Source organism: Staurois parvus, unplaced genomic scaffold (assembly GCF_062004578.1).
Source record: "Staurois parvus isolate SC_StPar_1 unplaced genomic scaffold, SC_StPar_1.0 ptg000381l, whole genome shotgun sequence".
NCBI lineage: Eukaryota > Metazoa > Chordata > Amphibia > Anura > Ranidae > Staurois > Staurois parvus.
In genome coordinates, this window is record NW_028318177.1 from 441,174 (window position 1) to 582,838 (window position 141,665).

Sequence of the window (141,665 nt, forward strand, 5' to 3'; positions counted from 1 at the left end):
CCTCACATCCCTACAGAACCTTAAATGTAGCTGCTAAGGGAGGAGTGAAGGGGAATATTACAGAGTGTCCCTTGAGGGACCACTCCAAGTCTGCACCACATTCAAGATGGTGGAACCTAGCAGGAGTCTCAGGGCTGTGAATAGCTACACAAGAGGCTTTTACAGGTAAAACACATGCAGAGAATATGTTAAAGTGCATATAATCTTATGGGAACTATTTTGTTGAAATTAAAAGGATAAGTTCAATTGATGTGAATGTAACTGAGCACCTTCTCTTACTACCCAAGAATGATATATTATGATCGTAAATATAATTATGGATGGGTATGAACTAACCCTCTAAAATATACACAACCACTTAAAGATAAAAATAAAGAACTAAAAAACAGTGTTACTAAAACACCCATGCGTTTGCCAATGACTAATTACACAATTATTAAACATGCTAGCTGCCCCTTAAAGTGCAAAATCACTTTTAAATTAAATATCTAAATAAAGGGCCAGCACTTCACATACATATAAAAATGATGCCTGCAATCCAACAAGGAAAAATAATATATATCAAATTATGTTTATGAATAGTTCATAAATAATCAAGAGTTCCACACCAAATTGTGTGCCAAAAATATATTCTTCTAGTGCTTATTATATATCTTCATGTGAATCCTCCTTGTGCTCCACCATCATGTGCCAAAATATTCCACTCACCAACCATCCATAACCCCTTACTTAAAAGAAGGTCAATTACGCTTTGTGTTAACAGGGATTATTATAATCTCAGTAAATTTCTTCTATATATTCTCCCTTTTGGTTCCACAATTTTGAAGCCCCATAAATCAGAAAAGAAAAATTCTCATGGTGTAGTAAAATGTGTTAAAAATGAGTTTCCATGTAAACATGTAGGGTGCACTCACATTTGTTGGTGCCCAATCCTCGGCATTAACACACTTTAATGCGCCGTCACCGCTCCTCACCCTGGAGTCGGCCTTCCTGAGGACGCCAGATTGGTGAAACACATAAGGCCGAGTGTTACGTCCAGCCACATCTGGGTCCATTGATCTCACTTCTGTTTCTGGCCATTGGAACATTTGTTGGTGCCCAATCCTCGGCATTAATACACTTTACTGCGCCGTCACCGCTCCTCACCCTGGAGTCGGCCTTCCTGAGGACGCCAGATTGGTGAAACACATAAGGCCGAGTGTTACGTCCAGCAACATCTGGGTCCATTGATGTCACTTCTGTTTCTGGCCATTGGAAAGCACGCCAACTCCAGGGTGAAGAGTGATAAGTTCACCCTTCCACAAAAAATAATAAATGCACATTTTTTTTGCAGGTAGAAAAATGTGCATTCTTTTTTCCGTTAGAAGCCTGTACAGCAGATTGTTGATGACATGCAGGTGTCCTGCACACTGTCAGTGTATTTGCTTGCTCGTACATCCTATATGGACAAGCCGATACTTGCAGACAGGAAGAATCAATGAACTAACAGCACTGTGGTAGTTGATTGACTACATGCTGACAGCCGCTAAGGCTGTTGGGACTTGTAGTTCATTAATTCACAGAACACTGTGAATGAATGACGTGACCGCATGGACGGAGCCCCACACAGCCATGCTGAAATCTGACAGCTAGCACAGGGAACTTCTCCCTGTACTTCTGTCGCAGGGAGGGGGGCAGCAGGCGGCGGCTGCAGGATCAGGAACATGTTACATGTTCCACCCTAAAAAGGGGTGGAACATGTAACATGCTCCCAGAATGAACTTATCCTTTATTAGTCTGGTGATGGTCACAGGGTCTCTATAAAATTAGAAAGGACAGTATTTTAGCCACAAAAGTATGTCTATGGACAACAGTAAGAATGCAATCAGCTGTTACATCTATGCCCATAGCTACAAAATAAGACTAGTTGCTGTAAGTTGAAGTTCCACTGACTTCTGCTTCTATGCAGCTGTTGGAACATTATTCAAAAATGATATTTTTTTACTGTATGGAAGAACAAAATGAGGAAATCTATCAGTGAGATTAGTCTTATTGCAGATGCAAACACAGATTGCTGATGCTAAAACCTCAAAATTCTTTTGATTTATGACTCAATGCACAAAATATTTAGGAAGACCTCATAACAAATGACTAATAAACAGCTTTTCTGATACTGTTATTCATTGGAATATTATTTCTATATAGATATACATGACATATAAGACACTCATTCTGTTTTTGCTAAAAGCGCAGGGGGGGGGGGGGTACACAAAAGTCACAGAAGAGTGATAACTTAGTGAATTAATTCATCATGTGCAAGAATTTTAAGTAGTTCTAGAAATCAATGGAGTTATGTAATGTTGATTCTTGATTGGTAGTTGACAGCGCAGTCACACCCAAACATTAAAGGACTGTGTTTTGAGAATAGTCTATAGCTAGCTTAATGCTTTTCTGGTATCAGCCAATATTCTCTTCTCAGCTACAAAATTACACACCACCCAGCAATACCCTAAAACCCAACAGGTTATTTAATGTTAAAAATAAAAAATTAACATTAATATCTTTTGTGTAAAAAAAAAAAAAACAACAAAAATGAGCACTGTACCTGGTTTTGTTTGAAATCCGACCTCTTTTTAATTAGTTCAAATACAAATAAAAATTTCATGTAGAAAACGTAAGCTTTCTCCTCGTCTCCATCTAGCCGGCACTCTTCTGCTTTCTGGATTATCTTAGAAGCACTGTTAACATAGCTAAAAATAAAAAAATATTACATACAATTAAATATATAAAAATATATATTATACTGTACATATTAACCAATACACGCCCGGCCAATAGCCAAAAGGCGGCCGGCAAAATGTATTGGATTTCCGGGTTGGATGCCAAATGGCGTCCTCCCGCACATGCGCACTTTTCGTGCTTGCAGAGCCGCGATCTGTCACCGGCCGTGTACCTCGAACACGGCCGATGACAGATCTGAGTATCGGCCCCATTGCCGGTACCATGTGACCTGCTGTGTCCAATCACAGCAGGTCACATGACAGTTGTATACAATGGATGGCTTCATTCATGCTGGATTTTTTTTTTTTACACCTGTGGCCATGGAAGGGATTGGAACACCTGAATGATTTGGAGGGCTGGCAATATGATGTATGTGTATGTTGTTGTTTGTACTCATAGTAAGGCCCAGAAACAATGGTATGCATTCTGTTTTTCTTCTATCCTATCTAAAACACACTGACACTGATACTAAAGTGTTACTAAATCCAGGACCCTGCATTCACTATATCTGGTCTTCCACAGTACACACTACAATGCAACTCTTTTAGTAAATATAAACTGCTGAATAACCTTTCTCCTCAGCAGTAAATAGCAAACTTGTGACTTCTATCAGAATCTGGTTGAGCATTGGTGAAAGCTTATTAGGAGGAGTTTTCATTCTGCTCTGTCGTATGAGGCTTGCTTGACCCCTGACGATCTGTCTGGACAGTGCTGATTGGACCTGTGCCGATCAAATGCACCCCCTAAAAGAAAAAAAAACTCACTAGCAATACACACTAAACGGAGCATGTGCAGAGTGACTCCTAGGGCTTTATACTATCAGCAGATGGATTGGAGACAGTAGAAAAAAGGTAGGATCAGAGAAGACAGACTCAAACAGCTTTTTTACACAATGTGAAGGATTAACTCCTTAGGTTCCACAGTGAGTATAACAAGCATGCTTTACTGCATATACAGACTGATTTTACTGTTGTGGGTTGAGTAATTTAACCTTTGATCTAGCTATTTTTCTTTATTATTTCTTTTTTTTTTTTGCACACTTTTGTTTGTTTACATCTTTCTCCCCAACAAGGAGAAAAAGATGCAATGGAGTTGATTTACTAAAACTGGAGAGTACAGCTCTGCATAGAAACCAATCAGCTTCCATGTTTTTTTTTGTCATAACTTATCTGAACAAGCTGAAGTTAAACTGGGTGGGCAGAGGTGCAACAAGTAGGACTACAAGTGATGGGACATGGAGGAATGGACACTAAGATGGATGGCAAAGCCCAGGCCTGTAGAAGGAGCCGGAGAGCTCTGAGCACATAGCTTGCCTGCACAAGCACTGGTCCTCGTCCAGAGACGTCACTTCCACCCGCAGATGTGTTCCACGCTGGTTCTTCCACTTCCGGTCGGCATTTCCATGCTGGGACTAGGGTGACGGCGTTCCTCACCATCCGTGGAAGCGGGACTCCTTCCCTGGACTTTGGGCTGCACTGTACCTGTGCATCACTGATGACAAGTGATCACCGTTCTATTCTCTTGTGAATGTAACTTACCTTTGCTGTACTAAACCAAATACTAATTACTACACTCAGTGGCGCCTCCCTTATTTACCTACAAGCTGATTGGCTACCATGCACAGATGCACCAGACTCTGAGTGCTCCAGTTTTGGTAAATCAACCCTAATGTATCTTTCTCTCCATTCAGAAGAGAAAGAAAATACATGGGCAGGCTGCGGAGTGACTGATCACTGTGATAGCCAATCAGAGGTTAACACGGCAATCAGGTGACTGGGGGACCAAGAATCCCAGGTCCTAATCAATGGTGAGAGCCCAGTCTCTGTGCTGGGAGCGTGCTGGCCAGATAAAGGCCCACTTCCCTGAGGCCGCATATATGCCTACAGTCAGCAGAAAGGGGTTAAGCATATAGGCTAACTAAAGCCCCCCCCCCCCATTTTTTTTTATTTGGATATAGTGGGGAAGAGTTAAAATTCCTGTTATGGTTTTGCTTCTGCCTGTGACCCCATTGGGAAGTTTTCCATTGCAAGAAAAGGTGGGTGTAGCTGTCACAGGGGCAGGAAGGTACAAACAACAAACACCATTAGAGATGAGCGAAGAAATGAAAAATTCGATTCGACTGATTCGGCGAATTCGTGGACAATATTCGATTCGAGTCGAATAAATTCGCTGTGAATTTAACTTAAAAAAGGGTGTTTCTAGGCTTCAGAGAGACTTAATATTAGTGCAGAACACTGTACCTTTAATTTAAATGCCCTTGGAGTCTGCTGGGGAAGAGAAATAATACTGTCTGTCAGTATGACATGCAGATGAGTGCCGTCGATCTTAGAATCACTGCACACTTCACTCCTTTGGCCAGTCACGGGGCCAAAACCAGTGTTTGGAGCCACAGTGTGGCGGTGGAGGCAGCAGCAATGGGAGGCCATACAGCAACCTATGACAAAATGGAAACCAGCAGGAGCGTGAGGAGACCTGAAAGTGGCACATGGCAGAGTGGGAGCAATGGGAGGCGGTACAGGGACCCAGGTCACACTGTGGGCCCAGCAGCAGCGTGACCAGGCGGTACGGGGGCCCATGGCCGATATGGGGCTTGGTGGCACCTATGGAAGGCCTGTAATCTGCCAGCGACCTATGACAAAATGGACAACCGCAGGAGTGTGAGGAGATTTCAAAGTGGCACATGGCAGAGTGGAAGCAATGGGAGGCCGTACAGGGACCCAGGTCACACTGTGGGCTCAGCAGCAGCGTGACCAGGAGGTACGGGGGCCCATGGTCGATATGGGGCCTGGCGGCACCTATGGAAGGCCGCTAATCTGCCAGCAACCTATGACAAAATGGACAACCGCAGGAGTGTGAGGAGATTTCAAAGAGGTACATGGCAGAGTGGAAGCAATGGGAGGCCGTACAGGGACCCAGGTCACACTGTGGGACCAGCATCAGCGTGAACAGGCGGTACGGGGGCCCATGGCCGATTTGACCTCATTCATCCCATAGTCCTGCCGACTCACGAATAGCGTGGCCTCCTCAAAGGGCCTGAGCAAGCGCAGGTGTCACACATGAGCTGACAATGGCTGACATCTAAGTTACACAGGGAGTACCTTTATCCGCTTTTAACATCAGGAAATCTGTGATGGCCTTTAGCTGTTCGTAAAGGCGGTCTAACATATGTAGGGTTGAATTACACCTTGTTGCAACGTCACAGCATGAGGAGTCGGTACGGGGGCCCATGGCAGATTACATGTCTGGCAGCAGCAATGGGAGGCCCGTAATCTGCCAGCACCCTATGTCAAAAAATTTAACACACCAGCAGTGTGAAGAGACCTGAAAGTGGCACATGGCAGCAGAGTGTGGCGATGGAGACAGCAGCAATGGGAGGCCGTACAGGGACCCATGAGAGACTCTGGACTTGGCAGCAGCATGAGGAGGCGGTATATAGGGGCCCATGGCAGATTAGGGGCCTGGCAGCAGCTATGTGAGGCCCGTAATCTGCCTGCACCCTATGTCAAAAAATTAAACACACCAGCAGTGTGAAGAGACCTGAAAGTGGCACATGGCAGCAGAGTGTGGCGATGGAGACAGCAGCAATGGGAGGCCGTACAGGGACCCATGAGAGACTCTAGACTTGGCAGCAGCATGAGGAGGCGGTATATAGGGGCCCATGGCAGATTAGGGGCCTGGCAGCAGCTATGTGAGGCCCGTAATCTGCCTGCACCCTATGTCAAAAAATTAAACACACCAGCAGTGTGAAGAGACCTGAAAGTGGCACATGGCAGCAGAGTGTGGCGATGGAGACAGCAGCAATGGGAGGCCGTACAGGGACCCATGACAGACTCTGGACTTGGCAGCAGCATGAGGAGGCGGTATATAGGGGCCCATGGCAGATTAGGGGCCTGGCAGCAGCTATGTGAGGCCCGTAATCTGCCTGCACCCTATGTCAAAAAATTTAACACACCAGCAGTGTGAAGAGACCTGAAAGTGGCACATGGCAGCAGAGTGTGGCGATGGAGACAGCAGCAATGGGAGGCCGTACAGGGACCCATGAGAGACTCTAGACTTGGCAGCAGCATGAGGAGGCGGTATATAGGGGCCCATGGCAGATTAGGGGCCTGGCAGCAGCTATGTGAGGCCCGTAATCTGCCTGCACCCTATGTCAAAAAATTTAACACACCAGCAGTGTGAAGAGACCTGAAAGTGGCACATGGCAGCAGAGTGTGGCGATGGAGACAGCAGCAATGGGAGGCCGTACAGGGACCCATGAGAGACTCTGGACTTGGCAGCAGCATGAGGAGGCGGTATATAGGGGCCCATGGCAGATTAGGGGCCTGGCAGCAGCTATGTGAGGCCCGTAATCTGCCTGCACCCTATGTCAAAAAATTAAACACACCAGCAGTGTGAAGAGACCTGAAAGTGGCACATGGCAGCAGAGTGTGGCGATGGAGACAGCAGCAATGGGAGGCCGTACAGGGACCCATGAGAGACTCTAGACTTGGCAGCAGCATGAGGAGGCGGTATATAGGGGCCCATGGCAGATTAGGGGCCTGGCAGCAGCTATGTGAGGCCCGTAATCTGCCTGCACCCTATGTCAAAAAATTTAACACACCAGCAGTGTGAAGAGACCTGAAAGTGGCACATGGCAGCAGAGTGTGGCGATGGAGACAGCAGCAATGGGAGGCCGTACAGGGACCCATGAGAGACTCTGGACTTGGCAGCAGCATGAGGAGGCGGTATATAGGGGCCCATGGCAGATTAGGGGCCTGGCAGCAGCTATGTGAGGCCCGTAATCTGCCTGCACCCTATGTCAAAAAATTTAACACACCAGCAGTGTGAAGAGACCTGAAAGTGGCACATGGCAGCAGAGTGTGGCGATGGAGACAGCAGCAATGGGAGGCCGTACAGGGACCCATGAGAGACTCTAGACTTGGCAGCAGCATGAGGAGGCGGTATATAGGGGCCCATGGCAGATTAGGGGCCTGGCAGCAGCTATGTGAGGCCCGTAATCTGCCTGCACCCTATGTCAAAAAATTTAACACACCAGCAGTGTGAAGAGACCTGAAAGTGGCACATGGCAGCAGAGTGTGGCGATGGAGACAGCAGCAATGGGAGGCCGTACAGGGACCCATGAGAGACTCTGGACTTGGCAGCAGCATGAGGAGGCGGTATATAGGGGCCCATGGCAGATTAGGGGCCTGGCAGCAGCTATGTGAGGCCCGTAATCTGCCTGCACCCTATGTCAAAAAATTAAACACACCAGCAGTGTGAAGAGACCTGAAAGTGGCACATGGCAGCAGAGTGTGGCGATGGAGACAGCAGCAATGGGAGGCCGTACAGGGACCCATGAGAGACTCTAGACTTGGCAGCAGCATGAGGAAGCGGTATATAGGGGCCCATGGCAGATTAGGGGCCTGGCAGCAGCTATGTGAGGCCCGTAATCTGCCTGCACCCTATGTCAAAAAATTAAACACACCAGCAGTGTGAAGAGACCTGAAAGTGGCACATGGCAGCAGAGTGTGGCGATGGAGACAGCAGCAATGGGAGGCCGTACAGGGACCCATGAGAGACTCTGGACTTGGCAGCAGCATGAGGAGGCGGTATATAGGGGCCCATGGCAGATTAGGGGCCTGGCAGCAGCTATGTGAGGCCCGTAATCTGCCTGCACCCTATGTCAAAAAATTAAACACACCAGCAGTGTGAAGAGACCTGAAAGTGGCACATGGCAGAGTGTGGCGATGGAGACAGCAGCAATGGGAGGCCGTACAGGGACCCATGACAGACTCTAGACTTGGCAGCAGCATGAGGAGGCGGTTTATAGGGGCCCATGGCAGATTAGGGGCCTGGCAGCAGCTATGTGAGGCCCGTAATCTGCCTGCACCCTATGTCAAAAAATTTAACACACCAGCAGTGTGAAGAGACCTGAAAGTGGCACATGGCAGCAGAGTGTGGCGATGGAGACAGCAGCAATGGGAGGCCGTACAGGGACCCATGAGAGACTCTGGACTTGGCAGCAGCATGAGGAGGCGGTATATAGGGGCCCATGGCAGATTAGGGGCCTGGCAGCAGCTATGTGAGGCCCGTTATCTTGCAGCACCCTATGTCAAAAAATTAAACACACCAGCAGTGTGAAGAGACCTGAAAGTGGCACATGGCAGCAGAGTGTGGCGATGGAGACAGCAGCAATGGGAGGCCGTACAGGGACCCATGAGAGACTCTAGACTTGGCAGCAGCATGAGGAGGCGGTATATAGGGGCCCATGGCAGATTAGGGGCCTGGCAGCAGCTATGTGAGGCCCGTAATCTGCCTGCACCCTATGTCAAAAAATTAAACACACCAGCAGTGTGAAGAGACCTGAAAGTGGCACATGGCAGCAGAGTGTGGCGATGGAGACAGCAACAATGGGAGGCCGTACAGGGACCCATGAGAGACTCTGGACTTGGCAGCAGCATGAGGAGGCGGTATATAGGGGCCCATGGCAGATTAGGTGCCTGGCAGCAGCTATGTGAGGCCCGTAATCTGCCTGCACCCTATGTCAAAAAATTAAACACACCAGCAGTGTGAGGAGACCTGAAAGTGGCACATGTTTGAGGCATGATTCATGGCGGATTTAGTCAGTTGTGTCAGGAACTGGTGGTTTGAAATCCAGACTAATCCACGCCTGATTCATTTTCACAAACGTGAGTCTCTCCACACTTTGGGTGGACAGTCGTGTCCTCCGCGGAGTTACAATACCTCCTGCCGCACTAAACACGCGCTCCGATGCCACGCTACTGGCCGGGCATGACAGCCTTTCAAGGGCAAATTCAGCTAGTTGGGGCCAAAGGTCAAGTTTCGTTGCCCAGTAGTCAAGGGGATTGTCTACCTCGGTTGGCAGGGTGCTGTCCAAGTAGGCCCAAGCCTGTTGTTTGAGCTCCTGCTCCAGGTCCACCTGATGCTGCTGCTGCTGCTGCGGCTGGTTAGTAGTTTCCTCACTGCGCTGGTGAAGAAAGCTACTCATCATCGACTGCAGACTGAGGCAGCCACTGCTGGTGGAGCTGCCACTGCTCCTACCACCCCACCCCTCCCCTGCTGCCATGCCAGCGGAACGCGAGCGCACAGGGCCCACAGTGTCTGAGGATGGACGTTGGCGCACAAAGGCAGAGACCAACTGACTACATAGGTGGTTTTTATAGTACGTAATTTTGGCCTCCCTCTCAGCAGGTGTGAAAAAGGCCACCATTTTGGACCGGTAGCGAGGGTCCAACAAGGTGGACAGCCAAAAGTCATCCCTCTGTCTGATGGTTATTATTCGGCTGTCGCTACGCAAGCAACCGAGCATGCTATGGGCCATTTGTGCCAAGGAATGCGAGGGACTCCCTGCCTCCATCTCCACAGCATACTGCCACGGTGCGTCTGGGTCCTCTGTCTCCTCCTCCTCCTCCTCTACCAGATGCTCCTGCTCCTCCACTCCTGTCCGCTGAGTGGAAAAACCACCCATTTCACTCAATAATTCCTGAGCACAAATGTCCTCCTCTACCTCCTCCTCTTCTTCCTGTCCTGCCCCCACAGGGGTCATGTGGCGTTGAGATCTGTGCGCCACGTCTACCGCACCCTGACCAGCCATTGTTAACAGCATTTGTTCCAGGACGTGCAACAGAGGAATGACGTCGTTCATCCCATAGTCCTGCCGACTCACGAATAGCGTGGCCTCCTCAAAGGGCCTGAGCAAGCGGCAGGTGTCACGCATGAGCTGCCAATGGCTGACATCTAAGTTACACAGGGGAGTACCTTTATCCGCTTGTAACATCAGGAAATCGGTGATGGCCTTTCGCTGCTCGTAAAGGCGGTCTAACATGTGTAGGGTTGAATTCCACCTTGTTGCAACGTCGCAGATCAGGCGATGCTGTGGAATTCCGTTCTGCCGCTGCAGCTCAATGAGGGTGTTCTTTGCGGTGTAGGAATGGCTGAAATGCATGCACAGTTTACGTGACATTTTAAGGATGTCTTGCAGTGGGATGGTGGATTTTAGGAACCGCTTGACAACCAGATTGAACACGTGAGCCATGCATGGCGCATGGCACAACCTTCCTTGACGCAGAGCAGACACCATGTTCTTTCCGTTGTCAGTCAACATGGTTCCGATTTTTAGTTTGCGCGGAGACAGCCATCTGTCGATTTCTCTGTTCATTACACTCAGCAGTTCCTCCCCTGTGTGACTACGTTCGCCAAGGCATACCAGGTGCAGCACAGCGTGACACCGTTGCGCCCTGCACATGTGATATGCCGGTCGGGTAATGGGACTTGGCACGGGGGTGGCGGCTGAGGACACGGCGGAAAAAGAGGTGGTAGAGGCGGACATGCTTGCTGGACCAAGGACGTGCAAACGTGGAGGCAAAAGCGTCGTGACCTGTCCAAGTTGCTGGTGCGGCTGTGCCGGCACCACGTTCACCCAGTGGGCCGTAAATGACATGTACTGTCCCTGACCGTAGTTACAGCTCCACACGTCGGCGCTGCCGTGCACTTTGGCAGAGACCGACATGCTCAAAGACTGGCCCACCATCTCTTCTACATGTGAATGCAGGGCTGGCACTGCCTTTTGGGCAAAGAAATGACGGCTTGGCACTCTCCACCGCGGCGCGGCACAAGCCATCATTTCTCGGAAAGGTGCTGAGTCCACCAGTTGGAAAGGGAGGGACTGCAGCACCAGCAACTTGGACAGGAGGACGTTCAGCTTTTGCACCGTCGGGTGCGTGCTCGCAAACTGTTGTCTCTTGGATACGGATTCCAAGAAAGACTGTTGACGGAATCCGAGAAGAGGAGTAGCAGGAGAAGGAGCATCTGAACGAGCGGAAGATGCCAACGAGCGACAACTCCCCTCAGCAGAGGTGTTGGAGCCTTGACTGGCTGATAGAGGGCGATTGACGACGTCGGGTGACGGAGCAAGTAACGGAGCGGGTGATGGAGCGGGGGCTGGGGCAGGCAGAACCGCCGTATGTTTATCACGGTTTTCCCAGGCCACCGAATGGTGACGCTGCATATGCTGACGCAACGCTGTAGTCCCAACATGGGCCCCCTGGCCACGCTTGCATTTCTGGCCACATAGTCGACATACGGCTACGTTTACTTCCTCGGGCGGCTTGAGGAAAAATTGCCACACCACCGAGTAGGAAACTTTGCCCCCGCTACTCTTCACTGGCTGACTGCTACTTCCTCCGTGCGCACCGGCACCACTACTGGCCGTGGTGGTAGGCTGCAGTGGAGCTGGTGCTCTACTCCGTGGACGTTTGGCTCCACTGACACTGATGCGACCCTGCTGCTGTCTCCTGGGCAACCCACCGACTGTTTTGCTCGCTGCCAAGCTGCCACCCTCTTCTCCTGATGATGCGGAAGAAATTGCCTGATGACGATGAGGCTGCCAAGTGCGATCAACCTCCTCATCATCAAGTAGGGTCTCCGCCTCACTACTAGCCCCCTCGGCTGCGTCTGGGTCAGGAGACAGACCTGTCTCTAGACCGGCTACCGAGCCACTCTCCTCGCCAGTACTTGTTCGCTTGGCTGCTGAAAAGGCCGATGTCTCCCCCCGTTCCTGACCGCCCTCTGTTAGCTCTTCCTCACTGTACAGTGGGGCTGAGCCCACAGCATGCGATACTTCGCTTGGTGAGGGAACAGCAAAGGACAGGGGCAGGTAGAGGACACGTGATTTCAGTGGGCTTGGTCCCGGGCCATGCCAACTAACGGTTGTGTCTGACGTACCCACCGACCGTTGGCTGTAGGTGTCAGAGGTGACCTGGGAAGAGGAAGACGACCGAGCCAACCAATCAATGACGGCAGGGTTGTCGGTGGAGACACGACCGCTGGATGACACCGGGAGCACTGGCCTCTGGCTGCGAATACTGCTGCCTCGACCCCTTCCTCTGCTGCCACGTCTGCTCGCTCCTAAAACATTGCCTCCTCTGCCACTCCTCTGCATGTTGTCTGACATACTATTTAATTCAACGATTAGGTGTCCCTGAGTAACAATTCTCTGGCACTCAGTAACAATTCTGTCTGTCCCTGAGTATGAATTCTGTGGCCCTGAGTAACAATTCTGTGTCTGTGCGAGTAACAATTCTGTGTCTGTGCGAGTAACAATTCTGTGTCTGTGCAAGTAACAATTTTGTGTCTGTGCGAGTAACAATTCTCTGGCACTCAGTAACAATTCTGTCTGTCCCTGAGTAACAATTCTCTGGCACTCAGTAACAATTCTGTCTGTCCCTGAGTAACAATTCTCTGGCACTCAGTAACAATTCTGTCTGTCCCTGAGTATGAATTCTGTGGCCCTGAGTAACAATTCTGTGTCTGTGCGAGTAACAATTCTGTGTCTGTGCAAGTAACAATTTTGTGTCTGTGCGAGTAACAATTCTCTGGCACTCAGTAACAATTCTGTCTGTCCCTGAGTAACAATTCTCTGGCACTCAGTAACAATTCTGTCTGTCCCTGAGTATGAATTCTGTGGCCCTGAGTAACAATTCTGTGTCTGTGCGAGTAACAATTCTGTGTCTGTGCAAGTAACAATTTTGTGTCTGTGCGAGTAACAATTCTCTGGCACTCAGTAACAATTCTGTCTGTCCCTGAGTAACAATTCTCTGGCACTCAGTAACAATTCTGTCTGTCCCTGAGTAACAATTCTCTGGCACTCAGTAACAATTCTGTCTGTCCCTGAGTAACAATTCTCTGGCACTCAGTAACAATTCTGTGTCTGTGCGAGTAACAATTCTGTGTCTGTGCAAGTAACAATTTTGTGTCTGTGCGAGTAACAATTCTCTGGCACTCAGTAACAATTCTGTCTGTCCCTGAGTAACAATTCTCTGGCACTCAGTAACAATTCTGTCTGTCCCTGAGTAACAATTCTCTGGCACTCAGTAACAATTCTGTCTGTCCCTGAGTATGAATTCTGTGGCCCTGAGTAACAATTCTGTGTCTGTGCGAGTAACAATTCTGTGTCTGTGCAAGTAACAATTTTGTGTCTGTGCGAGTAACAATTCTCTGGCACTCAGTAACAATTCTGTCTGTCCCTGAGTAACAATTCTCTGGCACTCAGTAACAATTCTGTCTGTCCCTGAGTATGAATTCTGTGGCCCTGAGTAACAATTCTGTGTCTGTGCGAGTAACAATTCTGTGTCTGTGCAAGTAACAATTTTGTGTCTGTGCGAGTAACAATTCTCTGGCACTCAGTAACAATTCTGTCTGTCCCTGAGTAACAATTCTCTGGCACTCAGTAACAATTCTGTCTGTCCCTGAGTAACAATTCTCTGGCACTCAGTAACAATTCTGTCTGTCCCTGAGTATGAATTCTGTGGCCCTGAGTAATAATTCTGTGTCTGTGCGAGTAACAATTCTGTGTCTGTGCAAGTAACAATTTTGTGTCTGTGCGAGTAACAATTCTCTGGCACTCAGTAACAATTCTGTCTGTCCCTGAGTAACAATTCTCTGGCACTCAGTAACAATTCTGTCTGTCCCTGAGTAACAATTCTCTGGCACTCAGTAACAATTCTGTCTGTCCCTGAGTATGAATTCTGTGGCCCTGAGTAACAATTCTGTGTCTGTGCGAGTAACAATTTTGTGTCTGTGCAAGTAACAATTTTGTGTCTGTGCGAGTAACAATTCTCTGGCACTCAGTAACAATTCTGTCTGTCCCTGAGTAACAATTCTCTGGCACTCAGTAACAATTCTGTCTGTCCCTGAGTAACAATTCTCTGGCACTCAGTAACAATTCTGTCTGTCCCTGAGTAACAATTCTCTGGCACTCAGTAACAATTCTGTCTGTCCCTGAGTATGAATTCTGTGGCCCCGAGTAACAATTCTGTCTGTGCGAGTAACAATTCTGTGTCTGTGCAATAACAATTTTGTGTCTGTGCGAGTAACAATTCTCTGGCACTCAGTAACAATTCTGTCTGTCCCTGAGTAACAATTCTCTGGCACTCAGTAACAATTCTGTCTGTCCCTGAGTAACAATTCTCTGGCACTCAGTAACAATTCTGTCTGTCCCTGAGTAACAATTCTCTGGCACTCAGTAACAATTCTGTCTGTCCCTGAGTAACAATTCTGTCTGTCCCTGAGAATGAATTCTGTGGCCCTGAGTAAGAATTCTCTGGCACTCAGTAACAATTCTGTCTGTCCCTGAGTAACAATTCTCTGGCACTCAGTAACAATTCTGTCTGTCCCTGAGTAAAAATTCTGTGGCCCTAATAACGTTTCTGTGGCCCTAAGTAACAATTCTCTGGCACTGAGTGAAAATTCTGTCTGTCCCTGAGTATGAATTCTGTGGCCCTAACTAGCGTTTCTTTGTCCCTAAATAACGATTCTGTGGCCCTCATTAACAAGTCTGTGTCCCTGAGTAATGGTTCTCTGTCCCTAAGTAACTTCTCTCTGTCCCCAATTCTCGTTTCTGTGGCCCTAACTCTGTCCCTGTCCCTAGTACAGAGCGGTCTGCCTCTGTTCAATGACTGCAGGCAAATGAAGATTTCCAAAATGGCCGCTATATATACCTCGACCATTACACAGTGCTGGCTGGCTGGCTGCTGATTGGCTGATGCGATCACATGTCGTTGAGGAATGCATTATGGGGCAGCGCGCCTTGTCTGCGCGCCTTCCCCGACATCCCCGCTCCGTCGCCGCACATGTCAGCCGCCATTTTCGGAAAAATTTCGATTCGCGCGTCCGAATTAGGCTGTTTTTCGGATTCGGCACGAATCGAAATTTTTCCGATATTCGACTCGAATTCCACTTCGGATACTTCGATTCGCTCATCTCTAAACACCATCATCAGAAGCTCTAACCCTTCCCCTGCACTAAACATGTGTTGTGTGTGCTTACATTCTATAGAATTCCCATCACTTCCTGTCCTACAAGACTTGGAACCATACATGTCATTTGTGTACCTTCGCTTTTATACTCCCCAATGCTCAGTCAATCTGCTAAAATGTGTAAACTAAGAAGCAGCATTTTAGCATGGTGGCTTTAACCCCTTCCCACCTAAGGGTAAAACAAATCTAAATGCCTAAGCACAAATTTGCAACGTTGACATGTGTTAGTAAAACCAGACATATCATCACTACTTTGTACATCCAGGTGAATTATACCGCGTTTTTTGCAGGACAAATTGGGCTTTCATTTGGTGGTAACTGGTAATGGATATCTCCTAATTTTATTTTTATTATCAAAGGAAAACTGGCCCAAAATATTTAAAAAAATAAATAAATCTTTTTTTAAATTTAGCTGTGTGTTTCTTGTTACTACCATAACCTACCAACAAAGAACAACCCAAAATAAATTTTCCAGCTCGACGATCGCAGCGATACCATATATGTGTATGTTATTTGTTGTTTGTACCCGTAATACAGCCCAGATTTTGTATTTTTTGTTTTTTTTACCCAAAACACACTGACAATGCTTTTTTTTTTTTTTTAAATCCTTTGACCCTGAGTTTCTGCCCGTGACCTTTGACCCTGACACTGACTTACCCTGGCATTGAACTAGATCAAACCTTGAACTAGGCATTTTTTTTTCATTTTTTAATATTTATCTTTTTTTTTTTTTTAACAAACATTTTTTCCCCTCTATGCCAGGAGTTAGAGAGATACAATGTATCTCTCTCCTCCATTCATAGAGAGAAAAAAAAACACAAGGGGGGCGGGCTGTACAGTGACTGATCACTGTGATAGCCAATCAGAGGCTATCACAGCAATCATGTGACCCAGAATCAGGAGTCCCGATCGTTAGAAGGGCACCTGGGGCTCTCAGTGACACCGCAGTATTTGTGCTGGGAGCCCGTTGTGCAGCGCGCTCCCAGCAGGAAGACAGGTACACAAATATGCGGCCCCACGGAACAAAGCCCAGTTCTGTGAGGCCGCATATTTGTGTGACGTCGGCATCAAGGGGTTAAAGGTGATCGTCAGGCAAAACAAATATTATTTGATTGAAAGAGACATTTGTACACTTACTTAAATCTTACGGGATTATTTCCAAAACATTTGATGCAGAAATGTCAGAAGTCTTTGTGCAAGCTGAACAAAATATCACCTTAATGTTTGCTCCTAGTGCAGGGCATCAATTTCTGAAAAACCTCATTGAGGCAACTTTACCACATTTTGCACTTGCATGTTTATGCAGTTTTCTTGATTTGAGTCCAATTGTTGGACATATCACTTATTAGTCCCCATTTGGACTAGTTTATATATATTTTATATTCACCATTACTTCAGATCCCACTCAGGATTTATCCACTTTTGTACCATACTTTTTAGTATTGGTTCACATATCTCTGCTATTACCATCATTGTGGTGGTTTAGTATCCACTTTGTTCACTTCTGGATCCGTTGAGGAACAGGGCATGGTTAGATATCTGGAGATCCCAGGAGGATCAGGTCACATTTAGATTCTTTGCACGTTGTGTCACTTTATATATTGCTTTTACATTTATTTATATTACGTATATATTAGGTTATATTGTGTGATTTGTAGCTTTGGAGTAGCGCTGCATCATTTACTTTTTTATCCTTTTTCTTAACCACATTTTGGCCACTCAGCGCGTCTCGGAAGCGAACAGCAATCCCTGTAGTAGTGGTGCCTACTGCAATGATTTCCAACTTCTAGAGGAATCCCAAGTTCAGTAAGCCTAATTTCACTTTTTTTTTTTTTACCTTCAAGACCCCTGGATCACCTAAAATCACTCTTCTAGAAAACTCATGCAGCACCACGAAATTATAGAGAACTGCAGAATTACAGAACAGCCAACTCAAAATAACCACCCACAGGAAATCTGTTCTTTAGATAACAATCAGTGCTAAACCTTCTGCTGCGGGTTCATGGAAAGGTAAAACTAGTATTCAGTACAAGATGCTACAATGTACAATGGGGCCAAGCCATTCAAGTATATCTAAACCCAATATAAAAATGTATTCAGAGTGCAGCTTACTAGTTCTCATTCGTGATGGTCTTGTTAGTGTTCATTTTCAAGGCTGAGAACATTTATTTAACCAGTACAAAATATACCTGATCTGGCCAGAAATGTCAAGTCTGTCACTTTCCATGTGGGTGGCAACCATGACTCATTCTATAGATGAAGTGAAGGAGTGAGGGTAGCCACCCAGGGATAAAGTTGTGTTATTTGGAAGATTACCAGGTGAAAATCAAACAAAAAAAAAAAACATGAAAAAGGAAAACTAATGCAAACAAACAAATCTAAAGACTGTTCAGCTGCAATATATTAAAGTAGAAAGAAAGGCAACACAATAACTGACCAATTAAATGTTGTTCCAATTAGCACTGATCCGATCTGTATACAGTTTGTAAAAAATAGCTTCCTGAATGTTTATTTTATTTTTTTGTTTTTCTATGAGGTTGCAAAGCTCCAGTATTTCTCTGTACACAGCAGGGTCCAATAGCAGTGCTGAAAATCAAGGAGCTGTGATGCCATGCCACCGGCATCCATAGCTCCCAGGGTTGCCAAGTGATCCTCGTCTTTTCGGGTTTCCGCCAGCACTCCTGGCTCCTACCCCTCAAGCAATGCCTCCAGGGAAAGCTGCTCGTCCTGGGGGCACCGCTGTGTGTTCGTCCCGGAGCCACTGCTCTATGAGTCCATAAGACACAGAGCCATGGCTCGGCCTTGCCCCATCCCCCCCCACTCTCTCCTCATTGGCTCACTTGCTGTGATTGACACCAACAGAAGCCAATGGGCTCTTGCTGCTGTCTCAGCCAATGAGAAGGAAGAGACCTCAGACAGCAGAGGCTGCCGAGAACGTCGCTGGATCGGAGGGAGCTCATGTAAGGATTGGGATGGCCACACACAGAAGGTTTTTTACCTTTATGCATAGAATACATGAAGGCAAAAAACCTTCAGCCTTTAGAACCACTTTAACATATATATAAACCCTCACCTTGTAAAACAACCCATTCAGTTTAAAGTAGAAATGAAAGGCAAAACATTTCTGTATACAGGGTGGATAAAAATCAATGATTTAAAAAAAAAAAAAAAAAAAAAAAAAAAAAAAAATCAGATTTTTTTTATTTAAAACGGATTTTTTTGAATAAAAATGCTTTTTGAGGAAAATATATTACCATCCAAAGGTTATTCCATCATGAAATAAAGATTAGTTTTTTAATTATGTAGAATAAGGCTGTATATGTTTAATTTTTTTGGTAAATAAATTCCATTAATCCATTCACAATGTCATGCTCTTCCAGAGGTTTTTGTAGGATTAGGAAGTCTCCAAGATCCTCTCTGATGCCCGCCTCACCACCTGCCCCCTCGACCCTATCCCCTCACAACTCCTACGACCTTCCTCCTCCTCCATCCTACGCTCCCTCACCCACATCTTCAATCTCTCCCTCTCCTCAGGCACTTTCCCCTCCCCTCTGAAACATGCACACATCACCCCCATACTTAAAAAGCCCTCCCTGGACCCCAATGACCCGAACAACCTCAGACCCATCTCCCTGCTCCCATTTACATCTAAACTCCTCGAGCGCCTAGTCTACACCCGCCTATGCTCTCACCTCAACGACAACAACCTCCTCGATCCCCTACAGTCCGGCTTCCGTCCCCTACACTCCACCGAAACCGCCTTACTCAAACTCTCCAACGACCTGCTAACCGCCAAAGCTAATGGCCACTATTCAGTGCTCCTACTCCTTGACCTCTCTGCGGCCTTCGACACAGTCGACCACCCCCTCCTCCTCAAAAAACTACACTCCCTCGGCCTCAGAGACTCTGCTCTCTCCTGGCTCTCATCCTACCTGTCACAACGCTCCTTCAGCGTTACCTATAATGCTACCACCTCCCCCTCTCTCCCCCTCTCTGTTGGGGTCCCTCAAGGCTCTGTCCTCGGGCCCCTTCTCTTCTCCATCTATACCTCCTCCCTTGGCCAACTCATACACTCTCACGGCTTCAACTACCACCTCTATGCCGACGACACACAAATCTATCTCTCAACCCCCCACCTCACCCCCTTGGTCTCAGCCCGAATCACACACCTACTGAGCGACATATCAGACTGGATGTCGCTCCACTTCCTTAAACTGAACCTCTCCAAAACCGAGCTCCTTGTCTTCCCCCCAGCCCGAACCCCACCCCCCATTGACTTCTACATCACATCCAACAACGCCAATATCAAACCCGCTCTGCAGGCCAGAGTACTTGGTGTCATTCTGGACTCCAACCTATCCTTCCAGCCCCAAGTCCAATCTTTAACAAACTCGTGCAGACTCCACCTCCGCAACATCGCCAAAATCCGCACGTTCCTAACCCCAGAAACCACTAAACAGCTCATCCACTCTCTCATCATATCCCGACTCGACTACTGCAACTCCCTCCTCACTGGCCTGCCTCGCCGCTGGCTATCCCCGCTTCAGTCCATCCTGAATACGGCTGCCAGACTCATTCACCTTTCTAACCGCTCTGTCTCCGCCACCCCCCTCTGCCAATCCCTCCACTGGCTTCCGATTGCGCAACGGATCAAATTCAAAATCCTAACGCTGACGTACAAAGCTGTCCACCATACTGCCCCGAACTACATCACTGACCTAATATCCAAGTACCACCCAGCACGCACACTCCGCTCCTCACAAGACCTCCTTCTCTCTAGTTCCCTGGTCTCCTCCTCCCATGCCCGCCTCCAGGACTTCTCCAGGGTGTCACCCATCCTCTGGAACTCCCTGCCCAACCCATCAGATTATCACCTACTCTTCTCACCCTGAAAACCTATCTCTTCAGGGAAGCCTACCCCACCCCCTGCTAACTTGCCGACCTCCTCCACTCTTCCTACCACCCCATCCCCCACAGCTATCTCCTCCTGTGCCACCACCCCCTCCCTCCTAGATTGTAAGCTCGAAAGAGCAGGGCCCTCGAACCCCTCGTGTATCACATTGTATTGGTATTGTTCTGTCACATGTTCTGTCCCCCTTTGTAATGTACAGCGCTGAGCGAACTATTGGCACTTTATAAATACTGTATAATAATAATAATAATAATAGGATTATTGGGCAGTTTCTCTGCCTACAAGATATTATCACAGATGTTTGGTTTACTTTTGCAGTTCTCAAAACTGAATTTGACTCAGCGGAGATCACATGCCTCTTCTTCACAGCAAAAATATTATAACATGACAGAGTTAAGAAAAAGACCTTAATCCTAACTTCTACAAACCTATGAATACAGAATCAACCCCTTCAGTGCTAAGTTTCAAGAAGTTCAGTGAATAGAATAGAAACAATATTTTTCTGATTGTTTGTTGTGGAATAGATCTGCAGAAGAAGAAAGTGAAACTAAGTGTGAGGAGGAAGGGGCTGACAGTCTAAGTTTCTTAAAATATATATATTTTGTTTCGCCAAATTAGTTAACAAACATGGATGTTTGTTTCAGCAAATACCATATGCTGGAATATTATTGTTTCAGTTGAATAAATCTATTTAAATTGTTATTATTAAGGTAATGATTATTGTTCTCCTTCCTAAGTACAACAGAAAAGTTGTCCAAATATGAATGATTAACCTATTAAACTGGGGATAAAAAAACTAATATGAAAAGTTGTTATTCTAAAAATCTTCATCTACTTGCATATTAAATTTATACCAGCAAGAATTAGTCTTTATGTAGAAAACTAGGATTTAAATCAAGGCTTACTGACTAGTGATTTAAATCGTGATTTAAATCGTGATTTAAATCAAATCCACCCTGTCTGTATACATATAAAAAAAACCATTATAAATACCTTTTTGCCCCCCTTTTTATAAGTGATCACATACCCTCAGTTCTCAGCTGCAAGGAGATAAGGGAGGATAAACAGCAGGACACTGATCTTCTTACATGGCACCCTCTGCACAGCCATTCACTGGGAGGAAGTCTGACCATTGGAGAACAGGCTGAGTTCCCAGCACAGTTAGAGAACTGACCACGTTGTGCTCTCCTGTCTAGTGTGGTCAGTTTTTTGAAGGTTTTTTTTTAATTTTTAATCAAGAAAATGTCTATTGAGATGTCACCAAATTTTACAATCGAACAGTAAGGTTACATAGAAGGCAGTCAAGATAGTTTACAAGCATAACATAGCTGAGTTTGAATACACCAGAACTGTATTGCATACACTTGCGTGTCATGTTAAGAATCTGTTTTTGTGTGGACAATAGAGCCCACAAGTTGGAGAGGGGCAAGTTAAAATACCTCATACAACGCATCTCCATTTGTCACAGCTGAACCTTCCTACATGTAGTATACAATACTGTGGTCAGTTTTTAATAGGAAAGCAGGGGGACCGGCAGGAACATCAGGGATTTCACACAAAGGAAACAATACAAAGACAATAGATATTTTTCATACAAGCACATGGTACAGCAGGCACAGATCAGGAATATGAAATGTTGAGTTTACATATTCTTTAAGATGGACATTCACTCAGAGGTGTATATTGCAGTATAGTAACTGGCATACCAAGAGTACGGGCCATCATGGCCACTATGTGCAGCTGAGTTCAGGGGGATGGCTAGGAATTTTTTTGTGAAAAGGTAAACTTACCCTTCAAAGTAGAACTGAAGGAAAAACATGGGTTTTTTTTAGCTTTGGATAGAGTGGAGAGAGATTAGAACACCTGTCAATTTTTTTTTTGTATTGCTGTGTCCCTGCACCCCTTCTATTTGACCCGGTGACCAATATGAAATGGTGACTGTGAAAGAAATTCCCAGATTCTATGTGGTCACCAGTACAGGAATAGAAGGAAAATCTTCCAATGGGGAGACTCACTTTGGAGGAATTTCTTCTCACTTCCTGTTGTGGTTCCAGGACAGGAAACAAATAGAAACCTCCCCAATGGGATGACAAAATTAAAAAACCTGAAAGGGGTTAAAACCCTTCCTTACTCTATCCAAAATTAAACAATGAAAAAAAAAAAGAAGATGTTTAACTTCAGCTCTACTTTAATGGGAATGTATAATAAATAAGCTCAATAAGGCCCCATTTACACTTGCATGATACTATTGTGCTGCATTTTTGCAGCGTATCTTTGCATTTTTTTGTGTGTTTTTAGAACAGCGCCATTCACTTGAATGGTCCTCCTTCCTCTCCAAAAACACTAACAAAGCTCGAGTAATAAATTTTGGCCATGAGTCAAGTGCATTTTGTCGAGCAGGAAAACGTGCGCCTACTCACATCTGGGGTGCCAGTAAGAAATAATGGCACCGCAAATGCATTGCGCATTTTAGCACAGTCTGTGTTTGAAGAAGCACTTGTGCTCCTGTTTCCACTACACGGAAGTGTGAATGAAGCCTTTATCTTTTGTAAATAGAAAAGACAGAGAAGTATATACCTCTTTGTACTGGTTGTGTCTGCTTTAACTTCAGCTTTTTTATTCAGCTCAGACAGGGAAGTGGAAAGATACAGCTCTTTGGGAAGCGTTGACACGGTAGGCATCCTGGACTGGGAGTTTCTGCTCTTCACATCAACAAAGACTGGATTGTCCCGTCATCCTAGTCATCATTTATGCCTGTCAAACAGTAATGTTACACAGTAAGGTACAAGGAAAAACTGATATGAATGACATTATGATGTGTTAGTCACCTGTTACAAAAAACACTCTGAGGGTAATGCAACTCTAAAAATTCTACTGAAATAATTGGTCAGCCTTGGAGAAGGAATCCAACACATTACTGTGCAGCGCTAAAGTGCACTAAACATGAGCAAATATTTATGTATGATAAAGGAATGAGCCTAACATCTATTATAATAACAGGTCACATACTGTTCCTAATCACCTTTTCTGATCAAAGGAGAAGTTTGTGATATATGTATAAAAAAAAAAAAAAACATGCATACTTACCGCTATACTGCAGCTGTCCCACGTTAGCCCTAAGACCAAGAACTGATGAGATCACATGATCGCTGACTGCTCCGTTCTCAGACAGCACAGAGAGTGGTGACTGTCAGTCGTTGCTCTCTGCTCTTCTCAACCAGTACTCACTGTAGCATCAGGCTGGGGAGGGGGGGTGGGCGCTAGATTTGGCTGTCGGCTGTGCGCTGAGAGCTGGAGCCAGCTGTCAAGTCAGGCACTTGGGTGGATTCTAACAACATAGTCATGATCCTTCCAGAGCCTGGCGTGGCTCTGCCATGTCAGCTGACAGTGGGCTATAGCCTGCTCCCAGGTGACTGTTTCACAGAAGAGCAAAAGTAAGTGCACTCCTGTGACCTGCAAGAGAAGTACAACCAAAAAATGCTTTGGCCATACTTCTAAGAAAAAAATGAAATGGGAAACACACACACACACACACTAAATTAAGAATGGCATTAGGAATAGAAGTATTAGTTATTTTTAACAAAACGGAAAGAAAATGAATGGAAGAGAAATCCAAATCAACTGAATATTTGGTGTGACCACCCTTTGCCTTCAAGAGTATCACTTCTCCTAGGTACACTTGCACACAGTTTTTGAAGGAACTGGACAGGTAGGTTGTTCCAAACATCTTGGAGAACTAACCACAGATCTTCTGTGGATGTAGGCTGCCTCAAATCCTTCTGTCTCTTCATGTAATCCCAGATTCCATGATGTTCAGATCAGGGATCTGTGGGGGCCAAACCATCACTTCCAGGACTCCTTGTTCTTCTTTAGACTGAAGATGATTCTTAATGACATCATGTCTGGGGCCGTTGTCCTGCCGCAGAATAAATTTGGGGCCGATCACGTGTCTCCCTGATGGTATGGCATGATGGATAAGTATCTACCTGTACTTCTCAGCATTGAGGACAACACTGATCCTGACCAAATCTCCAACTCCATTTGCAGAAATACATCCCCAAACTTGCAAGGAACCTCCACCAAGCTCCACTGTTACCTGCAGACACTCATTATTGTACCATTCTCCTGCCATTCGGGGAACAAACTGCCTTCTGCTATAGCCAAATAATTCAAATTTTGACTCATCAGTCCAGAGCACCTGCTGCCATTTTTCTGCTCCCCAGCTCCTATGTTTTCATGCATAGCTAAGTCACTTAGCCTTGTTTCCACTTTGGAGGTATGACTTTTTGGCTGCAGTTCTTCCATGAAGACCACTTCTGGCCAGACTTCTCTGGACAGTAGATGGGTATACCAGGAGCCCACTGGTTTCCGCCAGTTCTGTGCTGAAGACACTGCTGGATATCTTCCCACGTGGAAGGGAAGTAAGCATGAGGTGTCTTTCATCTGCTGCATTCTTCTACAGTCCTCAACCTTGCCTACTTCTTTGTATTTCTTCAAAAGAGCATACTGAATTGAATTGATGCTGGTCTGAAGCCAAAGGGTAGTCAAACCAATGATTGATTAGATTTTCCTTCTGTTCACTAGCATTGCATTTTGCAAATTGAGACAAACAATTAAAATAAGGTAAAGGTTTTGAAAGCATTCTTACTTCACAGCATTTCTTCACACCTGCCTATAACCTCTGCACAGTAATGCATACATATGCAAATGTGGCGGTGGGGGGGGGATTAACATTACATACAGTAGTAAAGAAGTGCGAAGGGCAGCTTCAGCTGAAACCGCTTGTTTATAGGCAAACTACTTTAAACAACTGAGCAAAGATGTGTGAAAAAACAGATTTAAAACCCATCTGTTTAAAAAAAACAGCAGAAGATAAAGAGCTGGTCATACACAAGCAGAGTGTTGATTTGAAAGTACTCCAAAATTGTTTTGCTTTTAACATTTTAATTATGTAATTTACTAAACAAAAACCACATTCATATTTAGAAATTTGTTTGAGAAACATTTCCCATCAAATTTTCCCGTCTGTAGTTGAAAAAATAAAAAGGTCAATTTGGGCAGCACAGTGGCTAAATGGTTAGCACTTCCACCTGGCAGTACTCGGGTCGTTGGTTCAAATCCCAGCCACGGCACCTCCTGTCTGGAGTTTGCATGTTCTCCCTGTGCCTGCGTGGGTTTCCTCCAGGTACTCCGGTTTCCTCCCACACTCCAAAGACATGCTGGTAGGTAAATTGGATCTTGTCTAAAATTGGCCCTTGTATATGAATGTAAGCTAGGGACCGTAGATGGTACGCCCTTGAGGGTTAGGGACTGATGTGAATGTACAATATATATGTAAAGTGCTGCGTAAATTGACGATGCTATATAAGTACCTGAAATAAATAAATAAATTTGACACCATTAACAGTTAAAAAAAAATGTTTTAAAACAAAATTCTTCTAATGTTACACCAGGAAGAAAACATCACCGTGTCTAGAAATGGCTGATTTTTGGGAATGGAGAAATGTTGTGTTTTTGTCCCTGTTATGTTGTGCACTGTTTTGCGAATTTTGGCTTCTCACCAGGACTAGGGTCACATAAAAGCTTTTCATGCCTTCCATTTTTGTGATCCAGCTGAGAACACCAAGAAAGATAAAAAACCCAACACTGCAAGTCTAGGAAGAAGCAGCATTTCACACCGACACCCACACTGACATAATGCAGCAATTTCTTCAGCTCAGTGAGAACTTTCACACTCAATTTTCAATGGAAGAAAATAAACTAAATGGTGTTGCAACCTGAAATTACCAGGAATGGGATAACTTTAAACACTTACAGTACTTTGAGCAAGTTTGACTAAGGCCCCATGTACACGGGACACTTTTGAATGATGGAAACTGACTGCTGGAAAACGTAGGTTACAAAATGTCTGTTTAGCCGTGTTTGCATAACGTGTTTATGCGCGTTTATGTGCGTTTGCGCTTTGAAGCGTTTTTTTAAAGATAAGAACAGGAGAACCTCCCAAATGCCCAGAATGCACTGAAAAGTGGTAAATTATTAACTATTTAAGACTGTTTCAGAGAAATACAGAGAGTAGAAGCAGAGACAGCAGTATGTGTTGACATTAGCTTAGGTGTGAGTTGCTCATTCACATTTTTTTTTGTTTCCAAGGGTGGGATAGGTGTCTGGTGAAGGGAGTCATTAAGGCCACCTGGAAGGGGGTCTTCATGAGGAATTTGAGGTGTAAATGGTCATTGACATATCTTTTGTTTCCAAGGGTGGGAGAGGTCTGAGGTGTGAATTGGTCATTACAATGTGTGACAAGCTTGGTAGGAACATCCTGTGTTCAGTGTTTTGTCCATCTGAGTACCTGAAAAGGCTTTGCATGCATTTTTTCATGATGAAAAATGGCTCTGTACAGCATTGGGAACTGGAAGAGTTAAACATTTTAAAACGCAAAACGCTTCTAAACGCAGTAAATCACGTTTATTGGTGTTTGCGTTAGAAAAAACGACTGTACACTCAAATGCCTGTAAACGAAGATATGTACATGGACACATAGGAAAACATTAGGGAGAGTTCAGGGGCTGCTGAAAAAAATGCTGAACAGCTCCTAAACGTGAGTTTATCAGCTGCAGTGTACATGAGCCCTTACTGTTGTGGCCATGTATGCTATGAAAAAAAAAATACAAAATTTGTTCTGAGTAGCGGAGGCGTCGGAGTAAGGAACACTTAATTAAAGCAATATTAAATCCTTAGCAAACATTTATTATAGTGCAGCTTATCAGTTCTTAGATGTGATGTCTGGATTAGATTTCATTTCTAGGATTTCTTTCCTTTACTTTAATCTGGCAATCCAGCCAGTAAGTCTGATGTTTTACGAAAAAACAAGCTTTCTTGTAGATGTAACAGTTACAGGGTTCAGACAAACCATTTAACCATGACAGGGGTGTTTATAATGAACAGCTTTTACATATTTATGAAAACTAAATTATCCCAAAAGGAGAAAAAACTGTTTCTGTAACAGATTATGAAGTTTTAGTTGGAATTTGGCTTCAGTTTGTTAGTGTATCTAAATCTGCTAGTCCATCTAACACACCCCCCCCCCCCTCTTTCCCCCAGACTGACAATGCTGCTGTACAAAAGGTGCTCCATTCTGGGAAAAGAGGTACTGGATAAAATGACTGAGACATAGCTCAGCCTATAGAGGACATAGCTTCACCAAGATGAATATAGCCTTTAATGACCCAGCAGTATCTGACATCTCTGTGAGACTGATGACAACATCTCAGCTGGCATTCCCTGGTCTGCACATCAGGCTATGGGCTTTACAAGGAGCATATGGGCCATCTTATGGATCCAGAATATGTTCCATGATACAGGAAATGCTACAGTTCCAAAAACATACAAGGCTAGCGGGCGAGTCAGCTCTCGAGACTCCATTTATAGGCAGCCTAGATTATATCTGGTTTATAAAACGTGAGCTGCCTTTGGCTTTTAAAGTCAAATTAAAGCAGTTCTGAAGGCTCAAGGTTTTTATCTGCATGCATTCTATATATGAAGGTAAAAAACCTTCTCAGTGCAGCAGCCCCCCTAATACTCACTTAAGCCCCCTCTTGATCCAGCGATGTGCACTGGAGTCTAATCTATCCCATGACTCCCTCTTCTCATTGGCTGAGGCAGAAGCCATTGGCTCCCACTGCTGCCAATCACAGCCAGTAAGCCAATGAGGAGAGAGGGGCGGGGCTGACCTGCCTCTCCATGTGTGAATGGACACATGGACCAGCAGATGCCCCCATAGTAAGCTGCTTGATGTGGAGGCACCCAACAGGAGGGAGGGGCCAGGAGAACTTGCAGGTGGACCCGAGAAGAGGAGGATCCGGGCTGCTCTATGCAAAACCACTGCACACAGCAGGTACAGTGAAGGAAATAATTATTTGATCCTCTGATGATTTTGAATGTTTGCCCACTCACAAAGAAATGATCGGTCTAAAAATCGAATGGTAGGTGTAACACTGAGAGACAGAATAGCAACAAAAAAATCAAAAGAAATGCATGTCTAACAAATGATGAACTGATTTGCTTGTTCATGAGGGAAATAAGTATTTGATCCCCTATCATTCAGCAGGATTTCTGGCTACCAGGTGTCTTTCATACAGGTAAAAAGCTGAGATTAGAAGCAGTCTCTTACAGGGAGTGTTGCTAATCTCATTTTGTTACCTGTATAAAAAACACCTGTCCACAGGAGCAATCAAACAATCAGATTCTAAACTCTCCACCACGGCAAAGACCAAAGAGCTGTCCAAGGTTGTCAGGGAAAAAAAATACTCTTTAATGATTTAAAAAAAAAAAAAACACAATGCATACGCCATTTCTGTTGTTACAATTCTGTTATGCCGACTAAATAGATACCCAACATGTCACGCTTTAAAATTGCGCACACTTGTGAAATGGCACCAAACTACGGTACTTAAAAATCTCCATGGGTGACCCTTTAAAATTTCTACAGGTTACCAGTCTAAAGTTACAGAGGAGGTTTAGCGCGAGAATTATTGCTATTGCTCAGGGCCATACCTCACATGTGTAGTTTGAACACCGTTTACATATGTGGGCGTGGCCTATGTATGCGTTCACCACTACGCACGAGCACTTTAATATTCTAAAATTATTTATTTTAGTACTTTTTTTTTTCGTTTACATTGCCCCTTTAAATAAAATATTTTTTTAATCACTTTTATTCCTATCACAAGGCATGCAAACATTCCTTGTGATAAAAGTAAGCAGTGACAGGTCCTCTTTATGGAGAGATATGGCATCAATAAGACACATCGCTCCTCTACAATGGAAAGCATTGATCTACTTCTTTAACCACTTGCCCTCCAGAGGATTTACCCCCCCCCCCCCCCTTCCTGACCAGGCCATTTTTTGTGATATAGCGCTGCATTACTTTAACTGACAATTGTGCGGTCATGCAACGCTGCACCCAAGTGAATTTTAAGTCCTTTTTTTCCCATGACTTGAGCTTTCTTTCGGTGGTATTTGATCGCCTGGGCGGTTTTATTTTTGGCGCTATAAAAACAGTTTTGAGAAAAAAAAACAATATTTTTGACTTTTTGCGATTAAACATGTCCAGTAAAAAAAAAATATCAAATTTCGTCATAAATGTAGGCCAAAATGTATTCTGCTCCATGTCTTTGCTTGAAAAAAAAAATCCCAATACATGTAAATTAATTGGTTTACGTGCAAGTTATAGCATTTACAAATGGTGGTATATATACTGGGATTTTTTAAATTTTATCTTTACTAGTAATGGCGGGGATCAGCGAATTATAGCGGGACTGCAGCAGGCATTCTGATGCTGGGGGGAACGGACTTGGTGTCACTGATATCCCCATTGACACCAATACAGTGATCAGTGCTAAAAAAAAAAAAACTGACACTGTATTAATAGCACTGGGCAGGAAAGGGTTAACATGAGGGGCAATCAAAAGGTTAACTGTGTGCTGTGTCTGTGCTTCACTGTAAGCACACTGCTTTGTATGGCTGTGCCCTGACATCCAAAGCAGTGTATGGGGAAAGAACAAAGAGAGGGCGCACAGGCCTAGTGCATTACCATAAAAAATGTGTAATAAAAAATAAAGTATGTGTTGTACTCACAAACGACAATATAGTCAAGGCACATCATAAAAGAACAGCTGGGTCAACACCGCGCTGAGTAACAGTCCGCAATAGGGAGTTTAGACATCCAAAAGGCTGATGCGTTTCGAGGACCAAAGCAGTGTGCAGGAGCTGACAGGGAGGAGAACTGTATTCTTTACACATAGTTCTCCTCCCCATTGGAGATGCTTCTGAATCGCTGGGCACCGGCAAGCAATCACCGGCCAGGGCCTGGTGATTGACAGCCACGGCTGCGAATGGCAACGTGGGTAGGGCACGTGTGCACCCCCTGGCCGGATATGCAAAATGACGTATATAGATACGTGATCCTACACACCCGTGCCGCCCTGTAGCAGTAGATCTACTATAGGGCGGTCCGAAAGCGGTTATTACATCCGGCATGTTTGGTGCGCTTTCTGAAAGTGCGCCACACCTGTGAGATAGAACAGAAGTCTATGGCAAAGCGCAGGAAAGGCACATTGTGCTCTGCGTCTGTGTGAGGGCGGCCTTATAGGGGCTCAGGGCAGCGGGGGCTACTTTACATTTGCAGTCTGGGGGGCGGTAACACCCCATAGTGCATTGTGGACCCCGACCAGCTAGCAAATCACTGAAGTTACCCTCACTCTTCAAAAGCTGGAGATCCCCATGTATATGAAATAAAGTGACCGGACCTCTCCCATGCAGAGATGACATCCTATACAGATCGGTGTACACACAGCACAGGCACACTGTATACTATAGACTATCACCCGATAACTGGGTCACGTGTGCGGCATGAAGAGTGATCCTGACACCTCGGTGCGGCAGGACTCGGTCACATGACTCCTCCAGTGTGATGACTCGGAGGTGATCTGTCCCGGCACACCGTGTACACCGACATCCGCTCCCCCACCCCTATCACCGGTACAAACTTACCGAACACATCCCGGTCCCCCGTCCTCCTCCCCGGGGCTCCGCTCATCACACGGCGGACACTGACACACCAAAATGGCTTCACAATGTTTTTCCGTGAGGTGACAGAGGGCGGACGGCGTGATGACATCACCGGGGGGCGGAGCCACACACTGAGCTCACCGAGCGCTACATTCAAACTTCCAATACCGACCGAGACACCGTCCTCCCCCCGGGGTATACCTCCCCTTCTTCACCGACCGAGACACCGTCCTCCCCCGGGGTATACCTCCCCTTCTTCACCGACCGAGACACCGTCCTCCCCCCGGGGTATACCTCCCCTTCTTCACCGACCGAGACACCGTCCTCCCCCCGGGGTATACCTCCCCTTCTTCACCGACCGAGACACCGTCCTCCCCCGGGGTATACTTTCCCTTCCTCACCGAGACACCGTCCTCCCCCGGGGTATACCTCCCCTTCTTCACTGACCGAGACACCGTCCTCCCCCGGGGTATACCTCCCCTTCTTCACTGACCGAGACACCGTCCTCCCCCAGGGTATACCTTCCCTTCCTCACCGAGACACCGTCCTCCCCCGGGGTATACCTTCCCTTCCTCACCGAGACACCGTCCTCCCCCGGGGTATACCTTCCCTTCCTCACCGAGACACCGTCCTCCCCCCGGGGTATACCTCCCCTTCTTCACCGACCGAGACACCGTCCTCCCCCGGGGTATACCTCCCCTTCTTCACCGACCGAGACACCGTCCTCCCCCCGGGGTATACCTCCCCTTCTTCACCGACCGAGACACCGTCCTCCCCCCGGGGTATACCTCCCCTTCTTCACCGACCGAGACACCGTCCTCCCCCGGGGTATACTTTCCCTTCCTCACCGAGACACCGTCCTCCCCCGGGGTATACCTCCCCTTCTTCACTGACCGAGACACCGTCCTCCCCCGGGGTATACCTCCCCTTCTTCACTGACCGAGACACCGTCCTCCCCCGGGGTATACCTTCCCTTCCTCACCGAGACACCGTCCTCCCCCGGGGTATACCTTCCCTTCCTCACCGAGACACCGTCCTCCCCCGGGGTATACCTTCCCTTCCTCACCGAGACACCGTCCTCCCCCCGGGGTATACCTCCCCTTCCTCACTGACCGAGACACCGTCCCCCCGCGGTATACCTTCCCTTCTTCACCGACCGAGACACCGTCCTCCCCTAGGGTATACCTTCCCTTCCTCACCGAGACTCCCTCCTACCCCGGGGTATACCTTCCCCTCCTCGCCAACCGAGACACCTTCCTCCCCCGGGGCATCCCTTCTTCATCAACCAAGACACCGTCCTCCCCCCAGGGTATACCTTCCCTTCTTCACCAACCGAGACTCCCTGCTCCACCCGAGGTATACCCCCCTTACCTTCCCTTCTTCACCGACCAAGACTCCCTCCTCCCCCCGAGCTATATCCCCCTTACAGACCAAGACTCCCTCCTCCAGCGGGATATACCTTCCTTACCCCACTGAGACTCCATCCTCCCCACCAGAATATACCTTCCTTACCGAGACTCTCTCCAACGTACTATCCTTTCCCTACGGAGGCACCCTCCTCCCCCCCGGGATATCCCTTCCACACCGAGACACCCTCCTTCACCAGGATATCCTTTCCCTTCCCTACTGAGACACCCTCTTCCCCCGGGATATCCCTTCCCTTCCCCACCGAGACACCCTCCTCCACCGGCATATCCCTTCCCCACCGAGACACCCTCCTCCACCGGCATATCCCTTCCCCACCGAGACACCCTTCTCCACCGGCATATCCCTTCCCCACCGAGACACCCTCCTCCACCGGCATATCCCTTCCCCACCGAGACACCCTCCTCCACCGGCATATCCCTTCCCCACCGAGACACCCTCCTCCACCGGCATATCCCTTCCCCACGAGACACCCTCCTCCACCGGCATATCCCTTCCCCACTGGGATGACCCTTCCCTTCCCCACCGAAACATCCTCCTCCACCGGCATATCCCTTCTCCACTGGGAGATCCCTTCCCCACCGAGACACCCTCCTCCACCGAAATATCGCTTCCCTACCTACCGAGACACCCTCCTTCAACAACATATCCCTTCCCTCACCTAATGAGACACCCTCCTCCACCAGGGTATACCTTCTCTTCCCCACTGACATATACAGTACCTTCCCTCATCTACCGAGACACCCTTCTCCACCGTCCTATACCTTTCCTCACTTACCGAGACACCCTCCTCCACCATCTTATACCTTCCATCACCTACTGAGACACCCTCCTCCACCGACATACCTTCCTCACCTACCGAGACACTCTCTTCCACTAGGATATACCTTCCTCACCGGGATATTCCTTCCCCTCCCCACCGAGATATCCCTTCCTCACCTACCGAGACACCCTCGTCCACCAGGATATCCCTTCCCCACCGACATATACCTTCCTCACCTGCCGAGACACTCTCCTTCACTGACATATACCTTCTCTCACCTACAGAGACACCCTCCTCTATCGTGATATACCTTCCCTCATCTACTGAGACACCCTTCTCCACTGGGATATCCCTTCCCTACCGAGATATACGTTCCCTCACCTACAGGGATATCCCTTCCCTCCTTCACCGAGATATACCTTTCCTTCCCCACATAGATACAGTATACCTTCCTCACCTACAGAGACACCCTCCTCAATCATGATATACTTTCCCTTATCTACCGAGACACCCTCTTCCACCAGAATATCCCTTCCCCACCAAGGTATACCTTCCCTCACTTACCGAGACACCCTCCTCTACCAAGAGATGCCTTCCCTTCCTCACCGAGATATCCCTTCCTCGCTTACGGAGACACCCGCCTCCACCAGGATTTCCCATCCCTTCCCCACCGACATATACCTTCCCTCACCTACCGAGACACTGTCCTCCACCAACGTATACCTTCCTCACCTATTGAGACACCCTTCCTCACCTACCAGGATATCCTTCTCTACCGGGATATCCCTTTCCCACCGAGATTCATCTTTCTCATCTACCGAGACACCCTCCTGCAGCGGGATATCCCTTCCTCGCCAAGATATCCATCCCCCACTGAGATATACACTATATTGCCAAAAGTATTTCTTAGTCCATAGGGTTCAATATTGAGTTGGCCCACCTTCTGCAGCTATAAGAGCTTCAACTCTTCTGGGAAGACTGTCCATAAGGTTTAGGAGGGTGTCTATGGGAATATTTGACCATTATTCCAGAAGCGCATTTGTGAGGTTAGGCACTGATGTTGAACGAGAAGGCCTGGCTCGCAGTCTCCACTATAATTCATCCCAAAGGTATTCTATCTGGTTGAGTTCAGGACTCTGTGCAGGCCAGTCAAGTTCCTCCACCCCAAACTCACTCATCCATGTCTTTATGGACATTGCTTTGTGCACTGGTGCGCAGTCATGTTGGAACAGAAAGGGGCCATCCCCAAATTGTTCCCACAAAGATGGAAGCATGAAATTGTTCATAATGTCTTGGTATGCTGACGCCTTAAGAGTTCCCTTCACTGAAACTAAGGGGCCAAGCCCAACCCCTGAAGAGCAACCCCACACCATAATCCCCCTCCACCAAACTACATTTGGCACAATGCAGTCAGACAAGTACCATTCTCCTGGCAACAGCCAAACCCAGACATGTCCATCGGATTGCCAGAGAAGCGTGCGTCATCACTCCAGAGAACATGTCTCCACTGCTCTAGAGTCCAGTGATGTAAGGCTTGGATGCAGCTGCTTGGCCATGGAAACCCATTCCATGAAGCTCCCTATGCACTGTTGTGCTAATCTGAAGGACACACGAAGTTTGGAGGTCTTTAGCTATTGACTTTGCAGACAGTTGGTGACTTCTGTGCGCTTCAGCATGCGCTGACCCCACTCTGTCATTTTATGTGGCGTATCACTACATGGCTGAGTTGCTGTTCCCAGTTGCTTAATCTTTGTTATAATACCACTAATAGTTGACCATGGAATATTTAGGAGCAAGGAAATGTCATGGATGGACTTATTGCACAGGTGGCAACCTATCACGGTACCACGCTTGAATTCACTGAGCTCCTGAGAGCGACCCATTCCTTCACAAATGTTTGTAGAAGCAGTCTGCATGCCTACGTGCTTGATTTTATACACCTGTGGCCATGGAGGTGATTGTAGCACCTGAATCCAATGATTTGGAGGGGTTTTGGCAATATAGTGTACCTTCCCTCACCTACTGAGATATCCTCTATTTCAGGTACTTATATAGCACCGTCAATTTACGCAGCACTTTACATATATTGTACATTCACATCAGTCCCTAACCCTCAAGGAGCTTACAATCTAAAGTCCTTTACTCATTCATACATACACATACTAGGGCCAAATTAGATGAGCCAATTAACCTACCAGCATGTCTTTGGAGTGTGGGAGGAAACTAGAGTACCTGGAGGAAACCACGCAGGCACAGGGAGAACATGAAAATATGCAGGTAGTGCCATGGTTGGGATTCAAACTGATGCCCCTAGTTCTGCGAGGCAGAAGTGCTAGCCAATTAGCCACTTTTCTTCTCTACCAAAAATATCCCTTTCCAACAAGACCCCCTCCTCCACCGAAAAAATCCATTCCCTTCCATGCTGAGATAATCTTCTCTGCTGGGATATCCCTTTCCCACCAAGACATCCTTCTCTACCGAGATATCCCTTCCCCTCCATACCGAGATATTCTCTACCGAGATATCCCTTCCCCTCCATACCGAGATATTCTCTACCGAGATATCCCATCCCCACCAAGACACCCTCCTCTATCAAGATATCCCTTCCCTTGCCTACTGAGACACTCTACTCACCTGAAATAACTCCACCGAGATATCCCTTCCCTCACCTACTGAGACACTCTACTCACCTGAAATCTCTCTTTCCACTGAGATATACCTTCCCTCACCTACTGAGATATCCTTCGCTACTGAGATGTCCCTTCCACACCGAGATTTCCTTCTCTACCAAGATATCCCTTTCCCACCGAGACACTCTCCTCTACTGAGATATCCCTTCTAAAATATCACCTTACTACCAAGGAACCCCTTCCCTACAGTGGATCTTCTTTCTTACTAACACACTCTTCCCCACTGAGGAACCCCTTCATTTCTAAGTAACACCTTGCGTACCAAGACACCCCTTCCCCACTGACATACCCTTCTCTGCCAAGATACCCTTCTCTTCTGAGACCCACATTCCCTACCAAGATTCACCTTCCTTGTCAAGGAACCATTTCCCCACCTAGACACCCATTCCTCATCGAGATATCCTTTCCATACAAGATACCTCTTCCCCACTAGATACCCTTCCTATAAAGAGATGCCCTTTCCTTAGCAAGATACCCAGTTCCCACCGAGAAGCCCTTTCTCCATTGAGATAAAACTTTAATTCTGAGATTTCCCTTATCAAGATACCCTAAGTAACCCCTTCCCTAATGAGACATCCCTCCCCATTGAGATATAACTTCCATGCTGAGAAACCCTTCAGTTACTGAGACAACCTTTCCCCATCAAGATATACCTTCCATGCTGTGATATGCCTTTCCTTGCCAACATACCCTTCCTACCAAGTAACCCCAATCCTACTGAGGCACCACTTCCCCATCAAGATATAACTTCCATACTGCAATACCCCTTTCCTAGATACACTTCCCTACTCAGACATCACTTCTTTCTCTACTAAGATCCCTATCGAGATAACCTATCCATACTGTATTACACTTTCTTTACCGAGATAACCCCTATTATTTTATCTTTCATCATTATTTTTGTATGTTTTGCCGTACAGAGCAGCCCTTGTGTAAAGTAAACTAGAGCATATCCTTTCTTCTTCACTGCTGATCAGTGTATTCTGATGATGTGAAAGTCTTGCTGCTGTCAGAATACAATGACACATCGAGGAGGATTCCATCATCCATTTTAAATGTGTGGATGGGGGAAATCCAGTCAGCTTTTTCATTAATCCTGCTGGTTGAACTAAAAAAAAAACCCTGACCCAACCATGACCAGCTTTAAAGTGGTTGTAAACCTCAGGCATGAAATACAATATGAACAAAGCATATGTCTCGTATAGAGTGTACTCGCCTCTGTTAAGGACACTAAGGGTTTGATTTACTAAAGGTAAATATACTGTGCACTGCAGTTGCTTTAGATTAGAGGGAAAGCTCTGAAATGAGGCAGTGCACAGCCTATTTGCCTTTAGTAAATCAACTCCTAAGTGTCATTTCTGTCTGCTGCCTTGTTCCTCTGCTATCAGCACAAGTTACTTCTGACAAGTTTTCCTGACACCAAGAGGAAAATGGTGACGGGGAGGGATCTCCGGCACATAGACTATGATTGACAGCCTCAGCTCTGTTCCTGTGTGAAGGAAGCTCAGAGAAGCTTTATAAAATCAGCATTTTGAACAACTGAGAAGACTGTAGATAATCGGGTACAACCTATGTAGGAGGCGTTGTTTAATCTCTGTGTATCACCTGAGGCCAGTCACTTCACTGGGTATATACTGTATGTAAGGGTTTACAACCACTTTAAGCTCACAATCCGGTTACAATCAATGTACATTCCATTTTAGATCTACCAACAACTATGTTGTGCAAGAGCTTGCCTGATTGGATACAAATTGATTGGATAGATTTGGTAAATCAGAAGCTGATTGTACAAAGTTTATATAATCAGATTGGAATGTGTATAGTGACCCTTAACTCAGTTGAGAAAGGCTATCCAAGGGTTTCTGGCTGACATCCACCTTTCAATAAATTGTCAATACCACAGCCTCGCCTGGCTGAGAATCCAATGTGCGAACGGTGCAAAGAACTGGGAGATTTATGAAGAATTAACAGCAAACATAAGCAGTGATTCTAGAAACTTATCATTAATCACCATGATGTGAAACGTGTCAAGGTGGTATATGACTACTGCTGACATTTGCTGTTTCTTTAGCAGCATACTGTATATCCTTACTGTTACATGCCAAATAATTTGTAATGTTGTACAGCCAGGTTTTTCATTCACTTATTTCCCAGTTTAGCACCTCTTTCTCCTCCATCCTGGTCACTGTGCAATAAATCTACACCTTCACCTCTATGCAATGAAAAGGTAATTGGTCTAGGACAGTGATGGCGAACCTTTTTGAGCCCGAGTGCCCACAACTGCAACACAAACCAACTTTTTTATTTCAAAGTGCCAACACTGCAATTAACCACTTGCCTACCTGGACGCACTGACAGACAGCACTGATCGGTGGCACTGCTGGGCATCATTGATGGGCGGCACTGATGGGCGACACTGCTGGGCACTGACAGGTGGCACTGCTGGGCAGCACTGACAGGTGGCACTGCTGGGCAGCACTGACAGGTGGCACTGCTGGGCAGCACTGACAGGCGGCACTGCTGGGCACTGATGGATGACACTGCTGGGCATCATTGATGGGTGGCACTGATGGGCAGCACTGACAGGTGGCACTGCTGGGCAGCACTGACAGGTGGCACTGACAGGCGACACTGCTGGGCACTGATGGGTGACACTGCTGGGCATCATTGATGGGTGGCACTGCTGGGCAGCACTGATGGGCGATACTGCTGGGCACTGACATGTGGCACTGCTGGGCAGCACTGACAGGTGGCACTGCTGGGTAGCACTGACAGGCGACACTGCTGGGCACTGATGGATGGCACTGCTGGGCATCATTGATGGATGGCACTGATGGGCAGCACTGATGGGCGATACTGCTGGGCACTGACAGGCGACACTGCTGGGCGCTGACAGGCGACACTGCAAGCAGTTAATCTCACCTCTGGCAGCGTCGGTGTGGCTTCCAACCCAGCAGCTCATTCCCATCCACTCTGAACACGTTGCCCCTGGCCCCGGAGCAGTGTGGGAGCCTCTTCCTCTCTTCCGCGCCAATCCCCGGGTACATCACCCCTGGTGCCAGAGCCGCATTGGAGCCGTTTCCTCTCGTCCACGCCCACCCTGGCCCCAGAGACATGTGGGAAATGTAGTTTGATGGGGATCCAGTGTGGACGAGATCTGGATGGCTGGTCCATGCGCGCTCATCATGCTCTTCTTCCTGGCGTGCCCACTGAGATGGCTCTGCGTGCCAGCTCTGGCACGCGTGCCATAGGTTCGCCATCACTGGTCTAGGAAGTAGTAGAGCAGTTTGCCTGCCTATGCTCTGTGCAGTGAATTCACTATGTAGTGTATTGTGTGTATGCGCATCTTTTATCTTTTTTCCCACATAGGGCAGTTCATTTGTCTCAATAGGCTATGCTAAACAGCAAAGAAGCTCTAATATTATTTTGAGCTTGAGCCCTCCTGGTTCACACTGCGACAATTTCAAGTGTGATTTTGGAATTGGAATCGGATCTAATGAATGTGAATGTGAGTGTCTTAACATACGCAATTTGTTGCAGGTAGATTTTCAAAAGTAGTTCTTGTATTCAATATACAGTGACTAGAAAGATTCACATAAACCGCGCTCTGCCATACTACATTACACTTAAAAAAAAAAAAAAGAGTCATAAATAATCCCATCAAAAACAATTATAAAGGAAATAATATAGAAACTTCCACCAAAGTGAAAAAACTGTGAAAAATTTCAGTTCATTTCAGTAATGTGATATCTCTTTAAAGTAGCTCGATCCACCATCAATGTGATTCTGCAGTGACTATCACGCCATTGAATTCAACACTCACCAGAAGCTGGTGAATAACCAGCAGTGGAAAATCAGTAGAAAATCAACCTCCTTAATGCTGAATAGTTGTGAAAGCGACAAAGGGATAATCAGCCAGCAACGCAAAACAACCTTCAATCAGTGAATTATTGATCACTCTTGCTCTGATCTTCTCATCATCCAGATTAAATGATATCAATTCCACTCCATACATGGGCAAAATAAAACGGCCACATAGTATGATTCTATAAACACATTTATTATCTTAAACCCCCCCCCCCCCTAAAATTACACACATAGAGTTAAAAAGTAAAGCACATTGTAAGCTTAGCACTTACAATATAATGGCCGCCGCTTCTTCGACAGGTGACAGTCTCACCACACACTGATTCCTATGGATTCCTGCAGCAACGGTCATGTGATCACGCCACGTGGTCCTGGCGTGCGTGCTGACATCACAAATGGTCACGCCCTGACGCGTTTCGTCATTCCGACTTTCTCTGAGGATGGAATAATTTTACATCTACACCTTCACCTCTATGCAATAAATCTACACCTTCACCTCTAAGCAATGAACAGGGAAGTTGTCTAGGAAGTAGTAGAGCAGTTTGCCTGCTTGTGCTCTGTGCAGTGAATTGCAAATCACTTTGTAGAGTATTGTGTGTATGCGCATCTTTATCTTTTTTCCCCACATAGGGCAGTCCATTTGTCTCAATAGGCTATGCTAAACACAGCAAAGAAGCTCTAATATTATTTTGAGCTTTAGCCCTCCTGGTTTACACCGCTGCGATTTCAGTTGCGATTTGGGAATTGAAATCGGATGTAATGAATGTGAATGTGAGTGTCTTAACATACACAATTTCCTGCAGCACAATTTCAAAAATAGCTTTTGTATTACTATTTCTGCAGTTTGTTGCGATTTAGCATACATAGACTACAATAGAAATCGCACTGCAAAACGCAATGGAAAATGCAATAAATCATTGGGAAATCTTCACAAGTTGCAAGCAAATCTTCAGAAAATGCAGTGCAAACAAAACGCGCAATTTTAAATCACATCCACTGTGAACCAAGCTTTAATGATTTTTAGCTGTGCATTTTTTTATGCGCAAAATTTCGTCTTGCTTTGCCATGTTTAGGTTGCCATTAAAAATAAATGCAACATGCGTCTTTTGCATGATTGCCTTCGGCTGCATTCCTACTACACTTGCATGTTGAACACTTGCAGAAATGTGTGATTTTGAGTGTGTGAAAAAAGATGCATGTCGCTCTTGTGGTGCCATTCATTGTTATTTGCACCCCAACAGAGCTGTTAGAAACTGCAGGGCCCCATACAGGCAACCTGACAGAGCCCCCCCTTCCCAAAAAAAAAAATACAGTATACTATGCTTCAGTTATGAATGAGCACAGTGAGTGATCGGTACCAATCACTCATTGTGTTCTTTCGGTAAAGGAAGGGGCTGGTAAATGACATATTTACTGGACCCTTCCCCCACTTTCCAACCTGATAGAGCCTATTGTGTGCTTGCAGCTGCTGGTGGGAAGGATAGGGGGGAAATCGGCAGCACCTCAGGGGTGGGGGCGCACAGGGGGGTCTGGGCAGAACGGGGGAAACGTATGGTGCACAGGGAGAGTGATGGGTGCGGCAGGGGGGCAATAACTGGAACCGATCCCCTGTATAGTTGTCTCTGCTGTAGCTGAAAGCCAGCAGCCCCCCCTGCTAGCCTGGGCCTTGTAGAGGAGGACTGGTGGTCCCCCCTTATCCACAGCCTTGTGCCCCAAATGCAGCAAGGAAGACACTGCTAAATGCACGGTTAAAACACTCAAAGCTTAAAAAGATATGAGTTTATTTGCCGCATGTAAGGCATCCCATTGAAATGAATGTGTGAAAAAGTGTACATGCTGCGTGCTACAGAATGTGAATGAGGGCTAGAGCGGATACCAGAAGATTCTTCGTACTCCATCTATTTTTGAGAAGAGCTTCTTTCCTTGCACTTTTTTTCATTGAAATCTTGAAAGGTAAGCAAATGCTAGTTGACTGGCTGTCATGCTGATCCTCTTGCTTCATTGACTCAGAACAAGTATAGAGGAAGGCTAGAGCTCTGCATTATCATCAGATGGATTGGAGACTGTGGAAGAAAGGGAGGATCAGAGGAGACAGGATCAAACAGCTTTTTTACACAATGCAGAGGATTAACCCCTTAGGTTCCACAGTGAGTAAAACAAGCATTCTTTACTACATATACAGACTGATGTTACTGTTGTGAGTTTGGTAACACTTTAATTTGGCCACCTACTGGCTAACATTGGTATGGTTACATCTCAGGGTAAAACGTCTCCCTTCCCATTTCCATCTGTATATCCAGCAAACTCTCAAGGCCTGCTCTTAGCCTGTATGCGAAATGCAGTTGTGAACCCTTTGGGTCAATTCAACCATTGAAGAGATATTATCTAAGACATTGTTAGAAAACGTGTATTTGAAAGAGATGCCTGTAAGAAGAGGCCCCCGTGTTTGATGTCTGTAATTCTAACGATGTCTTGAGCATTAAAAAAAATGTTAAAGTAACACAAAAGAATATCTTTATTCTCTAAATATAACCCATCCACTACTTAATGACCTTGTAATCTATTTTCATAAATAGTTTCTTGTTTTTATGCCATTTTGTAATGTTCTCTGTGAGCTCCTTAACCTCTCCTTTTCCTGCTCACTTCTGTTTGTTTGGAATGAGCAGTGCAGGTTAGTTGCAGTCATGTGCACTGCTTTATGCACACTACAAATCCCGTAGTCCATCAAAGGACTGAGCAAGGGAGGAAAAATCACCATAGGATCTTCCCCTTCTAGGCTTAGAGCTACTTATATCATGCTTTCATTGTGTAACTTGGGAATTAAATTGCTCTTGGCAGTTCAAATTTTTTTTCCTCTTAAAACTAAGTACCAGTTCTGGGTTTTAAAGCTTAGTTACATTGGTCCAGCTTATTCCACTGGTAGGGGAGGTGGGTAGATGACTATGGGCTTGTTTGCACAGGTAGCCGGGGTTTGGAGGTGATTAAAAAAAACGGTAGCTGAGCTATAGTTTTACTGGCCCCCTTAAAGTGGTTCTAAGCAGGGGCGGACTGACAACTCATGGGGCCCCCGGGCAATAGGGGATCATGGGGCCCCTGTGTCCTCACCCACACTCAAATGACACCCAAAAAAGCCTATGAAAGGTACCAGGGGCATCTCATGGGGCCCCCTATTGACCCAGGGCCCTCGGGCAGTGCCCGAGTTTCTGAATGGTCAGTTCGCCCCTGGTTCTAAGCCTTAAGGTTTTTTACCTTAATGTATTTTCTGCATTAAGGTAAAAAAATCTTATGTGTCCAAACCCCCTCCCCCCCTTCCAGCCCCCCTTGTACTTACCTGAGCCTGATCTCGATTCAGTGCTGTGGACAAGAGCAGCGTCCCTCTCTGCTCAGGGCCATTGACTCCCACTGCTGTCAATCAAATTCTACACGGGAATGGGGGAAATCATGTGCTGTCAATCAAATCCTATCAAATCAAATCCTATACCGAGGAAGTCTATGTGCAAGCCCACACAAGTACCCCCGTAGCCAGTGGATTGGTACTCGGGGTACTCAGAAGGCAAGAGGAGCCATGAGCACAGGCAGAATGGAGGAACAGGGCTGCTCTTTGCAAAACCATTGCACAGAACAGTTAAGTATAATGGTTCATTAAAAAAAAAATTAAAGATTTATAAACACTTTAGGGTTGTTTTTACAGCAGGGGGTGGGGCCAAGTCACGCTGTCTGTGTCTATAGCATGGCAGCATGGCTCGGTATCGAGCTCGCACAAGTGCCCCCATAAAAGTGGCTTTCTGTAGGGGCACTCATTAAAGAGAAAGAGCCAGGAGCCCCGGTGACAGACCCCAGAAGAGGAGGATCGGAGTTGCTTTGCGCAAAACCATTGCACAGAGCAGGTAAGTATGACATGTATATTATTTTAATAAAAAAATTAAAGCTGTAAAATCACTTTAGGCTGCAAAGGTGGCTGGATGGGGTTGTACACATGGCAAAAATGATATCCCATGTTGTGACTGGTGAACAGTACTGCCGCTGAATGCAACCCATCCAAACGCACACAGTTGTGAAACAGTGGTGCAGGCTTTTCAGGGTTAAAACAGGCGGTGAGGAAGCAACATACCAAATAGCTGTCTTTTATTTAAGGATAAGGATCATCTGAAGCCATTTATTGTCACATAGTTGTTTGGCTCCTTTTTAAATCACCAAAATGGTCCTGATCAAAAGTTTACATACCCTGGAATGTTTGGTCTTGCTACAGACACACAAGGTGACACACACAGATTATAATGGCAATTCAGTACCACTTCACATATATGCGGATTGGATGAGGTTTGATCCACATCCAATCCGCATGACATGTGAAATAACATTGCTTCCTATGGGCACCATAGAAAGCAATGTTATTTCACATGTCATGCGGATTGGATGCAGATCAAACCTCATATAACAGGCACTGTTTACATATGGCCGCTGGCGGTGTGGATTCAGTGTGGTTTGAAAAAGAGTCATGTACGATTTCTGAGCAGTGCCTTCAGGTTCAGGTGCAGATTACAGGCTATTGACTTCTTTGGGAAGTGTTTCTAATCCGCATATGTGTGAACAGGATAATCCTGAGATCTAATCCTGTCCTGAACCTGATGTAAACCTGACATGAACCGGTGAACAACTACTACATCAATTAGCTGTGAAACCTGAGCTTCAATCTGCACCGCACATGTGTGAATCAGCTCTAAATGTCAGGGATCCAGGTATGACCAGAGATGTGTGGACTGACACAGGGAAACAGCAGGCTTCAGAAATGATTAAATAATAATAATATTTATTATGAGCTGCACAAAATAAACAAACACAGTGCAAAACAAAACAAACCTTAAACTAATAGGTACAGGTGCAGTCAGGGCTGGAGAGGTGGAGTGGTCAGGCAGGCTGGGTCAGGAACAATCAGGCAGAAAGCTACAACAGGAGCAGGCAGAAGAATGGTCAGGAATAGCCGGGGTCAGTGCAGGTGGAGTTCTGTCAGAGTCGAGCAGGCAGGAGACAGGATACAGGAAACAGGGCACATGGGAAACAAACACCAAGGCACTGACTGCAGGTCTGGCCATTCCTTAAATACACCTCCTGCAATCAGCCTCAGGTGATGGCTGATTGCAGGAGTGAGCCTCTGGTTGATGAGGGCACCCGCTGGCCAGCCCTGCAGCCCACAAGGCAGGTGAGTCCCACCACCATTGGCGAGTCCATTCCTGACACTAAAGGTTAATTTCCTTCATCTGTGGCTTTTTAAATTGCGATTAGTATCTGTGAATGAATAGTCAACGAGTTTGTTATCTCTCACGTGGATGCACTGAGCAGGCTAGATACTGAGCCATCGAGAGCGGAAAAGAACTGTCAAAAGACCTGTGTAACAAGGTAATGGAACTTTATAAAGATGGAAAAGGATATAATAAGTTATCCAATGCCTTGAATATGCCAGTCAATACTGTTCAATCACTTTTTAAGAAGTGGAAGTTTGGGGATCTCTTGATACTAAGCCAAGGTCAGGTAGACCAAGGAGGATTGCAGCCACAACTGCCAGAAGAATTGTTTGGGATACAAAGTATAGCCCACAAGTAACCTAAGGAGAAATACAGGCTGCTCTGAAAAAAGATGGTGTGGTTGTTTCAAGGAACACAATACGACACTACTTCAACAAATATAAGCTGCATTGTCACGTTGCTAGAAGGAAGCCTTTACCACTCCAGTGCCATAAAAAAGCTTGGTGAGGCGTACCAAGTTGTTGTTGGACATGTTGTAACCACTGTTATACTGCTGTATAATGTAGAAGTGAGCATTTCTAAATACACTGCTCAAAAAAATTAAAGAAACACTTTGAAAACACATCAGATCTCAATTAGGGAAAAATATCATGCTGGATATCTATACTGATATGGACTGGGAAATGAAAATTATCAACATACAGAAGACTGAATTCAATGACACCCTGAGAATCAAAGTGAAAAAATGATGCAGCAGGCTAGTCCATTTTGCTGACATTTCATTGCATCAACTCAAAATGGCCCCCACGTACTTGTATGCATGCCTGACAATGTCGGGGCATGCTCCTAATGAGACGATGGATGGTATCTTGGGGTATTTTCTTCCCAGATCTGGACCAGAGCATCACTGAGCTTCTGGACAGTCTGAGGTGCAACCTGGCGGTGTTGGATGCACCGAAACATGATATCCTAGAGGTGTTCTATTGGATTTAAGTCAGGTGTGGGGGCCATGCAATGGTATCAATTCCTTCATCCTCCAGGAACTGCCTGCATACTCTCGCCACATGAGGCGGGGCATTGTCATGCACCAGGAGGAACCCACTGCACCATAATAGGTTCTGAAAATGGGTTCAAGGATTTCATCCCGATACCTAATGGCAGTCAGGGTGTCATTGTCTAGCCTGTAGAGGTCTGTGCGTCCCTCCATGGATATGCATCCCCAGACCATTATTGACCCACCAGCAAAACAGTGATGCTGAATGATGTTACAGGCAGCAGAACGTTCTCCACGGCTTCTCCAGACCCTTTCACGTGTGCTCAGGGTGAACCTGCTCTCATCTGTGAAAAGCACAGGGTGCCAGTGGTAAACCTGCCAATTCTGGTGTTCAATGGCAAATGCCAATTGAGCTCTATGGTGCCGGGCAGTGAGCACAGGGCCCACTAGAGGACGTCGGGCACTCAGACCACCCTCATGAAGTCTGTTTCTGATTGTTTGGTCAGAGACATTCACACCAGTGGCCTGCTGGAGGTCATTTTGTAGGGCTCTGGCAGTGCTCATCCTGTTCCTCCTTGTACAAAGGAGCAGATACAGGTCCTGCTTATGGGTTAAGGACCTGCTTTGGCCCTGTCCATCTCTCCTAGAATAATAACTGCCTGTCTCCTGGAATCTCCTCCATGCTCTTGAGACTGTGCTGAGAGACATAGCAAACCTTCTGGCAATGGCACGTATTGATGTGCCATCCTGGAGGAATTGGACTGCCTGTGCAACCTCTGTAGGGTTCAGGTATCGCCTCATGCTACCAGTAATGACACTGACCCTAGCCAAATGCAAAACTAGTGAAAAGTTGTCAGAAAAGATAAGTAGGGTAAAAAAATGTCAGTGGCCTCCACCTGTAAAACCATTCTTGTTTTGGGGGTCGTCTCATTGTTTCCCATCTACATAGTTACATAGCTATTCTGGCTGAAACAAAGACAAAACTCCATCTTGTTCAGCCATTAAAAAAAAAAATTATAATCCTATACCCACAGTTGATCCAGAGGAAGGCAAAAAAAACCAGCAAAGTATGATCTAATTTGCTCCTGCAGGAGAAAAAAATCCTTCCCAACCCCTGAGAGGCAATAAGATATTCCCTGGATCAACTTTACCTTTTAGTAAATTTTAGTATCCAGTTATATTATGTGTAACTAGGAAAGATACCAGGCCTTTTTTTTAAAGCAATCCACTGAGCTGCCAGAACCAATTCCACATTTTCACAGCTCTTACTGTGAAGAATCCTTTCTGTATTTGGAGATTAAATCTCTATTCCTCCAGATGTAAAGAGTGCCCCCTTGTCCTCTGTGATGACCTCAGGGTGAATAACTCTACAACGAGTTCACTATATGAACCACTGATGTATTTATACATGTTGATCATATCCCCCTTAATCTCCACTTCTCAAGAGAGAATACATTCAGTTCTTATAATCTTTCCTCATAGCTGAGCTCCTCCATGCCTCTTATCAGTTTGGTTGCCCTTCTCTGCACTTTCTCCAGTTCCCCAATGTTCTTTTTGTGAATTGGTGCCCAAAACTGAACTGCATATTCCAGATGAGGTGTTACTAATGATTTGTACCGGGGTAATATGATATCTCTCTCTCTGGAGTCTATACCACTTTTAATACAAGAGAGGATTTTGCTCGCTTTAGAAACCGCAGCTTGGCATTGCAATCCATTATTAAGCTTGTGATCTACCAGAACTCCCAGATCCTTCTCCACCATTGATTCCCCCAGTTGTGCCCCCCCTAGTATGTATGATGCATGCATATTCTTAGCCCCCAAGTGCAGAACCTTACATTTATCAACATTAAACCTCATTTGCCACATAGTTGCCCAATTAAACAGTGCATTGAGGTTGGCTTGTGGAGACATCCTGTAAGGACGTTATTCCACTGTACAGCATGGTGTCATCTGCAAAGACTGAAATGGGATTTTTAATCCCAGACCCTATATTGTTTATAAATATATTAAAAAGTAAGGATCCCAACACTAAACCTTGGGGTACACCACTGTTGACCCCAGACCATTCAGAGTATGAATCATTAACCACTACTCTCTGAATACGATCTTTTAGCCAGTTTTCTACTCATTTACATACAGAATTTTCCAAGCCCGTAGACTTTACTTTACACATTAGCTGTGTATGGGGAACTGTGTGAAATGCTTTTGCAAAATCCAAGTATACCACGTCCACCGCCACCCCTCTGTCCAAGGTTTTGCTCACCTCATAAAAAGATATCAGATTTGTTTGACAACTTCTGTCTTTCATGAATCCATATTGTCTGTTACTTAAATATTTCTTTTCCAGCAAGAACTCATCTATGTGGTCTTTTATTAAACTCTCCAGTATCTTCCCAACTATAGATGTTAACAGGGGCGGACTGACCATTCGAGCACTTGGGCACTGCCCGAGGGCCTGGGGTGAGTAGGGAGCCCCATGAAATGCCCCTGGTACCTTTTTTATAGGCTTTTTTGAGTGTGGGCAAGGACACAGGGGCCCCATGATCCCCTATTGCCCGGGGGCCCCATGAGTTGTCAGACCGCCCCTGGATGTTAAACTAACGGGTCTATAATTACTTGGTAAAGATTTTGATCCCTTTTTTAAATATAGGCACCAGATTGGCCTTACGCCAATCCAGTGGCACTATGCCAGTCATTAAAGAGTCCCTAAAATTAGAAACAATGGCTTTGAAATAACAGCGCTCAGTTCTTTAAGGACCAGTGGGTGTATGCCATCCGGTCTAGGTGCTTTATTCACCTTTATTCTGTCTAAATATTCCTGGATCATATCAGTTGTGAGCCAATGTGGATCATCTGGGGTTGTGCCAATACCATGCCCATTATGGACAAGAGCTCCCTCATGCTCCTTTGCATACAGAGCTGAAGAAGGTATTTAATAAATTTGCCTTCTCTTTGTCCCCAGTCACCCACTCTATAGATTATTTTGTAAAGGGCCTACATGCTCAGACCTGACCTCTTTGCTATTAATATATTTGAAGAATTTTTGTGGTTTGTCCTGCTATCTTTTGCAATCTGTCGTTCGTTTTCAAATTTTGCGGCCTTTATTTCCTTTTTACATATTCTGTTGTATCCTTTGTAATGTTTAAACAATGATAGCATTTTTTCATTTTTATATGTAATAAAAGCTCTTTTCTTATTATTTATAGCTTTTTTTAACTTTGGCCGTAAGCCACATAGGTTTGATTTTTAGCCTTTTAAAGGTGTTGACCATTGGAATATATTTTGCAGTGTGTTCACATACAGTCTTTTGAAGAACTCCCATTTCTGTGTTGAGTTCATCGATGCCAATATTCCCTACCAGTCTAAGTTTTTGGAGAGCAGCTCCCAGCCTTGGAAAATTAGCTCTCTAAAAGTTTCTCCTGTATGTGCTTGTTGTTTAGTAGGTTTATACATTTTTGCCCCTTAACTGCTCCTGCAGTGCCATTACTCCAATCAATTTCCGGGTAGTTAAAATCCCCCATTATTATCACTGTCCCACCTCCTCATTAACACTGGGTGGCCTATAACAAACTCCAATGATTACCTTTGTAGTACACACCCCCATGTGCAGTTCCACCCATAATACTTCAGCCTCATCACACTCTCCATCAATTAGGTCCTCTTTCACACTCGCTCTGAGATCACTTCTCACATAGAGACAGACACCACCACCACCTTTTTACCCTGTCTCTCCGAAAGAGAACATAGGCAGGAATATTAATGGCTCAGTCATGTGAATAATGAAGCCAAGATTCAGCAATACCAATTAAATCATAGTTGTCTTCATGCACCAAAGCTTCCAACTCACTTATTTTGCTTGGCAGACTTCTGGCATTGGTAAACACTTTATATAATTGACACCTTATGCAAACATATTTTGCATATTTTTTATTTTCGTACAAATGGTACCAATTCCAATGGCTGTTAGTAACATGGGAACCTTCTTGTCACCTGCCATAGCCCTCCCCCCATCTTTCCACATTCCACCCACCAATAAGGACTGACCCTTGTCTGATCTGTCTGCCCAATATAATCTAATTCTCCCTCCCCTCCCCGATCCTAGTTTAAATACTCCTCCAGTCTTCCCATAAACCTCTCCCCCAGCACAGCAGACCCCCTTCCATTTAGGTGCAAACCATCCCTAGCATATAGGTTGCACCCCAATGAAAAGTCAGCCCAGTGCTCTAGAAACCAAAATCCTTCCCTCTTACACCAGGTCTTCAGCCATACATTGAGTTCTCTAATCTCCCCATCTTTCCTGAGTTGCGCATGGCACAGGTAATATTTCATAAAATATTACCTTGGAGGTCCTTCCCTTCAACTTGCAGCCTAGTTCTTTAAATTGATTCTTAAGGAGCCTCCACCTTCCAGGTATTCTGTCATTGGTTCCAACATGGACCAAGACAGCTGGGTTATGCCCAGCCCCTCACAGTAATTTATCAACTCGGTCCACCACATGCTGAACCCTGGAAACAGGTAGACAGCAAAGCATTTGGTTGTGGCGATCCTGGCGACAAATTATTCTATCAGTCCTTCTGATTATAGAATCCCCTATTACCACCAACTATCTAGGCCTTCCTGCACTACCCTCACCACCCCTCCCAGATGGTCTGCTCTCCTGGTTGTTAGGGATAGCAGTGATGCCACGCCTGAGCTTGCCACCCCCACACCTTCAGCCAACTTGGAAAATCTGTTTGGGTGCTCAAACCCACGACTGGCCATCCATTTCTGTGAACCCTATCACTCACTCTTGCTACAGTAACCCATCCTCTTACCTGATAATCCTGACTAGCCCCTCCACATCAATCCCATTAGCTACCTGCTCAGAGAGCAGAACCATTTTAAGGTTGAGCCTGGGTTCACACTGATGCGGTCCGTAATTTGCAGCGTTTTCTGTGCGAATTCCGCACCGCATCAAAATCACACCCCAATCATGCGAACTGCTGCAGGTGTGTATGTTAACAACACCCTGAAATTGGTCAGCAAAACGCGGTGCGATGTGCAGAATTGGATCGCGAAGGTGTGAATACCCATGCAATCCGATTCTAGTGCGGACCAAAAAAAGGGTCCTGCACATTTTGGTGCAGGTGCAGTGTGCTTAGAGCCATACAAAATGTATGGCTCCAATCGCACCGCAGACAAATCGCATGTGATTTGCACAGGAATGCGGTGCAGTTCCTGTGCGAATCACATGCGATGTACCGCACCGCATATATGTGAACCCGGGCTGATGGTTCTGCCTTGCTCCTCCAGATCTCTAACAGGAGCTTCCAGAAGTACAACCCTCTCACATCTGTCGCAGAGGTATCCATCCTGGAGCTGTTGCTCCATTGTTACAAACATGCAGCACACTGTGCACTGCACAAAGCTTTCAACCCCGCTAGCACTCATTATCCCAGTTACAATATTAATATTACTAATAGGAAATATCAGTTGTCACTTACAGATTAGTAGACTTGTTATAATCTGTTCTCAACTCCGTTTTTTTAACTCCACTTAATCAAATGTCCACTTAGTCAAAGGTCCAGCAAGCAAAATCCAGGCAAGCTCAAGAATGAGCAAGCTCAGAGTGAGCTCTACAGAAAGTTAAATAGTACCTAGTGCTCCTGTTGTTAGTTTCATTAACACCAAAGCAGGTGAAACTGATTATCATAAAGTGCAGCGCTAAATAAACAGTCAAGAATATGATCACGATGAAATCTCAATGTGGATACGTCTGTAGAAATATGGTATGATAAGATCCAAATGAGCAGAGATCAGGATGGTAATGCTCTGGAGAAATGGTAAAATTGCGCACTTACCAGATGCGCATAGGATATGCGCATTAAAGTGTCCCCCTCAGGACGTTTAGGATATGAGGTATAGTAGATATGTGAAGATCCTCCTTCAAGGAATAGGCAGCACAGCGGTATGTAGGTGAAGACTGTTAATCCAGAGGTCTCCTTTAGGAATGGATTGGGTCTGCAACCTGCTTACAGGGATTCCCTTCCTCTGGATACTGTGTTAAGTGGTTAGCACTTCTGCCTGGCAGTACTAGGCAGTTCAAATCTCAAACACGGCACCACCTGCCTGGAGTTTGCATGTTCTCACTGTGCTTGATGGGTTTCCTCCAGATACTCCGGTTTCCTCCCACACTCCAAAGACATGCTGGTAGGTTAATTGGCTCCTGTCTAAATTGGCCCTAGTATGTGTATGTATGAATGTGCGTTAGGGACCGGGGTGCTCCCGACCATTCTAGCTTTGCGGGGATGGTTGTTGTATAGTACCCTCACTGGTATGATGGGGGTCCGGAAGGCTGAACCGGAGGGACAGAAACCAGGGAGCGCCATGATGAGCTCTGGGGCCTTGGGAGTAATTCCTCTGGTGAAGCTGGAAAGACCCAGTACCTCCTGATTCGGATGGATCTACCTTGGTCTGGCCTGGGGCTGGGGACGCAAAAAGTCCGCAAACTCAGTGCCCCCTGGGGAAGACGCTCTCAGGGGTGTCACTAGTAACACTTGGGTGTGGGACCCCACGGTGTGAAGATGACACATGGCCACTGTTTTTCACCTCTTTTTGCACAGCGCCCTAAGGACCAGGCCTTTTGGCTAGGACCAGGGCAATTTTTGCTACAGGCCTCAGGGCCTGGTCTGTGCACAATTCGGCACGGAACCACTTTTTTATTTTTTCTTTATCTTTATTTATTATGCACTCCCACGTTTGTCACTTTTTTGCTCTTATGTGTGTGTTTTTCACGGATGGAGGGTGTGGGTCCTCGGGCCTACCCTGAAGTCTAGGGGGAGGATGTGTGGCCATACGGTTCCTTCCTCCCCTGATCCCTAGGGGACTCTTCTTCGGGAGAGTCCCCTTGCCTAGTACTGGATGTCCGGCTTCGGCTGGGCATAGGGAACGGTGGTCCACCAGGCCTTTTGGCCAGGAGGACCAATTGGGAACCTTGTCCCCGTCAGGAGCTTCGTGCCCCGGGGGATCAGGGTAAGCGGTCCAAGCCCCTTTAGGGGTAGGACACAGCACACCCCTAAGTGCACTTTTTCGTGTGGTGTTTTGTACTTGCACTTTTTTTGTGAACACTTATGGGTTTTTTCGTTATAGTTGCACGTTTGCGGACTTAAAAAAAAAAAAAAAAATGTGTATGTATGAATGTGAGTTAGGACCTTAGATTGTACACCCCTTGAGGGTTAGGGACCGATGTGAATGTACAATATATATGTAAAGCGCTGCATAAATTGATGGTGCTATATAAGTACTGTGATGGGCGCGACATCAGACCCCTGACCTTCTCACCAAACTCGTGACCGAAGGACTAGCCAATCCAACACCGCAATGTCACGTGCGTAACAATGCCACACCCAGCTGCACCCTGCACAACGATTTTCCAGCTAATTTGACCACAATCTATGTACCGGCAGCCTGGGAGCGATTGTTACTAGGTCAGGTTAATTACACAATTAACCCTTCACACTGCCACCACCTCCTTTTTGTACAGAGAAAGAGGAAACTCAGCAACACACTAGGATGATTGGTTAATCGTCGGTATACAGCTATCTCCACAGACAGGTTATACAGAGGGTTAAACACTCATAGTAGCGCTCTTCAGTGGCAGGAATTCGTATGTTACATTAAAGAGCTATAGAAACAGTTCAACACTTACAAAAAGTAGGATTTATTACTAAAAGGTCAAAATGGTGCAGTAGAAATATTTACAGAAAAAAGATGTAACCGATATATATATATATATATATAAATATGCAGAGCACAGCAAACAGAAAGAAGTTTAGGTAAATAAGTACTTGCAAAATAGATGCCTGGTTTTAAGCAGTTTCAAGTCTGATGAGCTAAAAAGGGATTTCTGGTCTTGCACTGTTTTGTTGTTACCCTTTCTGTCTGCTAGATGTTAAAACGCAGAAGGTCCTCACTTCTCTGTCTACACACAAAACATAACAGCCTCTTTTTCTACCCAAAATCAACGGGGTGTCTCTTACAACAGAACCCAATTGCCTTATTTGCTAAAAGGATTGTATAAAGGCAGGGAACTAGCAAGGTACATTGAACGCATTCCTGAGGGAGGGGGGAAATCAGAGGAGGGAGACTGATTTGGAATTTAAGAGAAATACCAAAATGCAGAAGTTTGGAGCAAAATGGAGAACCGCGCCTTTCCTTGTGTGCATGATTGTTACAGTACCTGACATAAATAATAAAATCAGCAAATATCCACTGGCTCTGAAACTTAATGGCTCCATAAAGAAGCCATAAAAAAGGTGCCCATAGTGTAGTATTATCTTAGGTAACTTTTATTCAGAGTATAAATAGGTAGTAGTGAGTACAAGGTACACTGACCCTTATCTAAGATGGCCGCTGGACCAACACCTGGCTCCGGCGGTGTGACGTCACAGCGTGTTGAGCCTCCTGAGGCCTTTCGTGCTAAAGCACGTCTTCAGAGGGGGATCAACACTGCTGTGATACTGGTTGACGATTTATATAGACACAGCGCATACGCGCCATATTGCTGCCATTTTGCCAAAGGGCGTGCGTAGCACGTATGCGCGGTCCGGTCAGCACCAGTTTGTTGTGGATCATAATCACAGTTGTTATGCTGTGCTGGACGGTAATATAAGATAAAAAACGGTGTATACGGGTGGAACAGGTAGCGGTGCCCAATTATACTAATGCCCGTTTAGAGGGCAAACATGGGGCAAAAAAACACCAAAACATGGAAAGAAGTTTGTAAAAACCGGGTGTGCAGTGTTCCCATCATTGCCACAGGAGTGACACTAGGGAGGTATAATCCCATGGGAGGTATGCGCTAACTGGACCACACATGCACGCTACGCACGCCCTTCGGCAAAATGGCGGCTATACGGCACGCATGCGCTGTGTCTATTTAAATCTACAGACTTATCCACATTGAGATTTCATCGTGATCATATTATTGACTGTTTATTTAGAGCTGCACTTTATGATATACACTGTACTTCATCGCCAAAATCCGCACGTTCCTAACCCCAGAAACCACTAAACAGCTCATCCACTCCCTCATCATATCACGACTCGACTACTGCAACTCCCTCCTCACTGGCCTGCCTCGCCGCTGGCTATCCCCGCTTCAGTCCATCCTGAATACGGCTGCCAGACTCATTCACCTTTCCAACCGCTCTGTCTCCGCCACCCCCCTCTGCCAATCCCTCCACTGGCTTCCGACTGCGCAACGGATCAAATTAAAAATCCTAACACTGACGTACAAAGCCATCCACCATACTGCCCCGTACTACATCACTGACCTAATATCCAAGTACCGCCCAGCACGCACACTCCGCTCCTCACAAGACCTCCTTCTCTCTAGTTCCCTGGTCTCCTCCTCCCATGCCTGCCTCCAGGACTTCTCCAGGGTGTCACCCATCCTCTGGAACTCCCTGCCCAACCCATCAGATTATCACCTACTCTCCTCTCCTTTAGGCGCACCCTGAAAACCCATCTCTTCAGGGAAGCCTACCCCACCCCCTGCTAACTTGCCGACCTCCTCCACTCTTCCTACCACTCCATCCCCCACAGCTACCTCCTCCTGTGCCACCATCCCCTCCCTCCTAGATTGTAAGCTCGAAAGAGCAGGGCCCTCGATCCCCTCATGTTTTGCAGTGTATTGGTATTGTTCTGTCACATGTTCTGTCCCCCTTTGTAATGTACAGCGCTGAGCGAACCATTGGCGCTTTATAAATACTGTATAATAATAATACTTTTGGGTTTCATTTGGTTATCTTGATGTGTCAGCTGCTCCAGTAGGAAGCGCTCACTTTGCTTTTATTATTTTTTAGGTGAAACTGATTAACAACTCCCTCTTCTACTTAACTTACCAGATCAATATCCCAGGAGTTTAATTGACTTCATGCTATACCCTGATTAAAAAGTGTTCCTTTAATTTTTTTAAGCATTGTAGTTAAAATGGGGCTGCACCCCTCTCAACATCCCCTTGATGTTTCCCAGGCTCACTTTCCTCCCCTGGCAGTTCAGGACCCCAGAAAACCAACCCAGGATAATGACTGGGTAAGCTGCAGTGGCTGAACCTGGAAGCAACCCCGACAAGGGGTTCATCAATCTCTTGGGACAGTAATAAACTAGTACTGAATAAAAAAAAAAAAAAAAATTGTTAATGAATAATAAAATGCTACATTTTTGAGGAACTCCCCTATCCACATAAACACACTTAAGACTTACGTGTTCCTGTAAATTTAAATTGTCCAGCATGCCTGAGGGTGGGAAATTGTTCCTGGGCTGTTATTTACAGTTCATTCTAATTAGGCCCAAAATAGCCATTACAGCTGTTACTAATGTGTTGACATAATAAAAATGTGGGTGTTGTAATCTGTTTTTTGTGGGCGCATGCAATTATGGAGCTCTACATACATGGCATTTATTTGACATACTTTATATTTTACAAATATTTAGAAAATTATATTATGTGTTTGTGCAGTACAATTACGTGGATGTTTTACTGACATTATAGGTTTGAAAAACATCCGTGCAAATAGTGTGTGACATAAAATTTGCTAAAAACTACCAGATTTTTATTCCAAAAGTTCTTTGTTCTGAAAAATAAAAAAAAGATTCGGGGTCTTCAGTAAAAACAAAAGCCAAAAATGTGTATTTTTACGAGTGTCAAAAATTGGTCTGGCAGTGAAATAGGATATGTAGTTTGTTTTTCACATATTTTCATTTTATATCATATAAATTTTGATAATTACATTATGTGTTGGGGGCACTGTCGAGCAGCCGCCGAAGATGGCCGTGCATTAAATGGTTGTCAATGTCATAGTTCACATCAGTGCTTGCAGTTCCAGTGTGTTCCGGTTGCAGAAAAAAAAGTAGAACATGCTGCATTTTTTCTGCACAGAACTGTACAGGAACGCGGTAAAACATATCAAAAACGCTACAAAAAAGGACTGGAATACACATATCCCTAAATAAATTGAAGAAAAAGAGGGGGAAAAATGAACTGGAATGCATAAAAAACACGCTGGAATGCATAAAAAACACACCTAATTGCGCATATCTGTTAACACTTGCAGCCCACCCACAGTACTTTTACTGCGAGCACGCTGCATAGCCAGGAACTGCAATGTACTGGTAAGTCTTCAGGCATCATGTGCACTAGCATGTCCCTTGGGGTGCACAGCAGCACAATCCCATGATCACTGTGTTCAGTGAACGCAGCAGATCATGGTGCTCAGTACCTAGCCGCTCTAGCAAATGCTATGACCAATCCTAGTGATCACATGATTAGAATGTAAACAAAACAGTTATGAATGGTTTCCATTCATGACTGCTTGCTTCCTGTTATAAAGCTGTGTTTGGCCCACAGCTATCACATGGTCCATGACACCCTGTACCATGTGATTAGCTGCAGCCAATTACAGCTTGTCAACAGAAAGTAAGCCGTCATTAATAGAAAGCTATTCATGACCATTAACTATTGCTAATAACAGTGGTCAGCAATGTTATAAGAAATAAGTGTAAAAAAAAAAAAAACATGATCACCTAACCCAGAGAAGTACAGTGTCTCTATGGTGACACTGAACTACTCTGATGACAGTATGTACAAAAACAATAGTGAAAAAAAAATTTACGTTTTAAAAAATGTAATAAAAAATGATTGTACCGCACTGGTGACAGTAAGTAAAAAATGAGGAAACAAATGTATTTAATTTTTACTAGAGTAGCACAGTGGCTAAATGGTTAGCACTTCCGCCTGGCAGTACTAGGGTTGTTGGTTTGAATCCAAGCCACGGCACCACCTGCCTGGAGTTTGCATGTTCTCCCTGTGCCTGCGTGGGTTTCCTCCGGGAACTCCGGTCTCCTCCCACACTCCAAAGACATGCTGGTAGGTTAATTGGATCCTGTCTAAATTGGCCCTAGTACGTGTATGTATGAATGTGAGTTAGGGACCTTAGATTGTGCACCTCTTGTGGGTTAGGGACTGATGTGAATGTACGATATATATGTGTAAAGCACTGCGTAAAATTGATGGCGCTATATATGTACCTGAAATAAATAAATGGAGCAGAATACATGTTGGCCTAAATTTATGAAGAAAGATTATTTGCAATAAATAAATTAAATGAATAAAATGAAAAAAAAAACTTTTTTTTGTTTATATACCAGAAAAAGAAAAAACTCCATTTGTGTGAAATAAAATACAAACTTCATTTGGGTACAGTGTTGCATGACCAAGCAATTACCAGTTAACCGCTTCCACGCCGCCTTATAGCAAAAATACTTATATATACGTGATTTAGCAGTTGCGGGTAGGGGGAGTATGAGGCCTGGTGATCGCCGAGTATCTCTCTTGTATAAAGAACACAGATCTCTACCCTGTCAGCTCCTGCACACTGCTTTGTATGGCTCTGCAGAGTCAGTTCCCCCCCAGTGTCACTGATCGCAGCCATTACTATTAAAAATAAATAAAAGCCCAGTCTCTATACTGCCATTTGTAAACGCTATAACTTTCATGTAAACCAATTAATTTACACGTATTGGGATTTTTTTTTAGCAAAGACATGTCGCAGAATACATTTTTGCCTAAATTTATGATGAAACTTGATTTCAATTTTTTTACTGGACATGTTTAACCTCTTGGCGCCGGCCGCATGCAAATGTGTGACCTCCGGGCCTTGATGCAGAGCGGCCGCACATTTGCGTGCAATTAAGAAAAACATATGTGCTCAGAGCATGCGCCCTGCGCGCTCCCAGCACACATGTCCGGTACTCACAGAAAGGTCCCAATCTCTTTCGATCGGAACCTTTCCCGATCATGTGACCACTGTGACAGCGAATCGCGGCGGTCACATGACCCTCCCGACGTCTGAAACCCTTAAAGGGCTGGGAGGCACTGGCTCCAAGGGGTTAATAGCAAAAAGTCCAAGTTTTTTTTCTCATAATTTTCGGTCTTTTTTGTTTATAGTGCAAAAAATAAAAAACTGCAAAGGCGATCAAATACCACAGAAAGAAAGCTCTATTTGAGGGAAAAAGGACGTAAACTTCATTTGGGTGCAGCGTTGTATGACCGCGCAATTGTCAGTGAAAGTAACGTAGCACTGTAACACAAAAAATGGCCTTGTCAGGAAAGAGGTAAATCTTCTGGAGGGCAAGTGGTTAAAGAAGTGCAGTACTGAATAACAAAACAATGTCTTCTGGTCATGAAGGGGGTGACACTTTCCAGAAGGTGAGTGGTTAAGAATTGGCATGTTTGGTATCCATCTTTTATATTTTCCCTCCAAAATGGAGTATTGTATTGTTTGTTTACACTACCATTCATTTTTGCAGTTTTTCCTGGAAATATGCATTGCAGTTGTGCAAATATTGTGGGACATAAAAATCGCAAGCACTCTTTCACAGGCCCTCTGCTTTCCGAAGACATAACAACGTTCTGGGGGTTGGCAACGATTTTACAGGCAGAAAAATGAGGATTTTTGTACATGTGCAAAAAAATGAAAACTGATTGAGAAACAGTTAATGCTCCTAGGAGGGTGAGCTGTAATATTTTCATGGAGTAGTCAGTGGGGGGCTTTTTTCTCTCTTTTTGTTTACTCTGTGGTAGGCCACAAACTGCCTCCCAGACATGGCCATCCTCTCACACACACACCTCCCCTCCCCCTATCACGGCTCTTCCGTCCTGTGAGCGGGGTCTGTTTACGCATGCGCCACACCCATCTCCTTACATCCCTAACAACAGGTATCCCTCCGCCGCCCTCTTGTTTTGCCACAACATAAAAATAAATCCCTCTGCCAGCGATCGAAAGCGATATAAGTGTGCTGTTTTGTCGGTATAAAACCATCTCCGGGAATAGAGCGCCGACAAGAGCCCCTCAGCAGAGTGCGAGGCGGTGTGTGGTTCCGCGAGCCGTGCGGTGATGCGTCCCTCCACACACAATACTGTACACATCCGCGCACACGGCGGGGGGACTTTTCTTCGGGGATTTTCGGCGCCGATGAGACGGCATTGAGGTAAACCGAAGTCGGCGGAGCGCGGAGGCCGTGAGCTGGTGGGCCGAGCGAGTCAGGAGCGGGGCCGGGCGGCATAGGCACTCCGGGGCACGGTAAGCGGAGGGAGGTGCGCTGATTTCTGCCAGGTTACCGAATCTTTTCCAGGTCAGTGTTGGGTGTCGGGCCCTACCGGATGTGGAAGTTGATCTCTTCTGTGGTAAAAAATAATTCAACTTCCCCCGGAACCCGGATCATCCGAGCGATTTCCTGTTTATTGCGTTAAAGTCTGCGGGTTTCCGGGGATCCGGGGCCCGGCCGAGGTGGGGGGAATCGGGCGGCCGAGAGGCGGGAAACGGGGCCCGGCTGTGGAGGGCGGATGGCGGGAGAGCAGGCCCGCGGGTGGGGGAGGGGGATCTTCTGGGCGGGAAACCCTCATACCGCCACCGGGGAAGGGGGCAGGGGGTTACCCGAGTGGGATTATTCCGGGGAACTGTACCCCATTGTATGGGGGGTCCCCTATATAGGACTGCAATATCACAGATCCGTACTGAGCCCCATCTGTGTACAACCCCCCCCCCCCCCCATCATACACTGCAAGATGATCCCCTCTATGGAGGCCGTACACCATGCAATCTGATTGTGTGATCCTCTCTATGGAGGCCGTACACCATGCAGTCTGATTGTGTGATCTCCTCTATGGAGGCCGCACACCGTGCAATCTGATTGTGTGATCTCCTCTATGGAGGCCGTACACCGTGCAATCTGATTGTGTGATCCTCTCTATGGAGGCCGCCGTACACCATGCAATCTGTGTGATCTCCTCTATGGAGGCCTCACACCGTGCAATCTGATTGTGTGATCCTCTCTATGGAGGCCGTACACCATGCAATCTGATTGTGTGATCTCCTCTATGGAGGCCATGTGTTCTGATTGTGTGATCTCCTCTATGGAGGCCATGTGTTCTGATTGTGTGATCTCCTCTATGGAGGCCGTACATCGTGCAATCTGTGTGATCTCTATGGAGGCCTCACAGCGTGCAATCTGATTGTGTGATCCCCTCTATGGAAGCCGTACATCGTGTGATCCCCTCTATGGAAGCCGTACATCGTGTGATCTCCTCTATGGAGGCCGTACACCGTGCAATCTGTGTGATCTCCTCTATGGAGGCCGTACACCATGCAATCTGATTGTGTGATCCCCTCTATGGAGGCCGTGTGGTCTGATTGTGTGATCTCCTCTATGGAGGCCGTACACCATGCAGTCTGATTGTGTGATCTCCTCTATGGAGGCCGTACACCATGCAGTCTGATTGTGTGATCTCCTCTATGGAGGCCGTACACCATGCAGTCTGATTGTGTGATCTCCTCTATGGAGGCCGTACACCATGCAGTCTGATTGTGTGATCTCCTCTATGGAGGCCGCACACCGTGCAATCTGTGTGATCTCCTCTATGGAGGCCGCACACTGTGCAATCTGATTGTGTGATCTCCTCTATGGAGGCCGTACACCATACCAGCCTTTCTCAACCAGGGTGCCTTGAGGTCTCTTCAGGGGTGGCTTGGCAAAATGTCCAAAACTTGTGTACAAGCCAGCGGGTGGAGCAATCCTGCCTTCTTGTTACACAGTCACAGGTTTTCATTGTGCACCATTAGGACCAGCCACCTGTGTCCTGACAACCAATGACATCATCAGTTGATAAGGAGGATGTTCGTTGCCTGCACAGCATCCTAGTTTGACCCTCCCCTGCCCCTCTCCATCAGTCTGGGGTCACATTAGCTGAGTGATGGAGAAAAACTGAGAGAGAGGAGAAACATTGGAATACTAGTCAGTAGAAGTGGGAAAAGTGTATTTACTTTGGAAGAATAAATCCTCTCTAATGTTGGGTGTTCTGCGTGTGTGGATGTTGCTGCGTTATAGGAAACTATTAGAATTGGGTGCCTCGGTGTTGTCTGTAATTTTAAAGGGTGCCTTGATTGAGAAAATGTTGACAAACACTGCACCATACAATCTATGGTGGACTGTACATACTATATGATGGTACGATCTTCTTTAACCTCCCTGGCTGTATTCCCGGGTGTAGCTCGGGGTAGAGTTTCAGTACCACAAGCGGTAACCCCGAGCTACAGTCGGGCTTACCATGCGGCGCTGCTCCGGGATCCCTCAATCACTTACCTTGTCCTGTGCTCCTGCGATGTCCCTCCTGCAGTGTCCCCTGTAATGTCCTCCGGCGGATGCCGGCATCTGTCTTCTGGGTTCCGTCCCCTGCGACGTCAGGACGTACGGGGACGGAACTGGTGGGAAATTTGAAAATTGACAAAAAGTGATATTCACTAAAATCACATAGTATAACATTCCTGTATCAAACCATTTCACATACATTTTGTCCCGAGTGCTTTGTCCTGTGCCCTGCCTGCATTATTACTGTTCTTTCTGCCTTTAAACTGAGAAATGTCCATGGCGTCCAAAAAGCGTCCCTTTAGGTCAAAATCGGTTTTAGACCAGCTAGAGAACAGCGATAGTAAATCAGAACCACTTACAGAATTGAGTGATAATGATTCGTGGGGGAAATTCGTCATCAGACACTGAAAACGATTTTGCGACTTTGCTCAGCGATGTGTGAACTTGGCGCTATATTTCAGATTTCAGTGTTTTTGGTTTGATTATATTATTGAATTAAATGTATTATATTATTTTTTATGATTATTACATTATAATTTATGATTTCGTGTTTCAAATTTTATCATACCTGGGATGTTTACTAGACTTGTTTGGACAGATTTCAGTGAGTTATTCCTAAAAATTACAGGCCTACAATAAAAAAAATACATATTTCCATGCAAAAAAATGTACCGCTTTGAGCACAGAAATATGGACATAATCATACCGCTAGGGAGGTTAAGGCTCACTTACTCTTGCTGGGGTGGTAAAAACACGTAGTTGAGCTGCATTTTCTTCAATTGACCCCATAAGCTGGAAAAGCCATTCACATATTGCAGTGATACTTTCTGACAGCTGCAAAATGCATGGCAAGTCGCACCCTATTATCTGCAATTACATCGGTCATATCGCTGCAGTTCTGACTTGGTCGGAGCCGCACTGGTTTCTAAAGTAACGCATGCACTACACTACTTTTGGTGCAATTGACATAGACATCTGTCTCAGATGTCTTGCAAATTGCACTTCAAATCGGCAACTCACCTGACTGAAATCGTGCGACTTACAGTGAAGTCACACGATTTCAAAGACTGGATCGGTGTGACTGGGGTGTAAGGCTCACTCTTGCTGGGGTGGTAAAACCACGTAGTTGGGCTGTTTGTTTTTTTTAATCACCCCCATAAGCTGCAGAGGTTGTGATGCTTTCTGATAGATGGAAAAGTCATTCCCCCCCCCATATGCACCAGTCAGCAGGCAGTACCACTAATCGGCACAACTCATTCCAAACACAGATAGCATGGCAGACTTGTATATACAACTGTAGTCTTGTGCAGGCCATACAGAGCCTTGAAATAGTATTCATACCCCTTCAGATTTTCCTCATTTTGTCATGTTACAACCAAAGTCGTAAATATATTTTATTGGGATTTTATGTGATAGACCAACACAAAGTGGCACAGAATTGTGAAGTGGAAGGAAAATGAGAAATGGTTTTCAACATTTTTTACAAATAATCTGTGAAAAGTGTGGCATGCATTTGTAGTCAGCCCCCCGGAGTCAATACTTTGTAGATCCACCTTTCACTGCAATTACAGCTACAAGTCTTTTTGGGGATGTCTCTACCAGCTTTGCACATCTAGACAGTGACATTTTTGCCCATTCTTCTTTGCGGAATAGCTCAAGATCTGTCAGATTGGATGGAGAGTGTCTGTGAACAGCAATGTTTAAGTCTTGCCACAGATTCTCAATTGGATTTAGATCTGGACTGTGACTGGGCTATTGTAACACATGAATATGCTTTGATCTAAACCATTCCATTGTAGCTCTGGCTGTATGTTTAGGGTCGTCCTGCTGGAAGGTGAACCTCCGCCCTAAGTCATTTGCAGACTCTGACCAGCTACTTTGTCCCTGCTGAAGAATAGTATCCCCTCAACATGATGCTGCCACCACCATGTTTCACGCTGGGGATGGCATGTTCAGGGTGATGTGCAGTGTTTATTTTCCGCCACACATAGTGTTTTGTTTTTAGGCCAGAAAGTTCAATTTTGGTCTCATCTGACCAGAGCACCTTCTTCCACATGTTTGCTGTGTTTACCACATGGCTTCCCGCAAACTGCAAATGGGACTTTTATATGGCTGTCTTTCAGCAATGGCTTTCTTCTTGCTACTCTTCCATAAAGGCCAGATGTGTGCACAACTAATAGTTCTCCTGTGGACAGATTCTCCCACCTGAGCTATGGATCCAGAGTTACCATGGGCCTCTTGGCTTTGGCTGCTTCTCTGATTAATGCTCCTCTTGCCTGGCCTGTCAGATTAGGTCTGTGGTCTCCAAATTGTGGCCCGGGAGCTGGATATGGCCATTTGCTTGCCTTTATCTGGCCCTTGGGGCACTATTTCATTCACCAACACCAGCAATCGTGCACAGTTCCTACCAATGACACCAATAATGGGGCTCAATGACACTAATTATGGGGCACAATTCCTACCAATGACACCGATGATGGGGCACAGTTCCTCCCCATGCCACCAACAATGGGGCCCAATGACTCTTATAATGGGCCACAATTCCTCCCAGTGACCTCAATGATGGGGCACAATTCCTCCCAATCACACCAATGATGGGGCACTATTCCTACCAATGACACCTGTCTGGTGTGTTCCTTAGCCTTCATGATGCAGTTTGTTCACTGATGTTCTCTAACAAACCTGAGGGCTTCACAGAACAGCTGGATTTATACTGAGACTAAATTTCACACAAGTGGTCTCTATTTACTAGGGGGTATCGAAATTTCAGTGGCCGAAAACTCCCATACCAGCCTTTGGCCCACATGAAAAAAAGCGCCAATACAGGTGCCAAATAAACTTCTGGTTCTGGCCTTCTGTTTTTTAAAGCACTAGATCAATGCTTTTTTAATCTAATGCTTTACATTGCAGAGGAGAGATTTGAGGTCTTATTGACCCCATATCTCTCCATAAAGAGGACCTGTCACTAATTATTTCTATCACAGGGGATGCATGCATTTCTTGTGACAAGAATAGAAGTGATTAAACATTATTTTAAAGGGACTGCAAGAAAAAAAACAAATAAACCCATTAAATTAAAAAAAAAAAAAGTTTAACGTGCCCCCGTCCCCCCATGCTCGCACGTAGTGGTGAACTCATACGTAGTCCAGGCCCACATATGTTAACAGTGTTTAAACCACACACGTGAGGCATCGCCACGAACGTCGGAGCAAGACCAATAATTCTTGCACTAGACCTCCTCTGTAACTACACACTGCTAACCTGTAGACATTTTTAAAGCATCACCCATGGAGATTTTTAAGTAGCACACTTCCACAAGCATGTGCAATTTTAAAGCGTGACATGTTTGGTATCTATTTACTCGCTGTAACATACTCTCATATTTTACAAAAAAAGGGGTATATATTTATTTGTTTTTTTTTTTTTTTTTAATCAAAGTGTATTTTTTTTATAAAAAAATATATATTCATTTTTTAAAAACTGCATTTTTGAATTTTCAGTTTTGGCACCAGAATTTAAATTTCGGTGCACCACTACTATTTAGAAGACTTCTGAAGACAATTGGTTCCACTTGATTTTAGTTAGGGGTATCAGAGTAAAAGGGGCTGAAAACAAATGCACGCCACACTTTTCAGATATTTATTTGTAAAACATTTTGAAAACCATTTCTCATTTTCCTTCCACTTGACAATTCTGTGCCACTTTGTGTTGATCTATCACATAAAATCCCAATAAAATACATTTACGTTTTTGGTTGTAACATGACAAAATGTGGAACATTTCAAGGGGTATGAATACTATTTCAAGGCACTGTACATGGGTCAAATTGTGAAAGAATTTTCTTTCAAAAATCGTAACTAAGAATTTTCATTCTAACTTCCGAGCATTAGTGGGCGACAGCATCGGCCGATTTTTGTGTGGCCATTGAATGTGAGTGATCAGACCTGTTGGAAACTTTTTGAAAAAAGAAACTAATTTCTAATCAATGAAGGGAGAATTGTGTGAGAGATAAAATTGAAAAGAAATGAGCATGAGCTGTGACCTGGAAAGAGAATATTCCCAGACGCCAAAATTATTTAGCAACACGAGGTGAAATTGAAAGCTTGGTTTCACAATCAATGGTGGCTCCATCAGATTACAAAGCACACAGAATTTCTGATTTTCTAAAGAAAATGTGTTCAAATTGTGACCCATGTATGGCCTGCATTAGTATGTCCATCCATTATACAATCTGGGGGGGTGCAGACAGATGCTGGAACATGATACATGTTCCAAAGATGAACTTAGCTATTCTAAAAAAAAGCTGAACCACAAATGAATGTGGTTAGCATTGCAGCCCTATACACCTAAACTGCTCCCATTCAGCGCTGGTACTGCCTGCCCAATGCAACATGGTTTCATTTTTACCACAAAGTGACATGCACAGCCCTGAGTGGCTGCAAGCCGCTAGGTGGGTGGCAAAACAGCAGCTCAACTTCCTTTCCTTTACCACCACTCATGCAAACGGGGTCATATGGTGGCTACATGCATTTGAATTTTATCTTCCGGTCCACGTGCGACTGGATCAAATTGACAATGGCATAGCCATGATTTCCCCACTGATTGGTTTGGATCAGATTTTAGAAGCATTGATTGGCTAGAATGGAAAATAGTCAGTTGTGGTGCACTGATTGGCAGCACTCTTGATACTTTGTTTATGAATATGATCGTATTTGGGTTGATCAGCTTAAGAAATTGCCTGGTGGAAACAGAGGTTAAACAAGTGTAGTGTACAGGCGTTTGCAAAAAATAGAAAAATAAAACCACACTATTTCTGTGGGCCCTTGTGGAGGCTGCAAAGAAATGTCAATCCCTGCACAAGTGTGAAGGTGCCTTTACGGCTTTGAGTGCAGCAGTATTGGATGCTATGGGCCTAAGCACACAGCCTTGTTCTAATCGGTGAGATTCCACTAAAGGTTTGCTAAATCAAATTAGAAAAATCTGCCTCTGTGGTCAGTAATTTTTGCATGTGTCATTGTTAATTTTGTTGACCAAAATATATTTCATCATAGTTACCGTGACGCAAATGAAACAAAAATTACTCGATTTTCATCAATTGACGAAAATCAATTCCTATTTTTGTCAAGGAACGAAAATGTGAGGGAGGGACATTTTATAAGATGTTATATAACAGACCTGTGTAGTGTGTTCAAACCATACCACCATGTTATTAGATTTTTACTCCAGGGAGCAAATAATGAGTTTGAAAACCCTAAAGAAATGATTAACCCTTTCGCTGCCCGGCCCATTTGTTCTATGGACCTGACAGCGGGGGGTGGGGGGATGGTTTACACACAATTCCAGTGGCTGCAGCCACCAGGATTGTGTCTAAAACTGACAGACTCCTGCCTGTCCTGTGTAAGCAGTCGGATGGCTGCGCTGCCGACCAATTGCTTCCACAGCCCCCGGTAACATCTCTCCAATGTGATGAAAAAGACCTTTTATTTAAAAAAAAAAAAAAAGTTACACCCAAGCACATAAATCCCCCCCCCCCCCCCCCCCAGTTTAGCTAAACCCATTAGATTTTAGTTGACTAAAATATGACTGAAACTAAAATGGCAATTTAGTCAATAGACTATGACTAAAACTAAATCAAAATTTGACTATAAATGTAACACTGGCTTGTGTACATCTTAATTTGTATAAATGCATGTATGTGAGTACACATCTAAATTTGTATAAATGCATGTATGTGAGTACACATCTAAATTTGTATAAATGCATGTATGTGAGTACACATCTAAATTTGAGCTAGAGAAATGGAAGAATGTGGTTATTGCATTTATTTATTTTTTTTAATAATGTAGGGAGGTATTAAAATCATTGCCATTTTCCCCCCAATCTGTGTCTCGTTAGGAAGATTTCCCTTCACCTTCCTGGCCTGTAGACTCAACAGGAATTAAGGATGTCTTTCCAATGTGAGGAACCTCACAAGCTGTTCATAAGAAGTACAACCCCTATAAATCGTCTTCAGATTTGCCAATAATGAGGACAAACCTAAACAGGGTGGATTTGATTTAAATCAAACTGATTTAAATCACGATTTAAATCACTAGTCAGTAAGGTTTGATTTAAATCCTAGTTTTCTACATAAAGACTAATTCTTGCTGGTATAACTTTAATATGCAAGTAGATGAAGATTTTTAGAATAACAACTTTTCATATTAGTTTTTTATCCCCAGTTTAATAGGTTAATCATTCATATTTGGACAACTTTTCTGTTGTACTTAGGAAGGAGAAAAATAATCATTACTTTAATAATAACAATTTAAATAGATTTATTCAACTGAAACAATAACATTCCAGCATATGTTATTTGCTTAACAAACATCCATGTTTGTTAACTAATTTGGCTAAACAAAATATATATATTTTAAGAAACTTAGACTGTCAGCCCCTTCCTCCTCACACTTAGTTTCACTTTCTTCTTGTGCAGATCTATTCCACTCCAAACAATCAGAAAAATATTGTTTCTATTCACTGAACTTCTTGAAACTTAGCACTGAAGGGGTTGATTCTGTATTCATAGATTTGTAGAAGTTAGGATGAAGGTCTTTTTCTTAACTCTGTTCATGTTATAACATTTTTTCTGTGAAGAAGAGGCATGTGATCTCCGCTGAGTCAAATTCAGTTTTGAGAACTGCAAAAGTAAACCAATCATCTGTGATAATATCTTGTAGGCAGAGAAACTGCCCAATAATCTTAGAAAAACCTCTGGAAGAGCATGACATTGTGAATGGATTCATGGAATTTATTTACCCAAAAAATTAAACATATACAGCCTTATTCTACATAATTAAAAAACGAATCTTTATTTCATGATCGAATAACCTTTGGATGGTAATATATTTTCCTCAAAAAGCATTTTATTTAACAAAAATCCGATTTAAATAAAAAAAATCCGATTTTCTTTTTAAAAAAATCATTGATTTTTATCCACCCTGAACCTAAACAACCCAGTCAATTTGTAGTGACTCACACAGGACCTTGCATTGCATTACATAGTTTGAACAATCTCTTTAGATCTACAGATATTGTATGGTCAGCTTTAGGCAGTTGTCATAGGAACAAGTGCACCATTGGAAGATTTCCCCTTTGTTGCCATTCTACTTGGAACTTTATATTGGCAACTCTTTTGTAGTCCCCTTCATTCCTGGTGACATTTGTGATCAGGAGAATTGGTGAGAATCTTCCCAACGAGGACAGACCGCAATAAAAACCTGATAGGGATTCTAATCCATCATTTTATTCATATATTTTTTAATTTCCTTTAGTTATATTATAAAGGCATATTCATATCTCCCCTCTTATGCTAGGTACACAAGATAAGTTTTTGGTTTTTTTTTCGTTCAGCCCAGCAGATTGAACAAAAAAAAAAAACCTGAAAGGTCCCTGTACTAACTATGCGATGTTAGTGCAGTGACTGCTCCCCCACCAGAACACACTGATCAGATACTGGTTTTCCAGCATGCCTGTTCAACAGAAGCCTGGCAGGTGTAAGCTGATTTCCGGCTGATATTCAGCCCGTGTGTACAAGCCTTTAGGCTAAGACACAATGCAATGACCAGCTGAAATCCATTTCTTATAGGCTAAGGTCATATCAGTGTAACATGATGCAATGCACATTGAAGCATGCATAAAGAAAAGTAAAGTCGCTGCCAGGGGGTTTTATGGGATTGTGTGTAGATGGAAGTATTCTGATGGGTGTGCTGCTGCCCCATTGCTTCCACACACCCCTGGTAACTCTGGCCCTTGCACCCTCACCATATATCCCAGGTTCCTCTTGCCCGTCTGTGTCCTCGGCAAGTATGACCAGGAAAGAATCTATTGCCATGGGATCTAGTTGCTGGTACATCTAAGGTTGTTTTCACACTGCTCCATTTTTATGTTTAATCTTTTTTTTATTAAATATGAAGTATTTGCAAGTAGTACAGGAATCCGTAGCATTTATACAAAGCATGTGAATAACTGTGCCAGAAACATAACAACCTCGTATGATAAACACAATATAATGCAATAGAGATCATTAGAAGAGGAAAATGATTTGTAAATCCTCTATCATTAGATATGACAGAACCTTGGCAAAATTTAGGCTAGCATATCCAATTCAATTAAGAAAGATAATATCTGGGAAGCATGTGAAGTATCAAATCACCCTGTCAAGTGATTGATCCCAAAATACTATGAAGCCGTTATTGAATAGGAAAAAAATAGAAGCAGGAAACCAAAAAGAGAAAAGAAAAAAAAAAGGGGGGGGGGGCGAGGAATCCGATTGGCAAGAGGACTGTCGACCTAAGCTGAAGTAAGCGTCAAAGCCTGATGAAAATCTGAAATGAGACCACACTGTCCACATAAGCTTGAATGAGTCAGATTTATCTTCATCCCATGCAATCATCCGTTCCATATATTCAATCTTGTCAACCTCACTAGTCCATTCAGCTATAGACGGAGTCTCGATCTGACACCAGTGCCTGGCAATCGCAAGACTAGCGGCTGTAATAAAGTGTAGCAAAGAGACTTCTTTTAATTTGCTTATTTGACCCTGGCAGCATATTCAATATGGTAATCTGAGGTTCATTTGGAATGCTGTCTCTCACTAATGTAATAAACAAATTGAGTATTTTCTCACAGAAAGGTAGAATTTTCGGACACATGCCCCAAATATGGGTCTTGGTACCATAAGCATCTCCAGCAAGTCTCAGGGATAGATGGGTCAATTTTATGCAGAATCATAGGGCAACAATACCATCTAGACAGGATCTTGTCATTTCGCTCGTGTGCATAAGAAGATACAGTTAATGTTTATGATACAGCCAGTATCTTGTCCCAAACCAGCCCGTCCGCCAATTGTGTGTAGTTCCTGTTCGCAGTAAGATCTGGTATACCTGCAAAAGTGTATGGTCAGGTCTAGACGATTGGAATAGGAGAGATTCGAAAGCCTAGGAAGATAGTATCAGAAGATCTGTATAGCGCCGCATACTCAGATAATGTTTCAATTGTGTATATTCCAACCATGCAAGTGATGAGCTATGACAAGAGGGAAGAATTTGGGAAAGAGGTAAAAGGGTCTGACCATGTGAAGTGTGGTTCAGTAGCGGACAGTCCTGGTGGCGCCAATGAAGGAACCGAAAGCAATGTACCTTGGAAGGGAAGGATGCTAGCCCAAACAATGGGGTCAAAGGGCTCGGCCTAAAGGACACCAGGCCCTTGCGTAAGTAGGTATCCCAAGTTTGTAAAATCACATAAACCGTAAGGGGTATTAAACCTTTCTGAGGTCTCTGTCCAGGTTCCAACCAAGGTAAAGATATAAGGTCGGGTCAAAAGATCATTCTCCAACTGAGTCCATAACTTCTAAGTTGGTAGATTGACTGCGGTACCAGTCAACCACTCTGAGCAGAGAGGCTGCATGACATTGAAGCAGGTAATTGGGCAAGGCCATGTCACCCGTACATTTTGGTAAGTATAGAATAGTGGATCGTGTTCTACAGGTGAAACTCGAAAAATTTGAATATCGTGCAAAAGTTCATTTATTTCAGTAATGCAACTTAAAAGGTGAAACTAATATATGAGATAGACTCATTACATGCAAAGCAAGATAGTTCAAGCCGTGATTTGTCATAATTGTGATGATTATGGCTTATAGCTCATGAAAACCCCAAATCCACAATCTCAGAAAATTAGAATATTACATGCAATCAATAAAACAAGGATTGTACATAGAACAATATCAGACCTCTGAAAAGTATAAGCATGCATATGTACTCAGTACTTGGTTTGGGCCCCTTTTGCAGCAATTACTGCCTCAATGCGGCGTGGCATGGAAGTTATCAGCCTGTGGCACCGCTGAGGTGTTATGGAAGACCAGGATGCTTCAATAGCGGCCTTCAGCTCTTCTGCATTGTTTGGTCTCATGTCTCTCATCTTTCTCTTGGCAATGCCCCATAGATTCTCTATGGGGTTCAGGTCATGCGAGTTTGCTGGCCAATCAAGCACAGTAATTCCACGGTCATTAAACCAGGTTTTGGTGCTTTTGGCAGTGTGGGCAGGTGCCAAGTCCTGCTGGAAAATGAAGTCAGCATCCCCATAAAGTTCGTCTGCGGAAGGAAGCATGAAGTGCTCCAAAATCTCCTGGTAGATGGCTGCGTTGACCCTGGACTTAATGAAGCACAGTGGACCAACACCAGCAGATAACATGGCTCCCCAAATCATCACAGACTGTGGAAACTTCACACTGGACTTCAAGCATCTTGCAGTGTGTGCCTCTCCGTTCTTCCTCCATACTCAGGGTCCTTGGTTTCCAAATGAGATGCAAAAGTTGCTCTCATCAGAAAAGAGGACTTTGGACCACTGAGCAACAGACCAGGTCTGTTTTTCTTTAGCCCAGGTATGACGCTTCTGATGTTGTTTGTTGTTCAGGAGCGGCTTGACAAGAGGAATACGACATTTGAAGCCCATAACCAGGATCCGTCTGTGTGTGGTGGCTCTTGATGCACTGACTCCAGCCTCAGTCCACTCCTTGTGAAAGTCCCCAACACTTTTGAATGGCCTTTTCCTGACAATCCTCTCCAGGCTGCGGTCATCCCTGCTGCTTGTGCACCTTTTTCTTCCACACTTTTCCCTTCCACATAACTTTCTATTAATGTGCTTTGATACAGCACTTTGGGAACATCCAACTTCTTTTGTAATTACCTTTTTTGAGGCTTTCCCTCCTTATGGAGGGTGTCAGTGATGGTTTTCTGCACAACTGTCAGGTCAGCAGTCTTTCCCATGATTGTAATTCCTACTGAACCAGACTGAGAGACCATTTAAAGGCTCAGAAACCCTTTGCATGTGTTATGACTTAATTAGCTGATTAGAGTGGGACACTTTGAGCCGAGAATATTGCACCTTTTCACACTATTCTAATTTTCTGAGATTGTGGATTTGGGGTTTTCATGAGCTGTAAGCCATAATCATCACAATTATGACAAATCACGGCTTAAACTGTCTTGCTTTGCATGCAATGAGTCTATCTCATATATTAGTTTCACCTTTTTAAGTTGCATTACAGAAATAAATGAACTTTTGCACAATATTCTAATTTTTTGAGTTTCACCTGTAGGTTTCTTATGGCTCCACAGAAAAGCACGTATCACTCTGTTTAAAGAAAAAGAAACCCAGAGTTGGAGGGATTGGGATAGCTTGAAAAGTGTACAACAATTTTGGTAAGATGTCCATCTTGATGGCATTCACACAACCAAACCATGAGATGTGTGGTTTGTCATATGTTTGAAGACAGGTGCGGACCGTTTTGAGAAGGGGCATATAATTGAGGACCATAGTGGGCAATGAAGATAGAATTTTAATACCGAGATATTTAATAGTTGTCTGTTGCCATGTGAAAGCGAAATTACATCGAAGATGAGACACCAAAGATGGAGGTAACAAAATGTTCAAAGCTTCTGTCTTCTTGTAGTTCACTTTAAAATTGCTTAATACCCCAAACCTTTAAAACGTCTGCACCAATGGAGGAATGGAGACAAGGGGGTTGCTAATGTAAAGGAGGAGGTCATCTGCATGCAAAGAAAGCTTATAGTCATGGCGGCCAACTGAAATGCCATGTATATCAGGGTGTTGATATATAGCAATGGCAAGATGCTCCATTGTAAGGATCTATAGTAACGGGAATAGGGGGCACCCCAGGCGAGTGCCATTACAAATTCCAATCCGATCTGATAAAGAGACCTTTGGAGTGGATCCTTGCTGAGGGGCAGGTATATAAACCCAGTATTTTGGTCAATAACTTAGGGCCAATGCCAATCTGTTGGAGTGTTTGGCGAAGGAAAGACCAACGGACTCGGTGAAACGCTTTTTTGGCGTCTACCCAGATAAGACAAGCTTGAACTTGGCATTTTTGAGTATATTCCATCAGGGTAATTGGTTTAAGGGTATTATCCCTGGCCTTCCTATCTGAGGTAAAGCCCACCTGATCAAAATGTATAAGATCCTAAAGTAAGGGCGTGAGCCTGTTAGCAATGATTTTGGAATACAGCCTGATATCTACATTTGTCAGGGAGATGGGACAGTTACTGCTACTTAAGGTAGGGTCTTTACCCGGATTTGGCAATACTGTGATATGAGCCGAAAGGCCAATCTGCATAAACCGAGTTAAACCTTCTGGTCAGGAAGGGGTTAAGAAGGTCACTAAATGTTTTATAAAGGCAAGCGGTGTAGCCGTTAGGACCAGGGCTTTTATTAGGTTTGAAGGAAGAGCGTGCACGAACAAGTTCTTCTGTAAAGGGTTGGTCTAGATCCTGTACCATGGTTGGAGATATAGTGGGAAGAGAAGTTTTAGCAATGTATTCCCATATTTTAGAGTCATGGATCTCTGAGGACATGCTGTCTGGACAAGAAGGCAAACCATATAAATTTTCATAGAACGGAGAATATCAGTAACTTCTTTCAGAAGATGTGCAAGTTGACCGTCCAGGCGTTTGAGTTTTGTAATAGAAGCAATGCTATTTCTGGCATGCAACTCCCTGGCGAGCGTTTTCCCCGGTTTATTAGCTTCGACATAAAACAGTTTGCTCATCTTGTCCCTGATAGCCATAGTCCTTTGGTCCAAGAGTCCGAGTCTAGCGTTTGAAAGCTCAAGCATAGTAGAGGGAGATTAAGTCTGTTTATGAGATTTTTCTAGAGTAGAAATGGGAATCAAGAGATCAGCTAATTGGGCCAAACTGTCTTTTTTTTTTTTTTTTTTTTTTTTTTAAAAGCCTAGAGCCATGTTTAATGAAGACACCCTTAACCACGCATTTCAATGCTTCTCACTGCATAGGAATAGGGGGTATTGTCATTTTGGTGGTCAGCAATAAAGTTGATTATGGTTTGCCTAATGTCGCTGGAGCACAGATCATCTTGGAGAAGCGAGTCATTCAACTGCCAAGTCCATTCTTGTTTTGACAGATCTGATAGGGAAAGGGACAAGTATACTGGTGCATGTTCAGACCAAAGAATATTGCCAATACTAATCTGCGGGTGAAAGGTCAAGGCAAAATGACTCACAAAAAAAAAAAAAAAATCTACAAATAGGATTTGTGAGCTGCTGAATAATATGAGTAATCTCAATTAGTTGGATGGGAAAGTCTCCACACATCCATCAGGTTATGTTGCTGGAGAAATTTTGTTCAGTTTGAATCATGAATAGGAGATGGAAGCTTGACCCGCAGAGGGATTCCACACACAATTAAAATCCCTCACTAAAAGAATAATGCCTTCAGCGAAGTCCAATAATTTATGAAGATAATCGAGCATATAGGTAATTTGATCCTGATTAGGGATATACATATTCACCATTGTGTACATCTTGACAAATATGAGTTTCACAAACAAATATCTACCGTCAGGATCCATACAAATATCTGATAACAACATGTATGGGATTGACTTGTGAATAGCTATCGCTACCCCACGAGATTTCGAATGAGCGTTTGTGCTATGAAACCATGGCGTGTAGTACTTGTTACGTAAGGTAGGGATATGATTAGTGTGGAAATGAGTGTCCTGAAAAAAGGCCAGACCTACATTGGACTTGTGAGAAAGCTGTACAAAAGATCTGAGAAAGTTTAGAGGTTCATTCAAGCCACGAGCATTAAAAGAGCTTCAGAGAGGTCACAGGCTGGGGACCCCCCATGGCAAAAAAAAAGAGGGAGGAGGAGTAGGGGGATTCAAAGATAAAGCTTCATCCCAAAAATACGATACAGAGAGATTAGAGAAGGAATGGGGTTTCACTACCCCTAATAAAGATTATAGAGAAAAAGAAGAACAGAAGACAAGAAAATAATCTTGGCACATCATAACTAATGAAGGCAATTGGCAAAATAAGCCTACAGAGATCTGTAACCCCCAATACTCAGGTGATAGACAGAGGTCCTGAAACCTATATGGGGAAAACCAAGTAATCTCAGCAAGGATGGAGCTAAACCCACATAATGTAAATGCAACAAATCAGACAATGAAGTGAGGGGATTCTCAACACTAAATTAGGACCGATGTTTATCATCAAAGGCGTATATAGTCGGAGTACAAAAGACATCAACGAGGTGTGTGTATACATAAATGTATGAGATCTGAAATTGAAAGATACTGAACTCTGCATAAGAGTCTTAATACGATCCTTAACAATATCAGATACAAAAGGAGAAATTTAGGCATACTTGTAGCTAGTTTTTTGTGTATTGTATTGCTGCTGTACTGTCTCATGTACTGTCTCCCACTATAATGTACAGGGCTGAGCAAATGTTTTGGCGCTATATAAATACTGTATAATAATAATAATTTAAGCCATTTCCGCAGAGGTATCTACGCACCAACCGTACCCCCATCACCTCTGCTGTAATGTTCATATAATGAAGTTAAAAACAATACAGCACACAAACAAGGGTAACCTCTAACCAAAATAACATTAGAATAATAAAAATATAGGCCAAGCCTGAGAGCGGTGAGCGCCAAGATAACCGAAGATGTCTGTATAGTGACCTTAGATGAGTAGCTAAATCTATCCCGCTATCCTTAGAGAGGCCCACGTAGCACGGTTACTACAAAGAGCATGGCCAAGGTGAGTAACAGTAGCGTCGGTCGATAAGAATAAGATTGATCTGTATCAGGGCTCACCCAGCAGAGGATCCAGGGATGATGGACCAGGCAGGTTTCTGTTAGAAGGTGCCCGGCGTCTATGCTGCGGGAGCGGAACCCTAATAGGAGCGAGATCAGGGGTAAGCCAGTCCGGGATTTCCACCGGAGCAGTATAGAGAAATCGGCCTCAGGGAGTTGATCCGGGTCATTTAGATAGAAGCATTCGTTATGCAGATGGATAGTAAGGCCAAACGGATAGCTCCAGACATAGGTGACGCTAGAGGTCACAGTAGGTGGCGCATAGAGTCCTGTAGTTGAATAGATATACCATCAAATTGCAGAGGCCCTCTGTTCTAGGATCTTCTCAGGAGTGTGAAAATTGTCTCCTCCTCCCCTCTCTGCCTGTCTCCAGCACCACACCCATGGACTAGCGGGGAGGGGAGTAACCATGCAGTGTAATGAATACTGATTGGGTGCTTGTCAGGGAAGGGGCATGTCGGGCTTATCCTTTTTTCCTTTTTGATGCCTGAACCATTTTTGCGTTTTATGCACACTTTAAAAAATAATTTTAGGCTTAAAGATTACACAAAACTCCCAAACATGATATATTTTCTGAAGGCAAAGATGCTAGAGAATAAAATCGTGTTAGTTCCAATTTTTTATGTTGCATGATATTATTGCAAAGGTCTAGGTAATGCAGAATTTCAATAAAAAATATTTTTTTTAAATCGATTTTTATCCACCCTGGTGGCCTACGATGAAATTGAATTTGACATTCCTGATCTATAAAGAAAATACTGTATTAATGTGATGTACTCAATAACAAGTACATAAACCATGGACATCAGGTTCACATTATAGTTTCTCTTTAAAGCTCATCTTTCAGCTGTCAGTTTGTAAATTTTGGTGCAGCTTTTATACACGTAATGTACAGTAGTGATGGTCATCTCCATTTAGCAGTCGACATTAACACTACTTAGTTCAAAAGTATCCCACTAGAGCGTGCGCACGAGAAACCTCCAGAAACCTGCAAGGGGGGCCCCAAAACTAATAGTTTAATATACAAGCTGACATTCATACGTCACTGGGTTACACTGGGGAAAAAAAACACCTTTAGAAGTCAAGGGGCATTTATAGCCTACTTGACAGGGCTCCATTGGTCAAACCTACCACACAATATGTTGAAAACTTGGCCCGTAATGCACCAGTGATAGGATACTTCACCGCATGGACCTCCCTTTTTCTCTCTTCCATTGCCAATCAATTATACAGGGGAGGTGAGGGGGTTAGTAAGATTTAACACTGCGCTGGGCCCATAGGTAGCTGCATATCTGGCATCCATGTCAGACATTTTTTTTTTTTTATGCTTCAAAATGATTTTCAGTAATCATGAAACGAAATGTCGTGCATGCTGCAGGTAGTAGTATATACGGTTGCGGCTTTATGCAGAGAAGTTAATGTTGCATATTAACCCACCTGAAAAGTAGGAGCTCAGAGAAATTATCGCCTTCATAGTTACCAACATATGAAAATAGGTGGGATGTCTTGATGGTAGCAAGAAAAGAAACATGGCTGACTAGTCTCCCCAAACAAATGAGCTTAGTTCTACCCTCTGGCTGTTGTCATGCAGCAGGTGTTGGTCTTCCATCCAGTTGGTACAAGTCAATGCTTGCATCTATACATGATCCACAGAGTTTATTAAAAATAAAATGGCTCAGTAAACAGCAAAAAGCGATATACAGGTTTCTTCTGTATACTGGACCACGATGTGTATCAAATAAGCTCTGCGTGTTATGTGTGGACTCCAGTGTTGACTTTGTGGCTACCTGCTGAACACATGGAGGTGGGGCACGGTCAGTAAAGTGGTTGTTTTAACGTGGGAATATAATAATTTCCAGTATTGGTGCCTTTGGCAGTAATCGTAACCCCCTGCATTGGTGTGGCAGCAGTAATCTCCCTTCTATTAATGGTCTTTGATCGTATTTGTAATTACCAGCATTGTTGGTGGTAGGCAGTAAAAAGTACCCCCCCCAGTAGCTTTGGTCAGTAGCTAGATGTCACAGTAGTAACCTCTCCCACCATCCCAAGCATTGTGCATTGGTGGTCCGTGCCTGGCTGCAGCAATGATTATATTTAACCGCGCCAGCATTGATGTTTAGTGTTTACTTTCCTAGACACACCCCATGTTCTCTCCCTGTTGAACCAGGACTTTAGTTCATCTACTGGGCCGATATTGCCTGCAATTAAGGACCTTTTTTAGTGCTGGAATGTAAAGTGTTCCTGCAACTGGTACAGGATTGCTGCCTGTTACTATTACTTCAGCTTTCCTGGGTAACAGCAAACTTAAAATGACTATTCAATGTGTGAAAAATACAACATGCAGTCTAGAAAGCTGTAGTTCTTTAAGCTGCAGGCTGTCTACTGTTACTACTAGTTTTTTTTCTTGGTTGCTGTGATGGAGGCTAGGCAGGATAGAACACACAAGGCAGATGGCAAACACTTAAAGCTTTATTAAAACGGACAACAGTCACTCAGTGAGGAGTAGTGCAGAGAGAGAGCCCAAAATATTTTGTAATCCAGCCCCGGTGGGCAATATTAAAGTCTCTACAGCAGTTTGTAATCCAACAGGGAGGTATGAGGCAGTTCCTAAACAGGTCAGATAACACAGGGGAGACATACACTCACTCAGAGCTGGTGTGATAGTCCTGGGTAGAGCTGGCAGCGTCTTAGGCAGAGCTGGTGTGGCTTCTGGTGTCCCCCCTACTCCAATGGGGCTGGCAGAGTCTGGTGTGGTGGTCTCAGGCAGAGCTGATGTGGCTTCTGGGGTCCGCCTTCTCCAATGGGGCTCAGGCAGAGTCTGGCCACTAGAGTCCCGCCGCAGCTGGGATCCCTGAGTGGCTGCACAGCAGTACGAACGGGAGACACTAGCACCGGTTTCTTAAACCGGTGTTAGACGCTTCCCGGTCGTCCTGGTAACGGTGCGGGCCTGTGGGCGGCATGCCTCGTTGCTTGGCAACGAGGCACACCCCCTGGACATGGGTCACGCTCACATGAGCACGGCCTTTGTCCAGGCGGTGTTTGGAAGCGTGCAAACGTCTGGAACGTGTGGTGTCCCTGTGGCGCCAGGACCTGGATATCCTCCACAGAAGGTTCGCACTTCTTCGCGGAGAGGTGCGAACCGGCTATCTCCGAGGGGAGATAGCGACAATCACATTTGGGCAAAAGCAGGTTGGCCAGGATGGTCAAGGAAACACAGTAATTAGATTTGCAGCTGTAAACGGGATAACAGTGGGGAAGAATATACATTTAGACACAAACCAGAATGGGCAAGATGGACAGGGAAGGAAGCACAATAATTGAATTTGTAGCTGTAAACAAGATAACAGTGGGGAGAATACACTAATTGAATTTGGGACCTTTTGTGGAGGGGGCGTGTTACTTACAGCTAGGGGCCTTTGGCACACAGGAGTAGAATACTAATTGGAGGATACACTTCCTATGGCCAGGAGGGATTACAGAAACAAGGAATTAATAACTGGGCTGGCAGAGAACTCATATCGTGACAGGTGCGTTACAATGTTGTATACTAATAGCAAATTTAGAAAGCTAAGCTATTGTCTGGCGTTCTGGATTTGTCCAGGTCCCCCATGCTTACTAGGTTGACCACCACTGATTCTAAAGACATCAATTGTAACAGAAAAACATGGGTAATGAATGCCGTTTTATGCATTTATATTGCTGTACTTCATCACAATATTATTTGTCAGAATATAAAACCTTTACTTGATGTTTACGTGATGTCTTTGAGAAACATGCATTATTTCTTTCTTTCTTTTTAATTTTAAGATGTCCTTGGTAGACTTGGGAAAGAAGCTTCTAGAAGCTGCTCGGGCTGGGCAAGATGATGAAGTTCGTATTTTAATGGCAAATGGAGCGCCTTTTACCACAGACTGGGTAACTATTTATAAGACAAAAATGTGGTATTTGATTTTCCACTCTCAGATCAGCAACTTACTGTAATTATGTTCAGATGTCCATTAACATTTGCAGCAGTCCAACTGATCAGCAAATATGTGTGACCAAACCCTTCATCACCCCTGCATTCCTTTTGGTTGAATTCACACAGAACTGTTGCATTGTTTTTCTCCTTTGCATTCCAGAACTCCTGGCAGGAGAAACTTTGCAATATGAAGCCTTAGGTGCGTTTTTTAAGCAAACGTATTTAGGCGCATCAAGTATATGATTGTTAATGGATTCTGTTGGCTAAAATATTAAGTTATTCTTTCCATTTAAATGCATTAATTTTCAAAGACGCCTAAATGCATCGTGTGTGTGTGTGTTTTCTTCTAATACAACTGTAAATGCATGGACACATAGGCTAACATAGAGGTGCCTTTACTGGCTGAAAACAAAAAGACCAAACACCTGTAAAAGCGGTGGTTTTTTAAGCCCAGTGTGCATGAGGCCTAAAACTGCTGGATGGAATTTTTTACTTTTTCAATATCCTGTATTAAACATTCCTCTGTTTCCTAGCAGTAATGTCTTTCAGCCTGGGTTCACACTAATGCGGTTCGGGACCTGCACCTTTTTCATGCGGATGCGATTATGGCTCAAAACGCACCGCACAGACATTGCATGTAATTCGCACAGGAATGCGATTCGAATTACATGAGGTGTCCTGCACTGCATTATTGTGGACCCAGACTCAATCTGTTGTTTATGGTACAAAATGTTCTAAATTACCAACAGCTCACTGTAATAAGACATAACTTGCTGGACTTTTCCCACTTTTGAACAGAAATAAAAAATGGCCTGTACATGTGTTTTTTTTTTTTTTTTTTTTTTCTTCTTGTGGTTTATTTTTGTTTTCTGTTTACAGCTTGGAACATCTCCACTCCATCTTGCAGCTCAGTATGGACATTATTCCACGACAGAAGTATTACTTAGGGCAGGGGTCAGCAGAGATGCACGGACGAAGGTTGACAGAACTCCTTTGCATATGGCAGCATCAGAAGGACATGCAAACATAGTAGAGGTATTAATCAAGGTAAGTTATGTGTCATTTTGTGTTTAGTAAAAGGAGGTTGGCAATGAATGGTGATATGTAAATGTGTTGTAAGAAACTCCTGAACCAGTTATTTCAAAGGCTTTATGAATACCCAGCCATCTTCTGGTAGAGGAACTACCATCATATGATCCAGCGCTTTGTCCCAGGCCTAAAGTCTTTCAGGTGGGTGTGTACCTGAGGTTATGCAAATAATGACTTTAGCAAAGTCTGTATTTTATAGGGACTCCTGTAGGGTACGTGGGGTATTGAGAGGGTTTTATCTTACAATATGAATATAAATAGGAACTTCATGGAGACTACTATTCAGTGTCTAGCGCTCGCTGAAATTTATATTGCTAGTACAAGTACACTTTAATGGTATTGTTAATTAATTTTTCCATAAATCTACAGCATTAAAAGTGCTCACTAACCCATCCACTGCCATCAAGGTATGTCACATTGGCAGCAGGAGAGTTTTGCTAATTGCCTCAACTGCTTCAGTAAAATGTGTAAATGGCACAAGATGGCTCTCCGGTGAAAGACATCTGACTGCCTGCCCTCGACAGCATCCCCATAGTGCATACGTTCGCTGATCTTCCCTGCTTAGAATACACATGTATTATGCCACCTCTGGGTTTGGCTGTCCCTTTGTTTGTTTACTGTACCTGGGGAAGAAGCTAACGGAGCTTTTAAAACATTGATAGGAAATTTTGGACACTAAAGGTTGCCGTTTCACAGGTGCATGCAATTTTAAGGCTTTGGTATTTACTTGGCACAACTAAATGTTTTGTATTATGTAACAAATTGTGTTGGCAGATCCTAAAATTAAAGCAGTTGTAAAGGCTCAAGGTTTTTTTACCTCCATGCATTCTATGCATGAAGGTAAACCTTCTGTGTGCAGCAGTGCCCCCATCCCCCTCAATACTTACCTGAGCCCCATCAAGCTGTCCCGGGTCTCTGCCTCCTCATTGGCTGAGACATCAAGCAGCAGTCATTGGCTCCTGCTGCTGTCAATCAATCACTGCCAGTCAGCTAATGAGAGAGAGAGAGGGCAGGGCCAAGCCGCAGCTCCGTGTGTGAATGAACACACGGAGCAGCGAGTGCCCCCATAGCAAGCAGCTTGCTATGGGGGCACCCTATAGAAAGGAGGAGCCAGGAAAGCCTGCGGGGGACCCGAGAAGAGGTGGATCCCGGACTGCTCTGTGCAAAACCACTAAACACAGCAGGTGAGTATAGACATGTTTGTTATCCCCCCCCCCCCCCCCCCAAAAAAAAAGAATCTTTAGTTTTGCTTTAACTGGTATATTTATTACTGAAAATTTGTGCTTCATTAACAATTTGTTCTCTTGTGTACATTAAATTGGAACAACCACCATTTAATACTCCAGGGTCTCTGCTTTCAGAAAATATTAAATTTTTTTTTTTAAATGTTTGCAAAAAATAGCCCTGGCAGCAAGAGGGTCAATGGCTTGAAATCACTGATGAAGACTGATGGGTTGTGCCACAGCTAGTAAACATACATGTGTATATTTTTTAATTTAAAGGTTTAATTTTGTTTTGATAGCCAGTATTGATTGTGGGTAACTAAACTTTATTTTGTACATTGTGCCTTGTAGGGGGCAAGCATCTTTGCATGCAACCAAAGTGTGTCCTCTGTAGTAACAGATTTTGTATTTGTAGCACGGTGCTGACATCAATGCCAAAGACATGCTGAAGATGACGGCTCTTCACTGGGCAACAGAACACAACCATCAGGAAGTTGTAGAGCTTTTGATAAAATATGGAGCAGATGTTCATAGTCAGAGCAAATTCTGTAAAACCGCATTTGATATCTCTGTGGACAATGGAAATGATGATATCGCAGAAATACTACAGGTATTTTCCAGTACTTTTCAGTATCATCTGTTCTTTTACCTTAAATATTTTCTTTTCTAACAGAAGTCTGTACTTTCTTTTTTTACTTAGATTGCAATGCAAAACCAAATTAACACAAATCCTGAAAGCCCAGACACTGTAACGATACACACTGCTACACCACAGTTTTTCATTGGACCCGGAGGTGTGGTAAATTTAACAGGTGAGCAAATTGCCTGATTTTAGGATGCACATTACAAATAGCAGCTTTCTGAACATGCTGTCAGCGAGCATTGCAATCCTGAATTTACAAGTACATTCTAGCTTTTTGGAATAAATAAATGTATAGATTTCTCTTCTGTTTTCTGAGCTTTGAGATTTTATATATACAATATTGCCAAAAGTATTGGGACGCCTGCCTTTACACGCACAGGAAGTTTAATGGCATCCCAGTCTTAGTCCGTAGGGTTCAATATTGAGTTGGCCCGCCCTTTGCAGTTATAACAGCTTCAACTCTTCTGGGAAGGCCGTCCACAAGGTTTAGGAGGGTGTCTATGGGAATGTTTGACCATTCTAACAGAAGCACATTTGTGAGGTCAGGCACTGATGTCAGACGAGAAGGCCTGGCTCGCAGTCTCTGCTCTAATTCATCCCAAAGGTGTTCTATCTGGTGGAGGTCAGGACTCTGCGCAGGCCAGTCAAGTTTCTCCACCCGAAACTCGCTCATCCATGTCTTTATGGACCTTTGTGCACTGGTGCGCAGTCTTGTTGAACAAGACGGGGCCATCCCAAACTGTTCCCACAAAGTTGAGAGCATGAAATTGTCTGAACTGTTATCACAAAGTTAGGTGCATGAAATTGTCCAAAATGTCTTGGTATGCTGATGCTTGAAGAGTTCCCTTCACTGGAACTAAAGGGCCAAGCCCAACCCCTGAAAAACAACCCCACACCATAATCCCTCCTCCACCAAACTTAATCCCTCCTCCACCTACATTTGGCACGGTGCAGTCAGCTAAGTACCGTTCTCCTGGCAACAACCAAACCCAGACACGTCCATCGGATTACCAGACAGAGAACTGTGATTCTCTGAGTCCAGTGGCGGCGTGCTTTACACCACTGTATTTACTGCTTTGCATTGCATTTGGTGATGTAAGGCTTGGATACAGCTTCTCGGCCATGGAAACCCATTCCATGAAGCTCTCTACACACTGTTGTGCTAATCTGAAGGCCACAGGAAATTTGGAGATCTTTAGCTATTGACTCTGCAGACAATTGGCAACTATTGCAAACTGTGTGCTTCAGCATGCACTGACCCCACTCTGTCATTTTACATGGCCTACCACTTCATGAGTTTCTTTCATTCCCAGTTGCTTCAACTTTGTTAAAATACTACTAACAGTTAACCTTGGAATATTTAGTAGCAAGGAAATTTCACGGATGGACTTATTGCACAGGTGGCAACCTATCATAGTACCACACTTCAGTTCACTGATCTCCTGAGAGCGACCCATTCTTTCACAAGTGTTTGTAGAAGCAGTCTGCATGCCTAGGTGCTTGATTTTACACACCTGTTGCTATGGAGGTGATTGTAACCTGAATCCAATGATTTGGAGGGGGGGCCCAATACTTTTGGCGAGAGAGAGAGAGTGTGTTCAAGTAGGTCATCTAGTAGTTTTCACATGGCAGTCGCTTTAGCCATGTTGTGAGCATTTTGCTGACAGGCCCTGACATGTTTGTACCCAGTAACTTTTTGCAGCATCTATCATAACGTAAAAATATATTAAAGAACTGCCATATGTTCGGGCGTGAGGGCCACAGTTTGTACAGGCACGAGAGCCCATTAATTTGAATGGACTCCTGTTCCCTGGGACATGCAAGGATGAAGTCCCTGCACTTTGGAAATTGCAGCCCGCACAGGAACCAAGGTTCCCAGTACGGTTGTGATTTCCACTGCAAGCGGTGTGCCGTTAGCATTAATGGCACCCGCCCACAGGTGCCGCATTCCTTTGTGTGGGTGGTGTGGCTGCAGGTATTTGTGTGGGTTCCGCAGCGTCACTACCTGCACAGATGTGGACCAAGCCTAATTGCTTCAATATTTTGTTAAATTAAGAAATTCAAAAAACTGATTCATCTTTATGACATGTTTTACAAGTTAAAGGGGGGGGGGGGGGCACTTTTCCCATTTTAATCCTTTTGTACAGACCTGACAGCAGGGGGTTTTTGACACAGGTGGCTGTGGCAGGACCAAGTCTTTTTAGATCCTGGATGTCTCAATAAAGAGGACCTTGTCACTTGAAATTCATCACATAGGGGACTTTGTGTCCCCTATGTGATGGTGGGGGGGGGGAGATAAGTAAAAAAAATCTGTAAAACATGGTGGGCAGTTTGATGGCATGAGCATGAATGGCTTCCAGTAGCACTGGGTCATTGGTGTTTTATTGATGATGTGACAGAAGCAGCCGGATGAATTCTGCAGTGTTTACAGATACAGTGGGGATCGAAAGTATGGGCACCCCAGCTAAAAATTTGTATTAATGTGCATAAAGAAGCCAAGGAAAGATGGAAAAATCTCCAAAAGGCATCAAATTACAGATTAGACATTCTTATAATATGTCCTCAAAAGTTAGATTTTATTTCCATCATTTACACTTTCAAAATAACAGAAAACAAAAAAATGGCGTCTGCAAAAGTTTGGGCACCCTGCAGAGTTAATATCTTGTACTGCCCCCTTTGGCAAGTATCACAGCTTGTAAACGCTTTTTGTAGCCAGCCAAGAGTCTTTCAATGCTTGTTTGAGGTATCTTTGCCCATTCTTCCTTACAAAAGTCTTCCAGTTCTTTGAGATTTCTGGGCTGTCTGTCACACACTGCTCTTTTAAGGTCTATCCATAGATTTTCAATTATGTTGAGGTCAGGAGATTGTGAAGGCCATGGCAAAACCTTCAGTTTACGCCTCTTGATGTAATCTCCCATGGATTTCGAGGTGTGTTTAGGATCATTATCCATTTGTAGAAGCCATCCTCTCTTTAACTTCAGCTTTTTCACAGATGGCATCAAGTTACCATCCAAAATTTGCTGAAATTTTATTGAATCCATTTTTCCTTCTACTCGTGAGATGTTCCCTGTGCCACTGGCTGCAACACAACCCCAAAGCATGATTGATCCAAGCCCATGCTTAACAGTTGGACAGAGGTTCTTTTCATTCAATTCTGTGCCCCTTCTTCTCCAAACGTACCTTTGCTCATTCCAGCCAAAAAGTTCAATTTTAACCTCATCGGTAGAGATGAGCGAATCGAACATGACGAAGTGGAATTTGTTCCGAAGATTTGGAAAAATTCTATTCGCGACGAATCCGAAGATTAGCAAACTTCGGATGCACGAATCGAATTTTCCCAAAAATGGCGGCGACATGTGTGGCGACGGAGAAAATGGACAGAGAAGATGGGGCGGGGATCTCTGGGAAGGCGCGCAGACAAGGCGCGCTGACCCATAATGCATTCATGACATGTGATCGCATTAGCCAATCAGCAGCCAGCCAGCATTGTGTAATGGTGGAGCTATAAATCGCGGCCATCTTAGAATTCTCCATTAGCCTCCGGTCATTCAAGAGAGACAGACCTGTGTGTATTAAGGGACAGAGTTAGGGCCACAGAGACTTCAGGGCCACAGAATGGTTACTCAGGGCCACAGAATCGTTACTCAGGGACACAGAATCGTTACTTAGGGCCACAGCTATTAAAGAATCGAAAATTTAAAGTGACATACACCCTTTTTTTTTTTTTTTTTGGTGGCTGTCGTGCACAGTTGGTGCTGCAGTTTGCCGATTGTGCAAAATAAACTGACTTTCTGCTTCACAACCACTATTGTACGTTCAAAGAGTTAAATCCATATACACGCCGGGTGGCGGTAATATTTTTTGGGTGATTAGTGCATTCCAGTGACATAAACGTACAGTTTACAGCCAACGGCAAGCTGCAATTGACCGATTGGGCTAAATAAACTGACTTTCTGCTTCACAACCACTATTGTACGTTCAAAGAGTTAAATCCGGTTTTATTTTTGGGGTGCTTATTGAATTAAAGAGTATGTCAGACAACACGCAGAGGAGTGGCAGAGGAGGCAATGTTTCAGGAGCGAGCAGACGTGCCAGCAGAGGAAGGGGTCGAGGCAGCACTAGTCGCAGCCAGAGGCCAGTGCTCCCGGTGTCATCCAGCGGTCGTGTCTCCACCGCCAACCCTGCCGTCATCGATTGGTTGACTTGGTCGTCTTCCTCTTCCCAGGTCACCTCTGACACCTACAGCCAACGGTCGGTGGGTACGTCAGACACAACCGTTAGTTGGCATGGCCCGGGAGCAAGCCCACTGAAATCACGTGTCCTCGACCTGCCCCTGTCCTTTGGTGTTCCCTCACCAAGCGAAGTATCGCATGCTGTGGGCTCAGCCCCACTGTACAGTGAGGAAGAGCTAACAGAGGGCGGTCAGGAACGGGGGGAGACATCCGCCTCTTCAGCAGCCAGGCGAAGAAGTACTGGCGAGGAGTGTGGCTCGGTAGCCGGTCTAGAGACAGGTCTGTCTCCTGACCCACACGCAGCCGAGGGGGCTAGTAGTGAGGCGGAGACCCTAATTGATGATGATGAGGCTGATCGCACTTGGCAGCCTCGTCGTCATCAGGCTATTGCTTCCGCATCATCAGGAGAAGAGGGTGCCAGCTTGCCAGCGAGCAAAACAGTCGGTGGGTTGCCCAGGAGGCAGCAGGGTCGCAGCAGTGTCAGTGGAGCCAAACGGCCACGGAGTAGAGCACCAGCTCCACTGCAGCCTACCACCACGGCCAGTAGTGGTGCCGGTGTGCACGGAGGAAGTAGCAGTCAGCCAGTGAGGAGTAGCGGGGGCAAAGTTTCCTACTCGGCGGTGTGGCAATTTTTCGTCAAGCTGCCCGAGGAAGTAAACGTAGCCGTATGTCGACTATGTGGCCAGAAAGTCAAGCGTGGCCAGGGGGCCAATGTTGGGACTACAGCGTTGCGTCAGCATATGCAGCGTCGCCATTCGGTGGCCTGGGAAAACCGTGAGAAAGATACGGCGGTTCTGCCTGCCCCAGCCCCCGCTCCGTTACTTGCTCCGTCACCCGACGTCAATCGCCCTCTATCAGCCAGTCAAGGCTCCAACACCTCTGCTGAGGGGAGTTGTCGCTCGTTGGCATCTTCCGCTCGTTCAGATGCTCCTTCTCCTGCTACTCCTCTTCACGGATTCCGTCAGCAGTCTTTCTTGGAATCCGTTTCCAAGAGACAACAGTTTGCGAGCACGCACCCGACGGTGCAGAAGCTGAACGTCCTCCTGTCCAAGTTGCTGGTGCTGCAGTCCCTCCCTTTCCAAGTGGTGGACTCAGCACCTTTCCGAGAAATGATGGCTTGTGCCGAGCCGCGGTGGAGAGTGCCAAGCCGGCATTTCTTCGCCAAAAAGGCAGTGCCAGCCTTGCATTCACATGTAGAAGAGATGGTGGGCCAGTCTTTGAGCATGTCGGTCTCTGCCAAAGTGCACGGCAGCGCCGACGTGTGGAGCTGTAACTACGGTCAAGGACAGTACATGTCATTTACAGCCCACTGGGTGAACGTGGTGCCGGCACAGCCGCACCAGCAACTTGGACAGGTCACGCCGCTTTTGCCTCCACGTTTGCACGTCCTTGGTCCAGCAAAGATGTCCGCCTCTACCACCTCTTCTTCCGCCGTGTCCTCAGCCGCCACCCCCGTGCCAAGTCCCATTACCCGACCGGCATATCACATGTGCAGGGCGCAACGGTGTCACGCTGTGCTGCACCTGGTATGCCTTGGCGAACGTAGTCACACAGGGGAGGAACTTCTGAGTGTAATGAACAGAGAAATCGACAGATGGCTGTCTCCGCGCAAACTGAAAATCGGAACCATGTTGACCGACAACGGAAAGAACATGGTGTCTGCTCTGCGTCAAGGAAGGTTGTGCCATGCGCCATGTATGGCTCACATGTTCAATCTGGTTGTCAAGCGGTTCCTAAAATCCACCATCCCACTGCAAGACATCCTTAAAATGTCACGTAAACTTTGCATGCATTTCAGCCATTCCTACACCGCAAAGCACACTCTCCTTGAGCTGCAGCGGCAGAACAGAATTCCACAGCATCGCCTGATCTGCGACGTTGCAACAAGGTGGAATTCAACCCTACATATGTTAGACCGCCTTTACGAACAGCGAAAGGCCATCACCGATTTCCTGATGTTACAAGCGGATAAAGGTACTCCCCTGTGTAACTTAGATGTCAGCCATTGGCAGCTCATGCGTGACACCTGCCGCTTGCTCAGGCCCTTTGAGGAGGCCACGCTATTCGTGAGTCGGCAGGACTATGGGATGAACGACGTCATTCCTCTGTTGCACGTCCTGGAACAAATGCTGTTAACAATGGCTGGTCAGGGTGCGGTAGACGTGGCGCACAGATCTCAACGCCACATGACCCCTGTGGGGGCAGGACAGGAAGAAGAGGAGGAGGTAGAAGAGGACATTGGTGCTCAGGAATTATTGAGTGAAATGGGTGGTTTTTCCACTCAGCGGACGGCAGTGGAGGAGCAGGAGCATCTGGTAGAGCAGGAGGAGGAGACGGAGGACCCAGACGCACCGTGGCAGTATGCTGTGGAGATGGAGGCAGGGAGTCCCTCGCATTCCTTGGCACAAATGGCCCATAGCATGCTCGGTTGCTTGCGTAGCGACAGCCGAATAATAACCATCAGACAGAGGGATGACTTTTGGCTGTCCACCTTGTTGGACCCTCGCTACCGTTCAAAAATGGTGGCCTTTTTCACACCTGCTGAGAGGGAGGCCAAAATAAAGTACTATAAAAACCACCTATGTAGTCAGTAGGTCTCTGCCTTTCTGCGCCAACGTCCATCCTCAGACACTGTGGGCCCTGTGCGCTCGCGTTCCGCTGCCATGGCAGCAGGGGAGGGGTGGGGTGGTAGGAGCAGTGGCAGCTCCACCAGCAGCGGCTGCCTCAGTCTGCAGTCGATGATGAGTAGCTTTCTTCACCAGCGCAGTGAGGAAACTACTAACCAGCCGCAGCAGCATCAGGTGGACCTGGAGCAGGACCTCAAACAACAGGCTTGGGCCTACTTGGACAGCACCCTGCCAACCGAGGTAGACAATCCCCTTGACTACTGGGCAACGAAACTTGACCTTTGGCCCCAACTAGCTGAATTTGCCCTTGAAAGGCTGTCATGCCCGGCCAGTAGCGTGGCATCGGAGCGCGTGTTTAGTGCGGCAGGAGGTATTGTAACTCCGCGGAGGACACGACTGTCCACCCAAAGTGTGGAGAGACTCACGTTTGTGAAAATGAATCAGGCGTGGATTAGTCTGGATTTCAAACCACCAGTTCCTGACACAACTGACTAAATCCGCCATGAATCATGCCCCAAACATTTTATTAGGGACAAATGGAAGACCTCCACCTGATCCGTACATTTGTATATATATTTTATTGAGAGGCTGCTGGTCGGCCGACTCATGTTTTGCACATTTTTAATGACTTATACTCTGCAGGTCGGGCCCCTCATGAATTGGGGTTTTTAAATTATTTATACTTCGCTGGATGACCGTCACATGAATTGAACCTTTTTAATGACTTATACTCTGCTGGTCGGGCCCCTCATGAATTGGTGTTTTTAAATTATTTATACGTCGCTGGACGACTGTCACATGAATTTAAACTTTTTAATTATTTATAGTCGACCAGTTCCAGACCGATGGAATAGCAATTTTTTAAAATATTTATTTGACACGTGTTGTCCATCTCATCAATGAGGTGGACTGTTTATTTATTGGCCACGGTTTGGCCCCCTCCTGTTTCTTACATTGTTAACTTGTTGTATCGGTCACGGTTTGGCCACATGTTTGGTTGTCTTGTTAAGATTTTCTGTAATGTACACAGTTACGCTTGACTTGTCGACTTTCCACAATCTACTAAGGTATAGCATCGCATCAAAGTTTTTTTTTTTTTTTTTTTTTTTTTTTTTTTTTTTTGGTCTAAACCATTTCTTATAATGTCAATTTGTAGGATACGCCGCTGTAAGGCGACCTACTTTTTTATCACTGTGTAGACATCTATTTATAGGCCGATGTTTGGCCAGAAAGATATATATTTAGTAATAACCTAGCCGTTCAAGCCGCTCACTGAACACCTCGGGAATTGCTTTGTATATCTGTCTCCTTAGGGGCCGCTGTCTGGCGACATAATTTTTTGTCACTGTGTAGACATCTATTTATAGGCCGATGTTTGGCCACAAAAATATATTTAGTAATAACCTAGCCGTTCAGGCCACTCCCTGAACACCTCGGGAATTGCTTTGTATATCTGTCGCCTTAGAGGCCGCTGTCTGAACAGCTCATGAATTGCTTTCTATATGTGTCGCCTTTGAGGCCGCTGGCTGGACAGCTGATGAATTGATTTGTATATATGTACTTATTGTCCGCTGTCCGGACAGCTCATGAATTACTTTTTGTATATAGCCTTCCAAACCACTCTCAGAATAAGTCATGATATTCATGCTGTGTATAGCCTTATAGGCCAATGGTCAATCAAGTCATGATTGTTATAGTGTGTATAGCCTTATAGGCCGCTGTCTTTACAACTTTATAATTCCATGCAGTATATAGCCCTATCGGCCACTTTCTGGCATCCAGTTGCTGTAGCCCCCATCACCACACTGTGCCACGGGCCCCTGTACCGCCTTCTCATACTGCTGCCAGATCCATCCTCTGCCATGTGCGTCTTTGTCGTCTGCTCACGCTGCTGGGTTCCAGTTTTAAACCTAGGCCTGTGTATGGCTTCCAAATACTGCTGCCTCCACCGCCACCCTGCGCCATGTGCCTCTGTCGTCTGCTCACGCTGCTGACGGCTTCCGCTTTTTAAACTAGTCCTGTGTATGTCTTCCGAATACTGCTGCCTCCACCGCCACCCTGCGCCATGTGCCACTTTCGGGTCTCCTCACACTGCTGCCAGGTCCATACTGATTCATGGCCCCCTGTACCGGCTCCTCATGAACGTGGTTCAGCGGGTTTGCATCACTTAACGGCAAATCGTTGACAAACGCTGGGACGTTCAGTGTTGTGCGCATTAAGCCAGACACCAAAGGGCAGCACAGACCTGTTATTACTCGCTCAAGCATGGCTGAACAAAACCAGTCTCTACCACAAATTGGACCCAGACCTGCCCAGGGTCTCGTAAGTAGATTGCACGGAGGAGTAGAGTTCGTTATTGGAATTAACTGTGAGGGACTTTTAAACCTAGGCCTGTGTATGGCCTTCAATTGAAGCTGCTTCTGCTCCGCCACTCTGCCATTGGACTCTTGATAGTCGTCTCCCCACGCTGCTGCTGGGGGGACTTTTTAACATAGGCCTCTGTATGGCCTTCAATTTTAGCTGCTTACGCTCCGCCACTCTGCCATGGGCCCCTGTACCGCCTCCTCATGCTGCTGCCAGGCCCGTAATCTGCCATGGGCCCCCGTACCGACTCCTCATGCTGCTGCCAGGCCCGTAATCTGTCATGGGCCCCTGTACCGCCTCCTCATGCTGCTGCCAGGTCCAGAGTGTGTCATGGGTCCCTGTACGGCCTCCCATTGCTGCTGTCTTCATCGCCACACTCTGCCATGTGCCACTTTCAGGTCTCCTCACACTGCTGGTGGGTTCCATTTTGTCATAGGGTGCTGTATGGCCTCCCATTGCTGCTGCCTCCACCGCCACACTGTGGCTCCACACTCTGGTTTTGGCCCCGTGACTGCCCAAATGAGTGAAGTGTGCGGTGATTCTAAGATTGACGGCACTCATCTGCATGTCATACTGACTGACAGTATTATTTCTCTTCCCCAGCAGACTCCAAGGGCATTTAAATTAAAGGTACAGTGTTCTGCACTAATATAAAGGCTCTCTGAAGCCTAGAAACACCCTTTTTATAAGTTAAATTCGCAGCGAATATATTCGGCTGGAAGTGAATTTATTCGGCGAATTCGGCGAATCAGCCGAACCGAATTTTTGAATAATTCGCTCATCTCTACTCATCGGTCCACAGAACTTGTTTCCAAAATGCATCAGGCTTGTCTATATGTTCATTTGCAAAGTTCAAACGATGATTTTTGAGGTGAGGACGTAGAAGAGGTTTTCTTCTGATGACTCTTCCATAAAGACCATATTCGTACAAGTATCTCTTTATAGTGGAATAATGTACCACAACTCCAGTGTCTGCCAGATCTTTCTGGCGGGATCGTGCAGTCAAACCTGGGTTTTGAATTGTTTTTCTCACAATCCTGCGAGCTGTTCTTTCTGATATTTTTCTTGGTCTTCCAGATCTTGCTTTAACTTCCACTGTTCCTGATGACTGCCATTTCTTAATTACATTCCGAACAGAGGACATTGACATCTGAAAACGCTTTGCTATCTTCTTATAGCCTTCTCCAGCTTTGTGGGCGTCAACTATTTTCAGTTTCAGTTTTCTAGACAACTGCTTAGAAGAACCCATGGTGCTGATTGTTGGGGCAAGGTCAGATGAGTCTGGGCATTTAAAACCTTTGAGATTGACATAACCTGGTCTTTCCAGACGATTGAGAACAATCCATGACACTGGCAGGTCTCAGCTTTGCAAAGGGGGCAGTGCATGCTATAAACTCTGCAGGGTGCCCAAACTTTTGCAGACGCCATTTTTTTGTTTTCTGTTATTTTGAAAGTGTAAATGATGGAAATAAAATCTAACTTTTGTTGACATATTATAAGAATGTCTAATCTGTAATTTGATGCCTTTTGGAGATTTTTCCATCTTTCCTTGGCTTCTTTATGCACATTAATACAAATTTTTAGCTGGGGTGCCCAAACTTTCGATCCCCACTGTATACTGTCAGCCCAGATTCAGCCAAATGCAGCAAAGTTGATTGGATGGTGCTTCACAGTACAGATGGACAATGAGCCAATGAGGGACTGTGTATAAAAATGGTTGCAGTTCCTAAAATTTGTACTTGATATTTAAGTTCATCCCCTTCAATTAAAGCTGAAAGTCTGCACTTCAAGGTCATTTGGATTGTTTCGTTCTAATTTGTTCTGGTGGGATACAGAGCCAAAAGTATGAAAATTGTGCCTGTGTCCAAATATATGTGTGTAACTGTATTTACTTGGCGCAATTTTGTTTTTTATATTTTTTACCAAAAATGTGGGTAATTTATTGCATTTTGTTTGCCCTAAAGTGTGTGTGTGTGTGTCCATTAGGAGTAGAAAATGCCCTGCCATCGAAGGTTCTACACCATGCCATGGGCTTGGTGGTAAGTGGGAGTGAAAAAAAATTACATCATTGGTGTCCATGGGAGGATTTGTACCCCATAATTGGTGTCAGTGGGCGAAATAGTACCCCATAATTGGTGTCGGTGTAAGGGACAGTCCCCCCAAGAGCCAGATAAAGGCAAGCAAAGTATGAAGATCCCTGCTCTAATGTTTTGACAGTCATTGTGTTACATTGCTGCAAAGGTTTTCTGTGGAAATCAGTTTAAAGTTAAGAAACTTGGGTTTATGTCTGCAGCTTGTTCTTATTACTGAATGGGTGTTTTTTTTGTTTTGTTTTGTTTTTTCCCCCCAGATGAGAGTGGGATAGCCTCTACAGTACAGTTTGGCAATTCATCAACATCTGTGCTGGCTACATTGGCAGCTTTAGCAGAAGCATCTGCTCCATTATCTAATTCTTCAGAAACTCCAGGTGTGTATCTCTGGAAACACTTTCAAGTTGCCTTTTTATTGTGTGTAAAACCGCTTACAGGCGCACAAAGCTGTAGTCTACATGGTGCCATTGAATGTTTACCACGTGAAACATAAGCATGTGCATTAGCCTTTGTATTTGTATCCCTTGCTTGTTTATATATCCCTTTTTTATTAGAATACTAATTTCTCTACACATTTGTAGCCACCTATAGATCACTATACCCCTTTCAGTGTCAATGTGTCCATATGTCAACTTGATTCTTTATGCAGTATTGGTGCATCTATGCTTTTTATTTATTTGAAATCTATACCTGTCTGCTATATTTATTTATCATTCTTTTATTGACTCATCGTGCAGTTAATATAATAAAAGTTAATGTTTATTGCCTGACCAAAAGCAGTATACTTTTCATATTGTTTCAGTCCAATACATTTTGAAATTGTGCAGTTTATTACCATATAATGTAGTTATGCTTCATGCTTGCAGATTGAAAGACCCTTCATGGCAAGGATGACTGTCTTTGAAACATAATGGCACAATTAATTGTAGAGATGAAAGCTTGAATCATAGTAGGAATATGTCTGATCTCAGAGTCCAGCTGTGACGTAAAAGTAGAGGCTTCAGATTAACTCTGCAATAGAAAAGCTTCTTGCTGTGCTAGGAATATAAACAAAATCAAAGAGATCATTGGTGGATGTTTGAGTAGCTAGTCTTTGTTGCAGATAATTGCGGCATAATTTGACTGTTGGCTTTCAGTTAGTCAAGAGAAACTGCTTGTCTGTCTGTATTTCATTCTGAAATTTAGTTGTAACAGACACAGTAAAGTATTTGACTAAAGTTTATATTTTCTTGTGGGACAAATAGTTCTGGTACATACATATTTAATAGTAAACTACATTTTTCTGTGTGTGTTTTAAGCTGATTGTTTTAAAATCCTAGAGCGAAAATGTAATATATTGTATCTTACCAAGTCCTTAGATGTGGTGGCTGATCTCATTTCTGATCCTGCCAGTAACATACATCCTGTCCTTGGGTGACAACCCTTTACTGTATTGTATTTATAGAGATAGTATCATCCTAGGACAGGAATTATGTTCGGACTACAGAAAACCTCCTAACCTTACAGACTACCCTATGACCATGTTCTAGATAAGACTGCAGAGTGCACACAGTATGCTAGATTTCTGACAGTATTCATTGATATTTTTTTGCACTTGATGTACAGATATAACACATTTTCAATAGTATTTTAACCGACTAAAATGGAGTAAGTAATAGATGTTCATTGTTAGGGTTTACATAATCTTTAACCTTGCTAATTTGAATGCCATGATAAAATAATGAAAATAAACCAGTAAATGTAGTCTTTTTAAAGGGAAATGTTACCATTTATTGTTTGTTTCAAGTGCTAATAACATTCTCATAAAAATGGATTTAATCTGAATGTGAGTTAATGATTTTTTTAATTTACCCTCCACCCCCTTTGCTGAATTTTCTTTATTAAAAATGTTAGTTGTCTGGTTCTTATGTTGGTTTGTTGGCTTTTGTACTTTCAATTGCTGACCTAAAACAAGTATGTACAAACCTACTACATGCTTGTTCTGTCTCATTGAAAATATTAAAGCCAAAAACGAGACCATTGGAAGTTGATTATGGCAGTCTTGGAAACTGAATTCCTTGGGGAAAAAGGCAAGTCTTGAAGAACTGTATAATATTGAATTAAGATGCAAATAGATTGCATCTACACAGGGACCACATCTATGCATTCAATAAATAAGTGTAGCTCATCCTATAAACACAAATTCATTCACCAATTATAAACATACTTGATTCATAAAAGAAGTCTATATGCTTCAGTTACCACTGATTTAGAAACATGCATAATGTAATAAAGTGTTTCTGTGCTGCCAACTATTGATAAACATCTATTTCATGACTTTGTGTTTCTAAGATACATAAAAAAATACAAGTGTCCCTATGCTCAAGCTGTGCTTTAATCAATATTTTAAACTTTCACAACCATTAGCAGTAGGATAACCATTGATAAAGTCCAGAGGACGCAACGCGTCAGAGAGGCAGGACTAGTGATATCTTCCCTCACGAGAAGGTGAAAAACAAGTTGCTCTGCAACTATCCATAGCGGATATCTCAGATCCACTTGTATACACAGCATTGTATGGGGAAGTGTAATGTAAGTGATTTTATTTCATATGATCTAATAGAGATGGTACACCCTCTGAGATCTTTTTCATCCTTATGACCTTACCTGAGGCTTTGTGACATCGCTGTATTTGTGGGCTTATGAAGAGAACTTCTGGAGCCAGCTGGAGAGGGGGCTGAGATTCCCAGAGGAAGGCTTGTATAGCTGAGCAGTTATTGACCTTTTATTGAGAGTAGGATCCACCATGTAGTGTGGGGTCACAGAGCTCACTGTGGAGATTGGAAGAGTTGCACTAATGTACAGGTTCTGAAACCGTTTTTTGTGGTGCATGACTTTGCAAGATTGGAGATTGGAGCACTGCTAATGGTTGCGTAAAGTTAAGATCAGGCATGTCCAAAGTCCGGCCCGCGGGCCATTTACTGCCCGAGGGTCGGTTTAATACGGCCCTCCATGTCAGTGTGTCTTATGGAGCGGCCGGTCCGGTATTTCCACCGCGGCCGTGTCAGAATACCGGGCCGGCCGCTCAGCTCTGCAGCGGGACCTTACCTGTTCCTCTATCCAGCGGCACGCTGTCTTCCCGGCTTCTGTAGTGTGGGCGCTGGGCATGACAGCCGGGTGCCAAGTGCGCATGCGCAAGAAGCGGTGCTTTTTGTGAATGGTAAGGCGGTACCTGGGACACATGACAGATCCCAGAAGCCGCCGGACCAATCACAAAGCGCAAGTGCTTCTCACTCATGCGCACTGGGCACCCGGCTGTCATGCCGAGCGCCATTACAGAAGCCGGGAAGACAGCGCGCGGCTGGATCGAGGAACAGGTAAGATCAAAGAACAACTACGGAAGTAAGAGCTGGTACCTGTCAAATTCAGGTACCCACTCCCCACCTCCCCAAAGGTCAGCAGTCATCTGTACTGTCCGCAGTCTCTGGTCATCCCTGTGCTGTCCGCAGTCTCTGGTCATCTCCTGTACTGTGTCTGCAGTCCATTAGTTCAGAATTTTTTTTTTTTCCTGTTTTCTGCCTCTAAAACCTAGGTGCGTCTTATGGTCAGGTGCATCTTATACGGCGAAAAATACGGTAACTTGGCATAAAATAATTTATTTGCATTTAATTGTAATGGTTCAAAGAATGTTTGGAAAAATGTTCGGCCCTCCACCATGTTCACTTCATCCAATCTGGCCCTCTTTGAAAAAAGTTTGGACACCCCTGGTTAAGATTGAAACACAATTTGACGATTTTACACTTTTATGTATTTTGTTCTGTTTTCTAAAAGCACAAAGACACTTAAATGTTTATAAAGTAGATATTTGTCAATAGTTGGCAGCGCAAAAACCCTTTTTTAATGAGTTGTACATTACAACAGAGCGAGGCCCTGCCACTGAAAATGGCTGGAAAAAGGATACAGGGTTCGCACTTGTCTCACTATTTTGGTATTCCTGGATTGAGTTCTGTAGTTTGGAGATTTCGAAAATGCCTTGGGAGGAAAAATCTCCAACCCAGTGTCTGGGTTTTGTTGAAGACGAGCAGGGTGTGTCCAGGTTCACACAGCCCTTATAATAAAGGTCTGAGAGTAGCTCAGCAGGAGGAGTTGCTACCATTTGAAGACAGCCCTGTCAGGACAGCTTGGAGTTCCTGCCGGAGACTACATCCCTTGTGAGGGGGATTCCTTGGCCAAGGACTGGGAAAGTCATGACGGCTACGCGGGTCTGTGAGGCTGAGTCGACTAGTGGGTCTGGGGGCTAGAGGGAATCTGGAAGTCTTTTAGAGAGAGCAAGTGCGAGGGGCTTGCAAATGTTATCAGGAGGCCAGGAGTTGGGCCTGTACAGCAAGGTGCTGCAACCAAGGCTGAGAGAGCCTGAATAGCCTGTGGTCTGGGAGACCAAGCGGCAGTGCTGCTGACAAGGGAGCCAGGTAGCTCAGTATTTTCAGCTGATCGATTTGTTTTGCTGTAGCTGAACAATAAAAGTGGGCTGCCATGGCAAAGTGATATTAAAAGCTTGGGCTTTAAAAAATAAAAATTACCTGCTCTGTGCAATGGTTTTGCACAGAGCAGCCTCGATCCTCCTCTTCTGGGTTTCCCTGCTGGCTCCTTCCTCCCGCTGAGTGCCCCCAGCGCAAGCCACTTGTTCCTGGGGGCACCTATGCATGTTCTTTCCCGAGTCCTGCTCTGTGCGTCTCTGGGATAGAAAGCACAGTGCAGCCCTGTCCCCCCCCGCTCGCTCCTCATTGGCTGTTATTGTCAACAATGGGAGCCAATGGCAGCTGTGCCTCAGCTAATGAGGAGAGAGAGACCTGGGATAGCTGAGGCTCCCGTGCACAACGCTGAATCGAGATCCATGCTCAGTAAATATTAGAGGGGCCGTGGGGAGAGCAGCACACTGTTTTTTTTATTTTACCTTCATGTGTAGAATTTATGAAGGTAAAAACCTGCAGGTTTTACAACCACTATAAACTGAAGCTCTGACATGAACCGTTCACCACATTGAGTCTAATCTCCCCATATCAACATGTTTATAATCTGCTGTAATTGGAGCACAGAGACACTTTTACATCATTAATTCTGTTTATTTATAATTGGTCAATGAATTGGTATATAAAGAAGCTCTCTACTGTTATTCATTGATTATCATTACACTATGTTTTAGTGATGTTCACAGGGGTGTTTTTAGCAACTCCTAATATATAAATAGTATAAGAGTGTTGCTTTATAACTTATTGATAGCAGTGCAGCTGTACTTAAAAACTTTTTATTTTTTTTTATTTTTCCCATCTATTCATTGCAGTACATTGGGTTGCTCAAAAAGCTTGGCAGGTTCTTTCTTATGCACAGAAGCTTGTTAATGCGGAAATCTACTCCACTTCAGTTCAGTGATGTGATTTCCACAATAACTCTCGTCTGACATTGACCTCTTTACCCAGTCTATCTGGGTTCTGATCTTTGAACGTTTTGATTGGGGGGATCGGACCGCACCATTTTTATGAATTTTTTAACTCTTACTAATGGTGCGAATGGGCCCTAAGAAGAGTTAAAGGGGGAAGGAAACGAGGAATAATATAAATTGTTGGCGCTTTCTAAAGTGGTCATTGTAATCTACATGTGCTTTTTCTTTATAGTGGTGGCTACAGAAGAAGTGGTAACTGCTGAGTCTGTGGATGGTGCTATTCAGCAGGTTGTTAGTGCTGGTGGACAGCAAGTCATCACGATAGTGACAGATGGCATCCACCTTGGCAATCTTCAGGCTGCCATTCCATCCACTGGCCTATCACAACCAATTATTGTCACAATGCCAGATGGCCAACAGGGTAAGTAATCTATAAGGCATTCTTTTGCTATAGTATTTCTGAGAGCTATGCTTCCTATATCATCAAGGGCAAATAAGTATGGTAAGTTATCGCACAAAATTAGATGCCCATCATGTCATTTTAAAAATTGCATAAATGTAGTGGGTGCAGGTTTCACCTGCACAAAATTTTGGCTAGCCATTTACTGTTCTCTTTTCGCAAAAAAGATATTTGTAGCCTAGCGTACTTTAGGTTTTAGTTGTCTGCATGTATGATCTAAATACGGAATACCTTTCCAATGGTGAGATTGCATTTTAAACCGTGGAAGAGGGTTTGCAAATGGTCTTTTCTATGTAAACCATTTAATATTCTTCTTTTGTAGTGTTGACTGTACCAGCAACTGACATTGCAGAAGAAACTGTGATTAGTGAAGAGCCGCCTCCTAAAAGACAGTGCATTGAAATAATTGAGAATCGTATGGACTCTGCAGAGATAGAGGTATGTTTATCAGTCTGATACATTTGCATAGCAAAGTACCATAAACTAATTGATGTGCTGAGATGTTCATTTATGAATGTGTAATGGGGTCTGTCACGATATAATACCGTAGGCCTGCTGTAGAGAAGTACACACTGTATTAGTTTGACAATGTACCCTCTTCAGTCACCTTTTTCTAGTGATCATTCTTCACCGAGCAATATTTGGATAACTGACCATTTTACATTCTTGTAAGAAAGTTGTTGCTTACTGCAAAATAATGTGGAGCAGTTTGACATGGCATTGGATATCCTTCTAAGATTTGCATAGCACAATCAAAATATACATCCCATTTGTCCCATTCTCATTGTTCCCTACAGATGCAGAGGTATTGTTTCTCTGCCTAAATTAAACTTCTCTGGCATACACTAAATATGGCACCTGTACTATGAGAGTTCTGGAGAATTGTATTTTTCTTTTAATTATTTATTTATAATTAAAGCTATAGATACAGTTTGCTGCATATAAAAATTGAGCAACCTAGGCTGGCCGTTTAATGAATTTTGTGGGCTATCATGTAAATGACTGCTCATATTTTAGTGCATTATGTTATTGATACCCATTTTAATGGTTTTGATGCTTGGTAATTTGTTCCTCTCTGTTGTGCAGTCTGTGGAAGGAAGATACGTTATGAATATACAGTATCTCTGATTTACATCATCTCTGATTTTACCATATACATGATGTGAAAGTGCCTTCAGCTGTCAAAGGTGTGCGGTTCTTATGAATTAACAGAACTTATGGGTGTCACTTTCCAGGACTTCCACCATCTTTTATTGGATTGTTCTGTTACACCTGTCTTACAGTCTTCCCATTTTATTGCTATAGTGGCTGCAAATGTTATTGCAGTATAAAGAAACCTTTAACGCTCCCTTCTTGGGGTATTGTTTTGAGGCCTTCTGCATGCCACTCTGGGAGTAAATGGTGCAATTCTGTCAAATTATTTTGTATGTAGTTCATGCAGCAAGGCCATCTAAATGTACTTTTTTTTTCTTCTCTCTTTAAGTGTACTGTACTTCTAAAATGTTTCTATAACTTGTGTTTAAGTTTTGAGAGACCTGTGTAGATTGGAGAAAATTGTATGTTTTGTAAATAGTATTACAATAAAATTGGCCAAATAAATCAAACATTTTATGATCATTAAATTAAAGGGTCCTTATATATTGGACCCCTTGATAAGCATTTAATCCCCAGTACTGAAAATATAAAGATTGTTTTCTTCAAGTGTACCATCACAGTATCCCAGTTAAGGTGGGAGTAACTTTCAGCACAGAACCTAGCTAAAAGGTTAGACAATATTGGTCCCCATAACCACCAAGATGACATGAAAATACTTAATGCAATTAGTATCTTATTACACAACAGGACTTGAGGGGTAAAGGAATACTCACATAAGGTAAATATTTGTTTTAACTGAAATAAAACCTCCAACTATAGTTACATGTAGAGACTGCTAGCAACATTATGAGGGCCCATACATAAATGGATAGCTGCCGCACAGTAAACCGCTGCTGTTTACAGTGTGGCAGTGGTCTGTTTTGCCTACAGTGATCCAGCGGAAGAGGGCGGTGCAGTGTGTGGTTTCAGTGCATCACAGTTCCCTTCCAGTGCAGAAACATGCTGGTCACTGCACTATGTGTGAAATGGTCCTTAAACTTGTCACTATAAAACATGCATTAATAAATAGGTCAAATTACTGTAATTTAGTGATTTCTCCCTCTCCGTTTCATTATCATTTGTCAGAGGCTGTTGATTACCTTGAGCAGATGAAGAGCTTTGGGCAGAGGTGAGGAAATTAGTCTTACCAGTGTTTTTTAGAGTGATGTAGATGCAGGTTCTATTCCATTGGAGAAACCATTTATACTGGATAATATTGCCTTCGTAACTTTAGGTTCTGCACTGAGGCTTATGTTTCACCTTACTCAGGGCCAGTTCACACCAGGAATTGCAAAGTAACTCTACATTCCTGCACAATTCGCGTGCGGCTTAGTGTGATGTGATTTGAGCCCATTCATTTGGAACGGCTGAATCGGAAAGGACCACAGCAAAAGTAGTGCACTTCTTTAGAAAAACAGACTGCATAGTACCATTGTATCATGCGATCCAGTGCAGGCAAGCGCACTGCATTTGAAACCTGCATTTAAGGTGTCATTACATTAACGTTGAACATATATTAGTCTGCCACACCTTCCTTTTTTTTTTTTTTTTTTTTTTTTTCTTTTTTTTTTATAAATCCAGTTCCAAAAAAAAATAAAAAAATAATATATATATATATATATATATATATATATATATTTATACATTTTAATGCAATATAGAATATATGCAATGTCCATATTATCCCAATTCTTCTGAATAATCACCAGTGGGCTTATAATTGATGCCTTCTAGTGCTCCCCACCACCATTCACCATATGCACTATATAGGTGGACCTACTAGATTTTCAGGTCAAACATGCTTTCCCCTCACAGGGGTGGTTGTTGTTGTTGTTAGATCCTTTCCCTTGATGTCTCTCCTGGAGCACTTGGCTTTTTTTCCCTCTGTTAGGGGTCCTGTGTCAACACCCAAAAAAACTAGAGTTGAGTGCATATGGTGAATGGTGGTGGAGAGCACTAGAAGGCACTAATTATAATCCAGAAGAATTGGGATTATATGGACATTGCATCACTATTAACAAGGACATTGATTTATTTTATTTATTAATAATGAACAGAATTACTCACTATATTGTATATTTTGATTGGATTATACAAGGAAGGCGCTGCATTAGTTTAATTTTTGTATATTGTTTATGTAGGTTGTGGGAACGCAATGAACTGCAAGCAGCCTTGATTGCTTTATACAGACACATGCAAACAGCATTGATATATATATATTGTATTTACGTTAACACATTGAGGATTTTAGTTGATTAACATATTGATAGCCTGGGATAGACACATTCTAAAAAAAAATTTCATTAACTTCACATAGATACCTGTTGCAGATTGCAACTAGTGTGTGTTGTTTTTTTTTTTTTTTTTTGGGAAACACACAGAACGCGGGATGCCTGCACTGGGTTCTGGTGTGAACAGGTACTGAGTGACAGTGGTGGTATACTTAAAGATGTATATCTATATACATTTGGAAATGTTTATTTTTATATGATGTGAATAGACACTTCTTTTTATATGTGTATTAGTATCAGTGTTTATAGAATACTGTAAATAAGTTGCACAGATGTTCTATTTTTTTTTTTTTTCCCTTAAGACACCAGATCTGATTACAAATAAACGTTTTTACAGAAGAAATTGTCAGGTATTCCTTCATTGAAGTTACTACATTACGTTACCTTTTTTAAATTTTCTTTTTATGGAATTCTGAATTCTCGCTTAAGATGCTTTCATTAGTGTTAATATATTGTCAAAGCATGTTTGAGAACCAATCTGGGTTTAATTTTCTGTTCCATAACTTTTTTTTTTTTTTTAAGTTGATGAAATTTATTGTGACAAGCAAACATCGGTCGACTTGAATGTTTAATTAAGAAGGTTCTTTGACAGGCAGATTGCCTTACTGATTCAAATTAGAATGACATAGCACACATCACATCTCCTCAGCAGTTCTCCCCACCTGTGTTGGTGGTCTGTTTTTGTTCTTGCAACCCCCATTTTTTTGCAAATGCAACTTTAATGGCCATTGATTTTGACCCTATTTCTTGCTTGGTTTAATCTCTGGACAATGTCATAGTTGAGGATTACCAATGATACTTGTTTTCCTATGCTATTGGATGGATTAAAGCAGTATTAAACCCAAACACAACATTTTAGATATTGCAGTGTACCAAATGTTGGATGTGGTGGCTGCATTAGTTTTTCTTTCTCTTTTTTTAGGTTTATTTTCCTTTTTTCACCTTGTCATCTGACCAGTTACACACTTCCCTATTAGGGTGTCTCCACCCTGAATAAAAGAGCCAAACTAGGACAGCAGCATTGTCAGTCTGGGGGAGAGGGTTGTGTTGGATGCTCTATCAAATTTAGATGGGTTTGACTATGTGGAGTTGAAGGAAACTTGCCCTGACTGACGTCCATAGTCTACTATTGTTAATTTGCTTTTAGAATGCCAGTTGCTTGGCTGCTGCTAGCTTGACTACTGCAAATCATTTGATCAGCTTAGATCAGGAGGTAGGCGAGCTTAAAGAGGTGGAGATCTAACTGAACAACATGGGAGAAGTCAAAGATCAACATGCAGTGTTGCCTCCTCACAGCTGGTTTACTTGTGTCGCAATCGTGTGCATTGCGCGGCAATCATGGGTTTAAGTCAGGTGGTGAGGAGGTAACATATCACCTCCTTGCCACCTGTCAAACACACTTGGATCACTTTTCAGAGGAGCAGCTGTGCCTGCTGCACATGTGAATGAGCCCTTAGTTGCATTCAGCAGCAGCACCTTTTAGGACTTCTTCAAGTTGGGTAGTGGTAAAACACTGCTGTTGAATTGGTGTTTTACTGTCCCCAATCCCTACCCCCTTTAGCTGTTGAGGCAGGAGCCAAATGTATACACATGCTGCACAAGGAATTGGACCCCCTGTTGCTTTTGGTGGGTGCTACCACCTGCCAGTCAGACCCATTTAAGCAAATGGAGCCACCCTGCAAGCGTCCCACAACTGCATGCTTCTGTGAGGTCCAAGGGGTTAAAGCAAGGTGTGAGAGAGCAACACATTGCTTTAACATGTTGTTTGCTGTACTGCACAAAGCTTGCAGGGCACTTGCAGAGCAGCCTCATTGACTTGAATGGATCATACTTAGCAGATGCTATACCCGCCAAGTATGACGGTGTATAGCTCCTACTGCAGCTGCAACATGTGTACACCCCTGGCCACTGCAGCTAAAGGGGGTGATAAAAACATGTCTTAACTGTGGGATTTTACCACCCCTCAAACTGTAAAGGTAAACTAACCTTTACTGTTCTGAGCTCCCCTATAAGGCTGCTTTCACACTGATGTGCTGCGATTTACCTGCACAGCGGTGCATCTGCTGTGCTTTGCCATAGACCTCTATTATATCCTGCAGGTGCGGTGCACCTTCTGAAAGTATACCAAAACTCCCTCATTCAGGAGTTTTGATGCACTTTAAGAAAGGTCTATGGCTAAGCGCGGCAAAGCTGCAGATGCACTGCACCCACGATGTGGGTAAACTGCACCACATTGGTGTGAAAGCAGCGCTGTACTATTATGCCCAGTGTACTGCTTCACACTGACCTGAAGATCTCTTCCTTCTGCTGGCACCACTCTGGAGACTGCTAACCAGGGTAAGAGGTGAAGTGCAGTTGGTATCACTCCGCATGGGACAGGAGCCAGCACTACAGGGGAGGCATCAGCTTATGCAACTCTTGCTCCCTACTACAGCTCCAACTTTACAAGTAGTCCCTCTGCACTGCACTCTGATGCTCCTGGATGGCGGTCAGCAAATCTGGACTGTGATCGACCAGTCATCTGGCTGCGATCTGCTGGTTGCCAACCCCCGACCTAGATGTTCTAGGTCAGTGACCCACATTATTAATGCCTTTTTGTACCACTATCACATGCAGGCAACCTAGATTTTTAGAAGGAAGTCACCAAAAGTTCCTATATACTTCTTCTTTGTACAGGCTTTCTTCATGTGCTGAAAATGAACACCTATTTTGTCAAGAGCTTTTCTTCCTGAGGTGCCATAACTTCTAGTGTGTGCTAAAGAAATGTAAAATGTTGTTTTGACATCATGAAATTACCCAGACATGTGCATTATGTGCAAATTATGCTTTTTAGTGGATAGAATACCTCATGAATGCATTTTTATGAAATGTCTGCATCAGAAGACCCAGTGAATTCATATATGAGGCTGCTGTAAACACCTATTATGCACTCACCGGCCACTTTATTAGGTACATCTTCTTAGTACCGGGTCGGACCCCCTTTTTGCCTTCAGATCTGATTTTAATTCCATGTGGCATAGACTCAACAAGGTGTTGGAAAGGCAACAGTAACTCATGCATGGACCAAAATCTGAGAAAAGTTTCCATCATCTCAAACCAGTCTGCCCATTCTCCTCTGACCTCTGACAACAACAAGGCATTTTCGTCCACACAACTGCCGCTCACTGGGTATTTTCTTTTTTTCGGACCATTCTCTGTAAACCCTAGATATGGTTGTGTGTGAAGAGCCCACTAGATCAGTTTTTAAATACTCAGACCAGCCCATCTGGCACCAACAACCATGCCACATTCAAAGTCACTTAAATCCCCTTTCTTCCCCATTTTGATACTCTGAACTTCAGCAAGTCGTCTTCACTGCTTCTAGATACCTAAATCCATTGAGTTGCTGCCATGTGATTTGGTGATTAGCAATTTGTGTTACCAAGCAATTGAACAGGTGTACCTAATAAAGTGGCCAGTGAATGTATAATATACTGTATCTTCTAATACATTATTCATGACCGTATCACTGGACAGCTTTTTTTGGCAGCTGGGAGCTGCTGTAGATTTTCATTACACAGTGTTGAGTGACCTTTACTGTATGTGCCGGAGTCCCTCTGACATAAAGCCCTACCCATTCAAACTAGGTTACATACCACCCCTGTTTGTTGCAACACATACAGAAAGCTGCACCTCTATCCCAAGAAAGTGGAGAAAATGTTTTGAACTTTCACTTCTGTCAACAGAATGAGGGGACAATAGTTCATACATGAGCCAATGCATGGTGTTATAAAAAGTTTACTCTAAAAACACTCCAGGGTTTTACAGATGATTGATATTTACTGCAGTTTTCTGTTATAGAGGAATAGGTAAAAAAAACAAATGTATGACTATGTTGGAGGTGAAGGTATGGCCTTCCTTCCTGTCCGGTACAGTGTTGTCTGCAGGAAGACAGGGGAAGTTGAAAATCTCCTTAATGGTGCCTGAGATGGCAGTAAAAACCTGACACAGGTTCTAACCCTTTCCTACTCTATGCAAAACTGGAAAAAAATTATTTGGTACTTGACTCTAGAAGCCGTGCCAACCCCCCCCCCCCCCCCCCCCAAAAAAAAAAAAAAACACAGGCAAAGGACTAGTCACCAGTATTGCCCATGGTCTCCTGGAAGCTGACTTGGCATGTATATAACACACTGTATTGTGGCTGTTTTGGGGCAATAATGTCTAAGATCTCATACTGCAGATATTCAGTCATGGGGCTGTAGGCACAGAAGAGAATTCCAAGAGTAGTTTTTTTCAGGGTATTGTTAAGACACACAAATGACATTTCTAAATGTTCCCTAAAACATAACTACCTATAACAAATGTTTATGAGTTCAGGTCTGCTTTAAAAGCCTTGATCAACATACGTGTGTGTGTGTTTGTGTAAACTCTTAGTGGCTTTTACATAATTATTTTTTGTCTCTTCACCTATACAACAAATGCTCTGTGCAGTGCTTAGCAGGTTTAGATGCAGCTCTTCTCATAACTGAATATTAATGGTTGCACTGCATTTAATGTAGCATGTTCCATGAATGCATAGGCATTGCAGAGCTTTGCATTCCTATGTGTAAGGGATCCAAGGATATAACAGGATTTTCACTTAAAACTGAACTCCAGCTATAATCTTAATTGCATAGTTACAATAGTTCAACTAGGATCAATTGAAGGTATGCATACAGTGGGGCAAAAAAGTATTTAGTCAGCCACCAATTGTGCAAGTTCTCCCACTTAAAAAGATGAGAGAGGCCTGTAATTGGCATCATAGGTAGACCTCAACTATGAGAGACAAAATGAGAAAAAATAATCAAGACAGACAATCACATTGGCTGATTTGGAAAGAATTTATTTGCAAATTATGGTGGAAAATAAGTATTTGGTCAATATCAAAAGTTCATCTCAATACTTTGTTATATATCCTTTGTTGGCAATGACAGAGGTCAAATGTTTCCTGTAAATCTTCACAAGGTTGGCACACACTGTTGCTGGTATGCTGGCCCATTCCTCCATGCAGATCTCCTCTAGAGCAGTGATGTTTTGGGGCTGTCGCTGGGCAACACAGACTTTCAACTCCCTCCATAGGTTTCTATGGCGTTGAGATCTGGAGACTGGCTAGGCCACTCCAGGACCTTGAAATGCTTCTTACGAAGCCACTCCTTCGTTGCCCGGGCGGTATGTTTGGGATCATTGTCATGTTTGAAGACCCAGCCACGTTTCATCTTCAATGCCCTTGCTGATGGAAGGAGGTTTGCACTCAAAATCTCACCATACATGGCCCCATTCATTCTGTCCTGTACATGGATCAGTCGTCCTGGTCCCTTTTGCGGAGAAACAGCCCCAAAGCATGATGTTGCCACCCCCATGCTTCACAGTAGGTATGGTGTTCTTTGGATGCAACTCAGCATTCTCTCTCCTCCAAACACGACGAGTTGTGTTTCTACCAAACAGTTCTATTTTGGTTTCATCTGACCATATGACATTCTCCCAATCCTCTTCTGGATCATCCAAATGCTCTCTAGCAAACTTCAGACGGGCCCGGACATGTACTGGCTTAAGCAGGGGGACACGTCTGGCACTGCAGGATCTGAGCCCCTGGCGGCGTAGTGTGTTACTGATGGTAGCCTTTGTTACGTTGGTCCCAGCTCTCTGCAGGTCATTCACTAGGTCCCCCCATGTGGTCCTGGGATTTTTGCTCACCGTTCTTGTGATCATTTTGACCCCACGGGGTGAGATCTTGCGTGGAGCCCCAGATCGAAGGAGATTATCAGTGGTCTTGTATGTCTTCCATTTTCTAATTATTGCTCCCACAGTTGATTTGTTCACACCAAGCTGCTTGCCTATTGCAGATTCAGTCTTCCCAGCCTGGTGCAGGTCTACAATTTTGTTTCTGGTGTCCTTCAACAGCTCTTTAGTCTTCACCATAGTGGAGTTTGGAGTGTGACTGTTTGAGGTTGTGGACAGGTGTCTTTTATACTGATAACAAGTTCAAACAGGTTCCATTGATACAGGTAATGAGTGCAGGACAGAGGAGCCTCTAAAAGAAGAAGGTACAGGTCTGTGAGAGCCAGAAATCTTGCTTGTTTGTAGGTGACCAAATACTTATTTTCCACCATAATTTGCAAATAAATTCTTTCCTAATCAACCAATGTGATTGTCTGGATTTTTTTTCTCATTTTGTCTCTCATAGTTGAGGTCTACCTATGATGCCAATTACAGGCCTCTCTCATCTTTTTAAGTGGGAGAACTTGCACAATTGGTGGCTGACTAAATACTTTTTTGCCCCACTGTATATCATGCTTTAGGGATCACTGTGGAAGCTGACCATCACTCTAGTAGTCAGCCCTAGTACAGTGATCATGATTTTCTGGATCTTGTGTGGAGAGGCTGCACCCTGACCATAGGGATCACTTGTTGGACACCACCGTAATTCACAGAATGCCTTTTCTTCAAACAATACAAGCTGTTCTTAGGTGCTAAATGCCTTACTAATACAGAAACATTTGACAGTGTAAATCTGGTCAGGTATTTGCTGAAGGTTTCTTGTATTTGGTTGAGGGGGTAATGTGTATAACACCTTATAGCTAAATCTTTATAATAGAGCTGCACTGGTTAGTTAAAATTCTGAACATAGTTGGTAACGTTAAAGTGCATAAAGTGCATTAAGGTGAAAAACCGTCTGTGCTGCAGGATACCCACTGGGTAGATTAATAGCAGCCGGAGCCATTGACTCCAAATGCTGAGCCTGCCGCTTTGTGTCAATGGACGCAGGCAGGGTGGCTCGGGAGTGAGCCCACATAGGTGCTCCCATGGAAAGACACTTTCCATGGGGCCACCCGCTAAAGAGGTGGAGCCTGGAGTGCCAGAGGGGGACCCGAGAAGAAGAGGAAAACCATTGCACAGAGCAGGTAAGTATACCATGCTTGTTATTTTAATATTTAAAAAAATAAATAAATGAACCTTTGTTGCTTTAAATGTCTCTCTAAGGTCTCATTCACATTAAAAGCAGGTGTTTTGAGGGGTGTTAACGCTCCTCAAACACCTATCAAATTATATTATGGACAGCGCACATTGCTGTTCACATTATCAAAACCTGAAGCATTCGCATTGTGTCACTTCAAAATTGAAGTCTCCTGTCAAGTCTGGAGGAGTTTGAAGCCTTTCAGTGCCTCCCTTTCAAGTCTGGCAGGTGTTTGCGGTTTGTTTGCAGTGCAGTTGCAGCACGTTAATTACATTACAGTTTATTATAGGCGTTGTTGGTGCAGTTTTAACGCTTGTAAAATGCTTAGAAATGCTCCCAAAATGCCTTATGTGTCGTTTTGATGAGTTTTCTAGTGCTTGCAAAACACCAGTCTAATACCCATGCTAACCTTATAGGAGCATTTGGTAAGTGTTAGAAATTTAGTCAAGGGAGAACCAGCCCTAAGGTAGCAGCCATGCTGATGTGCAGACACCTAATGTTGCCTTATAAGTATTGGTTTTAGTCTCTAAATAAATTTATTTGGAGCCCCTTTGATTCCTGTGCTGTACACAAGCGTTGCCCTTTTATCCTAAATTTTGATTTGGGCTCCTTTTTGTATTGCTGATTCTCACCATCTATGATTGACTGTTAATGGGCTGTAGAGGCCGTAGTATTTAACAGGTGGATAACTCTAGGCTGGGGTGTAATCTGTTATGGCAGTTGTGATCTCACGTGTAGTTGAAGACCCAAGGAAGCACCACAGGACAATGGATTTAGGTACAGTTAGATGCTAAAACACAGTTGATAATCAATATTTTGGGCCAGGTCAAGTTATCTTATAGATTATGTGAAAAATACAAAATTCATGCATCTTGTTGTATAATGAAGAGGTTATTAAGCTTTAGTTAGTGTGTGTGTGGTGTGTTTTTTTTTAATATATATATATATATATATATATATATATATATATATATATATATATATATATATATATATATATATATTATTTTTATTTTGTGATTTTGGTGTGGTTTTTTTTTTTGTTATATATTTTATTTTCTGCATATTTGTAAGGTGACCTCTGCATAGTCTTTAAATCTTGTGGATTATTTAGCACATTACAGATTAGTGTTTGCATATGCCTCAAATAACATGTCCTAATCTTCCGTGCAGGTTTTAGCCTCAGATGACACTTGCCTTGTATGCTGGTGCTTGTGTTTTTGTCAAATATTCCATTAGTATTACAGTAGTAATAAGATGAACACATTTTTATATTTCATAATGGCGACTTGCTTTTTCTTCTGTAGGCTTTTTTATTTTATTTTTTTTTTTTTGTAAACACTGCTTTTGTTTCTTTTAACTTCTCTTTGATCTGCTAGATTCCAGAAACTTCTGGTTCAGAAATCTATATTGTGAATACTCAAGAGTTCTCTCAGGTATTGCTATATATTCTTAAGACTTTATTATAAGTTTCTGAGAGACTCCCCAAATAATGGTTTTATTCCATTTTGTTGGAGCTGTGTGTGGGTTTTGCGTTTTCATTTTACTGCTGGTAAAAACATGTTTTTGCTACTGTCTTTTTAATGCATGAAAATTGTGTGGTTATTTATTTATTTTCTCGGCCTGTTAAGACACCCACATTTTTATTTATTTCTGTACTTAGTGGATGTATCTGCTGTTACACAATTTAGGCTTCAATCTTTCCCTTTAGTAATTCCTTTAATTGTTATATTAATGACCTGTGCTACTTTTGATCAATATGTCCACTATGTTTTCTTAGTTGTGCTCCAAAGTTTGCATACCCTTGGATAATTGGTAATATACAGCAGTGTTTCTCAACCTTTTTTCAGTCAAGGCACCCTTTAAAATAATGGACAGTCCTGAGGCACCCATTTAAAATTATGGAGAGTCTTAAGACACCTAATTCTAAAATGGGGTGCCTCCTAGACTGTCCATAATTTTAAAAGGACACCCCATTCTAAAATGTGAAAAACAATTTTAATAGTTTTATATAGCGCAGCAGCATCCACACATGTAGGACACCCAACATTAGAGGTGGTTTATTCTTCCAAAGCAAACACACGTTTGCACACTGGTACTGAGAATGTATTCCAGTGTTCCTCTTCTCCCTCAGTTTTTTTCCATCACCGAGCTAATGTGACCCCAGCACTGATGGAGAGGGGCGGGGGAGGGTCAGACTAGGATGCTGTACAGGCAGCTGACATCCTCCTTATCAACTGATGTTATTGGTTGTCAGGATGCCGGTGGCTGGAAGGTCATAATGGTGCACAATGAAAACCTGTGGCTTTGTGTAACTAAAAGGCAGGCTTCTTCCACCCTCTGACTTGTATACAAGTTTTGAGCAATTTTTAGACATTTTGCCAAGGCACCCCTGAAGAAACCTCAAGGCACCCCAGGGTGCCTGGGCACCCTGGTTGAGAGGCTGATATACAGTATGTACCATTTTTAAAGAGAACATGAGTGAGCAGGCAGAACAAATTTTTTATTTCTTATGACCACGTGCAATCTTTTGTAATCGTTGTTTAACCACTTCAAGTCTGGACACTTTTACCCCCTTCCTGTCCAGGCCAATTTTCAGCTTTCAGCGCTATCACGCTTTGAATGACAAGTGCGCGGTCGTGCAATACTGTACCTATATGAATTTTTAGCATTTGTTTGAAACAGATAAAGCTTTATTTTGGTGATATTTATTCACCACTGGGATTTTTATTTTTTTTGCTATGTAAATGAAAAAGTAAAAAAATTTTGAAAAAAGTGTATTCTTTATAAAATTTTGCAAATAAATAATATTTCATCAAATCTTGGCCATTTAGTTTATAACCAAAAATTATAATTTTTAAACTTTTTTTTTTCTTTTGTATATTATATTATGTTTTTGTTTTAACATACTATCACCCTAGCAGTACAGTGTCACCATAGTGACACTGTACTACTTGTGGGGGGTGATGAAGATTTTTTTTTTTTATTTTTTACACTGATTGCTTTTACACCCATAAAGGCTGTAAAAGCAATCATTTCTCCTTCTCTCTGGCTGCATTCTTGCAGCCATTGAGAACTACTGTGTGAGCTGTGATTGGTCACAGCTTGTCACATGGTATAAGGCTGTTATGAATGGCCTTGTACCATGTGACCTCTGTGATCATTCACAGATTTCACACGTAGTGAGCAATGATGTCAGAAGTGGTATCTTGCTTACTACTCTGCATGTGATCACTGATTGGCCAGTCAGTGATCACATGATCGGGACCTCGCAGAGAGGTCCTGTACGATAATCAGGTTTCCACTGTGTCCGGAGGACACAGCGGGCAACAGATCATGGTGCTGTGCGCTCCTAGGGAGCACGCACAAGCAGGGGGCAGGGAGGTCGTTTAGAAACGGCCACCCGACCCTGCACTGCCACCGTCTGGCCGTTTATATACAACGGCCGGATGGGAGGTGGTTAAGAGGCCTCGAATTCTTGCAGGTGGTATAGCTGCTCATTCGTCTTGGCAAAATGCCTTCAGGTCATGCAGAGTCTTTGGCCGTCTGACATTAACTACACATTTTGAAATCGCCCTAGAGCAGTGGTCGGCAACCTTTTTTTTTCAACTGAGCCAAATCTCGCCAAAACCACGATTGAAATTTTATTTTGAGAGCCACATTTTTAAAACTGAAAATACATCCCCCATATAGTAATACATCCCCCATAGTAATACATCCCCCATAGTAATTCATCCCCCATATAGTAATTCATCCCCCATATAGTAATTCATCCCCCATATTGTGTCAATTCACTTACCTTTGCTCCGCGCGTTCCTTTCGCCGTGTTCCCGCGCCGTTCCGGTCTTCAGGGCGGACTGTGAGAGGAGAGGAGTTCGTCACGCTGCCCCACCTACATCCTGGCTGCCCCGCCTACATCCTGACAGCCAATGTTTGCCACGCTCCGCGGGCCGGATTAAAAGGTCCGCCAGGCCGTAGTTTGCCCATTGCTGGGCTAGCTGCAGAGTCCTGACTTTTGGGGCGGCCGCCCGAGAGGAGGGAGGGGAGCGGGCGCCGGGCACACAGAAGAGCCGCATTAAAGTGCGTAAAGAGCCGCATGTGGCTCGCGAGCCGCGGCTTGCCGACCACTGCCCTAGAGTGACTCGATGATTATCAGGACACTGTGATGGCCACTTCAGAACCTTCACCTTTTTCTGCTGTAACCACTGAAGGGTCAATTTGGCCTTGTGCTTAGGGTCATTGTCCTGCTAGAAAGTCCAATACTATCCCATGCTCAGCTTTTGTGTAGAAGAATTCAAATTGTCTACCAGTATTCTCTGATAACCTGTTGCATTCATCTTGCCATCAATGTTCACATGATTTGCCTGTGCCTTTAGAGCTCCCCCCTGACAAAAAAAAAAACCCTCAGTGAGCCACCACCATACTTCGCAGTGGGGATGGTATTCTTGTTAAAGGCCTTGTTGACCCCTCTGCAAATATGGTGCTTATGATTGTGACCATAAAGCTCTATTTTTGTTGTTGTCACTCCAGTTTACAGTGTGCCAGAAGCTGTGAGGCTTTTCAGTGTTTTGTCAGGCAGTGTGGTTGTTACAAGGAGCACAAATGTCTAGTTGCCAGAAACAAGCCTTTACTGTGACAAAGCCACAAAAAAGCCCAGTTACAATATGCTTTTTTCCCAGAGTAGCCTGTATTTCTATTGAGAATATCTGTTTTTTTTTCCTTGTATCATGAACAATTCTTCTGGCAGTTGTGGCTGCAGTCTTTCTTGGTCTACCTGACCATAGCGTGGTATCAAGAGATTTCCGAATTTTTCAATTAAGCAATTGACCAGTACTGACTGGCGTATTCAAGGCTTTGAATTGGGCTCGGTATCTAGCCTGCTCAGTGCATCCACGTGAGAGAGCTAACAAACTCATTGACTATTTATACACAGACACTATTTGCAATTTTAAAAAACCACAGATGTGGGAAATTAACCTTTTAATTGCCATTTTGACCCGTGTGTCTGTACCAAGGCCAAACATTCCAGGGGATGGAAACTTTTTACCAGGGCCATTTGGGTGATTTCTGATCACTATTCTTTAATAAAAGACTTTTTTTTTTTGCATGATCTGTCATATTTGCAATATCCATGTCAAAATTGTTCCATTTCTGCCAGGGTATGCACACTTTTGAGCACTACTGTACATGTGGCTAAATTTGGAAAAGATATCCCTGACTTCTCAGGTGATCAAAGGGATCTCATGACTCTTCATAGAGGTTTGTTTGTGTGGTCAGATGACTGATCATACAGGCCAGTACCTGTCATTACTAGTGTCTTTTGACCCAATTTACTAATACTGCTAAATATTTTCTATTGGAGTTTTAGCCAGACGTCATTTTGTGGGAAAATTTATATGTCGAACAATGGCATTCAAGCCATATCTTTATCAGTCAGCAGTTTGGACATAGGTTTCAATTTGTGTCTGCATGCTAGGTTAGGGAATGGTTGCCTGGTGTGCTGCATTTAATGTGTAGTTTTGTGCCTAGTCCAACAGCTTTGTATAGAGATCTCAACATCCTTTAACCGCTTCCCGACCGCCCTATAGCAGAAATACTGCTACAGGGTGGCATGGGTCGGCAAAATCACGTGTGTATATATATATATATATATATATATGCATGTGATTTTGCATTTCCAGGCAGGGGGCATGAGCGTGAGCCTTACCCGCACCATTATTACACGCCAGCGCCTGGTGATTACCGAACATCTCCAGGGAGGAAGGTTGTTTTGTTTACAAACAGCCTTCCTCCCTGTCAGCTCAGGCACACTGCTCGGGATGGCTGTGCACAGCACAGCCATTCCGATCAGTATGCTTACAGTGAGGCACACACCTCCCGCTCCTGAGTAAAACACTCCCTACATATAGTTAACCCTTTGATCACCTCATGTTAACCTCTTCCTGCCCAGTGTCCTTAGTACAGTGTCTGTTTTTTTATTTTTTTTATTTTAGCACTGATCACTGTATTGGTGTCACTGGGGATGTCAGTGACACCAAGTTAGTTCCCCCCAGTGTCAGATTGTCCACCGCAGTCCCGCTAAAGGTCGCTGATCGCCGCCATTACTAGTAAGGGAAAAAAAAATCCCAGTATCTATACCGCCATTTGTAATATCTACAACTTTCACGTAAACCAATTCATTTACACATATTGGGATTTTTTTTGTTTAGCAAAGACATGTTGCAGAATCAGATGCAGAATGACAACTCATGGGGCCCCCAGGCAATAGGGGATCATGGGGCCCCTGTGTCCTTGCCTAAACTCAAAAAAGCCTATGAAAAAGGTACCAGGGGCATCTCATGGGGCCCCCTACTGACCTCGGGCAGTGTCCGAGTTTCCAAATGGTCAGTCTGCCCCTGCGCAGAATACACTTTAGCCTAAATTTATGACGAAATTTAGACTTTTTTTGTAATTTACTGGACATGTTTAATGGCAAAAAAGTCAAAATATAGTTTTTTGGGGGCTTTTTTCTCAAAATTGTTTTTTCTCAAAATTTTTTTGAAATTTTATATTCTATAGCGCAAAATATAAACACAGAGGTGATCAAATACCACCAAAAGAGGGGGAAAAAAAGGACGTAAATTTAATTTGGATGCAGCGTTGTACGACTGCGCAATTGTCAGTTAAAGTAATGCATTGCCCGCAATGCAAAAAATGGCCTGGTCAGGAAGGGGAGTAAATCCTCAGGAAGGCAAGGACAGCTGTGTTCAGATACTCTTGCTTGGCTGGTATATTCATAATAGAGCAGTGCTTTCTGTACACTCTGAGACATGAGGGACATGCAGATACTTCCAGTAAACACTCTGATTGCATTTCCTGGATTTCTGCATATTTATTCTTTACCTCCTTGCATATTTCTTTTTTGTTTTTTTTCCATTTGCCAGAGAAGCCTAATTTCTGTGTATTTGATGCATATTATTCTTTATTGGAAAGTGGATCTGTTGCCATTATGACCAAGACATTTCGCACACACAAATTTGGTGCACCTGCTTTCTTTTTCTAGCTGACACTGGAAATATTGTATAGAGGCATAGATTTGTGGAGAATTGTAGCAGATCTTAACTGTTCATTTTTGATAAGGCCATTATTCACTTTTTGTTTTTTAACAGTTTGCCGACCACCCTATAGCCGTTATTCTGCTACAGGGTGGCTCTTCTGTGCAGAATCACACATTATATACACATACATGCGCGTATATATATATATATATATATATATATATATATATATATATATAAAATTTTGCACTTCCTAATGTAGAGGGTGCGCCCCTTCTGCTGTGATTAGTCACAGCAGAAACTGATCAATAGGTGCCAGCACCTATGTAAACAAAGCAGAGCTGTGTCCTGTCAGCAGCGATCTCCTGGAATTTCTTTCCCTACTAAAGAGAAAAAAATCTAGCAGATTGACTAGTAAAATCACCACACTGTGTACACAAAAACACTGGTTGGGCACTGGTTTGATCGCCCTAGATGTTTAAGTGTCAGACTGTCTGCCTCAATATCGCAGTCCTGCTATAAGTCGCTGATGGCCACCATTACTAGTATTAAAAAAACAAAAAACAATTCCAGTATATATACCATAGTTTGTACACTGTCTTTTGCGCAAACTAATATACGCTTATTGGGATTTCTTTGTTTAAGTGGCTATGTTTTATAAAAAATTTAAACTTTTTGCTATAAAACATATCCAGTAAAACAAACAAAAAAAACACTTTAATAAATTTAGGACAATATGTATTCTGCTTTATATTATTGGTTTGTGTTTATATACTGGAATCTCTCGCCCCCCCCCCCCCCCCCCCCCAAAAAAAACACAGAGGTGATCAAATACCACCAAAAGACAACTCCATTTGATTTGAAACGTGTGTCATTTCACCCCCCCAAAGTTAATGCAGCGCTGTGTAGCAAAAAATGGTCTGGTCATGAAGGAGGAGGGGGGGGGGGGGGGTGTGAATCTTCCGGAGGGCAAGTGGTTCTCTTCAGGCTCTGTGTGCTGTTGACAGATCCACTTTACCAATGCTTTAGCTGTAGTTTGGAAGTTATGGGCTGACCATTTGTTGTATTGCTGTAAAAACACTCTTTAATTTATTTGCAGGAAAGAGAATCTCTTCAGAAGCAACTTGATGAGGCCAACCGAGAAGCCCAGAAATATCGCCAGCAGCTTCTTAAAAAAGAACAAGAGGCAGAGGCATACAGACAAAAATTGGAAGCTATGACCAGGCTGCAGACTAATAAAGAAGTGGCTTAAATGCCATGTTGAGCAGACTTAAATATACCCCCCCAAATGATAATGCAGACCTGTGTACTGTAACATGCCGCAAGTGGACATCCAAATAAGAAGTGTTCTGCAAGAGAACTGATCTTTAAAAAGAACCTGTATTATACAATGCTGGTCTTAAAAGGTCAATCCTTGTGAAAAGTATTTAAATGAAATACTGTATATATATTTTTGTTTTCTGCAATGAAGTTGATGCTGATTTTTTTCCGGAAGGATGCAGAGATCCCTTTTGTGAGTAAATATGGCAAGATGTAAGGTTTAAGAGAGGGGTCCATATGTACCCCTTTTACATCATACATAGCCTACAAATACTAAGATCTGCATTGCTTTCTATAAACAGATCAACGAGGCCTTCAAGGTTACCATTTCCTTGTGGAAATGTTTGTACAGCTTTTTGTTTTTTGCCTTTTTATTTGAAACTTTTTGTTTTATTTTTCTTTTCTACTAAGCAAAATGTTTTATATGTTAAAATTTGAAAACTGCAGGTAGACTTACATGTATATGAAGCTAAAATATTTTTTAAAAGAGACTTTTGTACATATACTGCATGTGGCTTTTCTTTTTTTTGTATTCCCTCCTTTTGCACATATCAAGTTTTTGGTTTTTCATAATGGATGATTCTCACTACATGCATAACCTATATTTGGAAAATTGACAGCAGTATAGGTTTTGCTGTTGATGGCGTACTCCTTTTTTTTTTTTTTTTTTTTTTTTTTCTCCCCATACCTAACTCTGTCAATAACAGCAGCAGTCCTTTGACAAAAATGGACGTGAAAGTTGAACCTTTGCTTTGCTATTGTATTTGTTTTTAGTCATGCATTCTTTTGTATTTTTAGTTTTTTTTGTTTTTTTTCATTCAATAGCACATCTGTTCTATGCACAGACTACAACCCATATTTTATCAAGCCTGCAAAATTTTCAAGACTTCATTCCAAGAAACTGGAGTGTCAAATCCAATAACCAATATATTGTTTAATAGGAAGTGAACTGTAACCATGCAATATAATTATCTTTCTGTTAAACTTAAAAGTGGAATCATTGGTTTTATTTCCCAATATTCTGGATTGTTCTATTCTTATTTTGCGATTTGCATAACATCAGAAAAACATGCCCTAACGTTTTGCTATTAAGAAACATGGAACAGATCATTCTCGCATGGTACAGCAGGCTGTCTCTTGGGCAGGTGAACACTCATGTATGAAGTACGGGGTGTCTGTTGTATGCATAAATAGACCAAATATGTAAAAAGGTAATATCTCTCAGGAAATTCAGAGATCTGCCACTATTTTGCATAAAATAATTAAGGTGTTTTATATATAATTGTTTACAGAAATCCACCATTCAGTGGTTTATAGACCAGTTGTCTTTATGTCTAAGAGAATTATTAAAGAACTCCAGTATAAAGGGATTCTCATGTGTTGCTCGCTGTGTGCTTGTGACTGTTTTTACACCAGTACCTTAAAAACCAAAGCAGAGGCAGAGTTGATGATCGTCTGTGCATTTTACAATAAAGGAAACCTACTTATGACAGCTGGGCTCTTACAATCCTTGTTACCTGGCAATTTTGTGGTTTCAGTTCTTTCAGTCACTGATGATGAATAAGTATACAGCAAGTGAAATCCTAGCGTATTGGATACTTGTGTCAGAATGAAGACTCAAAGTACTAAAACCATTGATTGGCATGGAAGTCAGGCATTTATTTTTGGAAGCAGAGGTTAGAAGTGGCAGCCCACATATTCTCTTTTTACAAATTAATTTTAAATAAATAATTCAAGATAAGTAAAATCACTCAGTGTGCTTTTATTGTGGTAGTGGTTTCCATCATCGTGCAGAAACCGCCTCCAGCACTTGCTCTTGATAGATATAATTCTTGAATAAAGTTTTATAAGTTGTAACCCGGTCATAATTTTATGGCTGTTTGTGTCTCTATTAGTGAGCTTTACAGTCCATATCAGGACTAAAAGTAAGGGAAAATCCCAAATTTTGAGTTCTTGCCAGAGCCGGAATAAAAGTGAAATCTCTCAATAGTGACAGTTGATTAAGGGGATATACATTCCCTTAAGAGACTTCTTTTCACTTCCTGTTGTGTCTACAGGACTTAAAGTGAAGGGAAATCTCCCCAGTGGAACACATGGCAAAAAAAAAAAAAAAAATTAAAAAAATACTATACGCTGTTCAAAATGTTTTGGCTTGAGATGTACTTAAATGGTACTATTGCCATTCATTAGATGTGACTGTATTTGTTTTGTTTTAGGCTCTTTTCCATCTGTCTCATCCCTCTAGCTGCTACATCTGCAGATCAGCTTGTTCAGATTACCAGATGAAAATAAAGGAAAGCGTAAAAAAAAAAATTAAAGTGGTAGTAAACTCATGTACTTTAAAAAACAAAAAACAAAAACAAAAAAAGAACTCTGCAAGTTAAGAGCATACTCGCACATTATGAAATATTTGCCTTAAAACAAAGCCCTCCAGCGATGCCCAGTCACTGCTGCAAAGGTTTTCATCTTCACAGTCTTCCTTTCCAGCTTTGTGGGCTGTGGCCGGTTGAATGGCCAAGCCGCTATGATGTCACAGCACAGTTCTGCAGGACCAGCACGGGTATGCCATTCCTTCAGGGCACATGCGCCAGTGACATCACTGGCTGGAGCAACACTGAGAAATCTGAACGGTGCAGGTTTAGGGGAAATTCCTTCTTACATAAACCTACAGGTAACATTTTTACGCTTACCTGTAGGTATAAGTATCCCAGCGGAGGTTACTACTGCTTTAATACAGCCATCTTGTCTAAGAATTGATAAGCTGCAATATATTTGCTTTTAATAGTTGAAGTCACAAAGTTCAACCAACTTACCTTTTATAAAATACCTGATAGAGAATGGAAATTTAAATTTTAGTAGAGTGCTAAACAATCCATTACTAATAGGTTTTGGAAACTCCATACTTAAGCCCCCAAGTCTGTACTCAAGCAGGGGTCTCTGCAAGGATGGTATTTGCAGCAGGAAGAGTAGGACCACCCAGAGTTTGGCAGGAACAAAGTCATGAGCTGTGCCACTGAGCTTCTTACCTCTGAAATCCCCAAGAGTTATGAAAAGATGGTAGGGGACCTATTATACCAGATACCCCGTTTTGGGTTTTACTTCTGTGTATTTGTGATGGACTTCAGATCCTTGTTGCATTAAATTTCCCCTCTCATACTACAGGGTGCAGTAGATGTAGAGAGAGAGTGGTAATAAAACCAATTAACTGATTGTCCTGCATTTCTTTATCGTACATTACGGCACACAGAGCAGGCTATTCATGACTATGTAGGTTATAGGTCACCTATAGGTGAATGGACACTGGCTGACCAATCAGAGAGGAGGTCCTCCCCTATATAACCCCCTCCTATACAGGATGTACTTCAGTTTTTTTTGCCAGTGTCTATAAGGTAGATGGTCACTGAAAATGTTGCTGTGCTCTTGGAGCATACCTGAAAGTCCAGAACGGTTCCATTAGAGAATCAAGGACTTTAATCGGATCCATTCGGAAAGCTGTGAGCCAAAATGGATGGTACTCGAGCCTCACTGGATAAAGAGAAGAATCGTCGAGGTTTTACCTGTAATGCAGCCTTACGGCATTGGGCCCTGCACAAATGGAATCCTGTGCAGTTTTAAATCTGACCAATGCGCTTCCAGTAGGGTGCTATACGGGTTCAAGGCAGTGACCCCTCAGCATGGTCCTTGAAGGTTTGTATGACAATGCCCAACGTGATTGGTGAAGGTTAGTGCCTGATGAAGTCAGGGACCTGAGGCGGGACCAGTAACATATCTCCTTTTTTTCTCGCTGTAAAGAGAAACAAAGCTCTAAACTGGAGGGAAAAGGAGAGGTGTGACTAAGTTTCCACCGGGGGAGTGCTTGCAATTGCTCCAGAGATGTGCTTGCTCTTCTGTTTTTGGCCACTAGAGGGAGTATAGCTGACACACGCACAGTAGTGGAGGGGAACAGAAGTCGGCCATATTTGTCTATCTGGAGGCCAGGACACACGTGGGCTGCTGCTGGGGAATCTGTGGCTGGGACACAGCAGGCTATTTTGTGGGAGCACCTGAATACTCCCCTGAGGGGGAAGCGTGAACTAGTCAGTCAGGAGCTGCCCTAGGTGGCTCATAAGGCAGCATTTGCATTGAGCGTTTTTACTTCAGTACACTACTTGCATAGCTGTATCTTGAGATCTGTGTTTACTAGTGGAAGTGCACAGGTTTGCACTATCTGAATTCATGTCTTCCAGAAAGTGGAGTGGGGGAGGTGCTGCAGGAAAGGGCATTAATGTACCACCACAAGCACCTGAGGAACCTAGCCAAAGGTCCGCTGTAATATCCTCTCCTGATGGGCTAGAAGCGACTGGGCAGTCTGAGCTGCTGTGTCTATTTGGCGTTATGGTTGTTACTGGGGCTTCTGCCTCAGCATATGTAACAAAGGAGGATCTTGCTTCAGCCTTAGCGGATTTAGAAGATAAAATCGGTGGGATGATTGCATCGGTTTCTCAGGGGACTAAAAGCAGGATAGATCCCTGTTACTAGAATCCTGCTGCAGCAATGGGTGGAACCTGAGGATGAGGAAGAGCTGGAGGAAGGTCAGGTAGTAGAATTTCTGTCTGAGGAAGTCAAGCCTGAGGAGAAGCAGGTGGTCTCTGCCTCCCAGTCTCAGAGCTTTTTACTCCAGAACCTCACTGATGGTAAGATCTGGATTCGGGCTACCTCAGATAGAAACCTTTGAGGTTACTTATTCTTCCCTGGGATTTTTTGAAGCCTTCAGAGTACTCAGGCCTTTCCAGTTTTCTACCCCATGGAACAAAAGTTTAAGAAACGGGGGTTGCCTGTAGAAAATGCAGCTGTTGAAAACCTGTACATTATCAGGGATAATTCAGGGATTTAAGGACCCAGCAGATCAGAAGCTAGAGTCTCTCCTTAAGGCCTCCTCCCTGGTAGCTTCTTCCGCACAGCCAGCTGTGGCAGCTATTGGCATTTGCCAGAGTCTTTCTGACCATGTCAAGCAGCAGATTGGAGGACCACCAGTGCAGTGGAAATGCTCGGCTAAGGATTTGGAGGATGTTCTGCGTGCTTTGTGTTTCATGGTTGATGCTCTTAAGGACTCAATTCAGCAAATTTCTCGCTTGGCCCTCTTATCAGTGCATATGCACAGGGTTTTTTGGCTGAAGAGCTGGATGGTAGAACTGCCATGCAAAAAAATTGTTGGCAGGTTTTCCCTTTCATAGGGAATGGCTGTTTGGGTTAGATTTTGACGTATAGGGGATAAGAGTGCTCTTCTGCCCTCTAAGAGGAAATTCAAACACCCTTCTTTGAAGATGTCAGTGGCTTCGGTTGCTGGGCCCTCATCTTCCAGGCAGTCGTCTTGCCACACACAGATCCCCAGCCTCCAAAGGTAGATCTCAATCAAAATCCAAGGAAGCCCTGGGTGCAAAAATCCTCTAAGACAGATCCAAGGTCCACCTCCTTATGAAGGAGTGCCCCCACTTGTACAGGTGGGTGAAGACTTGAATTTTGTGGCCGCATTGAGGGCTCTAATCCAAGACAAATGGGCCATTTCCACAATTTCTCTGGGGTACAGACTAGAATTTGAGTATATTCCTCTCCTTGTTTCTAAGATCAAATGTATTAATAAATCCAGAGAAAAGAGCTTTATTCCAGGCACTCGATTGCCTACTGTCTCAGGGAGTGATCATGGAGGTTCCAGCGGATGAAAGATTTCAGGGGTTTTATTCAAACCTGTTTACAGTCACCAAAACCAAATGATGATGTAAGGCCCATTTTCGGTCTCAAGGGACTAAATCCGTTCCTAAATGTCTGATCCTTTCGTATGGAATCGGTTCAGTCAGTATTCCCTACAAGAGGGAGATTTTTCAGCGTGCATTGACATCAAGAACACATACCTGCATATACCGATATTCATTCCTCACCAAAGATTTCTGCAGTTTGCAGTAGGGCTCAGCATTTTCCAGTTCATAGCACTACCATTTGGGCTGGCCATGGCTCCCAGAGTTTTCAAAGATTCTTGCTCCGGTGTTGGGCTACTCATAACTCGGGCAGGGGGGGGATCGATCACAGGTTATCTAGACGATCTCTTGCTCAGAAATCGGTCAGAGCCAGATTTCAAGCAGGTCCTTACAATGCAGATCCAGGAACAGCTGGGCTGGGTGCTCAACCTCAAGAAGTTGACCCTGGAACCACTGCAGAGCCTGGAGTATGTGGGGATAGTCCTAGACCTGGTTCAGGCAAAGGTATTTCTGCCTCCAGGGAAATGTTGTACAGTGAGGAACAAGGTTTGCATTCTGAAGGCAAAGAGGTATCCTTCAATTTGCCTCTATATGAGGTTGCTGGGGAAGATGATATCCTCATTTGAGGCTATTACCTATGCTCAATTCCACTCCAGACCACTGCAAAGGTACATTCTGTCTGTTTGAAACAAAAAGATTCTGGCCCTGGATTACTGCATATCTGTTTCCAGAGGTGCAGCAAAGCCTGAGTTGATGGTTGATGTCTCTAAATTTGGAGAAAGGAAGATGCCTCCAGGATTTCTCCAGGGTGTCACCCATCCTCTGGAACGTCCTGCCCCAATCCATAAGACTATCACCTACTCTCCTCTCCTTTAGGCACACCCTGAAAACCCACCTCTTCAGGGAAGCCTACCCCACCCCCAGCTAATTTGCCAATCTCCTCCACTCTTCCTACCACTCCATGCCCCACAGCTATCTCCTCCTGTACCACTATCCCCTCCCTCCTAGATTGTAAGATTGAAAGAGCAGGGCCCTCGAACCCCTCGTGTATCGCATTGTATTGTTACTATACTGTTGCATGTTCTGTCCCCCTTTGTAATGTACAGCGCTGAGTGAACTGTTGGCGCTTTATAAATACTGTATAATAATAATCCTTTTGGCCAGTGGTGTGGAAGTTTGTAACCACCATTGCCAGCCTTTCAGCTTGTGGGGCCATTCTAGAGGAGGCTGCAGTTCAAGGAACATGGCTTCCACGGGAAAGGGTTCTTCCCATCAATGTCCTGGAACTTCGAGCAGTGAGGCTGGCTCTGAAGTATTGGACATCCAGGCTTCAGGGTTGGCTGTAAGGATTCAGTCCGACAGTGCCACAGCAATCGCATACATCAACCACCAGGGAGATACCAGGAGTCGAGGTGCTCAGGAGGAGGTGAACTACATTCTGACCTGGGTAGAGAGATATGTTTCACGTCTGTTAGCAGTGTTCATTCCAGGTGCACAAAATTGGCAGGTGGATTATCTCAGTCACTAGCAGTTGATTCCAGGGGAATGGGCTTTGCATTCCGTGTTTTCATGGAAATCTGCAAGGCATGGGGTTGCCCAGATGTACAGTGGGGATCGAAAGTTTTGGCACCCCAGCTAAAAATTTGTATTAATGTGCATAAAGAAGCCAAGGAAAGATGGAAAAATCTCCAAAAAGGATCAAATTACAGATTAGACATTCTTATATGTCAACAAAAGTTAGATTTTATTTCCATCATTTACACTTTCAAAATAACAGGAAACAAATAAAATGGCGTCTGCAAAAGTTTGGGCACCCTGCAGAATTTATAGCATGCACTGCCCCCTTTGCAAAGCTGAGACCTGCCAGTGTCATGGATTGTTCTCAATCATCGTCTGGGAAGACCAGGTTATGTCAATCTCAAAGGTTTTAAATGCCCAGACTCATCTGACCTTGCCCCAACAATCAGCACCATGGGTTCTTCTAAGCAGTTGTCTAGAAAACTGAAACTGAAAATAGTTGATGCTCACAAAGCTGGAGAAGGCTATAAGAAGATAGCAAAGCGTTTTCAGATGTCAATATCCTCTGTTCGGAATGTAATTAAGAAATGGCAGTCATCAGGAACAGTGGAAGTTAAAGCAAGATCTGGAAGACCAAGAAAAATATCAGACAGAACAGCTCGCAGGATTGTGAGAAAAACAATTCAAAACCCACGATTGACTGCACGATCCCTCCAGAAAGATCTGGCAGACACTGGAGTTGTGGTACACTATTCCACTATAAAGAGATACTTGTACAAATATGGTCTTCATGGAAGAGTCATCAGAAGAAAACCTCTTCTACGTCCTCACCTCAAAAATCATCGTTTGAACTTTGCAAATGAACATATAGACAAGCCTGATGCATTTTGTAAACAAGTTCTGTGGACCGATGAGGTTAAAATTGAACTTTTTGGCCGGAATGAGCAAAGGTACGTTTGGAGAAGAAGGGGCACAGAATTTAATGAAAAGAACCTCTGTCCAACTGTTAAGCATGGGGTTGGATCAATCATGCTTTGGGGTTGTGTTGCAGCCAGTGGCACAGGGAACATCTCACGAGTAGAAGGAAAAATGGATTCAATAAAATTTCAGCAAATTTTGGATGGTAACTTGATGCCATCTGTGAAAAAGCTGAAGTTAAAGAGAGGATGGCTTCTACAAATGGATAATGATCCTAAACACACCTCAAAATCCACGGGGGATTACATCAAGAGGCGTAAACTGAAGGTTTTGCCATGGTCTTCACAATCTCCTGACCTCAACATAATTGAAAATCTATGGATAGACCTTAAAAGAGCAGTGCGTGACAGACAGCCCAGAAATCTCAAAGAACGAAGACTTTTGTAAGGAAGAATGGGCAAAGATACCTCAAACAAGAATTGAAAGACTCTTGGCTGACTACAAAAAGCGTTTACAAGCTGTGATACTTGCCAAAGGGGGCAGTACAAGATATTACCTCTGCAGGGTGCCCAAACTTTTGCAGACGCCATTTTTTTGTTTTCTGTTATTTTGAAAGTGTAAATGATGGAAATAAAATCTAACTTTTGTTGACATATTATAAAAATGTCTAATCTGTAATTTGATGCCTTTTGGAGATTTTTCCATCTTTCCTTGGCTTCTTTATGCACATTAATACAAATTTTTAGCTGGGGTGCCCAAACTTTCGATCCCCACTGTAGATCTATTGGCATCCTGGTTCAACAACAAGGTCAGTCTTTTTGTGTCCAGGGTAAGGGACCTCATGCAGCAGGGATAGGGCTCCTTAGTGATTCCTTGGAACCGGTTCTCACTGATTTATGCCTTTCCTCCAATCCAGCTGCTGCATTGTCTCACGCAGGATTTGGTAGGAGTCTATTCCAGTGGTTCTGATTGCTTTGGCCTGGCCCAGGAGGGCCTGGTATGCGGACATAGTGAAATTGGCAGTAGACGGGCCATGGGCCCTGCCGTATCAGCCAGACCTATTGTCTCAAGGTCCTATATTGCACCCAGCTTTATGGATGCTAAATGTGACTATTGAAACCCAGATCCTTAAGGGTAGGGGAGTGTTGGATTCTGTCATCATGTTGTTTGCTAGAAAGGAAGTTTCTAGGAACATTTGTTACAGAACCTGGAAGGCTTACATTGCCTGATGTGAGGTTCACAAATGGCACCCATGAAAGTATGGAATTGGCAGGATTCTGTAATTTCTTCAAATGGGATTGCAGAAGAATTTGGCCGTTGGCACCATTAAGGGCCAGGTTTCAGCATTTAGCTATTTTTTTTTCCAGAGGTCCATTGCGTCTCACTCTTTGGTCCGCACTTTTTTACCAGGAGTGATGCGTATGGCTCCTCCTGTAAAGTTGTCTTTGTGTCCTTGGGACCTGAGCTTGGTTTTGGAGGTTTTGCAAAAGCCACCATTTTGAACCTATTGGAGATATTCCACTGGTCCTGTTGACTCGTAAGATGTTTTTTCTAGTGGAAATCACTTCTGCAATAAGGGTGTCGGAGCTGGTAGTTCTATCTTGCAGAGAACCATTTCTGATTTTGCATCATGATAGGGTGGTGTTGGGACCTCATCCATGCCTTTTACCAAAGGTGGATTCTAGTTTTCATCTCAGTCAGGACATAGTTCTGCCTTCATTCTTTCCTAGGCCTCAGTCAGCAAGAGAGAGATCTCTGCATACCTTAGATGTGGTTCAAGCTGTAAGGATCTTCTTGAAGGCAACAGCACAGGTCAGGAGGTCAAATGCTCTATTTGTGTTGCCGGAGGGGCCTAGGAGCAGGGGCAGGCAGCATCCAATGCGACTATTTCTCATTCGATCTGCCAATTGATCATTCAAGCCTTTTAAAGATAAAGTTCCACCCTTTCGGATGAAGGCACACTCCACCAGGAGTGTGGAGGCATCTTGAGCAATCTGCCATCAGGCATCAGTGGCTCAGGTTTGCAAGGCTGCTACATGGTCTTTGGTTTACACATTCACAAGGTTCTACAAAGTTCTACAATGTCAGAGCCGCAGAGGATTCTGCCTTTGGCCGCAGTGTTTTACGGACGGCTGAGTAGGTCCTGAGGGATTGACGGTGACCATCATGGTGTCACCCTCCCATCAAATTTCTTATTGCTTTGGGACATCCCACATGTTCGTGAATAGCCTGCTGTGTGTCCCGTGATGTACGATAAAAAAAAATTGGATTTTTTTCGACATACCTGTAGAGTCCATTTCTTGGAGTACATCATGGACCCAGAGGTTCTGCCCCTTTTTCTGGAATTTTCATTGCTTGCTACAAAAACAAGTACTTCCTGTATAGGAGGGGTTATATTGGGGTGGACCTCCTCTCTGATTGGTCGGCCAGTGTCCAATCACTTATAGGTGGTCTATAACCCACATAGTCATGAATAGCCTGCTCTGTGTCCTGTGATGTACTGCAAAAAATGGATTTTACAGGTAAGTATAAAGGAAAAAATCCAATTTTTTGCATGTCTAGATTCCAGCTATTCTGAAAAAGAAGCTAAAAGCATCTTAGTATGCTATAAGACAAGCAATTGTGAAAGATGAATGCCAGTATGAATATTTTGACACTGAGCATATGCTGTAAGTGGTGTTCTTTCCTTTTAAAAAGAACAAATATCATAAAAATACAGTCTGGCATTGCCAACACCGTCTTGGTATGTTCCTTCAATAGCTTTTAAATTTCTGGCTCTGGAATTTTCAGGTCATAATGTCCTTATCTGTGTACTTGTCCTGGGTATGTAACTCAAAATATTATGTTCCCATGTACAGTTCTGTGTAGTTGTAATTCACTCATTCTGGCATGCATTATTGTGTTATAGTGCCATTCATTTTGAATAGCACCCCAGTGCCCTAAGCAATGCATCAGCATTATAGCATATCACAAGTTGTAGTTGCAAATACAATAATATTTTTTGGCATTGATTTTGGCACCAATATTTGTATAGGTACCATAGCAGCTCGCAAGACTACATTAATTGAGTTGTAGTTGTGTTTTTATATCAAAGGGTCATGTTTGGGTTTAGTGTTAGTGGGCTGCCTTAGTGCAGTGCATGTGTAACGGACCGCCTGACAGCACCTCTATCAGTCCCCTGGTAGAGCCTCCCCAGAGTGCGGAGTCTAAGCACCGGAGCACTTGTTCACCAGGGCCCCTGATAGTGGGGATGGACTTGGAGCGCTCCGGTACCAGGTCGCAACTACCAGGTATCTCCAACAGGGGTAGAGGAGTCTGACAGGGGCTCCAGAGAGCTAGGAGTCTGATGTAAGGGAGCCTAGTGATCCCTGCGGGGTGGGTGGATGGATGAGCTAAATCAGAGTCATGCAGGCTGGGTCGGTAACTAGTGGATCGGTAAGGTACAAAACGGTAGGCAAAGGATAGTCGGGTCACACGCAGGGTCAATACCAGGAGGTCAGATCTAAACGGGAACATCCGGGAGCAGAGTCAGGCAAGCCAAGGGGTCAGGACGGGAGAAGGCAACAAGGTCAAAACAATCCAGATCAGAAGTACTCACACACAGGTAACAGGATACAAAGACCATTCGGCAACAAGTGCCTGTGCAGGGCTAGTTTAAATAGCCCGCCCTGCACCTGACAGGCGTAGCCTGGGTCCCAGTGCCTGCCTAGTACTGTCCATACGACGGGTGCATCTGGGTCCTAGTGCCCTGCCACCTACGCATGTGTAGACCCATGCGTCGTGATGGTTCCTGACATTGCCCCCCCCCCCTATGGGTACCCTTCGGGTGCCCAATTGATCTCTCCACTGCGGGTGACCACGCACGAATTCCCGCATAAGTCTAGGAGCATGAACATTTTGAACAGGTTCCCAAGAATTTTCCTCAGGACCATAACCTTTCCACTTAATCAGGACTTGGGTCTGGCCCCCCCTTCTACGACAGTTCAGGATTGCTTCCACCTCAAACTCTTCCTGATCCCCTACTGTAATAGCCTCTGGGGCTCTGGCTTCTCGATCTGGAAATGGGTCTGTGGCTACTGGTTTCAACAAGGAGACATGAAACACAGGATGGATCTTAAAGGTTTCAGGAAGGATCAGCTCATAAGCAACCTCGTTAATCATGCATTTCACCGGGAAGGGACCTAAGAATTTTGGTCCTAATTTCTTGGATGGACACTGTAGTTTCAGGTTAGTAGTTGCCAACCAGACCTTGTCTCCGGGCTGCAAAATTAAGTCTCCCCTTCGTTTCTTATCGAATGCTTCCTTGTTATCCTCCTGGGCTTTCGTCATAGCTTCTTGTAGCCGTTTGTTGTTGTCCGAGAAGAACTCCAACATGCTTTGAGTGGCTGGCACCGTACTTTCTGCCAACAGGTCAGGCATGAACGTGGGATGGAACCCGTAATTTGAAAAAAACGGAGACTGCCCTGTAGCCGAGTGATTCGCGTTATTGAATGCAAATTCCGCCATGGGTAAGAGTGTCAGCCAGTCGTCCTGTACAAAAGATGTATAACACCTCAGGTATTGTTCCAGTGTCTGATTGGTTCTCTCTGTCTGCCCGTTCGTCTGGGATGGAAGGCGGAGGAAAGCGAAAGCTTAATGTCCAGAGCTTTGCACAGGGCTCTCCAGAATCTTGAGGTGAATTGCACCCCACGGTCGGATACCACATCTTCAGGAACCCCATGTAGTCTAACTACTTCTTTGATGAAGATCCTGGCCGTTTCTTCTGCTGAAGGGGTCCCCCTTAGCGGTATGAAGTGGGCCATTTTTGACAATCTGTCCACAATAACAAAAATTGCCGTATGACCCTGGGATGGGGGTAGCTCCACTATAAAATCCATGGCAATTTTTTGCCAGCATCGTGTAGGAATGGGTAGTGGGCGTAGCAGCCCCCAGGCCTTGTTTCTGGTCGGTTTATTCCTCTGGCAGATCTCGCAAGCTTCCACGTATCTTTTGCAATCCTGGTTCATCTTAGGTCACCAAAAGGTGCGTTTGAATAACTCCAGAGTCTTTGCCATTCCGAAGTGCCCTGACATGGGGTGATCATGGCAGTGCCCTAACACCTGTGTCTGCACCTCGTTTGGAACCACAATCAGTCCTTCTTTCCGTATTAATCGTTCTTGGCGGGAGAGTGGCATGTCTGGCATTGTGGAACAAGTTTCAGATGCGTCCTGCAACCTAGCCCTTAGTTCCGTTTTTAGAGCCAAAAAATTTCCAGCAGACAGGATGGTATCCGGTTTGAGTTCCTCCTCAGGGTCCTCAAACATGCGGGACAGGGCGTCAGGCTTTGTATTCTTTGAACCAGGCCTATATGTAATGTGAAAGGTGAACCGCGAGAAAAACAGGGCCCACCTGGCTTGGCGTGGCGTGGTCGCAGCTGCAGCCCCACTGGGAGATTCAGAAACCACCCTAGTGTCAATAGCTGAGGCCTGACTCTGAGGGGACACTCCAGATACCGTTAGGGTGTCAAATCGATTTTCTAACCGACTACACTTGTCCTGCAGGTTAGTTATTGCCTGGATCAGTACGGACAAATGTCGGCACATCTCATCCCATGGAGAAGGCGACCCTCCAGACTCGGTCATGGCCGAATGGTACTGTAACGGACCGCCTGACAGCACCTCTATCAGTCCCCTGGTAGAGCCTCCCCAGAGTGCGGAGTCTAAGCACCGGAGCACTTGTTCACCAGGGCCCCAGATGGTGGGGATGGACTTGGAGTGCTCCGGTACCAGGTCGCAACTACCAGGTATCTCCAACAGGGTTAGAGGAGTCTGGCAGGGGCTGCAGAGAGCTAGGAGTCTGATGTAAGGGAGCCTAGTGATCCCTGCGGGGTGGGTGGATGAGCTAAATCAGAGTCATGCAGGCTGGGTCGGTAACTAGTGGATCGGTAAGGTACAAAACGGTAGGCAAAGGATAGTCGGGTCACACGCAGGGTCAATACCAGGAGGTCAGATCTAAACGGGAACATCCAGGAGCAGAGTCAGGCAAGCCAAGGGGTCAGGACGGGAAAAGGCAACAAAGTCAAAACAATCCAGATCAGAAGTACTCACACACAGGTAACAGGATACAAAGACCATTCGGCAACAAGTGTCTGTGCAGGGCTAGTTTAAATAGCCTGCCCTGCACCTGACAGGCGTAGCCTGGGTCCCAGTGCCTGCCTAGTACTGTACATACGACGGGTGCGCCTGGGTCCTAGTGCCCTGCCACCTATACGTCTCGGCAGACACCTACGCATGTGTAGACCCATGCGTCGCGATGGTTCCTGACAGCATGTTTATAACACTTTAATGCAAATTATGTTGTGTGTTAAAGTAGTTAATGGACCCTAAAGCAAGTGGGCCAAGACAACTGGCATTATTAGATGTGGTCATCCATGTTTCCTTCATGCCAAGTTGACTTTAACCACATGCCCTCCTGGGGATTTACCCCCCTTCTTGACCAGGCCATTTTTTTGTGTTATGGCGGTTACTTTAATTTAATTTTTACTAGGAATGGCGTCATCAGTGACTTATAGCAGTACTACGGCGGGTATTCTGACACTGGGGGGACCTGACTTGGTGTCACTGACATCCCCAGTGACACCAATACAGTGATCAGTGCTAATAAAAAGCACTGGCGCTGTACTAATGGCACTGGGCAGGAAGGCGTTAACATGTGGGGTGATCAAAGGGTTAACTGTGTGCGGTGTGCCGCTTTACTGTAAGCACACTGCTGCTTTGTATGGCTCAGCTCCTGCACACTGCTTTGCATGGCTGTGCATAGCAGATGGGGGAGAGAACTGTATTGTTTACAAACAGTTCTCCCCCAGTCGGAGATGCTCGGCAATCACCGGGTGCCGGCAAGTAATTACCAGCGATGACCCGGTGATTAACAGCCGAGGCCGCGAATGGCGGCATGGGTAGGGCGATCAAAGAGTTAACTGTGTGCTGGGTGTGTTTTACTATGGGGCAGTGTGTTTGTGCTTCACTGTAATCACACTGCTTTACATGGCTGTGCACAGCCATCCAAAGCAGTGTTCACGAGCTGACAGGGAGAAGAACTGTTTTCTTTACAAACAGTTCTCCTCCCTGTCGGAGATGCTCGGCAATCACCAGGCGCCGGTACAAGAAAAGTTGAGCCAGGGCTAGTGGTCAAGGGACAAGACCAGCTATTCCTCAAACCAAAGGGAACTCTTGGCTGTGGAAAAGGCAATGATAAGTTTTCAAGTGCAATTGAAGAGTCGTCATTTTCAAATCCTCTCAGACAACAGTACGACCGTGGCTTATTTATTTTATTTATTACAGGTGCTTATATAGTGCTGTCAATTTACGCAGCGCTTTTACATATATATTGTACATTCACATCAGTCCCTAACCTTCAAGGGGTGCACAATCTGAAGTCCCTAACTCCCATTCATACATATGCATACTAGGGACAATTTACACAGGATCCAATTAACCTACCAGTGTGTCTTTGGAGTGTGGAAGGAAACCGGAGTACCTGGAGGAAACCCACGCAAGCACAGGGAGAACATGCAAACTCCATGCAGGAGGTGCCATGGTCGGGAATTGAACCCATGACCCAAGTACTGCAAGGCAGAAGTGCTAACCACTAAGCCACTGTGCCGGCCCCAGCCACTGTGCCTCCGCTTATATCAACAGAGAGGAACCAGAAATCCGCGACTGCAGGCAATTGCGAAGAGGATCTTGATGCGAGCAGAGGTCAATCTAGCATCAATTTCGGCCTTACACCTGAAGGGTTCCCAAAACGTATCGGCCAATTTTTTTCTGTCGTCAGGCGGTGCGCCAGGAGGAGTGGTCACTGGCCAAAGAGGTTTTCTCTTGGCTCACGGATATGTGGGGCCAACCGGAGATAGACCTGTTTTGCCTCTCAAGTAAATGTGAAGGTTCAGAGCTTTTTCTCCATGAATCCAGGGGATGCAGCAGTGGCCTTAGCTGGAGAACTTGGATCTCAACCCTATAGTGCCACATTGGCCGAAATGCCCTTGTTTCACCCTCCTGAAATCTCTAGCAGTTTTGCCCCCCAGTGTTGCTCCCAAAAAGGGAGGATCTTTTGTCACAGGGGCCAGTTTATTGTCCAGACTTGGATATGTTAAACCTCTCAGCATGGTACCTGAGGAGCAATTGTTAAAACAGGAAGGTTTTTCGGATAGGGCAGTCCAGACGTTGATCAACTATCGTAAGCCAGTTACTAGAGCCATCTATTTTTAGATTTGGAAAAATAATTCTTGGATGACGGAGAAGGGGCATACAGAGACTTCCATTCACACAATCATAGATTTCTTTCAGGAGGGAGTAGACAAGGGACTATCTCTTATCACCATAAAGGTACAGGCAGCAGCCTTGGAAGCTTTTCTTAAAGTTTCCCTCCTGGGAGAGCTTACAGTTTCCCGCTTCTTTAAATCAGTGGCTAGAATGAAACCAGTGCCTTCGAAGTCTTGCCCTTCTTGGGATCTTTTCAGTTTTACAGATGTTGACGTCCAGTCCGTTTGAACCTTTGACAGAAGCTTCCATTAAACTACTTATGTGGAAGACCGTTTTTTTGGTGGCTATCACTACGGCTCATAGAATAAGTGAGCTGCAAGCTTTGTCAATCGGAGAACCTTTCCTGCATGTTTTTGATGACTGGATTATTCTAAAAATACGAAGGTAGCCATGACTTTTCACAGGTCACAAGATATTGTGCTACCCTCCTTTTGTGCCTCTGCCTTGAAAGAAAGGGAAGAAAATTTCATTTGGCTGGCTGTAAGGAAATGTCTCTTGCATGATTTAGGAGTATCCAAACAATCCAGAAGGTCTGATGCTCTATTTATCCTCTTTGCCGGCAAACTTCGAGGATTTCAGGCTTCTAAGCAAACTATTGCCAGATGGGTCAAGCAAGCCATTTCTTGTTGCTACCAAACCAGGGGCTATCGGTTCCTTTCAGTAATGCACATTCTACTAGGGCCTTATCCACGTCCTGGGCAGAGAGAGCTGGTGCTTCCCCGGATCAAATTTGTAAGGCGCAACTTGGTCAAGCTTCTCGACATTTATCAAGCACTACCGGGTGGATCTCCTGAACAGTCAGGAGCAAACATTTGGGCGTAAGGTCCTCCAGGCAGTGGTCCCACTCTAGGTTGGTAAGTTCTTGCTTATCGACTCATGGGCTGTCCTGGAGGACGACTTGGGAAAACAGGAGTTAGACTTGCCGGTAATTATTTCCAGGAGTCTTTCAGGACAGCCAGATTCCCGCCCAATGCATTATGTTATGCTGTGTTGTGTTTTTTTTTCAGGTCCGTCCTTCGGCACTTGAGGTTTACTGAGGCTGGAGCATGGAAGACTGCCTTTTATTCTCTGGGGGTAACGTGTTTCCTGTTCCATGGGAGGAGCTCTACGTCTCATGGGCTGTCCTGGAAGACTCCTGGAAATAGAGTTACCGGTAAGTCTAACTCCGTTTTTTTTCTCACAATGTTCCCATTTTAAACAGAAAAATGATTTGTTATTCTGTACTGCCAGTGTTGTAATTTACACACGTATACACAGCCTGGCAGAGATTATGAATGCACAGTTATGTGGTTCAGCAATGCAGCTTCCTATGTCACTTTTTCACTTCCAGTCTACAGTAAGTCTGCATTGCTGCCTATTTCCAAAGAGCAGAAAAGTGATACGGGAAGCAGTAAACCTGAAACAGTGATATAATAGTGAGTATTGCAGGTGCGCAGTGTGTTGGAGATATGTAAATGGTAAAAAAAATATTTTGGTAGGTAAAATAATAAACGTATTTTGTTTGCCTGGAGTTCCACTTTAAGGAGTTCACAGACAGGTTAATCTGACTACTTGGCTGCAAACCATATGACCCTCAGGAAGCTTCTGATATGCCCATCTACTATTTAATGTGGAAGTAAACCCTAAAGTAAACATTTTATTATATTGCAGCTTACCCATTCTTATATGTGATGGCTGCATTCGTTATTTAGGCTTTCTTTTTTTTATTTTACCCTGGTGATTTGCCCAGTAAGATGGTTTTGCAACCTGTACTGCAGATGTAGCAGTTAGAGGGTTGAGACAAACCATTTATCACTGACATATATGCTTACAATGATGCACTTTTATTCATTTGTGTAAAACCTTTATCCTGAAAGGAAAACAACTGGCTGTACAGTATCTCACAGAAGTGAGCACACCCCTCACATTTTTGTAAATATTTGATTCTATCTTTTCATGTGACAACACTGAAGAAATGACACTTTGCTACAATGTAAAGTAGTGAGTGTAAAGCTTGTATAACAGTGTAAACTTGCTGTCCCTCAAAATAACTCAACATGCAGCCATTAATGTCTAAACCACTGGCAACAAAAGTGAGTCCAAATTGGGCCCAAAGTGTCAATATTTTGTGTGCCCACCATTATTTTCCAGCACTGCCTTAATCCTCTTGGGCATGGAGTTCACCAGAGCTTCACAGGTTATCACTGGAGTCCTCTTCCACTCCTCCGTGATGACATCACAAAGCTAGTAAATGTTAGAGACCTTTCGCTCCTCCACCTTCCGTTTGAGGATGCCCCACAGATGCTCAATAGGGTTTAGGTCTGGAGACATGCTTGGCCAGTCCACCACCTTTACCCTTAGCTTCTTTAGCAAGGCAGTGGTCATCTTGGAGGTGTGTTTGGGGTCGTTATCATGTTGGAATACTGCCCTGTGGTCCAGTCTTCGAAGGGAGGGGATCATGCTCTACTTCAGTGTGTCACAGTACATGTTGGCATTCATGGTTCCCTCAATGAACTGTAGCTCCCCAGTGCCGGCAGCAATCATGCAGCCCTAGACCATGACACTCCCACCACCATGTTTGACTGTAGGCAAGACACACTTGTCTTTGTACTCCTCACCCGGTTGCCGTCACACACGCTTGACACCATCTGAACCAAATGAGTTTATCTTGTTCCCACTAGACCACAGGCCATGGTTCCAGTAATCCATGTCCTTAGTCTGCTTGTCTTCAGCAAACTGTTTGCAGGCTTTCTTGTGCATCATCTTTAGAAGAGGCTTCCTTCTGGGACGACAGCCATGCAGATAAATGTGATGCCGTGTGTGGTGTATGGTCCGCGCACTGACAGGCTGACCCCCCCCCACCCCTTCAACCTCTGCAGCAATGCTGGCAACACTCATATGTCTATTTACCAAAGACAACCTCTAGATATGACGCTGAGCACGTGCACTCAATTTCTTTGGTCGACCATGGCAAGGCCTGTTCTGAGTGCAACCTGTCCTGTTAAACCGCTGTATGGTCTTGGCCACCGTGCTGCAGCTCAGTTTCAGGGTCTTGGCAATATTCATATAGCCTAGGCCATCTTTATGTAGAGAAAAGATTCTTTTTTTCAGATCCTCAGAGAGTTCTTTGCCATGAGGTGCCATGTTGAACTTCCAGTGACTAGTATGAGAGAATGAGAGAGCGATAACACCAAATTTACCACACCTGCTCCCCATTCACGCCTGAGACCTTGTAACAGTAACGAGTCACATGACATCGGGGAGGGCAAATGGCTAACTGGGCCCAATTTGCACATTTTCACTTAGGGGTGTGCTAAGTGTTTGTTGCCAGCAGTTTAGACATTAATGGCTGTGTGTTGAGTTATTTTGAGGGGACAGCAAATTTACACATTTACAAGCTGTACACTCACTATGTCACATTGTAGCAAAGTGTCATTTCTTTAGTGTTGTCACATGAAAAGATAGAATAAAATATTTACAAAAATGTGAGGGGTGGACTCACTTCTGTGAGATACTGTAACGCCTTATAAAGTGTTACCTGGAGTTCAGCTTTGATTTGTCAGTACTTCTAACCCCCCCTACATTAACAACGGTGCTGTAAAAGGTGCAGCTGTGCGTCTTTATCTAGAGTGGGGGCACTCCAATGCAGGAGGTGTGTTACTGGCCAGATCATCGGAAAAAAACATAAAAAAAAGAAATCAAATGCAGCCATCGCATCTATTGATTGGTAATCTGCAATATATTACATGTTTAGTTTTGGGTTTAATACCACTTTAACAAATGTCATGTAATTTCCTTCTTACTACTACTACTGCTGCTGATACAGCAATTTGGAATACTGGATTTTCTGTGATGCAGTGTTGCATAGGTCTTCAACAGATTCAAATGAGGAACATTGCTATAAACACATCTTGAGTATGGCTTTGCACCACTTTGTTGAAGTTAACATGCTCTAAATGCACTCAAGCTGCTGTGCATTAACATCTGTTTTTTTTACACATTACTTTGGTTTTATGTGCATTTCTTGTAATAATGTCTGGAGTTTTGGCTTCATAGCAGGAGCAGACATACATTATTTTTCCATTCCTTGACAAGCATTTAGATGCACTGTACGGCTTGTAAATACAACATGATCTATTTTCACCCAGCGCACAACAAGATAATATGGTGATTCACTGCTGCAGCCAGTTTTGTCGCCACCCTTTTTTTTTTATGTCACCATACCGCCTATGAAGTCTTGTGAGGACCCTGCAATGGAAAGCATCCATGTCACCAGGCAGTTATGTGGATGCGCAATGAAGAGCCTTCCCACTCTGCAAACTAGAAGCAAGAAGACTCAAGACCTGTTGTGTCACATTACCATAGACTTAGGTAACTATTTTGTGCCTTTTGGTTTTCTTCTTTTTTTTTTCTAGTAGCGCAATTAGCATGAGAGAAGTGGGTTTCCCTGGCTGGTAGTCATCTTTAAAGTTGAACTCCAGGCAAACAGCTAAGTACACAGATGTCTGTCTGTGTCCCTGTTGGGGAGATCAACCTTTTCTCATTCAATATATATATATATATATATATATATATATATATAGTATATATAATGTTTTTTGTTTTTTCAGAACCATAATGAAGAATACAAAGAGTATCATTAGGTAAACAATAAAAGAAAGCTAAGGAAGGAGCACTCAACCTACAATAAGCTGTCCAGCCAAACAATACAATTAACTAGGTCAAGTATTAGATGAGAGTAATCTACAGTTTTCAGTCTCTCTATTGCCTCTGGGCGGGACCTTTGGATCATGAGTATGTGATCTGTGTGTCAGCAAATCAAGCTGTTGAGATACAAGAGAGTAAAGGCAGCTGTAGGGTGAAGACAAAAAAGGGGAGGTAAGAGGGATTTTCAGGGTCACTACAAGCAGAGAAAGGAAAGGGCCGCGGTTCCATTGAGTCAACTAACCTCCAATCAAGGTTCAAGCAAAGAAGCATCAGAGGTTGGAGGGTGGAAATTCCCAAGGTTCCCATATTTTTTTGTAAGTCTACCAGATATGTAGTTGAGTCCCTAGGTCTGCACACCTCCAAAAGCACAATGGGTAGTTTGGTACGTATTAAACTATGTGCACTGGAACTAGGTACCAATGGGTGAACACCTTATAATTGGCCTACTGCGGTAACATATTTCAAAGCTGATTTAGTTCATGACTAGGTATCTGTCCAATCCTCATCTTCTAGAATGACCCAAAGGTCAACCTTCCAATGCTTTTACAAATATTCACAGGTAAAAAAAATCAGCTCTGTAAATAAACAAATCACATTTAAATGAATTAATCTGGCTTTTTCTTGTAATCTGCACAATATGATTTAGAACAGAGAAAAAACTTCAAAACAAAGTAAAGACATTCCAAATAAACTTGGGCTCACCAGATTCCCGCTTACATCAGAGACCCCATC

The 141,665-nt window shown here is 44.1% G+C and overlaps 2 protein-coding genes across 7 annotated transcripts in view; one reads left to right on the forward strand and one right to left on the reverse strand.

Annotated features, from left to right (window-relative positions):
* The window catches only part of USP8 (ubiquitin specific peptidase 8), a 95,523-nt gene extending 64,355 nt beyond the window's left edge, over positions 1 to 31,168 (reverse strand). For both annotated transcript variants that reach the window (XM_089685695.1, XM_089685693.1), the window contains exons 1-3: positions 31,039 to 31,168; positions 23,065 to 23,241; positions 2,585 to 2,729 (exon numbers count right to left, since the gene is read on the reverse strand). In XM_089685695.1, coding sequence (XP_089541821.1) covers positions 2,585 to 2,729; positions 23,065 to 23,168 — 249 coding nt within the window. In that variant the 5' untranslated portion in view covers positions 23,169 to 23,241; positions 31,039 to 31,168. The remainder of the gene's footprint in view (positions 1 to 2,584; positions 2,730 to 23,064; positions 23,242 to 31,038) is intronic.
* Positions 31,169 to 59,809: 28,641 nt separating this feature from the next.
* GABPB1 (GA binding protein transcription factor subunit beta 1) lies at positions 59,810 to 121,271 on the forward strand. Of its 5 annotated transcripts, XM_089685696.1 has the most exons (11): positions 59,811 to 60,163; positions 80,724 to 80,831; positions 81,757 to 81,924; positions 83,605 to 83,799; positions 83,890 to 84,001; positions 95,406 to 95,522; positions 100,797 to 100,985; positions 101,347 to 101,462; positions 104,752 to 104,799; positions 112,802 to 112,858; positions 119,559 to 121,271. In XM_089685696.1, exons 2-11 carry the CDS (start codon positions 80,724 to 80,726, stop codon positions 119,709 to 119,711), a joined length of 1,263 nt encoding a protein of 420 aa, XP_089541822.1. In that variant the 5' UTR covers positions 59,811 to 60,163; the 3' UTR covers positions 119,712 to 121,271. The 5 variants fall into 5 exon arrangements, with proteins under 5 accessions (XP_089541826.1, XP_089541825.1, XP_089541822.1 ...); XM_089685697.1 differs by lacking the exon at positions 104,752 to 104,799 and having other exon boundaries at positions 59,813 to 60,163; XM_089685700.1 differs by lacking the exons at positions 104,752 to 104,799; positions 112,802 to 112,858; positions 119,559 to 121,271 and adding an exon at positions 103,245 to 103,695 and having other exon boundaries at positions 59,810 to 60,163.
* Positions 121,272 to 141,665: the final 20,394 nt, after the last annotated feature.

What these genes read in the sequence shown, in the direction of transcription:
- GABPB1 (XM_089685696.1), top strand. Translation starts at nt 80,724, where the DNA reads ATGTCCTTGGTAGACTTGGGAAAGAAGCTTCTAGAAGCTGCTCGGGCT. An exon ending in CGCCTTTTACCACAGACTGG is followed by an intron (nt 80,832 to 81,756) that starts GTAACTATTTAT and finishes TTCTGTTTACAG; the next exon opens with CTTGGAACATCTCCACTCCA. An exon ending in ATACTCAAGAGTTCTCTCAG is followed by an intron (nt 112,859 to 119,558) that starts GTATTGCTATAT and finishes ATTTATTTGCAG; the next exon opens with GAAAGAGAATCTCTTCAGAA.